Source organism: Scomber scombrus, chromosome 22 (assembly GCF_963691925.1).
Source record: "Scomber scombrus chromosome 22, fScoSco1.1, whole genome shotgun sequence".
In the NCBI taxonomy this organism is placed as follows: domain Eukaryota; kingdom Metazoa; phylum Chordata; class Actinopteri; order Scombriformes; family Scombridae; genus Scomber; species Scomber scombrus.
The window spans coordinates 21,084,994-21,187,736 of NC_084991.1; the positions used below are offsets into that span (position 1 = coordinate 21,084,994).

General features: G+C 38.0%; 3 protein-coding genes across 3 annotated transcripts in view; 1 reads left to right on the forward strand and 2 right to left on the reverse strand.

Annotated features, from left to right (window-relative positions):
• Positions 1–7,902, forward strand: part of LOC134004738 (SLIT-ROBO Rho GTPase-activating protein 1-like) — a 115,462-nt gene extending 107,560 nt beyond the window's left edge. The window contains exons 20-24 of the mRNA XM_062444114.1: positions 1,703–1,782; positions 2,093–2,273; positions 4,148–4,288; positions 6,152–6,494; positions 7,287–7,902. Of these exons, the coding sequence (XP_062300098.1) occupies positions 1,703–1,782; positions 2,093–2,273; positions 4,148–4,288; positions 6,152–6,494; positions 7,287–7,730 (1,189 nt within the window). The 3' untranslated portion in view covers positions 7,731–7,902. The remainder of the gene's footprint in view (positions 1–1,702; positions 1,783–2,092; positions 2,274–4,147; positions 4,289–6,151; positions 6,495–7,286) is intronic.
• A 2,285-nt stretch (positions 7,903–10,187) lies between these two features.
• kics2 (KICSTOR subunit 2) lies at positions 10,188–16,620 on the reverse strand. The gene is made up of 3 exons (XM_062444125.1): positions 16,063–16,620; positions 13,239–13,527; positions 10,188–12,233 (listed from the first exon to the last, which is right to left on the reverse strand). The coding sequence occupies exons 1-3, from the start codon at positions 16,292–16,294 to the stop codon at positions 11,417–11,419; spliced, it is 1,338 nt and encodes a 445-aa protein (XP_062300109.1). The 5' UTR covers positions 16,295–16,620; the 3' UTR covers positions 10,188–11,416.
• A 2,892-nt stretch (positions 16,621–19,512) lies between these two features.
• On the reverse strand, positions 19,513–98,626 carry LOC134004336 (NACHT, LRR and PYD domains-containing protein 12-like; the record flags this gene model as incomplete). Its single annotated transcript, XM_062443567.1, is given in 17 exon segments — positions 19,513–19,554; positions 19,556–19,739; positions 20,682–20,855; positions 21,921–22,094; positions 23,083–23,253; positions 39,917–40,093; positions 49,890–50,060; positions 57,138–57,308; positions 71,855–72,028; positions 74,168–74,338; positions 81,909–82,076; positions 83,442–83,615; positions 85,320–85,493; positions 87,879–88,052; positions 88,814–88,984; positions 90,136–90,306; positions 96,873–98,626. Coding segments are annotated over 17 exon segments (4,395 nt in total), but the record flags the coding sequence as incomplete, so codon positions are not given.
• Positions 98,627–102,743: the final 4,117 nt, after the last annotated feature.

Sequence of the window (102,743 nt, forward strand, 5' to 3'; positions counted from 1 at the left end):
GGGTGAAAAATGACCCACATAACTTTACGTGCTTCGGACTGGATTAAAATCACTGATGCAGGTAATGTTAAAATCACCGCACACCTCAGTCTTAATGGGGCTGCTATAGTAACAAGTTGCTCAATCGTGGGTGTTTTTTTTGGTTCAAGAGGTTAATGGGTTGATAAGCTGCTTTTTTGCAAGAGTCAAGACACCTTTTAACCCTCCTGTTGTCCTCGAGTCAAGGAAGGAAGGGAGGAAGAAGGAAGGAAGGAGGGAGGAAGAAGGAAGGGAAGGAGGGAGGGAAGGAAAGGAGGGAGGGAGGAAGGAAGGAAGGAAAGGGGGGAGGAAAGGATAGAGGAAGGAAGGAAAGGAGGGAGGAAGGAAGAAAGAAAGAAGGAAAGGAAAGAAGGAAAGGAGGGAGGAAGGAAGGGAGGAAGGAAGGAAGGAAGAAGGAATGAAAGGAGGGAGGAACGGAGGAAGGAAGGAATGAAAGGAGGGAGGATGGAAAGAAGGAAGGAGGAAAGAAAGAAGGGATGAAAGAAAGAGAGAAGGAAGGAAGGAGGGAGGATGGAAAGAAGGACAGAGGAAAGAAGGAAGGAAGGAGGAAGGGAGGAAAGAAGGAACAGTCTAAACAGACAGGGTCAGTTTGACCCGGGAGGACGACATGAAGGTTAAGTGTATTATTAACGCTGCTATACTAAAGGAAAGGATCTGCATCATGCATCTGTTGTCTATTTAATCCATGTTGAGGCTTCTGTCAGTTCTCTGCTATCACAGTGTTGGTGGTGCATCAGTGTTGTTGCTATGGTGACCTGCAGTAACCTTGGGCAGTGGTTTAGCGGTTAAACCAGGACTGTGTTTGACGTGAAGAAATAATGTGTTAGTTAGTAGAAACCTGCCAGCCAATCAGAGATGAGTATTAAGGAGGGTTTTTTCCTCATTTTTTAATATTTAACATGTTACTGAATACATATATTGATTTTTTTAATCATTTGAAATCAATATATTTTTTTAATATTTAGTAAATAAATCATGATGTGGGCTTATTTGGAGCACATATGAGGCTTAAATGGAGTCACAGTACCAATTAAACCCACTTTATTCATCAAATATCTTTATTTTATATTCCAAAATCTACATGAACTAATGAATACATTTTCAAATGAGAGATAAATGTTGCTTTATAAGAAATGATCTCCCTTATAAATCATGTCAGTATCCATGAAAAACAGCTGGACTTAGATTTTGTTGCTTAATGGGAACATTTACCCTAACAGCTGATCTTAGATCTTAGGAAGGAAGGAAGGAAGGAAGGAAGGAAGGAAGGAAGGAAGGAAGGAAGGAAGGACAGAAGGAGGGAACATTTACACCAACAGCTGAAAAAATTGGTTAGAAAATTATAAAAGTCATCAAATGTAATAAGTTACATTACTTTGATGAAGTCATTGAAATAGTTACATTACTTATTACATTTTAAATAGAGTAACTAGTAATCTGTAACCTATTACATTCCCACAGTAACCTTCCCAACACTGATTAAAACTAAACTCTTGGCTCTTGGTATCTCTGCAGAAACGCTCCTCAGATTCTTGTCTCCATCTGTGCGTCTTCCTCCCTTTTGTTCCCATATTGAATGGACCAGTGTGTCTTATCTTGCCTCTGTGCCTGAGCCTCTCCTCTCCTCTCTCCTCTCTTCTCTCCTCTCTCCTCCCTCCTGCAGCGAGAGTCCGTTCAGCGAGCCGGGAGCGTTGGAGGAGGCCGAGCCCGACGCCGGCACCGAGACCCAGACCAGCGACGAGGGTAAGCGTGACCCCTGACCCCTTCACACAATCGGCCCAGCGGGTCTCCTCACCGCTTCACACACTCCCATCCGCTCCGTCTCCTTGGTGGAGAGAGGTTGCCACGGCAACCGCAGCCATGGAGACACCACCCTCCACACCCCCCCACCCTTTCTTCTCTCTCTCTCTCTCTTTCTGATTTAATAGAAAAACGCCGGATGTGTTTTTTAACCCTCTGAGACATTTGATTGACAAGTTCAGATTCACCTCTATTTTCACTCTTATCTTCATCTCCCCCTTCCCCCTCTACACTACATTTTATTTTCTGGCAGAGGGCGAGGCTGTGGAGGCGGTGGCGAGGTTCGATTACGTGGGCCGGTCGGGCCGAGAGCTCTCCTTCAAGAAGGGAGCGTCCCTGCAGCTCTTCCAGCGTGCGTCACATGACTGGTGGGAGGGGCGCCACAACGGAAACCGCGGCCTGGTGCCTCATCAGTACATCATGGTGAAGGACAGGCGAGTGCACAACAGGATTTACACACACACAGATCATTTATTTGATAGCTTTTACACTGATATACGGTAGATTTATAAAGCACTTTGCACAATTTATTGCTTTGTAGATTTCATTTTAAATGGATAAAACTGCTATTTTAAATCATCAATCTACACTAAATAACCCCTAATGACAAAAGGAAAACATGTTATTAGAAATTAATTATATTCAGATACACATCAGATCAGATTCTTCATATCTATCATATACTTGCTGTCATGCTGTTTGATTTATTTCTTTAATTTTGCCTTTTTTTCTTTCTGTTCTGCCCACAAAACATTATTACTTGTTACACTTCCTGATGTGCCTCATTAAATGTTTTTTTAAAATAATTATTAAGAGTTTAAGGATAGAAGATGTATTGTTGCACAGATTGTAAAGCTCCCTGAGGCCAAATTGTGATATTAGGCTATACAAATTTAAAAAATGACATGATATATAAATATAATAAAGAGTAGAAAAAGACTCTGAATACTTAATTCATTGTAGTTGTTTTTGTTTTTTTATGAATTGCCCAAAATCACAACTCATACATTTGCTTTAAAGGACCGTGCAGCATCCTAAGAGCCAAGAATGGTGTTTTACATAAATGTTATATACAAAAACAAGCAGAATCACACATTGTAGAGGACTGTGTGCTGATTTTAGTGTCATTTGGACTTGATTTAATGAAGGTAAACACAGTGGACGGCCGTGTGTAATGTCTGAGGCTGCAGATGCATTAATATATCAGTCGGTGCTGCCTTCAGGTGCTGCAGGAATTCAGTGTAGTAGTAGTAACCTTTATTTAACCTTATTAGATCTGTAACGGTTTACAATGACATTGAGACAGAGAAAGAAGACGATAGCAAAAACAAATAAAAAGATAATAAATAAATAATATAAAATACAATTATACAAAACAATTACAAGTAAATGAGCTTCTTATACAGTACGAGTCCGAGATACTGTAAGAATAATGTGTTAATTTACAGATCACAGTTCAGACTACAGTATTTAATCTAAATGCAGCTATAAGGTAGAAATGTGTTTAAATTTGAATTATTTGCTGCAAGTATTTACTTTTTTCTTGTGGATAAAATTGACAAAATTAACAGACGAATCTGAGAAATGTATTCTTTCCACAAAAATACTAACAAATCCAATAAACAGGAAACACCCCCCTTCTGCAAAAAAATGAGTTTTGTTCATTTACATTTTTGATTTGACTTTATTTCAATTTTCAACACATTTTTTTTATCATTCTTATTTTCTCTTGCGTGCATCGGTCTCCATATTTTTACCTTTTTTTTGCAATTTGATCTTTATTTTTGTTCCCTCATCGTTCTTTATTCCTTTTCTTTATATTGTCACTTGTTCTGAGTTATTATCTGCTTGTCAATCAACTGTGAAACACTTTAAACCACATTAACCTTTATAAAAATACAGTTTGATTGATTGATTGATCGATTGATTTACAGGTCTGGTCACAATTATCAATCAGAAATAAGCTATTACCACTTTATGGGTAACCAAAAATTATGTTTCAGTAATCTTCTGTCTTATTTTTGTCTTTCTTTGAATGATATAATATATAATTATAGTGGAAACATTATAAAGCATTAATTCCAGAAAGAGAACAGCCTGTTAAACATAAGTGGGCCATTTAATTCATTGACAGGCTGCAGTGATGGGTGGATTTGTCGCTCACTGGATTGCACACCTTGTTGATTAACCGACTTATTGGACTGAGGGAGTCACTAACCGCTATTGATCAGTTAATTGATGATTGGCGTGTTCTGCTCGTCAAGCTCTCCTGTTTCCAGAGTGATTGAGAGTCTGTGTGTCTGTTCAGGGCTGACGTCATGTCCGATACGGTCAGTCAGAAAGCCGACAGCGACGGAGGAAGCAGCAGCACCGAGGACAAGAGGTCCAGGAGCGAACTGAGCTCTCCCACTGACATCAGGCCACCAGAGACCTATAACAGGTCTGTCATGTAAGACAGCGTCCGTTTATCGTGAGAGGAAGAAGATTTGTTGTTTCTTTCCAGCTTGTTCTCTCACCTCTAAAAATACCAGCGAGTTTCATCATGCTGTTATCGCAGCCGTCTCTCATGTGACTCCTTTCTGCCTCTGCAAGCACCAGACACCTTTCACTTTATTACAGTCTCTCCTAGCTTTATATGTATATGGTGAATATGTTTGTGTATATATTTTAACTTTATGAGGATTTGTGAGACATTAAAGAGGTACTGCACGATAAAATGTTGTTTTTTTAGCTGTAAATTAAATGATATTCAATTCAATTCAATTCAAAACACTTTATTTGTCCCAGAGGGGCAATTTAAACGGTGCTGTAATGAAACACATCAACTCTGGTGTTAATATTGACACCAAATTTATAAAAAATCAGCATTTTATTGGGTTGAAAATGGCTCAACTTGTTATCTGCTGTTAAAACTCAGCTTTGAAAAGGCAGATCTGATGTAGAGTAGACTATTCGGGGCTTCTCTGTGTCATGAAATTTATATAAATGATAAAATGATAACGCTTGCCTCTCCCAGCCCCTGCGCTCATTTCCAAATACATCCTCATTGAGAGAGAGACAGTTTTAGCTTCAGGTAGCTAAACAGTGGTGTTGAATCCTCCTCACATCTCTCCCTGCAGCTGTTTAACTCTCCAACTCTCCGGCTGTCTGTTCCTGCAGTCATCAGCTGGTCAAATCTTGATTTTAAAAAACGCTAAGTCAGCCGGAGCTATGTTGAAACTGTCTCGTCAGCTGAGGTTCTGCTGTGGAGCTACTCTGCCGAAACTAAACGACAAAAAATGATGTTTAGATTCAGCTATTGGGTCGGCTGCTGCTCGGAAGCTGCGGTCAGACGTGCTCAGTAATGGCTCCAGTTACACCACCATTGCAAGTGTTAAAAAAAAGATGCAGGAACAGACAGCTGGAGAGATAAAGAGCTGCAGGACGAAATGCGAAATGACTTCTGGGCTGTTCAAATGTCGATGCACCGACTGTTTTCCTTTTGATTATTATTATATGTCGCTGCTGAGCAACTTCTGTCCTCCTGCCTCCCCTCCATCCCTCATCTCAGAGTTAGGCTCAGACCTGGGAGGGTGCAGCTACACTTTATATATTAAAAAAAATCATACTTTTAAAGACCTCAGCGTGCTTCAAACACAGTGCTTTGCTGAATCTCCTGACAGCATCTGAATTCAACACAGCAGAGCTCCTTTAAAGCATCCTGAGGCCTTAACAGTTACAAGGTCTTTTAAAATAAAAAGGGGGAATAAAACTTCAAACATAATCTTGTAGTGAAAACAGTTTTTTGCATTAGTTAACTAGCACAAACTCACCAATTAACCAGCTGAAACCACGATCCTTGCTCACACTTTGTAGAATATGTACAGTTTCAGAGTCCCTGCACGCTGATGCTAAACCTCACTGACCTAACTGACCACAGCTTCTTTTTATGTATCATTACATAACACAGTACATAATACAGTACATAGCGAAGAAATGTGTATTAAAGACTCTTAATTTTCCTCATGATAAAATCCAACTACATTCATATAAAACAAATAATTAATTAATTATGTTTAACTGCTGAACCTATTGTTCTGTGACATGACGACACATCAGCCCAAATAATAAAACTCTTTTCAAATTAGACCCATTAAAACATTTAAAAACATATGTCAGATGTGCAAAAGAAATCATCTAATTTCTCTTGTTGCTACATGTTAAAACAAAGTATGTCCGATCATTCACATTGGCAACAATCGTCCTTCAACTCTGAGTCATTTATGTGGTTGTTTTAATATTATTGCTAAATCGAGCTAATGTTTGTCGACAGCCACCGGAGGAAGAGAACCGACGGTTTATTCCGCCGCCCCCTCGGCCGCTCTAATGACAGCCACTGCCACGGGAACGGGGGCGTGATGGAGCGAAGTTCGCCACCGGTGACGGGTCACTTCAGTCCCAGGGAGCTGCTGCTGGGACGAGGTCAGGGCTTGACCCCGCCGCTCGACAGCCCGGAGCGCCGCCGCCGCTCTGCCGCCGCGGTGACCATGACTGTGAGCCGCCATGATTCGCTGCGGAGGCCAGAGGACACGCCCATCCGACGCTCAAGCAGCGGGCAGCATGGATTCAGTGACTCCCATCGATCCAGAGCGTTGGACCCCGACACGCTGGCACAGGTACACCAACACACACACACACTGATACAGTTAGGACTCAATTTAAGCTGCATTAATAAATTGTAATGTAGTAATACTGAATTATGTGAAATTGCTTGTAGTAACAAACTTAATGACCGACCAACAGCGCAAACTAGAAATATTCAACTTACATGATGAGGAGTAAATCTTAACATTTGAGAAGCTGCAACTAGCAGATATGTGGCATCTTCCCTTCATAAATAACTTAATGTATTAATCAACAAATTCATTAATCAAATAATCATTTCAGCATTACATAGTTATAAACACTTTAAATTAATTATAATGTTGCATTATGTGTGGCTCCAATGCATGTCTGCTCACTGCGTACGCTGATGATACAGTTATATATCTGTGAGTGTGTTTGGATTCTTCGCTGCCCTCTAGTGGACAGAAATATATTATTACTGCTGATTACTTGGTTTTAATTTGTAGGTTTTTCTCTTTGATGTTAAATGTTAATGACTAAATAAGCAACAACAATTAAATGCAGGTTGGAACTGGACTTTTCTAATCCTTCACCGTAGCTCAGCAAGAAAAAAGTAACTTAATACTAAAAAGACTAAAGAGTCACTTTGATGTCCTCAGACACAAACAGTCTGAAAAAAGCATCAGAGCAGTTGAAGCCCTGAGTTTTGACCTGCAGGGAGCATTTTTACATACAGTCAGTTCACCTCAAGTTTTGGATCTTTGACCATGTTTAACACATGTGTAACAGTATATAAAAATAACGTGATTCGACCCTTTTAATCCTTGTCTTTCCGCCTGCAGGACATCGAGGAAACGGTGACGGTGGCTTTGGGCGAGTTCAGGCAGCTCGAGCGGCAGGGCTGTCGGCCGGCTCCCGACGTGGTTCTGGACACTCTGGACCAGGTGAAGAACGGCCCAATCACCACCTGCTCCTCCGAGTCTCCCAGCCCCCACAGCACCCCCAGCACCCCGGGAACACCAGGAACCCCCGGCACCCCTGGGACCCCCGGCACCCCGAGCCCCCTCAGTCCTTTGAGCCCCATGAGCCCGCTCCCCGGACCTCCGCCAGGACCTCCCAGACCGGCCAACCCCTCCCCAGACACCCTGGGCTCCTTCAAGCCGGTGGCAGCCGCCCGTATTGGGGCTCCGCTGCGGCCCCCTGCCCTTAGGCCCAAACCTATTGTTCCACCCAAGAGCAGCACCCCGCCTCTGCCCCCGCCGCTAGACAAATCCTGCACCATGTGAGCCAAACCAGGCCAATAAAGGGCCGAATCAGGCCTACCCGGGCCAAAAATGGGCCAGAAGAGGAGATCAGGGTACTGCTTAATGTTTATAATCAACATGAGGGTAGACATGGTAGGAAAGACAAAAAGGGTTTTAATGTAGTAATAAAATATAATATATGACATGACCTATGATATGATATGCCATGATATTTATGTGTTGTCAGGTTGGTGTGTACTCTCTTGGTGTGTAGGAGTTTAATTTCTCCATGTATTGAAGCATTTATCAAAGGTTAGCTTAAAGAACTGCTGATAGAGATGCAGGAGCGAGCGGAGGCAGAGCGTCCTGTGCTGTATATGAGATAATAGTCAGAGAGACATGGGGAGTGTAGTTCAGCTCCAGTAAAATGTAGTTGCAGTGACGTGAATGTTGGCTGTACTGTCATGACGATAGGCCTGCGTTAGCTTAAGAGCCTGTCACGCAAAAGGCTGCTGTTTTCTTGGAAGAAAAAAAAAGAAGAAAAAAAAGACTATCTCGATTGGCTGCTGTATCTGTGACAAGTGAAGGAAGTGAAGGACGAGGACACGGCAGAGTGACGCCAACGATGGTTCAAACAACGAACGTCTGCGTGACTTGATTTATTTTTTTAATTTTTCACTCGGTTCAGCTGCTACGCTCACTTACACCTCAAACCCCACGAAACGCCTCTTGAGGTCGTCAGTGACACAAAACTCACGTTATTTAACCAATGTCCAGCTATTTAATGAATGTTTCCAGTATATAACGACTGTTCAGCCATCTATTGAATGTTCAGCGAGCTGCTGAGGCGGCTCGCTAAACTTTTTAACAGCCTTCTTGTGTTTTTATCGAAGGGAAACCCCCCCCACGCCCAGACCGGAGCTTCAAACAGGGTGAGATGGTTGAGAGGTGGAGGGAGTTAAGAGCTTGGACAGAACTTTTTCTGGGATGGGGTGGGTGTATGATTTCTTTCTCGTTTGTGTGCAAGAAATATGTGTGTGTGTGTGTGTGTGTGTGTGTGTCCTGCTTGCCTGCCCTTGTTCTGCTCCCTTGTAAAGTGCAGAAGCACTAGAATAGTGATAGATGATAGATAATTCATGCCTGCCTTGAGTGCCAGAACACGCAAGAGCAAGTTGGGGAAAATGGTGCAGCGAGTGCAAAAAGCATGCCACTTTTCTGTATGTATGTATGTGTGTGTGTGTGTTTGTATGTGTGTGTCTGTGTCAAAATAATGGTTTACCTGCTTGTTACACTGAAGTCACTAGTTAACCTTAAATTCACAGGAAGCTAACAGGGTGGGGCTCTGTGTGTAAATGCCCAAAAAAAACAAAAAGAAAACACTTGAACAGCACACTGAATGTGGCCTCCAACCAGGCTGGTAACTGATGTGGTGAGTGTGGTGATTTAACATGAGATATGAAGTGTTGAGATGGGTTATGGATGTGTGTGTGTGGTTGTGTGTGTGTGTGTAAATGTGAAAGTGCCTTTTTTTTTAATCCTTGTCTTTTTTGGGGAGAAAGTTGTGAATCCACTCACGCATGTCCTGAACGAAGAGCAGCAGCACTCCGAATGAAATAATCATAAAGTGTTTAGTAGATTATTATGAATTATGAATTCTAGCATTAACCCATTGTGACATTGCACTTTGATGTATAGGACTGTGTACTTGGCATGTAGCATCATAACATGTTGGTGCATTTTAACTCAAAAAGGGAGGTTTCTTTGAATGTGTTTGATAAATAAAGGAAAATGGTTTTTGTCCGTTAAGTGTTGCTGTATTTGAAAAACTGAGCTTCCTCAAGATGAGCTCATATAGCCAAATGGATTGTATCAATGTGTTGTATTTATATTATAAATAAACCTGAATAAATTAGCATTCAAGCCAATAACTGATCGAGCCATTCTTTAAAATCAAATGCTGCTGTTTTCCAACTTTTTTTCTGTCTGTAAATACTGATGTTAAAATCTCTGATGTCACTGCTTCTAAACGACGTCAAACATACCTTTAATCTCTTGTTAACCCTTCCATACTGTTTATATTCTACACCCTCACAGTCCTGGTATAAGAATCTCCTCATATAAAGTGTCTCTACCAAATGTTGAACCACAGATGTGTTTAAAAGCATCAATAGTCGATCTGACTGATCAATAAATGTGATTAAACCTTGATTCGTGTGTCAGAGAGCAGAGAGAGTGTATTTTTTAGCTTTTACACCACTAAACATCTCCTATCACACAATATCATGTCCTATTTTACCTCAGACATGAAAATATAACATAGCAATAATGATGGAAATGTCTCTTTTTGGTAGTTTTGAGTCTCTTTATTCATTCCATCTCATAGTTACTATGGCAACTAGTTGTTTTTAGTCATTGTTTTATCTCTTTTTGGTAGCAATTAGGTTTCTTTAGTCAATTGAAGTCTCTTTTTAGCCATTTGTATGTCTCTTTTTTGTATGTTTTAGGTTTCTTTAGTCAATTTATGTCTCTTTTAGTCATTTTTGCATCTTTTTTTGGTGGTTAAATGTCATTTTATTGAAAGTGTATTTTGTATTTTTGGAGAAAAACAGTTACTATCAAACAATATCATGTCCTATTTTACCTAAGACATGAAAATATAACATAGAAATAATGATTGAAAGAAATCCTCATAACTACTATCTTATTAAAAACTATTAACTATTCATTTCACTAAAACACATGTTAATAGATACGGAGATAATTTGACCCAGAACAGCCTCAGTGGACAAACATTTGTAGCACCAATCAAAAATATAACATTTTGTGCATTTTGAGCCACTTTAGGAAAAGTCATCAAAATTAAGAGTAAAAGACATTTGGTGTGTTTTTACAAGCTGTCAAATGTCAAAACAGAACAAATTTGACCAGACCAGTATTTAAGGGTTAATGATTGGCAACAAAAAAAACACTGATAACACTGGACTATAAACAACAGAGAAAATAAATCGGGTTAGTGCAAATATTTTAAGAAAAGATAGATTTGAAATTCTCTGATTCAAGCTTCTCAAATCTGAATATATGTTGGTTTCTTTACTCCTCTGTGAGAATTTAATATTGTTTTGCTTGTAGAATGTGAGCTGGGAAAAAACAAGACATTTCATATTGCATCTTGGGCATTTTCACCATTTTCTGACATTTTAAATACCAAATTAATTGACTACTCCATAATGAAAATAATCATTAGTTGCAGCTCTACATGTCAGGACATTTATATTTTGAGGAACTGAAACCATGTGTGCAATCATCTCAAACCTTTATTTAAAGAGTATCAAACACAGGCATTAAAAATAAAAAGTAAACATGTTAAAACATTAATTGATGCAACATAATTAAAATCCTTTATATAAATGAAACAAAGGCAGCGCATCTATTCCTCACAGGGTGGAGGAGTGTGTTATACTATCGTTGGCTAAGAATCAACAAATAAAATAAATTCACAGTCATTTGTTTCGAGGGTGTGCGTGTCTTTGGTCTGGAACATTTTTTTTTTTTTTTGGATAAATTAGATTCAAAGCAACATAAAGGTCTGCTGAATCAACCAGAAGTTGGACCACAGAAGAAAACATATTTCACAGTAAAGATGTTAAGATTTAAACATCTTCCTGTCAGAAATGATCTGAGCAAAGAGGTTTCGTATTAGTCGAGTTTCCTCAGTATTTGTTTGCAGTTCAGCCTTTTGATCCAGGTTTGAGGGTGCTGAAGGGTTTGGAGTTTCTCAGCGAGCCCGAGATCTCCTGCAGGAAGGCGGCGATGTGCAAATCCTTCTCCGACTTCCTGCCGTCAAATATGACCACCAGGGTGAAGTGTGGCTCGGGGCGCGTCAGGTAGTAGGTGCTCTGGACTTTATCGTCGTAGAAGTGCACCACCTTGTCCAGAGTGTTGAGCTCGGCGGCGCGGTCTCCCATCATCATGATGACATTGGGCCAGTGCGTGAGCGGCCGCTCCCCTGACGGCAGCGACACCACGGCGGGGAACTGCTCCACGCCCTTCGGTGCTTCTCTGTAGGAGTGCGGGTGGTGGTATCCGTGGCCCTGGAAGCTTTCCGAGCCACGGTTATCAAACACCAGAGACACGTTGCTGGCGTCGTGTTTGCGGATGAAGGAGCAGATCTTGCCGTGGTAGTCCGGCGCGGTGCGGGCGGTCAGCGCTCTCATGTCGGCCGGGGCGGTCTGGCGGCTCAGGGCTTCGTGGAAGTAGAAGCTGAACTTGGCCAGCAGCACCGCCTGGAAGCGCTGCAGCCACAGGTACAGGTGAGGAGGCTGCACGGCCTTCTGGGACTGACCGAACAGATTCTTGCGGGTCTCTTTCTGCCGCTGGAACAGCTGACCCCAGGCGGTGAGCTTGGAGTTGGCACCGTGCAGGCTGAGCAGAGCTGGCAGGAAATGCCACTCGGACACCTGAGCCTGGCAGCGCAGTAACTGGGTCACCACATCCACCTCGGTCTGGAAGCTCTCCTCCACGCGGCCCAGGATGGGGTGGTGGAATCTGAAAGGAGGGAGGAGGAGGACGTTAGTAAATAAACACAAGCAAGCACATTAAAATACAGAGGCTGACCTAATTTGTAGTGACCTAAAAGAAGCTGAGAGTGTATTTGCATCTAAAAGCATCAGGCTGCAACACACTCTGTATTTCAGGGTCTGCTGCAGAGGGCATCACCTTCACCCTTCAGTGCACGGTCAAACTAGTGATGTGTGGCTTGTCAGACCGCAACCTGCTGCAGTTCAGTCAACAGTTCAGCCGTGCAGTCTGTGTTCCCGCTACAGTACGCAGGACACGAATTTGCTGACATGTCTCCGGGGAAAAAGGTGGAATTCTGCGTTTGCTTGGATTAAGCAGAAAGTTTTCCTCCAACCAACCCCAATATGTCATTCTCTCCTTTACAATCTTTTTTTTTTTTATCCCACTAATACCTTTGTGCTTATTATAATTCAGGCCAAACCAGGTATCAGTGGTGCAAGAAGCATGCAGACATCATATTTAAGACAAAGGAGCGACACTAAATTGTAAAAGTCTATGATCTCCCTTATAAATCATGTCAGTATCCATGAAAATAGTTGAACTTAGATTTTGGTGCTTAATGGGAACACTTACCCTAACAGCTGATCTTAGATCTTAGGAAGGAAGGAAGGAAGGTAGGAAGGAAAGAAGGAAGGAAGGAAGGAAGGAAGGACAGATGGAGGGAACATTTACCCTAACAGCTGAATACATTGGTTAGAAAATTAGAAAAGTCATCAAATGTAATAAGTTACATTACTTTGATGAAGTCATTGAAATAGTTACATTACTTATTACATTTTAAACAGAGTAACTAGTAATCTGTAAGGATTATATTTCCAAAGTAACCTTCCTAACCTTGCTCATTAAGGGGTAAAATTAAGTTAAAAAGTACAATATTTCCCTCTGAAACAGAAAATGACATACAGAGTACCTAAACACATAATTACAGTACTTGAGTAAATGTATGTTGTCACTCTTTAAACAGATACACACTTGGAGCTGTATTTGTGCAGGACGGCCTCCAGCGTTGTCACCAGTTCGTCTGAGTTGATGCTCTTCTGGCTTCCCAGCGAGTGCATCTTCTCGTACAGGTCGGCCATCTCCATGCGGGCCTGCGTGAAGTGGCAGAGCTGCTCTGACAGGTGCGACAGCAGGTCCTCCAGGTAGGAGGCGGAGCCCGGCTGGCTGTGGCGCCCCATCGTCACCACTTTCCTCAGCTCGTTGTACAGGGAGGTGTAGATGGTTCGGATGGAGTCCTTCCGGCTGAAGAAAGACTGACCGCCTGCAGAGAGAGAGAGAGAGAGAGAGAGAGAGAGAGAGAGAGAGAGAGAGAGAGAGAGAGAGAGAGAGAGAGAAAGAAGAGAGAAAGAGAGAGAGAGAGAGAGAGAGAGAGAGAGAGAGAGAGAGAGAGAGAGAGAGAGAGAGAGAAAGGTCCACAGATGCTTAAATATGAATCATTCAGTCACACTCCAATGGATAGAAAAGGTTGGATGTGCAACAGCGCCATCTGGTGATGGAAATATGTAGAACCTCACACATGATCAAACTAAGGTGATAAGACTATTAGGGCCTGATTTACTAAGATCCCAAATAAAGGTACTAAATAGCGTGCACAGTGCAATAGATTGTGCATTTTGCAGGTGATCTACTGAGAATATCTGCTTAATGAAAACAGGTGCGACAGGTGCAGACAGCAGTATTTAAATGAGGTTTTGTGTCTTAATGGAGAGTTTGGACGAGCAGAAAGCTGCAAGAACAAAATGAAATGTGATCAGGTTCTAGTGGAAGAGGTTAACTAATATATTGAGTTATAACAAAAAACTAATATTATCAGACAAACCCACATATGGGAGAGTATTAGTGACAAAGTCAATGCTGTTAGTAAAACCACAAATATTCCACTTAAAAATATTAACACAGGTGGAAAAAATCCGTCCTATGTGTATTCTGTCATTGTGCCTCCGTCTCCTCGTCTCCATAGTAACAGCAGGTTAATACCTGTCCTTCAAAGGTATTATTTATAGACGCAGTTACCGTCAGAAATAATACCTTCAGGTTTGGTAAATCACAATGCGTGTGCTAAATAACATATTCGCATTTTCTCCTCCCTGTATTTTGCACACTGGGGTTGAAACGTCTCATATTACATTCATTACGGTAAACTACTAATATTACATATTCATTATTAACGTACTAAATGGACAGCGTGTATTATCTTGCACATTTGAAAGATGCAAACCTCAGTGCGCTGCGTTAGTAAATCAGCTTGCATATTTTTTGCAGGTGATGTCAAGTTTGCTCACGTTTTTACACACGCAGACCTTTAATAAATCAGGCCCTTAATGTTTAAATTTGCCTGTTATTTCCACATTAATGTAACTATTGTCACAAAATAACAATATCATGTGATGGACTGTAAGACAATGTTTTAGAGATATTTTAGGGGATAAAAAATTGTATTAATCTTTGTGCTTTTGGCCCTCATTGACCGTTTAAAGGACCCTTTAAAAGGGGAATAATGTCTAATTTCAGTCATTTCAGATGAGTGTAGTATTCCCACGTCTTAAAGCTCCGTTAAAGGACGGATTCACAATTTTTCAAGTCTGTCTTAAAACTTTTATATTCTTATATGATCTAATATTAATGAAGACCTGAGGGCCGCAGAGAGTGTTGATATTCTTAAAAGCTAACTTGATACCTACCTTTTTAATCTGGCTTTAAATTCAACTTTAATTTAATTTATTCAGCTGTCATTTTATGTTTAAACCTGTTTTACTACTTGGACTATCCTTTATATTCTATTTCCTGATTGTTTTCCATCTTTTATGTCTGGTTTTTACTTCATCACATTTCCTCTTCAGTTGTTTTATTATTTTATTTTCTTCTTATCTTTGTTTTCCTTTTAAAAACCTGCCTCACATTTCTAGTTTCACCCAATTTATTTTTATTATTTTTTTATTTTGTTTCTTTAATCTCATGAGTTATGACAGCGTTTCAACCCTTGTTTATAGTTATTGATAATTATTAAATTCTAAGTGAAGTTTACTGTTTCTGTGTTTCCTGATGTCACTTAATACGTACAATAAGGTTTATTCTTAAACTGTAAAATAAGTCTTCATTAGATATATTTGTCACAAGTGATAACCACATTCGATGGATCATTGTAAAAATAAAAATAAAAAGTGTATTCATGTTTATATTCTCTAAGTATATATCGGCTGCTATATATCGATATCAGAGTTGTTTTACTCCATTATATATAATATCGTCATCGGCCCAAAAAATCCAGCATTGGTCGGCTCTAATATCTTTATACAGTACGGTGCAAAAGTCTTAGGCCACCACCACCATCATACAAACAGAAAATACAGGATATATGTACACAAAATGTAACATTAATTACTAAATAATATTATTAATTAAGGCCCCATTCCATTTAGGTTTAAGAGAACAAGGCTCCTGCTATTGTTCAAGTGTAAAATGAGGGCTAATTACCCATCTTCTGTCTTTAATGTTAATGGTTATAATCTGGATGAATTACCCATCTTCTGTCTTTAATGTTAATAGTTATAATCTGGACCAATTACCCATCTTCTGTCTTTAATGTTAAAGGTTATAATCTGGATGAATTACCCATCTTCTATTTTTAATGTTAATAGTTATAATCTGGACTAATTACCCATCTTCTGTCTTTAATGTTAATAGTTATAATCTGGACCAATTACCCATTTTCTGTCTTTAATGTTAATGGTTATAATATGGACCAATTAACCATCTTCTGTCTTTAATTTTAATGGTTATAATCTGGATGAATTACCCATCTTCTGTCCCAGGAAGGTCATGTTATGGTAGGCTTTCTCTGCTGCAGCCAGGTGAGCCAGTGCAGCCAGCAGTGCAGCCCAGATGGCTCCTGCACTCCGGCTGTTGTCCTTCTCCTTCTCCACATAGTCCTTGGCCCGGTCGAAAGAAAACATGCCGAGCTGCGTGAAGAAGCTCTCCAGGATGGCTCTCTCCCTGGGAACCGGCCGCAGCTCCTCCACCTCCGTCATGGCTCTCTCAGCAGCTGGACATCATTTCGAAATGTATCTCTAAATAAGTGTGTGTGTGCAAATGTGTTAAAATGATGTGCTTAAAAAGTGCATGTATCCTGCTGTCTAGCCGCCTGATGCCATATTGGCTCTACTGGATGTAAACAGTATGGAAAGCCAAGAGGGCCAAAATTCATTCAACAATCGACTATTACGTAGTCAATAGTTAACAAAAACCTCCAGGAAGACTACCGGGCCGTGTGCCTGTCTCTACCCGGCTCTCGGGGCTCCAAACCCGGCCTCTGCAGTATGAAATCCTTGGTGCGGTCCTGGAGGATTTTTATTCACTCGGCTCTCTCTTTGTGGATAAAAATTGTGCTGTGTTCTTCCTGTTTCCTCTGTGTTCAACACCGATTTAAGTGTGTGTTGGAGGCAACAGCGACTGCTAGTGGACTGGAAGACGGATTATTTATTACAGACAAACCTTAAAGCAGGGGGGGTCAAACATGCATTATGCACTTTATTCAGCTGCTGCTGCTGCTGCTGCTGCTGCTTTCCCTCAGCATGTGCCTTAGTACTGTTTTTCTATGTTCTATTTATTTTACTCTTACTTGGATTTTATTTATCTTATTTATGCACTTGTTTTTATCCTCATTTGAAAATGTATTCATAAATTCACAGTCAGACTCTGACATCTAGTGGACGGTCAGCTGTACTGCAGCCAGAGACAGAAAGTACTATGGGGCTTCTTGGCAACACTGTATTCACTGATGGTGAAATCTAACATCCACAGAAATCCAAAACTAACAACACATATTCAATCAAATATGGCTCATTTATACACAAACAAAGAAAATAACAAATGTAAAAATTGATGTTATAAATGAATCTGAATCTCGACACAGGATTAAAACACTGCAAGTTCATTTATTTCCACAGATGTTTCTGCTGTTAAAATGTTGTCTTTTTTAAACCAAGAACAAAGAAGAGAAATGTATAAAACTTCTTAAAACCATTGTTACAGAGATAAAAAAAAAAGTATAACGACGAAGAAAATAAACCATATGACATAAAACCAACAAAAATACAAAACATACATTTTAATAAAACTGATGCTGCTTTTAAGAAAGTTTTTTAAAGATATTTTTGAATTGCTCATCTTGCCAACCCTTATTTGTCTCTGACCCTCATGTCATGGACTTTTGTTTCACTGAAGGTAAATGTGGTGCCCTATACAGTCAATATGAAGTGATTTGGGACATTTTGGACTCACCACCAGCACAGCCAGAAAAATAGACATAAGACTAACATACAAAATTTCTTAAAACCAATGTTACAGAGATAATAAAATAAAGAATAATAAAGAAAAAAAATAAACCAATGACATAAAACCAACAAAAATACAAAATGTACATTTTAACAAACTTGATGTTTTTAAAGATATTTTTGAATTGCTCATCTTGCCAACCCTTATTTGTCTCTGACCCTCATGTCATGGACTTTTGTTTCACTGAGGGTAAATGTGGTGCACTATACAGTCAATATGAAGTGATTTGGGACATTTTGAACTCACCGCCAGCACAGCCAGAAAAATAGACATAAGATTCAAATTTATGATGTACAGCATGTCAAACTAAAATAATTAGTGGATCAGTGAATATAAAAGTTAGTTTAAAAAAGTGATTTAGTTTGATTTCAGTTTGTAAATATCATCTTATATTGAATTTTAGCATCATAGTTTCATTACTTAACCTTGGTAAGTTACCTGCTTATAAACATAATGGATACACACATAATATACCAAATTAAAACTGTTTAATATTTCCAGCTGAGACTGTGAGAAAACTACAACATGTCTTCATTATTTCTACTTTGCTGCTCTGACTGTGGTAAAACAGCGACGTCTCACTCTCTCCTAGCAGTAATCCTTCTCCTGCTGAAAGTCACAGTCAGTTCTCTTCTGCTTCATTCATTAGTTTTAGTCCTCGTTAACTCTGAGTGTGATTCTGAGACGCTTGATGAATATGAGCCCAGGCTCAGAGTCTGACTTATAACACATGTTTGTTTTTTTATTTTTTCTGCATCAAACAGCTCATGTATAACACATCTGTAAAATGCGGACTTCAGCTAAATCCAGAGATAACTGTTCAGTTTGTAGTCAGTTAAGAGACTTAAGTGAAGACGACAAAAAGCCAGATCCAGACTCCAGATGGATCATCAGGATCCAGCTCATCCTCTCTCAACACTCCTGGATGTTCACTCACACTCTGACGGAGATCAATGCCAATCCTCCCATCTGATGAAAGAAGAAGAAAACAACAGAGGTGATAAATGAGTGTTTAGTGAGACTCACTTTATCAGCTGTCAGTCAGTGATGCAGCACATCCAGTATAAAGAGCAGCAGGGACTTCAGTCCTGTTCAGACCAGAAGTGGAACAGCTGTGCAGCGTAGCTTGCTTCCTTTCAGCTCTCATGTTAACGTGTTGGAGTGAACACACTGAGCTCCAAGCTCACACACCTGCACACACTTTTACTATTAAGTCTGTTTCCTCTGCAGATTTCACTGAAGTACACAGAGGAAATAAAGTGCTGAGAGTCATCAACACATCATTACTGCAGAAACAGAGACATTCACTCATCAGTTTACTGATGGATTTACTGCTGATACATGTCAACTCTTATCAAAATTTAAAGCTAAAGGGTTTGAAGATCATCACATGACAATCAGTCACAGCCCTCAGATAAACAGCTGCTGTGAATCCTAGACTTCAGCAGAGGTTCTGGTCTGTATAAAGACCACATGGTTACTAAACGTAATGATGCTTCTGTGAAATCAGAGCCAGTGATTTGCAGGCTGCAGTCAGACTGATATTAGAGCTCTGACAAAGATGAACTGATCGTTCTTTAGTGTTGACACTTTGAGATCAGATTTGATGGTGTGACAGTTTGATGATGGGGACCACTGTCTCTATACATCTTGTAAGGCTGTCAGCTGTAATCCAGCTTTATTTCCTGCAGACATCAACACAACAACAACAGTCGTCTTCACATCAACTCAAACACATGATCACATGCTTCTGGCTAATCTGATTGGCTGACTGTTCTCTCTCTCTCTGTCTTTCTGTCCAATCCTGAAGCCTGTCACCATTCTCCTCTCACAGCTTCACTGAGGAAAGCAGCACTGAGAAGGTTGGAGGTTCACCAGGAAATACTGGATCTTTGCTTTGATACTGACTGTGTTTAATATAAAACTGCTGAAACCAGCACAGACTGACTTCATCTCTCTACTGACCTCAGAGTCTCCAGTCTACAGTCTGGACTTTCCTTTAATTCACACAGAAGTTTCACGTCTGAATCCTTCGGGTTGTTCCATCTCAGATCCAGCTCTGTCAGATGGGAGGGGTTGGACTTAAGAGCTGAGACCAGAGAAGCACAGCTGATCTCTGACAAACTACAGTCATCCAATCTGAATAAAGAATACATTATGTAGATTAAAATCCATTTATAATCCAATCAAATGTGTTCAGGTTTTAAATGTGTAGTCCAACATTACTATGTCCTCATCAATGAGCTTTGTCATTTTGTGTGTGTGTGTGTGTGTGTGTAACTCAAGTTTGTTGTTGTTGTTTCCTTCCTGTCCGGTTAATGTGATACACACTATGCACACTAGTCCGCAATATTATTTTTCCTGAAGTGTGTCCATGAAAGACAAGTTATATTAAATGATGATTGTTGATTACTGAATGTTTGTCATCACAACCAATTTATTTACCATTGAGTGTATTTATTATGCCAGCACATTATCCCACATCAGCGCTATGAATAGCAACATACTTATTGCTGCTTCAACCAGTGTTAATTATAAAGCGTAGAGCAGCTGCTACAGTGTGTGTGTGTGTGTGTGTGTGTGTGTGTGTGTGTGTGTGTGTGTGTGTGTGTGTGTGTGTGTGTGTGTGTGTGTGTGTGTGTGTGTGTGTGTGTGTAATCAGCAAGTAAAAAGAAACAAAAGGGCAGGAATGGAGGGCGTTTGCATTCAGATAGGAACCAGGGCCATTTTAGTAAAGGGGGAAGGAGGTTCTCAGACAGTCAGATGTCAATGTTAACTTAAAACAGGAGGAGGTACTGTAGCAAACGGTAAAATCATCAGGGGCAAGACTGTATTTCTTCTTCACTCTTTACCAAAAATTATAAAAATTAATTGACCTTAACAACTAACAGTGGACATTTTCTACAGTTTCTTTAAGAATCAGCCATCTTTTATAACTACAGACTAGACTTTGTACAGTAAAACATTAAACATGGTAAAAAGAAAATGAAGTTCATGGATGTAAGTTATGTATGTACATAAATTAAGTTCAGTTGTTAAACATTAAGATCAACAATAGTAACAGACAGTCAGTGAACTTACCTCAGAGTCTTCAGTCTGCAGTCTGGACTCTTCAGAAAATCACACACCAGCTTCAGTCCTGAGTCCAGAAGGTTGTTGTGACTTAGATCCAGCTCTGTCAGATGGGAGGGTTTGGACTTCAGAGCTGAGACCAGAGAAGCACAGCTGATCTTTGACAAACTGCAAGACCTCAATCTGAATAAAGAATAAATGATGTAGATTAAAACCCATTTATAATCCAATCAGATGTTACCCTAAAACAAACATTGTAAGCAGACTACTTTATTACCATAGACCAATTATTCAAACAGCATACATTTTGTAGAGGAATGATTCTGTCTCAAACTTTCTGATCCATATAAGCACTTGATCACTGTATCTTGGAATAAAAAATAACTTCAAAACAACATTGGCACACTGTTATTTCTTCAGTTATAAATGCTAAGTTTTTCACTAAAAGGGATCACTCCAAAAATCATGAAAAGTGACCAGGAATAAAATGGGGATTTACTGAAAGAGATTTTTCAGTAAAGGTCCCTCACAGTTCTTCCATCTCATGTTTCTGAACATGGACGTGACAAAATTGAATTGAGCGTGACACTTGAACCGTCTTTTGGGAGTCTGTTTCCGTCTGTCAGATATTCTTTGACACATACTGTAGCTACATGAAGCTTGACAGTTAACCTGCCACAGAGCAGGTTAGTCCTGAGGTATGAGTTGCCATGGTTACTGAGCAGGGAGTCCTATAAGCCACAGTAATGCAACAAAACTCTCACTTAAATCAACAAGCTTGTCAAAATAAAGCCAGCTTTTCCTTTATCCAGCTTGATTTGATCCCCTTTTGGTAACTGTAAATCCTTGTGTATGTAGCAGGTCAATAATCAGATTTCTCCACTAAACCTGACCTTACACTAGAAGTATTGCTCACTGATTTGAACTGTATGAGTGAGAGAAGACGCTGGTTTCTGACTTGTTGTTTTGTGTTGTTGGTGTGAATGTTTGTGTCGGAACAGACTGACAGCACAGTAAGAGGACAGAAAGAGCAACATATTAAACTTTAACAAAATATTTCAATGTTCAGTGATGGTTTCTTTAAGAATCAGTCATCTTTTATAACTACAGACTAAACTTTGTACAGTAAAAAGTTAAATATGGATAAAAGAAAATGACGTTCATGGATGTAAGTTATGTATCTACATTAATTAGGTTTAGTTGTTAAACATTAAGTCAACAATAGTAACAGACAGTCAGTGAACTGACCTCAGAGTCTTCAGTCTACAGTCTGGACTCTTCAAAAGATCACACAGCTGCTTCAGTCCTGAGTCCTGAAGGTCATTTCTACTCAGATGCAGCTCTGTCAGATGGGAGGGGTTGGACTTCAGAGCTGAGACCAGAGAAGCACAGCTGATCTCTGACAACCTGCAGAGCTCCAGTCTGAATAAAGAATAAATGTTAAATCCATTTATAATCCAATCAGGTTTTAAATGTGTAGTTCAACATTACTATGTCCTCATCAATGAGCTTTTCTCTAAAATGAGCAGAGTGACTTTGTCATTGTATTTGTAGATCATCATAATGTCAGTTTTCTGCAGACATCATCCAAATGACACCACAACATTCAGACACATCTTCATGTCAGCACTGAGTCAGCCTTTACAGAGAGATTTCAGCTCTGTGATGCAGCGCAGTCCGCTAGCAGGAGGCTAATGGATAACAGCACCGACACGGTGAGAGCCTCATACCGCATCTCTAGTTTGGTGGTGAAATCTACAGCTTCCTGTTAGGAAGCTCTCCTGCTGCACATCATGTTAATCTGACAGCTTGTCACTACTTTTTAACACCTGTTCTTGTTTATTTATGGAGTTGTTTGTGTTCTAATGTAATTTTACGTGAGTCTTTCCGTGGTACATGTTTTTATGTTGTTTGTGAGCCCCTATCCTAAGACACATTTTGGTCATTATGTGATAGACAATAATGTTTATTCAATCTTGAGCACTGTTCAGTAACTTGTAAAAAATAAATGTGTTAAGATCATGGATCGTGATCCTGTTGTGTGGAAGTCTGTGTATCTGTGTGTGTGTGTGTGTGTGTGTGTGTGTGTGTGTGTGTGTGTGTGTGTGTGTGTGTGTGTGTGTGTGTGCGTGCGTGCGTGCGTGCGTGATGATTTTGCTGATGTGAAAAATATTTTGTCATCAAATTCAAAGACATCGACCACACTGCTGCTGAACTCAGTCAAGTCTGTAATTAAAGGATTACACAGAACAAGACTGTGGATTTTAAATTCTTGAAAATATTTAAATTCTACAGATTTGTGCTCAGATAAATCCTGAAAATGTATGAAACAAAAATGTTATACACTGGTGAAGGATTTTGAATTGAATATATAGAAAAAAACTACCAAAGCTACAGTCAGTGAACTGACCTCAGAGTCTTCAGTCTACAGTTTGGACTCTCCAGTCCAGCAGACAGATGCTTCACTGCTGAATCAGACAGCTCGTTGTCGCTCAGGTCCAGATCTGTCAGATGAGGGTTGGACTTCAGAGCTGAAGCCACAACTTCACAGTGAGTCTCTGAGAGATAACAGCCAGTAAGTCTGTAATGACACATATATTACAAAATATGTTATCATGAAAGAGGACACTTTATATTTACTTCATGCATTTGGTGAAAAAACAGTTTGACATTCATTATTTTGATTAACATTTGCTCTTCACATCAGTGGTTCTATTAATCTCCTTAAAACGTTTTTAATTATTTTTGCAACATTTTGTAGTGAATGTGTTCAGTTCAGTTCAGTTCCATGTGAGCACGTACAGTGCCCATAAAAAGTATTCACCCCCTTGAATGTATTCCTCTTTTATTGCTTGTATAAATTGAATCATGCATACAACAACTGTTGCTTTATGGGAGAGTGGCATAGAGAAAGCCACTGTTGAAGAAAACTCAGATTAAATCTCAACTACAGTTCACCCAAAGGCACGTGGGAGACTCCAAGGTCAACTGGAAAAAAGGTTATTTGGTCTGATACGACCAAAATTAAGCTTTTTGGCCATCAGACTAGACGCTATGTTTGGCGGACACCAAACACTGCACATCACCACAAACACACCCTCCCCACCGTGAAGCACAGTGGTGGCAGCATCATGCTGTGGGGATGCTTCACAGCCACAGGCCCCTGGAAGGCTTGTAAAGGTAGAGGGTAAAATTAATACGGCAAAATATAGGGAAATCCTGGAGAACAATCTGATTCAGTCTACAATGCCTACTACAATGCTGCAGCTGACAGAGGTAGGAGCTTTTATTCTGACAACAGACAAGACAGTGACATCTGCTGGTGCTGTTTTAAGTGGGTCAATGGGCTGAAGATTGTACTGCCACAATGCCAGAGGAATGGGATGAAGAATGAAGAACATCCTGCCTATCACCTGGCAATGTTAATGGAGAGCCAGGAATTGACTGTGATAAAGGTTGTGTATATTTATGTAAGCTTCAAATCTTGCTAGTTTTTGTCAGGAGAAGAGGGAACAACTTAAGTTACTTTGAGAATGGTTATAGAGGAAACCTGACCCTGTTGACTGACCTTTGACTGTTGGTATGTCCCTTCCCAAATGCTCCCAGTAAGTTCTGGTAACCTCTCCATGGTGGTGATCTTCTACTGTGCCCAAAGCACATAGGTGGAAGATTCTGCGATTGTGATTAAACTCTAGACTGAGGTTCTTCAAAACTGTGACAATGCCCGAGTGTTTTTATTTTGATTATGCATTGGAATGTTTTTATTTTGTTACATTTTAAGTTTAACCAACAAATTCAGCCCATGGGGAATCATGGTCAGTCATATATGTATCCCTGTTCTGATTGTGCCTGAAATTTCTTTATGTTTTTGTACATGTGCTCTAATCTGTATGCGAGCCTTTCTGCACAAATGGTTGGGCATAGTAGTTGGAGGGGAAACAAAAGAATTATGCCTTAAAATACCAGTTGAGCCATCCAGTGACAATAATCCACAATCATATTCCATGTCAGAATGGGCTCCAGGAAACCCATTCAACGTGAATGATTTAGATGGCTACATATCAGTGGCGGAGTGAGGCCTTGAAATCCACAGGGGATTTTTTGTCCCCACTGGTTTCCAATCTAACTGGTTTCCTTACCGAACAGCTCCAGCTGTGTTGCGCTTCCGTCAGCAGATTCGTCACAAATTCAGAAATATACAGCCAGCATATTACTGGAGATTTTTAAGTCATAGTGCTCACTTCCAGAAAAATATTCGCTGCAGTAGATGTGAACTGCGACTGGAAAATCACCAGAAATATATTGTCTACTTTTGTGAATTGGATTTGACCCGATTTTGCAAACTATTCATTCATTGGATGAGCCCTTTTCTCCCTTTCCCAGCAGGCCGTGCTCCATTCCATATTTTAAGAACAAACAAAGATAATAATATATTGCAGTTATAATTTTTAAATATACAACCATGGTAGTTGTAGAATACTAAAATAGGAGTGGATTTAAGTTGTAAAATTGGAAGTGATAAGAAAAACTGGACCACAAGAGTAACCATGACTGAGAAATGCACAGCAAGAAAGCAGTATAAATACATCATGGATTACAATTGCTTGATATGTAAAGTGTGTGGTTTTCTCAGTAGCTCACACGTATAGTGCCTTTTCGCCGGTTCATAACAGTGATGGCCGGTTTGCGGAGTATTCATGGCATAATCGGTCGGCCAATCGGAAATTGTCCCACCTCTTCCCATGGCCACCCCGCCTATGCTACATGTATGATGAGTTTGTTAATTAATAGAGATAAGATGTTGTCTTTCCATAGAAATGTATGTTTCCTTTATTTGTATTTCAATTTTACAATTTTCCCCTTTTACATTGTAATGTCATTTGTGATATTGTGTAAATATTTGGTTGAAACTTTGTGTCAAAAGGGGGGAATGTGAGGGATTTTTTGTGTGTGCCTTAACTTCGGTGAACGCCTAAGGGATTTTTGTTCATTCAGAAAAGACACCCGGTAGTAGATTTGTCTGTCTTATTTATTCAGAGGTCAGCAAGGGTTTAGCAGTGTTCATTGGTTGGGTTATGTACTTTATGACTTGTTACTTTATTACCCTCTCTTCTTCAAATTTCCACTACAGTAGGAGTTACAGTTTAAAAGCTGAAACTGTTTGTTCTTCGTGAGAACAACTGTGTGAGAAAGATTCATCACTCCATGTCTGTGATTCTTCAAAGAAACATCAACTCTTACAAATCTAGTAAGAATTTCGTCTACACACAATATAAAAAATGACGGATATCTAAGCCGATTATCGGTCTGGTCGACCCCTACTCTACACCAACAAGAGAGAAAACAGCTGAGTTTCTTTCTGTGACCAACAGAATATCAGAAAGACTTAAAAACAAGATGATGTAACACGACTTCCCTCTTTAAAATAAAAGGTTGAATTCATGAGAAATAAAAGGCAGCATTGCTCAGTTCTGTTTGTCTCATATGACCAGTAGTTTACGGAGGCTAATGTTGTTTAATGTTAGAAAACTTATAGATATTATTGTATAACTGACATTACTGAATCAGTGTGCTGATTGGCTGATCCTCCGTCCTCACTATGAAATGTCTAAGAAACCTTTAAGAAAAAAAATTATGATGAAAGTAATTTTCTCTGACTAGAGAACTCTTCTTTGGAAAATGACATGATCTTTTTTTAAACTCTTAATCATAGTGTTAAAAACAGTTTGTCTAATTTATGAGCTGCAGAACCTGCTCATGTGTTAATAACTTAACTGCATTCACTGATAACTGTAAATACTGATATAAGTTGTGATAAAATGCTGCTGTAATAAAACCTCAACCACAACTTCTAAAGTCCTTCATTTGTTTCACTGGGTTTGAATGATGCCTCGATCACCCAAAGGAAGATAAATAGAAGAAAAAAATTATACAATCAAATAATTATCTAAAATAATTAGAATATCCGTGTTCATTAATTTAACAGCTATAAACACAACTAACTGAAAAATCTACATTATTTATACTAAACATTTGAAACAGCTCAAGAACACCTGTGAATAATTTGCATATTATTTCAGCTATAAACAAGAAGAGCACTATTTTAACAATAATACAAATCTTATATTATTTATATTTGAAGAGCTAAACTACTAAGCTACACTGATTTATAATGCTAATCACATCTGGACTCACCGAGCCTTTCTGCAGTTCCTCACAGCTGGGATAAGTCTCTGTCGTCCCTCAAATGATGTTTTGTACTTCTCCAGGTCCAACTCATCCAGAACCTCCTCTGACATCTGCAGCATGTAGGCCAGAGCTGAGCACTGGATCTCAGAGAGTTTCTTCTCTGATCTCTTCTCTGACTTCAGGAACTCTTGGATCTCCTGATGTACTGAGCGGTCGTTCATCTCCATCAGACAATGGAAGATGTTGATGCTTCTGTCAGGAGAGATATCCTCACTGTTCATCTTCTTCAGGTTTTTGATGACTCTCTGGATGGTTGATGAGGCCGGCTGATGGTGTGTCCACCCCAGCAGGCCTCCTAAGAGACTCTGGTTGGACTCCAGAGAGAGGCCATGAAGGAAGCGAACAAACAGGTCCAGGTGACCATTTTTACATCTGAGAGATTTCTCCATGGCTCTCTTCAGGAAGTCATCCAGAGTTGGGTTACTGTAGTCTTCTCCCAGGAAGTCCTCCAGTACCTCTGTCTTCCTGTTGGTGTAACAGTGGTACATGTAGACTGCAGCCAGAAACTCCTGAACACTCAGATGAACAAAGCTGTAGACTTTTTCCTCAAATATCACGCCCTCTGCTTTGAAGATCTCTGTAAGAAATCCTGACGACACCGAGGCCTCTGTGACATCAAGACCACACTGCTCCAGGTCTTCTTGGTAGAACAGGATGTTTCCTTTCTCCAGATGTTCAAACGCCAGCCTCCCCAGCTTCAGAAGAAATTCACTGTCAGCCTCCGTCAGCTTCTGTGTTTTGGGCTCAAGTCCCTCATCAAATTTGTTCTTCTTCCTCTTTGTCTGAACCAGCAGGAAGTGTGAGTACATGTCAGTCAGGGTCTCAGGCAGCTCTCCTCTCTGCTCTGTAGTCAACATGCGCTTAACAACTCTAGCAATGATCCAGCAGAAGACTGGGAGGGTACACATGGTGCAGAGGCTCCTGGATGTCTTGATGTGTGAGATGATTTTGCTGGACTGCTCTTCATCACTGAATCTCTTCTTGAAGTACTCCTCCTTCTGGGCATCAGTGAAGCCTCGTACTTCTGTTATCCTGTCAAAACATTTCTGGTCCAGGATCTGATTGGTTGCTGCAGGTCTGGAAGTGATCCAGATGAGAGCCATGGGAAGCAGATTCCCCTTGATGAGGTTTGTCAGCAGCACACTGACTGATGACTTCTGTGTGACATCAGACACGACCTCACTGTTCTTGAAATCCAGTGACAGTCTGCTTTCATCCAGGCCGTCAAAGATGAACAAAACTTTAAAGTCTTCAGAATCGAGCATCTCTGCTGTGACGTTCTCTAATGTTGGATAGAAACGACGGATCAGTGTGAGCAGACTGTGCGGCTCATTTTTGACCACGTTCAGTTCCCTGAATGAAAGTGGAATCAGCAGACTGATATCTTGGTTTTTGGAGCCCTCTAACCAGTCCAGAATGAACTTCTGCACTGAGAAGGTTTTTCCAACGCCAGCGACGCCGCTCATCAGAACAACTTTGATGATGTGTTCCTCTTGGCAGGGTAAGACTTTAAAGATGTTGTGACACTTGATTGGAGTGTCATGGAGGGTGTTTGTCTTGAAAACTGTTTCAAGCTGCTTCTCTTCGTGTTGGATATTATCCTCTCTACTCTTTCCCTCTGTGATGTAGACCTCAGTGTAAATCTTTTTGAGGAGGGTTTCACTTCCTGCTTCATCAGTTCCATCTGTGGTTTTTTGAAATTTCCTCGTCAGAATGAAATCATATCTACCTAAAACCTTCTGCCGTCCACTACCTGCTGAAAGAGGAGAAAAATATAGATTTTAACAACTACATATGTTCATTGGAGTGTCACTTATGCCCTTATATTAGTTATATTCAAGAATAAAGCTAGTAATTCATGTTTATTGCGATTCATATGTATTGTATTTCAATATAAAATATTGGTGTTATACTGTATGACAATATTTCATTACACTGAATGATACATATCAAGAAGGCCCAAAATATTGACTAAATGTGATTCCTTTAGCAACAACAATAATGATCCTATGAGAAATTATCAGCAGCGGCACCAGTATATATTTTTTTTAAATTTTAAGTTAAAACCTGTATACTTCATTATCATCAGTGTTGCACGCATCGAGTCACTGTTTACTAATAAAATAGATTTAAAGGGGCTTCAGTATGTCTCTCCTGACAGCTAACCTAATGTCACTTCAATATCGTCTGCCATTACAACCACCTCCAGCAACCCCAGAAGCTAGCCCTAGCAGGGAAACCTGGTACGGGGATGCCAGTTATTTGCTTCTTCTCTAAACTCCTAACCGACAGTCGAGCTTCGTATCCATCCATTCTCTATTAAATTCACTGCTCAGAGAAAGCACAAATCCTCACCGGCTTCCTCTTAATGCCGACACATCATCAGTCCACACAATCAGCTATAGATTAAGCATTCATCATGCCATTTGAAATTTAAAGTCACGTTCTCACTTGCAGCTTTCACTTTTCTTATTCCCAAATTTACAGTCGCAACTTTTCAATCTGACACATGCAACCATTCCGGCTTTCAGATTTATCTTATTTCTCAGATGACTCCGTCTCTCTTTTAACCCAATCCGTCAAGGCAGATGGCCGTCCCCCAGAGCCAGGTTCTGCTTAAGGTTTCTTCCTGTTAAAGTAGAGTTTTTCCTTGCTGCCATCACCAAGTGCAAATGGGGGGGAACGCGGGGTCTTCGTAAATTAAAAATATTGTCTTGACCTGCTCTGTATGAAAGTGTAACAAGATAACTTTAGATGCAATTTAGCAATTGCAATTCCAGAAATCTCAGACTTTATCATCGTCAGAGCATCTCTTCATCTCTCAATCTAGACAAACACTAAATGATTCCTGGCTCTACCAGCACTTTAGCCACGTATCATCGTAGAACCATTCTTAAGAACCGCTCATTCTACGCTGTATTTTCTTTGATTTTTGTGCTTCTATTGTGGGTCAGTAGGCTACGTTGCTAGATGGTGTCTTTATCTGTCTGTTTAATTTGTTTGTGTTTGTTGCTGAAATATGATTGGGAGTCTGCATAGGTTTTTTTTGGCAGTTGACTGGAAGTTTTATGCTGATTCTGTGTCCTACTTCCTATCTTGTGCGATCTGCTCTGTTGAGCTTGATGCATCTTTGAAACAGTACGCCCTGCGCGGGGCAAAGGGGCTGCCAGCAGCGTATGCACGAGCATCATTGACACTTCTCAGACATTCCTCCTTGCTCTGATTGGTTGTTCTGATCCAGGAGTGATGGATTCTTGCAAATGGCATTACGACCACTGGATGGACCCAGAGACACAGGATTTTGTCACAGTTGATGTTTATCTTAGTCTACTGTCACAAGATAATGACAATTTTAGCAAATTGAACAAAAAAATAGTTACATACTGCAGCTTTAATAAACAGTTTAAGCACAGTATGTTGTTGGTGTGGTCATTGCACAACCAATTTTAGTAATTAAAAGTATTTAATAATTTCTCTTTTTTCATAATAACAATGAAAATAAATTCCCACAGACCTCACTCAGTTAATTAAAATGTTATTCAACATATGCTGCTCACCTCCTTCCTCAGTTGGCAGTGGGGTTGGTTCATTATCATGGGGAGATAGGACTGCTGAGCCTGGTGATGCATCTGTTGGTCCTGGCAGCAAGAGCAAGAACAACTCAGTTAATATGAATAGTTTGATAAACGTTTTCCTGCATTGATTAAATGTCAGATAAAAGAGGAGTGAAATTAAACACCCTGATTTGTTTTTTATAATATTAGGTGTTTTTATAATATAGATTTATTTATAATATTAGCAGTAACAAACTAACAGCTAATATGGCTAACAAGTGTCAAGCCTGGTTTGGAGAAAAAAAGCTGGTTTGGAGACAGGGCTGAACCATTTCAAGTAAATAAAAGGGGGTGTTTGGGCTATACAGAGGCTTCTGGGTCTGAGGTTTCCTCACTGACTTCAAGTATCTTGTGGTCTTACTTAACAGTTAGTGTAAAATAGAGAGAGAGACTAACAGATGACTGGTTGCAGTGAGAAACAAGGATGTGAAAAAAAAAGTTTAGAAAAAAGGGGGGGTTGCTGTCTTTTCATGGTGTGAGCCAGTTAACTTAAATTATTTTATCTTTGAATCATTAAAGAAATATATATATATATATATATATATATATAGATAATATAAAATATTATTTATCCTGCAACTTCTTCTTCTGATGAAGCTGGTGTACCATAAAAAAGACAAATCAGTTCCTAAGATTATTTTTGTTAACACATTATTATTAATAGAATACTGTAACTCATAATTTATGTAATAATTTATAGACTTCATGTGTTACTGCTTTCCTCTAATTTACCTTTTGGTTCTGGTTGGAAGTTTTGTAAACGTTGCACCAGATCATTCTTGCCGATCTTTTGTAAAACCTTCTTGGTTAGCTGCAGAGCTCCATGATCCTGATGTTTCTGTACCATCAGATCCACTGTGTCCTGCCTTGCTGCTTTCTCCAGCTGAGCCACTGGGATGCCTTTAAAGCCCTCCAAGACGTCATCCAGCTCCAGGAACCATTTGAACTTCTTGAAGTCATCTTCTTTTAAGTTTTCAAGAATGTTCAAGAGCTCCTCTTTATGTTTCGACATTTTGCCCCCTGCTGAAAATAATATGCATTTTAAATAAGAGGACGTGTTCAGTTCTCATCTCATGTCACTTTACCAGTATGACTTTTGTACATGTTCATCTTACATATTAATCATCTAATGCTTGAAACAACTTTTATTATTTTCATACTTTCAGTCTTTCACTACTGCAAAACTCTATTAGTAGGCAAACAACAAACTTTTGCAGCCATGTTCCAGGTGTGAGGGTTTGGTGTCTGTATTTCATATCAAATGAGAATATTTCATTCTTATTGTTGTACTTTTGACGGGCAGTATCATGTCTTTATGAAGTGCTCTGCTGGTATTACAACAAACTTTTATATTTTTACGTCACATACCTTTACAGGAGTTCATGAATGATCAGCTGGTAACGTTGGACACTGAGGGAAGCTTTTTGGTCTCTGAAAACCTGAAAGGAAAATAATAATGATGAGATACTAAACTTCACCACTGACTTTCCTGGTGCTTAAACTGGGAGGTCAGAGGTCATCTGCTGATCATGAGCCAAAAGGCATACAGTGTCTTTCTCAAGGACAACTCAAAAGGAAAGATGCTTGTTAATGTAATGGTTTGAGGAACAGCTGAACCTCCTTTCACACCTACGATGAGGCAGAGGTGAGATTCATTAAGCGCAATAAGTGTTAGTTTCACAATAACGGCTCTAAAATTGTCTCTTTTTTTGCCTATTATTTTCTGCTGGTCTGCGTCCATGTCATTTTACTGTGAAGTTTATGTCTGCCAAAAAATATGCCATTTCCTTTATTCTCACTGGAAAATATTATTTAACATAGTTTCAACATTAAAATGTGTTCTGACAACATTTCTAGTGAGAAATGTGCATTTTATTTTCATAATATTTGTTGAGTGAATGTGTATGTTAATTATTATGATGGTTGTTTCAGGTCATGTTTATCTAGAGCGCAGCAGTGTGTCATGTTACATCTGGGAGGACGCAGAAACCAGGAAAAGGAACAAGGAAACGTTTGAAGACGTCAACATTATGATTTTATAACCATGTTTTAGTGCGTGACACACAGATACATAAACCTCCCTCTATCAGTGGATTCATAGGCCACACACAGGCAGAGATAACATAATGGTTGATCAACGTCATTGTCAGTATTATTTGTAAGACCATAAAAAAACATAACAAAACTACAAACAGCTTGGAAAATGAGTATACTGACTATATATAGATTAGACTATAGATTGAATTCTCAGCAGATACTTAAAGTGTGATTTTATTCTAACATTACATTTATAACTCTCAGAGAATCACATCTGGACTTTGACTGTAGTTTAAAACCAACAAACAGACTTCACACTGTGACTTCTCTATTTTAATGATCCTGTGTGTCACGTTACATCTTTAACACGAATATCTGTACTTTCTACTCCTTATATTGTCAAAACAGTAACTCGTTATGTTACTGTCAACCTCGGTGACATTATAAAGAAGTCAATTATAACAGCAGTCTGTGACAGTGAGTTTGTCAGCGAGGAGAAATTACAGTCTCCGCAAATTTCTACAATCTCCAGGAATCTAGAGCGCGCGCTAGAGAGTGACGGTGTGTGTGTGTGTGTTATCGATCATGCAGTTCGAGCACTAGAGAGAGAGTATGTGTTTGTGACTATCAATTATCAATGCAACGCGTGTGAGCAAACGTCCTGACTGCTGTGATTGCACCCCCCTCTCGGCATCTCGTGTGCCGAGAACTGTTTTCTTTATTAAAAGATTAACAGTAGCCTATTGTGTATTATTGACGGTAAAATTAAATTTTTACTTTTGTACATAAATACATTTCAGAGCCTGAAGTAAAGGAGTTGAATCAGTACTGAATCAGTTGAATCACATCAGCCACCTCTGATTTTCTGACAGTTTAATCAACTAAACAAAACAATTAATCTGAAAAATAATTAGATTGATGGATAATGTTAGTAATCATTATTTTCAGCACTCACCTGTCTCAGACTTGCTGCTTTCCTCCTTCTGCCCTGTCTGCTTTAAAATGAAGTGAAGACAGGACAGAAGACTTTATAATGTATCCCTACCTGTTTACTCCTCCCTCCTTCTTTACTGGAAATCACCTGTGTGTGTGAGTGTGTGTGTGTATGTGTGTGTGTTAAATCATTTAGCAGTGACTGTACAGTTTATTTCTGTCCTCATTTATCATCATAGTCCTCAGGTATCGTATGGTTAATCAGGGTCAATGACTCAATGATGATCCTAAAAAATATCACACTTGTTGGTTACGTGATGTCTCCAAATATGTTGTAAAGTGCTGCAGATAAGAACTGCTATGTTCAACCTACTTAGGTTGATGAATTCAAAGGTTCAGTGTCTTTATTTTCCCCCTACCAGCTCTCTCTCCCCTCAACCCCAACCGGTCCAGGAGCCTGGTTCTGTCTGAGGTTTCTTCTCGTAAAAGGGGAGTTTTTCCTTGCCACTGTCGCCAGGAGCTCTTTAAATTAAATTAAATTAAATTAAGAGTACAGTCTTGTGTAAAGTGCCTTGAGATGACTTGTATTGTGATTTGGCGCTATATAAATAAAGATTGATTGAAATTGAGACTCAGGACCTGGTTTTATTGAGCATCTCAAATAAAGTAAGAAAAATCTAAAGGCGACATTTACACTTTCAATATCAGGTTTAGGGGCAATTCCAGTAGAAATTTTGTGTGCTCATTATTATCAGTTTCCACGATATACTAACAGTTTATCAAAAATGACACTTTGATAATCTTATGACTTGAAAATAAACTAATCTTGTTCAGATAGTCTGGAAAGGATCCAAAAGCTGAATCACACATTCCTTCACGAGCACAGTTCTGTCAAAATCATCTGTGTTAAAAATGACAACTACAGAGAACTGTAGTATCATTCAGCTCACAATCCTTACATCTGACAGCTGTGGTCCAAGCTTTCCTTAGTCCAGGATCTTTGGGGAACATTTAACATAAACAAGACCATCTTAAAATGACTTCTGGCATGTAGCTGAATAGTTTTACTTCTAGTCACGTAGTGCTTGATCAATTATTCAGTACAGTCATGTTATCGTTAGGTTGCCCTCATCACGATGATGTCAGGTCATTTACTCATATAACAGTAAAATACAATAAAAATGTCACTTCCTTGTGTAAAGTTAGCCAGTGATGTCTGTCATGTATGTTTCTTCTGTTTGTAGTGAAATGCGACACGTCTGCGCCATTTTTCCTGCTCTGTGTGACTCTTGACTGTTGACTGCCCCAATTTCTACTTAAAAATGAAGAAAACGATTGTTTGGTTGTTGCTAATTTTCATTACAGCTCTAATCCTCATTTTGGGCTCTGAGAAACTGTGATTTGAAAAAGAAAAATGAATTTACAAATTAATTGGGAATATGATGATAGTAATCAATAGAGCGGAAATGATAATTCGAGAAGATTAGTTGATTGACAGAAAATAAATCGCCAACAATTTTAGTCATTTTTAAAGGGGAAAAATGATAAAATTCTCTGATTCCAGCTTCTCAAATGTGAATATGTTCTGGTGTCTTTTGTCCTCTATGACAGTAAACTGAATCTTTGTGTTATTTTGGACTGAATGAGACATTTGAGGACGTCAACTTGGACTTGGGGAAACAATGACTGTCAGCCTAATCGACTAATGAATCCAGAAAGTGATCAACAGATTAATGGATGATGAAAATAGTCGTCAGTCGCAGTCAATTTACAGCCTGATCATCGTGTCTCTTCTTCCTCACAAAGAAGCTCAACATCACAGGGAAAACAGTGAACCTGGACATTTGGGTAATATCATTCTGTTAGACATCTGCTTTACTGTATTGGCATTCATTATCTGTTCATATGACTGCAAACACTTGTATAAATACAATACAATTTGGCCCTGATATATCACCTCTATGATACTTGAAAAAAAATGAGATCATAGAAGAAAATTCATCCTGAAATCATATTTTGTGCCAAAGACAACATTTTGACCAAAAACAAAACAAATTTAGATTTTAGAAAACAAATTAACAAGATATGAAACACTTTTAGGAGCACTGAGACAAATTTACAAGTGGTGAAATATTTTTACAAAAGACACAATCTACATAGAAAGAGAATGTACCAAATACTGGGAGTGATTGATGCTGTGAGCGGCCAATTCGTGTTGTTGTCTGTGAATTTTTTCGTGATGTTTTGTCCATTTTGTGTGGCTCATATGACTCATAATCTCACCAGAGCAAACGACAACATGAACAGGAAGCTCCCTGTTGACAGATAAAAGCATGGTTGACACATTTATGAACTGGCTCATAAAACTGAAAAATATTTTACTGTTTTGAGGATCAATCTTTGACCTGCTGCTGAGGACTTTGGGTAAATTTCCAGTTTCACAGACTGGTACTTTACAGTCAGTATAATTTGTTCTGATTATAAACATGAAAGAATAAATACTGCTCACTAAATAATTATCACTCCACCACCTCCCGTGACATCTAGGTGTATGAGAGTGAGTCAGAGGCAGGTGCAGGACGCAGGGATGTAGGTCAATGGGAATATTAAATGGGCAAAATTTCAGTCAAGGTGCCCTGTATGACCCATAAAGTCAGGAGGGCGTCATTTATTTGAATCATCTTATTCTATGCTCACTTTCAAACTCTCCAACAACGGACCCTCAAATTCATTCAGTCATTTAAATTGTGAAGGCATACAAAATTTAATTTCCTAATGACTGTCTTACCTGTATATTACTCCAATGATTAAATTAATCATTATTATTATGATTGATGATGATGAGATGTTAAGATCTGTTTAATTACTCATGTTGTATTATAGGACACATCATCAGTTGTGGGCCTCAGGGTCATCTGACGAAGGCCCTGTTGAATTTGATCCAGCCTCACAGTGTGTCCTGTCTGGGGCCGATAATAATGTGTGTCAGCCTGTGTATTGTCTTTGACTCCCTAGTTCAATCTGACCAATACTTACCGTGATGACCTGAATACTTTAATTTACTTTTACATCCACCCTAATATTTACCTCAGAATAGATACTAATACAACAACAACAACAACAACAACAACACAAAAAAAAACAACAATGTGCATTTCTGGGCTCTGGTCCAAACAATTTTCTCCACTTTTACTGTATTCTGTTCAGTTTGACTTCTTCAGATAACGGGCTAGTACAAACACCTATACCTCAGTGTCAGCATTATTTCATCTTTTACAACTTCTACTAATCAAGGCTTTCCTCCTAATACCTGAACAACTAAAACTGAGACTTAAACTAAATTAAAACTAAACTAAAACTACTTAATCACTTGCTAAACTAACTAAAACGGAACTAAAATAAAAAAGCAACTGTAAATGACTCTGAAAATGATCTGTTGATGGTAATTTCATGTGTGGCTTATTTTTCTTTTAGTTCCCCTATCCACTTCCTGTGCACGTTTGTGTTTTGGATCTTTTATTTTGAAGGCTTTTTGAGCAAAACAGGAAGTGGGTGCAACGGTTGTCTTGGAGACGAGTGCCTTGACAACGCAAAGGTTCCTGGTGTTAATGAAAGGTTATCAAGTTATTATTTATGATAAATGAGTGTTACATCTGTGATCAAGCGACCTAGCCGGAAAGGGAACAAGGTATTATTATTATATTATTATTTATTAGACTCATTTGTAAGTTGAGCTATCAGGAAATAAAACGTCCCTAAAAAGAGTTTATGTACGTCAAGTTCAAGGATGTTTTCTATCGATTTTTTTTTTTACCTCTGAAAGGAAAAAGATAAAGTCTAAAGTCACAAATCAGCTCCTGTTAGAGCTGCACAGAAATCAAACTGGTTGTAGTCCTGATAAAACGATCTGGTTGTTAAAGCAAAATGACAAAGGAAATAATTAAATTAAGCAACAACTAGAAGAAAAAACAAGATATAAAAAGAAAAATCACAACAGCCGCCTAATTTCTGCTCTACAAATTAAAGTTACAAACAAAGAAAAACTGGTTAAAATAATCTTTCTGCAGCACATGACGTCGTATTGAGTTTTGTATTTTCACTTCCAGTCAGACTCTGACATCTAGTGGACGGTCAGCTGTACTGCAGCCAGAGACAGAAAGCACTATGGGGCTTCTTGGCAACACTGTATTCACTGATGGTGAAATCTAACAGATCCACAGAAATCCAAAACTAACAACACAGATTCAATCAGATATGGCTCATTTATACACAAACAGGGAAAATAACTAAAGTAAAAATAGATGTTATAAATGAAGCTGAAGCTCGACACAGGATTAAATCACTGCAAGTTCATTTATTTCCACAGATGTGTCTGCTGTTAAAATGTCTTTTTTTTTAACCAAGAACAAAGAAAATGAGTGTATAACGCTTCTTAAAACCAATGTTACAGAAATAAGAAAATAAAGTATAGTGATGAAAAAAATAATCCAATGATATAAAACCAACAATGATACAAAATGTACATTTTAACAAACCTGATGCTGCTTTTAAGACAGTTTTTTTTAGATATTTTTGAATTGCTCATTTTGCCTACCCTTATTTGTCACTGACTCTCATGTCATGGTCTTTTGTTTCACTGAGGGTACAATGTCCCAAATCACTTCATGTAGTGATTTGGGACATTTTGGACTCACCGCCAGCACAGCCAGAAAAATAGACATAAGATTCAAATTTAAGATGTAAAGCATCTAAAACAAAATTAATTAGTGGATCCGTGAATATAAAATGAGTTTTAAAAATTGATTTAGTTTGATTTCAGTTTGTAAATATCATCTTATAATGAATTTTAGTATCATAGTTTCATTACATAACCTTGGTAAGTTACCTGCTCATAAACATAATGAATACACACATAATATACTAAATTAAAACTGTTTAATATTTCCAGCTGAGACTGTGAGAAAAGTACAACAAGTCATCATTATTTCTACTTTGCTGCTCTGACTGTGGTAAAACAGCGATGTCTCACTCTCTCCCAGCAGTAATCCTTCTCCTGCTGAAAGTCACAGTGAATTCTCTTCTGCTTCATTCATTAGTTTTAGTCCTCGTTAACTCTCAGTGTGATTCTGAGACGTTTGATAAATATGAGCCCAGGCTCAGAGTCTGACTTATAACACTGGTTTCTATCTTTTCTGCATCAAACAGTTCATAACAAATCTGTAAATTGCTGACTTCAACAAAATCCAGAGATAACTGTTCAGTTTGTAGTCAGTTAAGAGACTTAAGTGAAGACGACAAAATCCAGACCCAGACTCCAGTCCAGATGGATCATCAGGATACAGCTGATCCTCTCTCAACACTCTTGGATGTTCACTGACACTCTGACCGAGATCAATGATTATACTTCCATCTGATGAGATAAGAAGAAACAACAGAGGTGATAAATTAGTCTTTAGAGAGACTCATTTCATCAGCTGTCAGTCAGTGATGCAGCACATCCAGTATAAAGAGCAACAAGGACTTCAGTCCTGTTCAGACCAGAAGTGGAACAGCTGTGCAGCGTAGCTTGCCTCCTTTCAGCTCTCATATTAACGTGTTGGAGTGAACACACTGAGCTCCAAGCTTACACACCTGCACACACTTTTACTATCAAGTGTGTTTCCTCTGCAGATTTCACTCAAGTACACAGAGGAAATAATGTGCTGAGAGTCATGGACACATCATTACTGCAGAAACAGAGACATTCACTCATCAGTTTACTGATGGATTTACTGCTGATACATGTCAACTCGTATCAAAGTTTAAAGCTACAGAGTCTCTGTGGGATTTGAAGATAGTTCCTGCTGTTAAATCATCACATGACAATCAGTCAGAGCTCTCAGATAACAGCTACTGTGATTCCTTCCGCACAGGTTCTAGTCTGTGTAAAGACCACATGGTTACTAAACGTAATGATGCTTGTGTGAAATCAGAGCCAGTGATTTGCAGGCTGCAGTCAGACTGATCTTAGAGCTCTGACAAAGACGAACTGATCAATTGTTTAGTGTTGAAATGAGAGAACAAACACTTTGAGATCAGATTTGATGGACTGACAATTTGATGATGAGGACCACTGTCTCTATACGTCTTGTAAGGCTGTCAGCTGTAATCCTTTATTTCCTACAGACATCAACACAACAACAACAGCCATCTTCACATCAACTCAAACACATAATCACAACAAGCTTCTGGCTCATCTGATTGGCTGACTGTTCTCTCTCTCTCTCTGTCTTTCTGTCCAATCCTGAAGCCTGTCACCATTCTCCTCTCACAGCTTCACTGAGAAAAGCAGCACTGAGAAGGTTGGATGTTCACCAGGAAATACTGGATCTTTGCTTTGATACTGACTGTGTTAAATATAAAACTGCTGACCTCAGAGTCTCCAGTCTGTAGTCTGGACTCTCCTTAAGATCACACAGCAGCTTCACGTCTGAATCCTTCAGGTTGCTGTATCTCAGATCCAGCTCTGTCAGATGGGAGGAGGGGTTGGACTTCAGAGCTGAGGCCAGAGAAGCACAGCTGATCTCTGACAAACTGCACCGCTCCAAACTGAATAAAGAATAAATGATGTAGATTAAAATCCATTTGTAATCCAATCAAACATGTTCAACTGTGTGTGTGTGTGTGTGTGTGTGTGTGTGTGTGTGTGTGTGTGTGTGTGTGTGTGTGTGTGTGTGTGTGTGTGTGTCTGTGTTACTGAAGGCAGAACTGAAGTGTTGTTGTTTTTCCTTCCTGTCCGGTTAATGTGTTACACACTAGGAAGTCAATGTGTATCCATGAAAGATAATTAAGTTATATTAAGTGATAGTAGTATGATTAGTGATGAGTAGTATGAGTATGATTTACTGATTGTATGTTTCATTATATCCCGTTTAATGATTGATGTAACATTGCGTGTATTTCAGGAAGTTATACAGGAGTGATGTCACTCATTAGCATTATGATAGCTCACTTTCCCAGTGTAGCGGACCCCAGCCAGACAGTGGTTAAGCCTACTGATGCTTAAAGCTTTTCATTATTTATGTTCAGCTGTTAATTGACAGGCGACTTCTGTTGTCAAGGCAACGTCTCTAAGATGACAGGGCGTCCACTTCCTTTTTCGCTAAAACAGCCTGCAAACTAAAAGATCCACAACAAAAAAGTGAAATACAGTGTCAAAATAAAAGCTTAGAGGAAGTGGATGAAGGAACTAAGGGAAAAAATAAGGTTTTTAAATTATTATTAACAGACCATTATAAGTCATTTACACCCATATCAGTGCTAGAAATAACATACCTCTTCTATTATTAGCAAAACACAATTTTATCGCTATGAAAGACACTGTGATGTTCATTGACATCAGTTTTTATGTTTATTGAATGTTTAAAGCTTACAAGATAGCCTGCAGTTAAATTGTTTGCCATCTATGGTGAATTTAATGTAGGCTGTTTGTTATATTATTTACAGACCACGTCCACTCATCTATGATGTTAACTGTAACATCTACTGATGAAGAAATGTTATTAAATGTTCACTAAAAAGAAGACCTCCAGTCTTTGTCCATATTGCTGCTTCAGCCAGTGTTAATTATAAAGTGTAGAGCAGTTGCTACAGTGTGTGTGTGTGTGTGTGTGTGTGTGTGTGTGTGTGTGTGTGTGTGTGTGTGTGTGTGTGTGTGTGTGTGTGTGTGTGTGTGTGTGTTCTAAAGGATAAATATCACTGATCATACATTATTCATTAAAACACATTAAAGAATATAATAAAGAAATATTTCTCCTTCATCAAGTAAACTGGATCAGTTTCAAACACATATTAGTTGAGAGGATCTTCTGTATACAGATGTGACTCTTGTTACAGAAAATCACTCAAGTCCTTTTCCAGTGTTTGCTGTGATGGTGGTGTTTATTGATCTCCCAGGATATCGGTGAGTGGACTGACACAGAGCGGGTCTGTGACAGTAGACTGACCCAGAGCAAATGAAATGGAAGCTTTTTATACAGTAAGGTTAACATGGAGGGATTTTGCATTCAGATAGGAACCAGGGCCATTTTAGTAAAGGGGGAAGGAGGTTCTCAGACAGTCAGATGTCAATGTAAACTGATAAGGGCCAAAACAGGAGGAGGTACTGTAGCAAACGGTAAAATCATCAGGAGCAAGACTGACCAAGGCTCTGTTCCCAGACGTCACTTGATTATCACGTCTCTGCTCAAATGTGTATTTTTTCTTCAATCTTTACCAAAAATTATAAACATTAATTGACTTTAACAACTAACAGTGGACATTTTCTACAGTTTCTTTAAGAATCATCTTTAAACTACACACTAAACTTTGTACAGTAAAAAATTAAATATCGAAAAAATATGAGGCTTTGACAGTCTGGTAGACTCACACTTGATTTGTCTGACTCAAAGTTTCAGAATATTTAGTACAATATTCCCTCTTTGAGTTTTGATCCCTCCACTGCAGCTCAGCCAGGAAACACTGAAGAAACTGATACTTACTAGATATGTGTAACTCAGACTGCTGAAGCCTCATATTAGTTTAAACTCTGAAAGTCATTTTTACACAAAACAAGACTGTGGATTTTAAATTCCTGAAAATATTTAAATTCTACAGATTTGTGCTCAGATAAATCCTGAAAATGTATGAACCAAACATTTTAAACATTGGTGAAGGATTTGAATTGAATATATAGGAAAAAAAACTACCAAAGCTACAGTCAGTGAACTGACCTCAGAGTCTTCAGTCTACAGTTTGGACTCTCCAGTCCAGCAGACAGACGCTTCACTGATGAATCAGACAGGATGTTTCCACTCAGGTCCAGATCTGTCAGATGAGGGTCGGACTTCAGAGCTGAGGCCAAAACTTCACAGTGAGTCTCTGAGAGCCAACAGTAAGAAAGTCTGTAATGACACATATATTACAACATATGTTATCATGAAAGAGGACACTTTATATTTACTTCATGTATTTGATGATAAAACAGTTTAACATTCATTATTTTGATCAACATTTAATCTTCACATCAGTGGTTCTACTAATGTTTTTAAAGAGTTTTAATCATTTTTGGCACATTTTATTCCTTTAATGTAAAACAACAGTTGACACACAAACAGGAAAACAGGAGAGAGATCAGTGGACGCTGCAGTTATACTGGATGCATCTGAACCAGTAAGCTACCAGAACACTCCGAGTTCAGCTGATGGTCTCACTGTGCTTGAATGAAACAATAATTCTCATCACTCTCTCTCATACCTGCAGACTGTAATCTTTGTTTTCTTTTAATCTTGCAGATGAAGGAGAGAAAATGGAGTTACTTAATCTGTCTGTGTGATCTGATCTCATGTCTGTCTCCACAAAGTTAACATGAGGACATCTTGATTAGAAAACCAGTTTTACTGTCCACTATTTTTAATGTGACTGCAGGATATTTTGACTCAGTTCAACTCAGTGAACAGTTACAGTTGAGAAAGATCATCTCTCTTTGCTACCTGCTGCTGTCAGCTTCACATCCATAAGCAGCTACATTTACTGACTGCTGACAAACACTAATTAATCTAATGACCTGACAATATTAGACCTGTACATAATTAAATATGAATGTAATTAAATATTTAGATGTGTATGACAGATGACTGCATGATGTTTAGTTGTTGACTTTCTTTTCTGAGAATCTGAAAAACTGATTCAGCACAAATACAATTAACAAACCAATAAGGTTGAATTATTTTCAACATGATGTCATCAGAAAGATGTTATCAGAGTATAATCATTAAAAATATAACATTGAACTTTAATGTGTATAAGATCTCTTTAAACAGGCTGAATTGTGTCATTCTGCTCTCATATAATGATCAGACCTCTGTGCATTTCCTGCTACTACTCTTCTCTACACTGGGGATCAACTGATATATTTTTTTTAGAGCCGATTCAAATACAGATTATTAATAAATCAAAGAGGCTGATAAACGATACTTGCAGCCGATATTCAGTTGCTGTAAATGTTAAAATGTGCCAAAATGTACAGCAACACAAACCCCAACACAAAGCTGCCTTTAAATGAACATATATTTAATGAATATTTCTTTATAACATGAAATATCTGAACAATATATTTACAAAAAGTGCACAATATAATTATCTTCCAAAACAAAAAATGTGATGATGTGTTACAAACTGAACGGACAGCAGGCAGTAAACTTTGAAGATAGCACTGAACACTGATAGCTGTAGCCTACTAATTATTAATTGGATTGTTAAAGAGCAAATGCATCATAGTACAGGTAAGTGTGTTTATCTGTGTGTGTGTGTGTGTGTGTGTGTGTGTGTGTGTGTCTGTGAGTGTGTGTGTGTGTGTGTGTGTGTGTGTGTGTGTGTGTGTGTGTGTGTGTGTGTTCTAAAGGATAAATATCACTGATCAGACATTATTCATTAAAACACATTAAAGAATATAATAAAGAAATATTTCTCCTTCATCAAGTAAACTGGATCAGTTTCAAACAGATATTAGTTGAGAGGATCTTCTGTATACAGATGTGACTCTTGTTACAGAAAATCACTCAAGTCCTTTTCCAGTGTTTGCTGTGATGGTGGTGTTTATTGATATCTCAGGATATCAGTGAGTGGACTGACACAGAGCGGGTCTGTGACAGTAGATTGACCCAGAGCAAATGAAATGGAAGCATTTTATACAGTAAGGTTAACACAGTAATCAGCTAGTGAAAAGAAACAAAAGGGCACGAATGGAGGGATTTTGCATTCAGATAGGAACCAGGGCCATTTTAGTAAAGAGGGAAGGAGGTTCTCAGACAGTCAGATGTCAATGTTAACTGACAAGGGCCAAAACAGGAGGAGGTACTGTAGCAAACGGTAAAATCATCAGGAGCAAGACTGACCAAGGCTCTGTTCCCAGACGTCACTTGATTATCACGTCTCTGCTCAAATGTGTATTTTTTCTTCACTCTTTACCAAAAATTATAAACATTAATTGACTTTAACAACTAACAGTGGACATTTTCTACAGTTTCTTTAAGAATCATCTTTAAACTACACACTAAACTTTGTACAGTAAAAAATTAAATATCGAAAAAATATGAGGCTTTGACAGTCTGGTAGACTCACACTTGATTTGTCTGACTCAAAGTTTCAGAATATTTAGTACAATATTCCCTCTTTGAGTTTTGATCCCTCCACTGCAGCTCAGCCAGGAAACACTGAAGAAACTGATACTTACTAGATATGTGTAACTCAGACTGCTGAAGCCTCATATTAGTTTAAATTCTGGAAGTCATTTTTACACAAAACAAGACTGTGGATTTTAAATTCCTGAAAATATTTAAATTCTACAGATTTGTGCTCAGATAAATCCTGAAAATGTATGAACCAAACATTTTAAACATTGGTGAAGGATTTGAATTGAATATATAGGAAAAAAAACTACCAAAGCTACAGTCAGTGAACTGACCTCAGAGTCTTCAGTCTACAGTTTGGACTCTCCAGTCCAGCAGACAGACGCTTCACTGATGAATCAGACAGTTTGTTTCTACTCAGGTCCAGATCTGTCAGATGAGGGTTGGACTTCAGAGCTGAGGCCAAAACTTCACAGTGAGTCTCTGAGAGTCTACAGTAAGAAAGTCTGTAATGACACATATATTACAACATATGTTATCATGAAAGAGGACACTTTATATTTACTTCATGTATTTGATGATAAAACAGTTTAACATTCATTATTTTGATCAACATTTAATCTTCACATCAGTGGTTCTACTAATGTATTTAAAGAGTTTTAATCATTTTTGGCACATTTTATTCCTTTAATGTAAAACAACAGTTGACACACAAACAGGCAAACAGGAGAGAGATCAGTGGACGCTGCAGTTATACTGGATGCATCTGAACCAGTAAGCTACCAGAACACTCCCAGTTCAGCTGATGGTCTCACTGTGCTTGAATGAAACAATAATTCTCATCACTCTCTCTCATACCTGCAGACTGTAATCTTTGTTTTCTTTTAATCTTGCAGATGAAGGAGAGAAAATGGAGTTACTTAATCTGTCTGTGTGATCTGATCTCATGTCTGTCTCCACAAAGTTAACATGAGGACATCTTGATTAGAAAACCAGTTTTACTGTCCACTATTTTTAATGTGACTGCAGGATATTTTGACTCAGTTCAACTCAGTGAACAGTTACAGTTGAGAAAGATCATCTCTCTTTGCTACCTGCTGCTGTCAGCTTCACATCCATAAGCAGCTACATTTACTGACTGCTGACAAACACTAATTAATCTAATGACCTGACAATATTAGACCTGTACATAATTAAATATGAATGTAATTAAATATTTAGATGTGTATGACAGATGACTGCATGATGTTTAGTTGTTGACTTTATTTTCTGAGAATCTGAAAAACTGATTCAGCACAAAAACAATTAACAAACCAATAAGGTTGAATTATTTTCAACATGATGTCATCAGAAAGATGTTATCAGGGTATCAGCATTAAAAATATAACATTGAACTTTAATGTGTATAAGATCTCTTTAAACAGGCTGAATTGTGTCATTCTGCTCTCATATAATGATCAGACCTCTGTGCATTTCCTGCTACTACTCTTCTCTACACTGGGGATCAACTGACATCGTTTTTTCAGGGCCGATTCAAATACAGATTATTAATAAGTCAAAGAGGCTGATAACCGATACTTGCAGCTGATATTCAGTTGCTGTAAATGTTAAAATGTGCCAAAATGTACAGCAACACAAACCCCAACACAAAGCTGCCTTTAAATGAACATACGTTTAATGAATATTTCTTAATAACATGAAATATCTGATCAATACATTTACAAAAAGTGCACAATATAATTATCTTCCTAAACAAAAAAATGTGATGATGTGTTACAAACTGAACGGACAGCAGGCAGTAAACTTTGAAGATAGCACTGAACACTGATAGCTGTAGCCTACTAATTATTAATTGGATTGTTAAAGAGCAAATGCATCATAGTACAGGTAAGTGTGTTTATCTGTGTGTGTGTGTGTGTGTGTGTGTGTATCTTTGTATGTGTGTATCCATGTGTGTCTTTTTGTGTGTGTGTGTGTTTGTGTGTGTGTGTGTGTGTGTGTGTGTGTGTGTGTGTGTGCGTGCGTGTTTGTGTTTGTGTGTGTGTGTGTGTGTGTTTGTGTGTGTGTGTGTGTGTGTGTGTGTCTTTGTATTTGTGTGTGTTTGTGTGTGTGTGTGTGTGTGTGTTTGTGCGTGTGTGTGTGTGTGTGTGTGTCATGATTTTGCTGAAGTGAAAAATATTCTGTCATCAAATGAACAGAAATCGATCACACTGCTGCTGAACTCAGTCAAGTCTGTAATTAGAGGATCAATATGAAATCAGACCTGTTCATTATTTATTACATGAGCTCTTCTTCCTGTATTTGGTAGTTTAGTAGGTGTGTGTAATTAAAACATGTTATTGGTGGCAGTAATCATTCCTCCTGCCCATACTGACTGTGAAGTGGTCTCTTCCTAACACAGCTACACTGTAGGAAATGACTTCAGAAGTTCAGATGAAGCTAATATGAGGCTTTGACAGTCTGGTAGACTCACACTTGATTTGTCTGACTCAAAGTTTCAGAATATTTAGTACAATATTCCCTCTTTGAGTTTTGATCCCTCCACTGCAGCTCAGCCAGGAAACACTGAAGAAACTCAAAGATACTTACTAGATATGTGTAACTCAGACTGTTGAAGCCTCATATTAGTTTAAACTCTGAAAGTCATTTTAACACAAAACAAGACTGTGGATTTTAAATTCCTGAAAATATTTAAATTCTACAGATTTGTGCTCAAATAAATCCTGAAAATGTATGAACCAAACATTTTAAACATTGATGAAGGATTTGAATTTAATACATAGAAAAAAACTAGCTAAGCTACATTCAGTGAACTGACCTCAGAGTCTTCAGTCTACAGTTTGGACTCTCCAGTCCAGCAGACAGACGCTTCACTGATGAATCAGACAGTCTGTTGTCACTCAGGTCCAGATCTGTCAGATGAGGGTTGGACTTCAGAGCTGAGGCCAAAACTTCACAGTGAGTCTCTGAGAGTCCACAGTTATAAAGTCTGTAATGACACATATATTACAACATATGTTATCATGAAAGAGGACACTTTATATTTACTTCATGTATTTGATGATAAAACAGTTTAACATTCATTATTTTGATTAACATTTAATCTTCACATCAGTGGTTCTACTAATGTTTTTAAAGAGTTTTAATCATTTTTGGCACATTTTATTCCTTTAATGTAAAACAACAGTTGACACACAAACAGGAAAACAGGAGAGAGATCAGTGGACGCTGCAGTTATACTGGATGCATCTGAACCAGTAAGCTACCAGAACACTCCCAGTTCAGCTGATGGTCTCACTGTGCTTGAATGAAACAATAATTCTCATCACTCTCTCTCATAGCTGCAGACTGTAATCTTTGTTTTCTTTTAATCTTGCAGATGAAGGAGAGAAAATGGAGTTACTTAGTCTGTCTGTGGGATCTGATCTCATGTCTGTCTCCACAAAGTTAACATGAGGACATCTTGATTAGAAAACCAGTTTTACTGTCCACTATTTTTAATGTGACTGCAGGATATTTTGACTCAGTTCAACTCAGTGAACAGTTACAGTTGAGAAAGATCATCTCTCTTTGCTACCTGCTGCTGTCAGCTTCACATCCATAAGCAGCTACATTTACTGACTGCTGACAAACACTAATTAATCTAATGACCTGACAATATTAGACCTGTACATAATTAAATATGAATGTAATTAAATAATTAGATGTGTATGACAGATGACTGCATGATGTTTAGTTGTTGACTTTCTTTTCTGAGAATCTGAAAAACGGATTCAGCATAAATACAATTAACAAACCAATAAGGTTGAATTATTTTCAACATGATGTCATCAGAAAGATGTTATCAGGGTATCAGCATTAAAAATATAACATTGAACTTTAATGTGTATAATATCTCTTTAAACAGGCTGAATTGTGTCATTCTGCTCTCATATAATGATCAGACCTCTGTGCATTTCCTGCTACTACTCTTCTCTACACTGGGGATCAACTGATATCGGTTTTTCAGAGCCGATTCAAATACAGATTATTAATAAATCAAAGAGGCTGATAACCGATACTTGCAGCCGATATTCAGTTGCTGTAAATGTTAAAATGTGCCAAAATGTACAGCAACACAAACCCAACACAAAGCTGCCTTTAAATGAACATATATTTAATGAATGTTTCTTTATAACATGAAATATCTGAACAATATATTTACAAAAAGTGCACAATATAATTATCTTCCTAAACAAAAAAATGTGATGATGTGTTACAACCTGAACGGACAGCAGGCAGTAAACTTTGAAGATAGCACTGAACACTGATAGCTGTAGCCTACTAATTATTAATTGGATTGTTAAAGAGAAAATGCATCCTAGTACAGGTAAGTGTGTTATCTGTGTGTGTGTGTGTGTGTGTGTGTGTGTGTGTGTGTGTTTGTGTGTGTGTGTGTGTGTGTGTGTGTGTGTGTGTTTGTCTTTGTATTTGTGTGTGTGTGTGTGTGTGTGTGTGTGTGTGTGTGTGTGTGTGTGTGTGTTTGTGTGTGTGTGTGTGTGTGTGTGTCTGTGTGTCTGTGTGTGTGTGTGTCATGATTTTGCTGAAGTGAAAAATATTCTGTCATCAAATGAACAGAAATCGATCACACTGCTGCTCAACTCAGTCAAGTCTGTAATTAGAGGATCAATATGAAATCAGACCTGTTCATTATTTATTACATGAGCTCTTCTTCCTGTATTTGGTAGTTTAGTAGGTGTGTGTAATTAAAACATGTTATTGGTGGCAGTAATCATTCCTCCTGTCCATACTGACAGTGAAGTGGTCTCTTCCTAACACAGCTACACTGTAGGAAATGACTTCAGAAGTTCAGATGAAGCTAATATGAGGCTTTGACAGTCTGGTAGACTCACACTTGATTTGTCTGACTCAAAGTTTCAGAATATTTAGTACAATATTCCCTCTTTGAGTTTTGATCCCTCCACTGCAGCTCAGCCAGGAAACACTGAAGAAACTCAAAGATACTTACTAGATATGTGTAACTCAGACTGTTGAAGCCTCATATTAGTTTAAACTCTGAAAGTCATTTTTACACAGAACAAGACTGTGGATTTTAAATTCCTGAAAATATTTAAATTCTACAGATTTGTGCTCAGATGAATCCTGAAAATGTATGAACCAAACATGTTAAACATTGGTGAAGGATTTGAATTTAATACATAGAAAAAAACTAGCTAAGCTACAGTCAGTGAACTGACCTCAGAGTCTTCAGTCTACAGTTTGGACTCTCCAGTCCAGCAGACAGACGCTTCAATTCTGAATCATACAGGATGTTTCTACTCAGGTCCAGATGTGTCAGATGAGGGTTGGACTTCAGAGCTGAGGCCAAAGCTTCACAGTGAGTGTCTGAGAGATAACAGCCAGTAAGTCTGTAATGACACATATATTACAACATATGTTATCATGAAAGAGGACACTTTATATTTACTTCATGTATTTGATGATAAAACAGTTTAACATTCATTATTTTGATCAACATTTAATCTTCACATCAGTGGTTCTACTAATGTTTTTAAAGAGTTTTAATCATTTTTGGCACATTTTATTCCTTTAATGTAAAACAACAGTTGACACACAAACAGGAAAACAGGAGAGAGATCAGTGGACGCTGCAGTTATACTGGATGCATCTGAACCAGTAAGCTACCAGAACACTCCCAGTTCAGCTGATGGTCTCACTGTGCTTGAATGAAACAATAATTCTCATCACTCTCTCTCATACCTGCAGACTGTAATCTTTGTTTTCTTTTAATCTTGCAGATGAAGGAGATAAAATGGAGTTACTTAGTCTGTCTGTGTGATCTGATCTCATGTCTGTCTCCACAAAGTTAACATGACGACATCTTGATTAGAAAACCAGTTTTACTGTCCACTATTTTTAATGTGACTGCAGGATATTTAGACTCAGTTCAACTCAGTGAACAGTTACAGTTGAGAAAGATCATCTCTCTTTGCTACCTGCTGCTGTCAGCTTCACATCCATAAGCAGCTACATTTACTGACTGCTGACAAACACTAATTAATCTAATGACCTGACAATATTAGACCTGTACATAATTAAATATGAATGTAATTAAATATTTAGATGTGTATGACAGATGACTGCATGATGTTTAGTTGTTGACTTTCTTTTCTGAGAATCTGAAAAACTGATTCAGCATAAATACAATTAACAAACCAATAAGGTTGAATTATTTTCAACATGATGTCATCAGAAAGATGTTATCAGGGTATCAGCATTAAAAATATAACATTGAACTTTAATGTGTATAAGATCTCTTTAAACAGGCTGAATTGTGTCATTCTGCTCTCATATAATGATCAGACCTCTGTGCATTTCCTGCTACTACTCTTCTCTACACTGGGGATCAACTGATATCGTTTTTTCAGGGCTGATTCAAATACAGATTATTAATAAATCAAAGAGGCTGATAACCGATACTTGCAGCCGATATTCAGTTGCTGTAAATGTTAAAATGTGCCAAAATGTACAGCAACACAAACCCAACACAAAGCTGCCTTTAAATGAACATTTATTTAATGAATATTTCTTTATAACATGAAATATCTGAACAATACATTTACAAAAAGTGCACAATATAATTATCTTCCTAAACAAAAAAATGTGATGATGTGTTACAAACTGAACGGACAGCAGGCAGTAAACTTTGAAGATAGCACTGAACACTGATAGCTGTAGCCTACTAATTATTAATTGGATTGTTAAAGAGCAAATGCATCATAGTACAGGTAAGTGTGTTTATCTGTGTGTGTGTGTGAGTGTGTGTGTGTGTGTGTGTGTGTGTGTGTGTGTGTGTGTGTGTGTGAGTGTGTGTGTGTGTGTGTGTGTGTGTGTATGTGTGTGTGTGTGTGTGTTTGTGTATGTGTGTGTGTGTGTATGTCTGTGTGTGTGTGTGTGTGTGTGTGTGTGTGTGTGTGTGTGTGTGTGTGTGTGTGTGTGTGTGTGTGTGTGTGTGTGTGTGTGTGTGTGTGTCATGATTTTGCTGATATGAAAAATATTCTGTCATCAAATGAACAGAAATCGATCACACTGCTGCTGAACTCAGTCAAGTCTGTAATTAGAGGATCAATATGAAATCAGACCTGTTCATTATTTATTACATGAGCTCTTCTTCCTGTATTTGGTAGTTTAGTAGGTGTGTGTAATTAAAACATGTTATTGGTGGCAGTAATCATTCCTCCTGTCCATACTGACTGTGAAGTGGTCTCTTCCTAACACAGCTACACTGTAGGAAATGACTTCAGAAGTTCAGATGAAGCTAATATGAGGCTTTGACAGTCTGGTAGACTCACACTTGATTTGTCTGACTCAAAGTTTCAGAATATTTAGTACAATATTCCCTCTTTGAGTTTTGATCCCTCCACTGCAGCTCAGCCAGGAAACACTGAAGAAACTCAAAGATACTTACTAGATATGTGTAACTCAGACTGTTGAAGCCTCATATTAGTTTAAACTCTGAAAGTCATTTTTACACAGAACAAGACTGTGGATTTTAAATTCCTGAAAATATTTAAATTCTACAGATTTGTGCTCAGATAAATCCTGAAAATGTATGAACCAAACATTTTAAACATTGGTGAAGTATTTGAATTTAATACATAGAACACAAAACTACCAAAGCTACAGTCAGTGAACTGACCTCAGAGTCTTCAGTCTACAGTTTGGACTCTCCAGTCCAGCAGACAGACGCTTCACTGATGAATCAGACAGGTTGTTTCCACTCAGGTCCAGTTCTATCAGATGAGGGTTGGACTTCAGAGCTGAGGCCAAAACTTCACAGTGAGTCTCTGAGAGCCAACAGGTAGAAAGTCTGTAATGACACATATATTACAACATATGTTATCATGAAAGAGGACACTTTATATTTACTTCATGTATTTGATGATAAAACAGTTTGACATTCATTATTTTGATCAACATTTAATCTTCACATCAGTGGTTCTACTAATGTCTTTAAAGAGTTTTAATCATTTTTGGCACATTTTATTCCTTTAATGTAAAACAACAGTTGACACACAAACAGGAAAACAGGAGAGAGATCAGTGGACGCTGCAGTTATACTGGATGCATCTGAACCAGTAAGCTACCAGAACACTCCCAGTTCAGCTGATGGTCTCACTGTGCTTGAATGAAACAATAATTCTCATCACTCTCTCTCATACCTGCAGACTGTAATCTTTGTTTTCTTTTAATCTTGCAGATGAAGGAGAGAAAATGGAGTTACTTAGTCTGTCTGTGTGATCTGATCTCATGTCTGTCTCCACAAAGTTAACATGAGGACATCTTGATTAGAAAACCAGTTTTACTGTCCACTATTTTTAATGTGACTGCAGGATATTTTGACTCAGTTCAACTCAGTGAACAGTTACAGTTGAGAAAGATCATCTCTCTTTGCTACCTGCTGCTGTCAGCTTCACATCCATAAGCAGCTACATTTACTGACTGCTGACAAACACTAATTAATCTAATGACCTGACAATATTAGACCTGTACATAATTAAATATGAATGTAATTAAATATTTAGATGTGTATGACAGATGACTGCATGATGTTTAGCTGTTGACTTTCTTTTCTGAGAATCTGAAAAACTGATTCAGCACAAATACAATTAACAAACCAATAAGGTTGAATTATTTTCAACATGATGTCATCAGAAAGATGTTATCAGGGTATAATCATTAAAAATATAACATTGAACTTTAATGTGTGTAAGATCTCTTTAAACAGGCTGAATTGTGTCATTCTGCTCTCATATAATGATCAGACCTCTGTGCATTTCCTGCTACTACTCTTCTCTACACTGGGGATCAACTGACATCGTTTTTTCAGAGCCGATTCAAATACAGATTATTAATAAATCAAAGAGGCTGATAACGATACTTGCAGCTGATATTCAGTTGCTGTAAATGTTAAAATGTGCCAAAATGTACAGCAACACAAACCCAACACAAAGCTGCCTTTAAATTAACATTTATTTAATGAATATTTCTTAATAACATGAAATATCTGATCAATACATTTACAAAAAGTGCACAATATAATTATCTTCCAAAACATAAAAATGTGATGATGTGTTACAAACTGAACGGACAGCAGGCAGTAAACTTTGAAGATAGCACTGAACACTGATAACTGTAGCCTACTAATTATTAATTGGATTGTTAAAGAGAAAATGCATCATAGTACAGGTAAGTGTGTTTATCTGTGTGTGTGTGTGTGTGTGTGTGTGTGTGTGTGTGTGTGTGTGTGTGTGTGTGTGTGTGTGTGTGTGTGTGTGTGTGTGTGTGTGTGTGTGTGTGTGTGTGTGTGTGTGTGTGTGTCATGATTTTGCTGAAGTGAAAAATATTCAGTCATCAAATGAACAGAAATCGATCACACTGCTGCTGAACTCAGTCAAGTCTGTAATTAGAGGATCAATATGAAATCAGACCTGTTCATTATTTATTACATGAGCTCTTCTTCCTGTATTTGGTAGTTTAGTAGGTGTGTGTATTTAAAACATGTTATTGGTGGCAGTAATCATTCCTCCTGTTCATACTGACTGTGAAGTGGTCTCTTCCTAACACAGCTACACTGTAGGAAATGACTTCAGAAGTTCAGATGAAGCTAATATGAGGCTTTGACAGTCTGGTAGACTCACACTTGATTTGTCTGACTCAAAGTTTCAGAATATTTAGTACAATATTCCCTCTTTGAGTTTTGATCCCTCCACTGCAGCTCAGCAAGGAAACACTGAAGAAACTCAAAGATACTTACTAGATATGTGTAACTCAGACTGTTGAAGTCTCATATTAGTTTAAACTCTGGAAGTCATTTTTACACAGAACAAGACTGTGGATTTTAAATTCCTGGAAATATTTAAATTGTACAGATTTGTGCTCAGATAAATCCTGAAAATATATGAACCAAACATTTTAAACATTGGTGAAGGAATTGAATTGAATACATACAAAAAACTACCAAAGCTACAGTCAGTGAACTGACCTCAGAGTCTTCAGTCTACAGTTTGGACTCTCCAGTCCAGCAGACAGACGCTTCACTGATGAATCAGACAGTCTGTTGTTACTCAGGTCCAGATCTGTCAGATGAGGGTTGGACTTCAGAGCTGAGGCCAAAACTTCACAGTGAGTCTCTGAGAGTTCACAGGAAGAAAGTCTGTAATGACACATATATTACAACATATGTTATCATGAAAGAGGACACTTTATATTTACTTCATGTATTTGATGATAAAACAGTTTGACATTCATTATTTTGATCAACATTTAATCTTCACATCAGTGGTTCTACTAATGTTTTTAAAGAGTTTTAATCATTTTTGGCACATTTTATTCCTTTAATGTAAAACAACAGTTGACACACAAACAGGAAAACAGGAGAGAGATCAGTGGACGCTGCAGTTATACTGGATGCATCTGAACCAGTAAGCTACCAGAACACTCCCAGTTCAGCTGATGGTCTCACTGTGCTTGAATGAAACAATAATTCTCATCACTCTCTCTCATACCTGCAGACTGTAATCTTTGTTTTCTTTTAATCTTGCAGATGAAGGAGAGAAAATGGAGTTACTTAGTCTGTCTGTGTGATCTGATCTCATGTCTGTCTCCACAAAGTTAACATGAGGACATCTTGATTAGAAAACCAGTTTTACTGTCCACTATTTTTAATGTGACTGCAGGATATTTTGACTCAGTTCAACTCAGTGAACAGTTACAGTTGAGAAAGATCATCTCTCTTTGCTACCTGCTGCTGTCAGCTTCACATCCATAAGCAGCTACATTTACTGACTGCTGACAAACACTAATTAATCTAATGACCTGACAATATTAGACCTGTACATAATTAAATATGAATGTAATTAAATATTTAGATGTGTATGACAGATGACTGCATGATGTTTAGTTGTTGACTTTCTTTTCTGAGAATCTGAAAAACGGATTCAGCACAAATACAATTAACAAACCAATAAGGTTGAATTATTTTCAACATGATGTCATCAGAAAGATGTTATCAGGGTATCAGCATTAAAAATATAACATTGAACTTTAATGTGTATAAGATCTCTTTAAACAGGCTGAATTGTGTCATTCTGCTCTCATATAATGATCAGACCTCTGTGCATTTCCTGCTACTACTCTTCTCTACACTGGGGATCAACTGATATCGTTTTTTCAGAGCTGATTCAAATACAGATTATTAATAAATCAAAGAGGCTGATAACGAAACTTGCAGCCGATATTCAGTTGCTGTAAATGTTAAAATGTGCCAAAATGTACAGCAACACAAACCCAACACAAAGCTGCCTTTAAATGAACATTTGTTTAATGAATGTTTCTTTATAACATGAAATATCTGAACAATACATTTACAAAAAGTGCACAATATAATTATCTTCCAAAACAAAAAAATGTGATGATGTGTTACAAACTGAACGGACAGCAGGCAGTAAACTTTGAAGATAGCACTGAACACTGATAGCTGTAGCCTACTAATTATTAATTGGATTGTTAAAGAGCAAATGCATCATAGTACAGGTAAGTGTGTTTATCTGTGTGTGTGTGTGTATCCGTGTGTGTCTTTTTGTGTGTTTTGTGCGTATATCTGTCTTTGTCTGCATGTGTGTCTTTATGTGTGTGTGTGTGTGTGTGTGTGTGTGTGTGTGTTTGTGTGTGTTGTTGTGTGTGTGTGTGTGTGTGTGTGCGTGTGTGTGTGTGTGTGTGTGTGTGTGTGTGTGTGTGTGTGTGTGTGTGTGTGTGTGTCATGATTTTGCTGAAGTGAAAAATATTCTGTCATCAAATGAACAGAAATCGATCACACTGCTGCTGAACTCAGTCAAGTCTGTAATTAGAGGATCAATATGAAATCAGACCTGTTCATTATTTATTACATGAGCTCTTCTTCCTGTATTTAGTAGTTTAGTAGGTGTGTGTAATTAAAACATGTTATTGGTGGCAGTAATCATTCCTCCTGTCCATACTGACAGTGAAGTGGTCTCTTCCTAACACAGCTACACTGTAGGAAATGACTTCAGAAGTTCAGATGAAGCTAATATGAGGCTTTGACAGTCTGGTAGACTCACACTTGATTTGTCTGACTCAAAGTTTCAGAATATTTAGTACAATATTCCCTCTTTGAGTTTTGATCCCTCCACTGCAGCTCAGCCAGGAAACACTGAAGAAACTCAAAGATACTTACTAGATATGTGTAACTCAGACTGTTGAAGCCTCATATTAGTTTAAACTCTGGAAGTCATTTTTACACAGAACAAGACTGTGGATTTTAAATTCCTGAAAATATTTAAATTCTACAGATTTGTGCTCAGATAAATCCTGAAAATGTATGAACCAAATATTTTAAACTTTGGTGAAGGATTTGAATTGAATACATACAAAAAAACTACCAAAGCTACAGTCAGTGAACTGACCTCAGAGTCTTCAGTCTACAGTTTGGACTCTCCAGTCCAGCAGACAGACGCTTCACTGATGAATCAGACAGGTAGTTGAGACTCAGGTCCAGTTCTGTCAGATGAGGGTTGGACTTCAGAGCTGAGGCCAAAACTTCACAGTGAGTCTCTGAGAGCCAACAGGTAGAAAGTCTGTAATGACACATATATTACAACATATGTTATCATGAAAGAGGACACTTTATATTTACTTCATGTATTTGATGATAAAACAGTTTGACATTCATTATTTTGATCAACATTTAATCTTCACATCAGTGGTTCTACTAATGTCTTTAAAGAGTTTTAATCATTTTTGGCACATTTTATTCCTTTAATGTAAAACAACAGTTGACACACAAACAGGAAAACAGGAGAGAGATCAGTGGATGCTGCAGTTATACTGGATGCATCTGAACCAGTAAGCTACCAGAACACTCCCAGTTCAGCTGATGGTCTCACTGTGCTTGAATGAAACAATAATTCTCATCACTCTCTCTTATACCTGCAGACTGTAATCTTTGTTTTCTTTTAATCTTGCAGATGAAGGAGAGAAAATCTTAATCTGTCTGTGTGATCTGATCTCATGTCTGTCTCCACAAAGTTAACATGACGACATCTTGATTAGAAAACCAGTTTTACTGTCCACTATTTTTAATGTGACTGCAGGATATTTTGACTCAGTTCAACTCAGTGAACAGTTCCAGTTGAGAAAGATCATCTCTCTTTGCTACCTGCTGCTGTCAGCTTCACATCCATAAGCAGCTACATTTACTGACTGCTGACAAACACTAATTAATCTAATGACCTGACAATATTAGACCTGTACATAATTAAATATGAATGTAATTAAATATTTAGATGTGTAGGACAGATGACTGCATGATGTTTAGTTGTTGACTTTCTTTTCTGAGAATCTGAAAAACTGATTCAGCATAAATACAATTAACAAACCAATAAGGTTGAATTATTTTCAACATGATGTCATCAGAAAGATGTTATCAGGGTATCAGCATTAAAAATATAACATTGAACTTTAATGTGTATAAGATCTCTTTAAACAGGCTGAATTGTGTCATTCTGCTCTCATATAATGATCAGACCTCTGTGCATTTCCTGCTACTACTCTTCTCTACACTGGGGATCAACTGACATCGTTTTTTCAGGGCTGATTCAAATACAGATTATTAATAAATCAAAGAGGCTGATAACCGATACTTGCAGCCGATATTCAGTTGCTGTAAATGTTAAAATGTGCCAAAATGTACAGCAACACAAACCCCAACACAAAGCTGCCTTTAAATGAACATATATTTAATGAATGTTTCTTAATAACATGAAATATCTGATCAATACATTTACAAAAAGTGCACAATATAATTATCTTCCAAAACAAAAAAATGTGATGATGTGTTACAAACTGAACGGACAGCAGGCAGTAAACTTTGAAGATAGCACTGAACACTGATAGCTGTAGCCTACTAATTATTAATTGGATTGTTAAAGAGCAAATGCATCATAGTACAGGTAAGTGTGTGTGTGTGTGTGTATGTGTGTGTGTGTGTGTGTGTGTGTGTGTGTGTGTGTGTGTGTGTGTGTTACTAAAATCTTGCGTTACAGCATTGAGTTGAGTTGAGTGTAACTATGACAGGCTCTTCTTACCAACTAATGTTAAAGAGTGAGTTTTAACTTCTTAAGTTGGAAAATTACTCCATGAAAAGTTTTGTATCTGCTGCTGTGCACACGCTCACTCCAAGAGTACAGAGCAGCTGCTGGCGTGAGTCGGACTGAGTCAGAGAGAGTAGAGGCTGCATCAGAGAAGCACATGTATCTCAAAAGGGGACTGTTTTAAAAAATGATTCGCTGATTGAATCATCATACAGTCAGTCACACACCAATCACAGCCATTCTCACCACAAGGCGGTCCCTTTAAATATGACTCCCCTTCAACTCCAAGTAAAACTGTATTACCATTTGTTGCAATAAATGGTTTGATCTATGACGAGAGTGGTCCTGACTGAACTGACATTACTGAATACGTTTTCTGATTCGCTGATCCTCCGTGCTCACTATGAAATGTCTCAGAAAACCATTAAGAAAAAAAATATGATGAAAGCAACTCTGTATGACTTCAGAGTTTTTTTTGGAAAAAGATATAGATCTTATTTTAAACTTTTGATTATAGTGTTAAAACAGTGTTTGATTAAATGTGATTTGCAGAACCTGCTCCTATAATAATAATAACTTTACTGCATTTACTGATGACTGTAAAATACTGATTTATGTTGTGATAAAATGCTGCTGTAATAAAACCTCAACCACAGCCTCTAAAGTCCTTAATTTGTTTCATCAGGTTTGAATGATGCTTCCATCACCCAAAGGAAGATAAATAGAAGAAAAACCTATAAATTAGAAGTAAAAAGAATAACTGTGTTCATTAATTTAACAGCTATAAACACAACCAACTGAACAATCAACATTATTACACATCAGTGACTAAATATAACTGACATGATTTTTTCATATATAAACAGTAGAGTACTATTTTAACGTGGCGTACAGTATGTATTTGGATACATTTTAAATAATTTCTCCACTCCCCTAAACTCTTTCCGTCGGGGTTTACTTACGGGCCAGATGTAGGCTATGAATCTGAATTAATTTAGGTATTGCCCATCTCCAAAAGGCCACCTCAAAATCCACCAGAATGCAGGAAGTCATATCTAACTAAACCAACATTTTCCGGGGGCAGAACCCTCAGACCGGCCACCAGTGTTTTTGTTTACCACATACTGGGGTGGATGGAGGGTCGGGGGTCCGCACCTTGAAAGAAATCTTAGACGAAACACTGTTTAATAATAATAATAATAATTTTAATCTATTTATATTTGAAGAACTAAACTACACTGATTTATAATGTTAATCACATCTGAAATCTAGAAATAAATAGAATAACTGTTCATTAACTTAAGAGCAATAAACAACCAACTGAAAAAAAATATTTACACTCAAAACAGAACACTATTTTAACATAAATAATAATTATTTTATATTATTTATATTTGAAGAACTAAACTACTAATCTACACTGATTTATTATGTTAATCACATCTGGACTTACTGAGCCTTTCTGCAGTTCCTCACAGCTGGGATCAGTCTCAGTCGTCCCTCCTCTGATGTGTTGTAATTCTTCAGGTCCAACTCATCCAGAACCTCCTCTGACATCTGCAGCATGTAGGCCAGAGCTGAGCACTGGATCTCAGAGAGTCTCTTCTCTGATCTCTTCTCTGACTTCAGGAACTCTTGGATCTCCTGATGTACTGAGCGGTCGTTCATCTCCATCAGACAGTGGAAGATGTTGATGCTTCTGTCAGGAGAGATATTACCACTGTTCATCTTCTTCAGGTTGTTGATGACTCTCTGGATGGTTTCTGGACTGTTCTCTGTCCACCCCAACAGGCCTCCTAAGAGACTCTGGTTGGACTCCAGAGAGAGGCCATGAAGGAAGCGGACAAACAGCTCCAGGTGGCCATTTTTATTTTTGAGAGATTTCTCCATGGCTCTCTTCAGGAAGTCATCTAGAGAAAAGTTACTGTAGTATTTTCCCAGGAAGTCCTTCAGTACCTTTGTGTTCCTGTTGGTGCAACAGTGGTAGATGTAGACTGCAGCCAGAAACTCCTGAACACTCAGATGAACAAAGCTGTAGACTTTTTTCTTGAAGATCAAACTCTCTGTTTTGAGGATCTCTGTAAAAAATCCTGACAACACCGTGGCCTCTGTGACATCAAGACCACACTGTTCCAGGTCTTCGTGGTAGAACATGATGTTTCCTTTCTCCAGATGTTCAAACGCCAGCCTCCCCAGCTTCAGAAGAAATTCACTGTCAGCCTCTTTCAGCTCCTGTGGACTTGTCTCAGGTCCCTCATCAAATTTGTTCTTCTTCCTCTTTGTCTGAACCACAAGGAAGTGTGAGTACAGGTCAGTCAGGGTCTCAGGCAGCTCTCCTCTCTGGTCCTTAGTCAACATTAGCTTCACAACTCTAGCAATGATCCAGCAGAAGACTGGGAGGGTACACATGGTGTGGAGGCTCCTGGATGTCTTGATGTGTGAGATGATTTTGCTGGACTGCTCATCACTGAATCTCTTCCTGAAGTACTCCTCCTTCTGGGCGTCAGTGAAGCCATGTACTTCTGTTATCCTGTCAAAACATTTACGAGGGATCTGATTGGCTGCTGCAGGTCTGGAAGTTATCCAGACGAGAGCACGTGGAAGCAGTTTCCCCTCGATGAGGTTTCTCAACAGCACGCTGACTGATGACTCCTTTGTGACATCAGACGTGACCTCCTTCATGTTTTTGAAATCCAGTGAAAGTCTGCTTTCATCCAGGCCGTCAAAGATGAACACAACTTTAAAGTCTTTAGATTTGAGCTTCTCTGCTGTGATGTTCTCTAATGTTGGATAGAAAGCACGGATCAGTGTGAGCAGACTGTGCGGCTCATCTTTGACCAAGTTCAGCTCTCTGAATGGAAGTGGAATCAGCAGACTGATATCTTGGTTTTTGGAGCCGTGTGCCCAGTCCAGAGTGAACTTCTGCACTGAGAAGGATTTTCCAACACCAGCGACGCCGCTCGTCAGAACAGTTCTGATGCGTTTCTTTTGGTTGGGTAAGGGTTTAAAGATGTCGTAACACTTGATTGGAGTCTTTGTCTTGGAAGCTATCTCAAGCTGCCTCACTTCATTTTGAGCATTTTCCTCTTCACTCTTTCCCTCTGTGATGTGGACCTCAGTGTAGTTATCGTTGAGTTCAGTCTCACTCCCTGATTCTTCAGGTCCTTCATTCACTTGCTGAGATTTACTTATCAGAATTTCCTTATGTGTATCTAAATCCTCCTGCTGACGACTATCTGCTGAAAGAGAAGAAAATATAGATTTGATCAACTATCAGTGTGTTTAGATGTATTTCTGTAACAAGGTCACTCAGAGAAACCAGGTTAGACGTGTAATCGAGGAACATGTTAACATGCACAGTACTTTAAAACATGCCTTTCTTATTTTATCTTTATTAATGACAGAAGATATTTATTAGTCCTGAGTATTTAACAGGTTTTCTTCTGTGTGTCTGAGTCAGAACTTTTCCTCACAGTCTGAATGTGAATTCAACCGAGAGTAAAATGTTAAGTGTTGGAAACCAACTTATTTGGACTTCTAGAGGATAATTTGTATTAGTTGTACTTTAAATATAATGACAAATCACTCTGTGCTGTGATCTCCTCCTTCATGCAGCTGCTCCACTTTTTCTATCTACAGTCTTTTGTTGAGTACATGTTACGTGTTTACATGGCAGAGAAACTGTCGGCCTCCAGGAGAAATCTACCTGGGGAAATGATATTCATTCAATAACAGTTACTGTGGTGATCACCTGTCAGAATTACATCACTGCCCTGACAAAAGTTGACTCATGTTTTCCACAGTTGTGTCCACAATCAACAATAATCCTATGACAACCCTCCCTAAAATACCCCCAAGGTGTGAGACCAGCCTCCAGGAAGTCATGCATGTGTCAGAGTCTCCAGTGTCTGTTGGTTAGTGGAGGAGGTATCACCAGGTTTAACATATGAATCACTTTGTGTAATTTTCACTGCGTTGTTATATGTTGGCGTTCTTTTTATTAATAGAATACTGTAACTCATAACTCATGTAATAATTTATGAACTTCATGCATCACTGCTTACTGTCTAACTTACCTTTTGGTCCTGGTTGGAAGTTTTGTAAACGCTGCACCAGATCATTCTTGCTGATCTTTTCTAAAAGCTTCTTGGTTAGCTGCAGAGCTCCATGATCCTGATGTTTCTGTACCATCAGATCCACTGTCTGTGTCCTTGCTGCATTCTCCAGCTGAGCCACTGGGATGCCTTTAAAGCCCTCCAAGATGTCATCCAGCTCCAGGAACCATTTGAACTTCTTGAAGTCATCTTCTTTTAACTTTTCAAGAATGTTCAAGAGCTCCTCTTTATGTTTCGACATTTTGCCCCCTGCTGAAAATAATATGCATTTTAAATAAGAGGACATGTGTTCAGTTCTCATCTCATGTCACTTTACCAGTATGACTTTTGTACATGTTCATCTTACATATTAATCATCTAATGCTTGAAACAACTTTTATTATTTTCATACTTTCAGTCTTTCACTACTGAAAAACTCTATCAGTAAGCAAACAACAAACTTTTGCAGCCATGTTTCAGGTGTGAGGCTTTTGGTGTCTGTATTTCATATCAAATGAGAATATTTCATTTTTATTGTTGTACTTTTGGTGGGCAGTATCATGTCTTTATGAAATGCTCTGCTGGTATTACAACCAACTTTGTTATTTTTACCTCACATACCTTTACAGGAGTTCATGAGTGATCAGCTGATAACGTTGTACAATGAGAAATGCTGTTTGATCTGTGAAAACCTGAAAGGACGATAATAATGATGAGATCCTACACTTCACTACTGTCATTCCTGGTGCTTAACTAGGGAGGTCAGAGGTCATCTGTTGATCATGAAGCAAAAGGCGTACAGTGTCTTTCTTGGGGACAACTAAATGTTACGATTTGAGGAACCAGTGAATTGGCTCGAGCAGCCATGGCAACCAATTACCCCTTTCACACCAAAGCAGTTCCAGTGCTGGTGCTGGGCTGTCATGTTCTCATTTCTTTATACTAATAATTTAAAAATAGTAATAACTGTGCAATATTGATATAATATACATAGTTATTTCACTTTAATCTGCAATAAAAAATATTTGGTTTATTACCACTCAATGCCAATATTACTCTTGTAAATGTCATGATTATGTTTACTTCATATTTTTTGCTGTACGTAAACTTTTGTATTTTTGTACTTATATATTTCATTATACTGTCCACTTGCTGTGAAAATGCAAATTTCCACATTGTGGGACTTAAAGGAATATCTTATAATCAATACAGCATCTTTAAGTGTTTTAATCTGTTCTTTCATGATTTGTTTTTACTTGCTCTAATTAGCTTTACTTGTACTTATTACACACTTAAAGCAAAATGGTGCTTCAGTCTTGTTTGCTGTGGTTGTGCACAATAGCTCCGCCCCCCGCCCCTTAATGTAACCGGTTCCTATTCTTCTAGTCCAGCAAAGAACAGGCGCCACTCTGGAACCTGTTTTTCTGGCCCGGAGCCAGTTCTTTGCCTGTGTGCAAAGGAAAACCGGTTCCAAATTAAGCACTGTCACCGAACCAGCACTGGAACTGCTTTGGTGTGAAAGGGTTAAATGAGGAGAAAAAGAGGCAGAGGTGACATTCATTAAGCGCAATAAGTGTTAGTTTCACAATAACGGCTCTAAAATTGTGAGATGCTGGCCTGCGTCCATGTCATGTTACTTTCAAGTTTATATCTTACAAAAAACAAGATGGCTTCCTTTCCTTTTATTCTCACTGGAAAATATATTTTAAGATAGTTTCAACATTAAAATGTGTTTAGATAACATTTCTAGTAGGAAATGTTCGTAATATTTGTTGAGTGAATGTGTATGTTAGTTATTATGATGGTTGTTTCAGGTCATGATTATTTACAGCGCAGCAGTGTGTCACGTTACATCTGTGAGGACGCAGAAACCAGGAAAAGTAACAAGGAAGAAGTCAACGCTGTGATTTTATAACTATGATTTAGTGCGTGACAGAGTACACACTGATACATTAACCTCCCTCTATCAGTGGGTTCATAGGCCACACACAGGGACAGATAACATAATGGTTGATAAAGGTCATTACAACAGGTATAAAGTCACTGTCAGTATTAATTGTAACACCATGACAAAATGACAAAACTACAAACAGCTTGGACTTTTGGTAATGGAGGCAATGGTTCGTTTTTATTTGTTTTTTAGAGATTGAATTCTCAGCAGATACTTAAAGTTAGTGTTTTTTTTATTATTACATATTGAACATGTGCCAAACAGCCAAAATAAACAAAATTAAAAATACAAGATCAGAAGTAAGTCCTGGTGTTTTATGAAATTAATGTCAAAGATGGAAGAAAACAAAAAACAGCTCAGACAAACACATTCATGTACAATAGTGTAAGATTTCTCATACATTCAAGTCAAATCAATTTTATTTATGCAATGCCAAATCACAACTGAAGTTGAATTTTCTAACATTACATCTTTAAATTTCAGAGAATCACATCTTGACTTGACTGTGATTCTAGTTTAAAACCAACAGATTTCAATTAAACATCTGAGTCGTTCTTAACTGTGACTTCTCTCTATTTCAATGAACCAGTGAGTCATGTTACATCTGTGAGGACGCAGAAAAAATGAAATGTTTGAAGACGTCAACGCTGTGATTTTATAATGTTCTGATAGTTTAATCAACCAAACAATTAATCTGAAAAATAATCATTAGATTGATCAATAATTACAGTTTTCATCATTTTCAGCACTAATATTAACACTCACCTGCCTCAGACGTGCTGCTTTCCTCCTTCTGCTCTGTCTGCTTTAAAATGAAGTCAAGATAAGACTGAAGACTTTACTCCCTACCTGTTTACTCCTCCCTCCTTCTTTACTGGAAATCACCTGTGTGTGTGTGTGTGTGTGTGTGTGTGTGTGTGTGTGTGTGTGTGTGTGTGTGTGTGTGTGTGTGTGTGTGTGTGTGTGTGTGTGTGTGTGTGTGTGTGTGTGTGTGTGTGTGCGTGTGTGCCCACCGACTGTATATTCTTTTATAAACGAAGAAAACTACCAGGATAGTTGTCAAGTTTTAGCTGTAGTTCCTCTGAAATCATATTTTTCTCTTTTTATCTAGCAGTGACTTTACAGTTTACCTCTGTCCTCTTTTATAATCATATTCCTCAGCTATCTTATATGAGATCAGGGTCAATGACTCAATGATGTACCTATAAAATATCACACTTGTTGGGTACGTGATATACAACATGTCTCCAAGTATGTTGTAAAGTATAGCAGATAAGAACTGCTTCATTCCGCTTATCGAAGTTGATGAGTTCAAAGGTTCAGCAACAAGATCTTCACTTACCTCAGGAGCTTGTGTTATCCTAAGTTGACCTGGTTTCATTGAGCATCTCAAATAAAGTAAGAAATCAAAATGAGACAAATCTAAAAGTGACATTTACACTTTCAATTACAGGTTTAGGGGTAATTCCAGTAGATATTTTGTGTGCACATTATTATCAGTTTCCACTATATACTAACAGTTTGTCCAAAAGGACACTATGATAATCTTATGACTTGAAAATAAACTAATCTTGTTCAGATAGTCTGGAAAGGATCCAAAAGCTGAATCACACATTCCTTCACGAGCACAGTTCTGTCAAAATCATCTGTGTTAAAAATGACAACTACAGAGAACTGTAGTATCATTCAGCTCACAATCCTTACATCTGACAGCTGTGGTCCAAGCTTTCCTTAGTCCAGGATCTTTGGGGAACATTTGACAAAAACAAGACCATCTTAAAATGACTTCTGGCATGTAGCTGAATAGTTTTACTTCTAGTCACGTAGTGCTTGATCAATTATTCAGTACAGTCGTGTTATCGTTAGGTTGCCCTCATCACGATGATGTCAGGTCATTTACTCATATAACAGTAAAATACAATAAAAATGTCACTTCCTTGTGTAAAGTTAGCCAGTGATGTTTGTCATGTATGTTTCCTCTGTTTGTAGTGAAATGCGACACGTCTACGGCATTTTTCCTGATCTCTGTGACTCTTGACTGTTGACTGACCCAATATGCAATTTTTACTTAAAAATGAAGAAAACGATTGTTTGGTTGTTGCTAATTTTCATTACAGCTCTAATCCTCATTTTGGGCTCTGAGAAACTGTGATTTGAAAAAGAAAAATGAATTTACAAATTAATTGGGAATATGATGATAGTAATCAATAGAGCGGAAATGATAATTCGAGAAGATTAGTTGATTGACAGAAAATAAATCGCCAACAATTTTAGTCATTTTTAAAGGGGAAAAATGATAAAATTCTCTGATTCCAGCTTCTCAAATGTGAATATGTTCTGGTGTCTTTTGTCCTCTATGACAGTAAACTGAATCTTTGTGTTATTTTGGACTGAATGAGACATTTGAGGACGTCAACTTGGACTTGGGGAAACAATGACTGTCAGCCTAATCGACTAATGAATCCAGAAAGTGATCAACAGATTAATGGATGATGAAAATAGTCGTCAGTCGCAGTCAATTTACAGCCTGATCATCGTGTCTCTTCTTCCTCACAAAGAAGCTCAACATCACAGGGAAAACAGTGAACCTGGACATTTGGGTAATATCATTCTGTTAGACATCTGCTTTACTGTATTGGCATTCATTATCTGTTCATATGACTGCAAACACTTGTATAAATACAATACAATTTGGCCCTGATATATCACCTCTATGATACTTGAAAAAAAATGAGATCATAGAAGAAAATTCATCCTGAAATCATATTTTGTGCCAAAGACAACATTTTGACCAAAAACAAAACAAATTTAGATTTTAGAAAACAAATTAACAAGATATGAAACACTTTTAGGAGCACTGAGACAAATTTACAAGTGGTGAAATATTTCTACAAATGACACAATCTTCATAGAAAGAGAATGTACCAAATACTGGGAGTGATTGATACTGTGAGCGGCCAATTCGTGTTGTTGTCTGTGAAGTTTATCGTGATGTTTTGTCCATTTTGTGCGGCTCATATGACTCATAATATCACCAGAGCAAACGACAACATGAACAGGAAGCTCCCTGTTGACAGATAAAAGCATGGTTGACACATTTATGAATTGGCTCATAAAACTGAAAAATATTTTACTGTTTTGAGGATCAATCTTTGACCTGCTGCTGAGGACTTTGGGTAAATTTCCAGTTTCACAGACTGGTACTTTACAGTCAGTATAATTTGTTGAGATGAGATGTTAAGATCTATTCAATTACTCATCATCAGTCGTGGGCCTCAGAGTCATCTGACGAAAGCCCTGTTGAATTTGATCCAGCCTCACAGTGTGTCCTGTCTGGGGCCGATAATAATGTGTGTCAGCCTGTGTATTGTCTTAGCCTGTTCCATCTGACCATCCAATCTGAAATCTCTACTTTTAAATTTAAATGTAATTATCTTGTTTCTCATCTTAATACCTACCCAATACTTTAATATTTATAACAAATCCTTCATACTTACTTTTTTTTACTTTACTTGCCTTCTACACTTATCATTTGCAATTTCAGCTAATACTTACCGTGATGACCTGAATACTTTAATGTACTTTTACATCCACCCTAATATTTACTTCAGAAAAGATCCTAATACAACAACAACAACAACAACAACAACAACAACAACAACAACAATGTGCATTTCTGGGCTCTGGTCCAAACAATTTTCTCCACTTTTACTGTATTCTGTTCAGTTTGACTTCTTCAGATAACGGGCTAGTACAAACACCTATACCTCAGTGTCAGCATTATTTCATCTTTTACAACTTCTACTAATCAAGGCTTTCCTCCTAATACCTGAACAACTAAAACTGAGACTTAAACTAAATTAAAACTAAACTAAAACTAGTCAATTCCTCAAAATAAAAACTAAACTAAAACTACTTAATCACTTGCTAAACTAACTAAAACGGAACTAAAATAAAAAAGCAACTGTAAATGACTCTGAAAATGATCTGTTGATGGTAATTTCATGTGTGGCTTATTTTTCTTTTAGTTCCCCTATCCACTTCCTGTGCACGTTTGTGTTTTGGATCTTTTATTTTGAAGGCTTTTTGAGCAAAACAGGAAGTGGGTGCAACGGTTGTCTTGGAGACGAGTGCCTTGACAACGCAAAGGTTCCTGGTGTTAATGAAAGGTTATCAAGTTATTATTTATGATAAATGAGTGTTACATCTGTGATCAAGCGACCTAGCCGGAAAGGGAACAAGGTATTATTATTATATTATTATTTATTAGACTAATTTGTAACTGATTTCGATCTGCAGTTGATTGAGTCTCTGAGTTGAGCTATCGGGAAAGAAAACGTCCCTAAAATGAGTTTATGTACGTCAAGTTCAAGGATGTTTCCTATCGATTTTTTTTTTTTACCTCTGAAAGAAAAAAGATAAAGTCTAAAGTCACAAATCAGCTCCTGTTAGAGCTGCACAGAAATCAAACTGGTTGTAGTCCTGATAAAACTATCTGGTTGTTAAAGCAAAATGACGAAGGAAATAATTAAATTAAGCAACAGGTAGAAGAAAAAACAAGAAATAAAAAGAAAAATCACAACAGCCGCCTAATTTCTGCTCTACAAATTAAAGTTACAAACAAAGAAAAACTGGTTAAAATAATCTTTCTGCAGCACATGACGTCGTATTGAGTTTTGTATTTTCACTTCCAGTCAGACTCTGACATCTAGTGGACGGTCAGCTGTACTGCAGCCAGAGACAGAAAGCACTATTGGGCTTCTTGGCAACACTGTATTCACTGATGGTGAAATCTAACAGATCCACAGAAATCCTAAACTAACAACACAGACTCAATCAAATATGGCTCATTTATACACAAACAGAGAAAATAAATAATGTAAAAATAGATATTATAAATGAAGCTGAAGCTCGACACAGGATTAAAACACTGCAAATTCATTTATTTCCACAGATGTTTCTGCTGTTAAAATTTTTCCTTTTTTTTTAAGCAAGAACAAAGAAAAGAAGTATATAAAACATCTTAAAACTAATGTTACAGAGATAAGAAAATAAAGTATAACGATGATAAAATAAACAAATGACATAAAACCAACAAAAATACAAAATATACATTTTAATAAATCTGATGCTGCTTTTAAGAACGTTTTTTTAAAGATATTTTTGAATTGCTCATCTTGCCAACCCTTATTTGTCACTGACCCTCATGTCATTGACTCTTGGACATTTTGGACCCACCGCCAGCACAGTCAGAAAAAATAGACATAAGATTCAAATTTAAGATGTACAGCATGTAAAACTAAAATAATTAGTGGATCAGTGAATATAAAATGAGTTTAAAAAAGTGATTAAGTTTGATTTCAGTTTGTAAATATCATCTTATAATGAATTTTAGCATCATAGTTTCATTACATAACCTTGGTAAGTTACCTGCTTATAAACATAATGGATACACACATAATATACCAAATTAAAACTGTTGTATATTTCCAGCTGAGACTGTGAGAAAACTACAACACGTCATCATTATTTCTAATTTGCTGCTCTGACTGTGGTAAAACAGCGACGTCTCAATCTCTCCCAGCAGTAATCCTTCTCCTGCTGAAAGTCACAGTCAATTCTCTTCTGCTTCATTCATTAGTTTTTGTCCTCGTTAACTCTCAGTGTGATTCTGAGACGCTTGATAAATATGAGCCAAGGCTCAGAGTCTGACTTATAACACATGTTTGTTTTTTTATGTTTTCTGCATCAAACAGCTCATGTATAACACATCTGTAAAATGCGGACTTCAGCTAAATCCAGAGATAGCTGTTCAGTTTGTAGTCAGTTCAGAGACTTAAGTGAAGATGACAAAATCCAGATCCAGACTCCGGTTCAGATAGATCATCAGGATCCAGCTGATCCTCTCTCAACACTCCTGGATGTTCATTCACTCTGACAGAGATCATCACCAGCTGATGAGAGAAGAAGAAACAAATCATAAATTAGTGTTCAGTGAGACTCACTTCATCAGCTGTCAGTCAGTGATGCAGCACATCCAGTATAAAGGGCAGCAGGGACTTCAGTCCTGTTCAGACCAGAAGTGGAACAGCTGTGCAGCGTAGCTTGCTTCCTTTCAGCTCTCATGTTAACGTGTTGGAGTGAACACACTGAGCTCCAAGCTCACACACCTGCACACACTTTTACTATCAAGTCTGTTTCCTCTGCAGATTTCACTGAAGTACACAGAGGAAATAAAGTGCTGAGAGTCATGAACACATCATTACTGCAGAAACAGAGACATTCACTCATCAGTATACTGATGGATTTACTGCTGATACATGTCAACTCTTATCAATGTTTTAAGCTACAGAGTCTCTGTGGGATTTGAAGATGTTTCCTGCTGTTAAATCATCACATGACAGTCAGTCAGAGCTCTCAGGTAAACAGCTGCTGTGATTCCTGGACTTCAGCAGAGATTCTGGTCTGTATAAAGACCACATGGTTTCTAAACGTAATGATGCTTGTGTGATATCAGAGCCAGTGATTTGCAGGCTGCAGTCAGACTGATCTTAGAGCTCTGTCAAAGACGAACTGATCAATTGCTTAGTGTTGAAATGAGAGAACAAACACTTTGAGATCAGATTTGATGGACTGACAGTTTGATGATGAGGACCACTGTCTCTATATATCTTGTAAGGCTGTCAGCTGTAATCCAGCTTTATTTCCTGCAGACATCAACACAACAACAACAGTCATCTTCACATCAACTCAAACACATGATCACAACAAGCTTCTGATTGATCTGATTGGCTGATTGTTCTCTCTCTCTCTGTCTTTCTGTCCAATCCTGAAGCCTGTCACCATTCTCCTCTCACAGCTTCACTGAGGAAAGCAGCACTGAGAAGGTTGGATGTTCACCAGGAAATATTGGATCTTTGCTTTGATACTAAGTTAAATATAAAACTGCTGAAACCAGCACAGACTGACTCCAACTCTCTACTGACCTCAGAGTCTCCAGTCTGTAGTGTGGACTCTGCTTAAGATCACACAGCAGCTTCACGTCTGAATCCTTCAGGTTGTTCAATCTCAGATCCAGCTCTGTCAGATGGGAGGGGTTGGACTTCAGAGCTGAGACCAGAGAAGCACAGCTGATCTCTGACAACCTGCAGTTCCTCAATCTGAATAAAGAATACATGATGGACATTAAAATCCATTTGTAATCCAATCAGATGTGTTCAGCTGTGTGTGTGTGTGTGTGTGTGTGTGTGTCAGATGTGTTCAGGTGTATGTGTGTGTGTGTGTGTGTGTGTGTGTGTGTGTGTGTGTGTGTGTGTGTGTGTGTGTGTGTGTGTGTGTGTGTGTGTGTGTGTGTGTAAATACTGAAGGCAGAACTGAAGTGTTGTTGTTTTTCCTTCCTGTCCGGTTAATGTGTTACACACTATGAAGTCGATGTGTATCCATGACAGATAATTAAGTTATATTAAGTGATGATTTACTGATTGTATGTTTCATTATATCCCGTTTATTGATTGATGTAACATTGAGTGTATTTCAGGAAGTTATACAGGAGTGATGTCACTCATTAGCATTATGATAGCTCACTTTCCCAGTGTAGCGGACCCCAGCCAGACAGTGGTTAAGCCTACTGATGCTTAAAGCTTTTCATTATTTATGTTCAGCTGTTAATTGACAGGCGACTTCTGTTGTCAAGGCAACGTCTCTAAGATGACAGTGCGTCCACTTCCTTTTTCGCTAAAACAGCCTGCAAACTAAAAGATCCACAACAAAAAAAGTGAAATACAGTGTCAAAATAAAAGCTTAGAGGAAGTGGATGAGGGAACTAAGGGAAAAAATAAGGTTTTTAAATTATTATTAACAGACCATTATAAGTCATTTACACCCACATCAGTGCTAGAAATAACATACCTCCTCTATTATTAGCAAAACACAATTTTATCGCTATGAAAGACACTGTGATGTTCATTGACATCAGTTTTTATGTTTATTGAATGTTTAAAGCTTACAAGATAGCCTGCAGTTAAATTGTTTGCCATCTATGGCGAATTTAATGTAGGCTGTTTGTTATATTATTTACAGACCACGTCCACTCATCTATGATGTTAACTGTAACATCTGCTGATGAAGAAATGTTATTAAATGTTCACTAAAATGAAGACCTCCAGTCTTTGTCCATATTGCTGCTTCAGCCAGTGTTAATTATAAAGTGTAGAGCAGTTGCTACAGTGTGTGTGTGTGTGTGTGTGTGTGTGTGTGTGTGTGTTTGTGTGTGTGTGTGTGTGTGTGTGTGGGTGGGTGTGTGTGTGTGTGTGTGTGTGTGTGTGTGTGTGTGTGTGGGTGGGTGTGTGTGTGTGTGTGTGTGTGTGTGTGTGTGTGTGTGTGTGTGTGTTCTGAAGAATCAATATCACTGATCAGACATTATTCATTAAAACACATTAAAGAATATAATAAAGAAATATTTCTCATTCATCAAGTAAACTGTATCAGTTTCAAACAGATATTAGTTGAGAGGATCTTCTGTGTACAGATGTGACTCTTGTTACAGAAAATCACTCAAGTCCTTTTCCAGTGTTTGCTGTGATGGTGGTGTTTATTGATCTCCCAGGATATCAGTGAGTGGACTGACACAGAGCGGGTCTGTGACAGTAGACTGACCCAGAGCAAATGAAATGGAAGCTTTTTATACAGTAAGGTTAACATGGAGGGATTTTGCATTCAGATAGGAACCAGGGCCATTTTAGAAAAGGGGGAAGGAGGTTCTCAGACAGTCAGATGTCAATGTTAACTGATAAGGGCCAAAACAGGAGGAGGTACTGTAGCAAACGGTAAAATCATCAGGAGCAAGACTGACCAAGGCTCTGTTCCCAGACGTCACTTGATTATCACGTCTCTGCTCAAATGTGTATTTTTTCTTCAATCTTTACCAAAAATTATAAACATTAATTGACTTTAACAACTAACAGTGGACATTTTCTACAGTTTCTTTAAGAACTATTATTCCCTCTTTGAGTTTTGATCCCTCCACTGCAGCTCAGCCAGGAAACAATGAAGAAACTCAAAGATACTTACTAGATATGTGTAACTCAGACTGATGAAGTCTCATATTAGTTTAAACTCTGAAAGTCATTTTAACACAGAACAAGACTGTGGATTTTAAATTCCTGAAAATATTTAAATTCTACAGATTTGTGCTCAGATAAATCCTGAAAATGTATGAACCAAACATTTTAAACATTGGTGAAGGATTTGAATTGAATAAAAAGAAAAAAAACTACTAAAGCTACAGTCAGTGAACTGACCTCAGAGTCTTCAGTCTACAGTTTGGACTCTCCAGTCCAGCAGACAGACGCTTCACTGATGAATCAGACAGGTTGCTGTTACTCAGGTCCAGATCTGTCAGATGAGGGTTGGACTTCAGAGCTGAGGCCAAAACTTCACAGTGAGTCTCTGAGAGATAACAGTCAGAAAGTCTGTAATGACACATATATTACAACATATGTTATCATGAAAGAGGACACTTTATATTTACTTCATGTATTTGATGATAAAGCAGTTTATGGAGTTACTTAGTCTGTCTGTGATCTGATCTCATGTCTGTCTCCACAAAGTTAACATGAGGACATCTTGATTAGAAAACCAGTTTTACTGTCCACTATTTTTAATGTGACTGCAGGATATTTTGACTCAGTTCAACTCAGTGAACAGTTACAGTTGAGAAAGATCATCTCTCTTTGCTACCTGCTGCTGTCAGCTTCACATCCATAAGCAGCTACATTTACTGACTGCTGACAAACACTAATTAATCTAATGACCTGACAATATTAGACCTGTACATAATTAAATATGAATGTAATTAAATATTTAGATGTGTATGACAGATGACTGCATGATGTTTAGTTGTTGACTTTCTTTTCTGAGAATCTGAAAAACTGATTCAGCACAAATACAATTAACAAACCAATAAGGTTGAATTATTTTCAACATGATGTCATCAGAAAGATGTTATCAGGGTATAATCATTAAAAATATAACATTGAACTTTAATGTGTATAAGATCTCTTTAAACAAGCTGAATTGTGTCATTCTGCTCTCATATAATGATCAGACCTCTGTGCATTTCCTGCTACTACTCTTCTCTACACTGGGGATCAACTGATATCGTTTTTTAGGGCCGATTCAAATACAGATTATTAATAAATCAAAGAGGCTGATAACCGATACTTGCAGCCGATATTCAGTTGCTGTAAATGTTAAAATGTGCCAAAATTTACAGCAACACAAACCCAACACAAAGCTGCCTTTAAATGAACATATGTTTAATGAATATTTCTTTATAACATGAAATATCTGAACAATACATTTACAAAAAGTGCACAATATAATTATCTTCCAAAACAAAAAAATGTGATGATGTGTTACAAACTGAACGGACAGCAGGCAGTAAACTTTGAAGATAGCACTGAACACTGATAGCTGTAGCCTACTAATTATTAAAATGACATGGGATTGTCAAAGAACAAATGCATCCTAGTGTGTGTTTGTGTGTGTTTATCTTTGTGTGTCTACGTATGTGTGCATTTCTCTGTGTGTGTGTGTGTTACTAAAATCTTGCGTTACAGCATTGAGTTGAGTTGAGTTTAACTATGACAGGCTTTTCTTACCAACTAACGTTACAGAGTGAATTTTAACTTATTAATTTGGAAAAATACTCCATAATATGAAAAATTAAAAATATCTAAGTCAATTATTGGTTTAATCGACCCCTATTTTACATCAACAACAGAGAAAACAGCTGAGAGTTTCTTTCTGTGACCAACAGAATATCAGACAGACTTAAAAACAAGACGATGTAACACAACTTTCCTCTTTAAAATAAAAAGATGGATCCATGAGAAATAAAAGGCATCATTGCTCAGTTCAACACACTCAGGGGTTTTGTCTTGTATGACCAGTAGTTTACGGAGGCTAATGTTAGAAAACGTTAGATATTGTTGTATAAATGAAGCAACGCGTTAGTTCATGCAGGACATGGAAGTCATAAGCCCCAGCTGTAATCAGCTGACAGCCACTGATTGAATCATCATGCCTTATCAGTCACACACCAATCACAGCCATTCTCACCACAAGGGGGTCCCTTTAAATATGACTCCCCTTCAACGCCAAGTAAAACTGTATTACCATTTGTTGCAATAAATGGTTTGATCTATGACGAGAGTGGTCCCGACTGAACTGACATTACTGAATACGTTTTCTGATTCGCTGATCCTCCGTGCTCACTATGAAATGTCTCAGAAACCATTAAGAAAAAAAATATGATGAAAGCAATTCTGTCTGACTTCAGAGTTTTTCTTTGGAAAAAGATACAGATCTTATTTTAAACTTTTGATTATAGTGTTAAAACAGTGTTTGATTAAATGTGATTTGCAGAACCTGCTCCTATAAAAATAACTTTACTGCATTTACTGATGACTGTAAAATACTGATTTATGTTGTGATAAAATGCTGCTGTAATAAAACCTCAACCACAGCCTCTAAAGTCCTTAATTTGTTTCATCAGGTTTGAATGATGCTTCCATCCGTCCTATGTGTATTCTGTCATTGTGTCTCCGTCTCCTCGTCTCCATAGTAACAGCCGGTTAATACCTGTCCTTCAAAGGTATTATTTATAGACGCAGTTAGCATCAGAAATAATACCTTCAGGTTTGGTAAATCAGTTAAAACGAGTTAAAACGCCTCATATTACATTCATTATGGTAAACTACTAAATGGACAGCGTGTATTATCTTGCACATTTGAAAGATGCAAACCTCAGTGCGCTGCGTTAGTAGATCAGCTTGCATATTTTTTGCAGGTGATGTCAAGTTTGCACGTTTTTACACACGCAGACCTTTAATAAATCAGGCCCTTTGTGTTTAAATTTGCCTGTTATTTCCACATTAATGTAACTATTGTCACAAAATAACAATATCATGTGATGGACTGTAAGACAATGTTTTAGAAATATTTTAGGGGATAAAAAATAGTATTAATCTTTGTGCTTTTGGCCCTCATTGACCGTTTAAAGGACCCTTTAAAAGGGGAATAATGTCTAATTTCAGTCATTTCAGATGAGTGTCGTATTCCCACGTCTTAAAGCTCCGTTAAAGGACGGATTCACAATTTTTCAAGTCTGTCTTAAAACTATTATATTCTTACATGATCTAATATTAATGAAGACCTGAGGGCCGCAGAGAGTGTTGATATTCTTAAAAGCTAACTTGATACCTACCTTTTTAATCTGGCTTTAAATTCAACTTTAATTTAATTTATTCAGCTGTCATTTTATGTTTAAACCTGTTTTACTACTTGGACTATCCTTTATATTCTATTTCCTGATTGTTTTCCATCTTTTATGTCTGGTTTTTACTTCATCACATTTCCTCTTCAGTTGTTTTATTATTTTATTTTCTTCTTATCTTTGTTTTCCTTTTAAAAACCTGCCTCACATTTCTAGTTTCACCCAATTTATTTTTATTATTTTGTTTCTTTAATCTCATGAGTTATGACAGCGTTTCAACCCTTGTTTATAGTTATTGATAATTATTAAATTCTAAGTGAAGTTTACTGTTTCTGTGTTTCCTGATGTCACTTAATACATACAATAAGGTTATTCTTAAACTGTAAAATAAGTCTTCATTAGATATATTTGTCACAAGTGATAACCACATTCAATGGATCATTGTAAAAATAAAAATAAAAAGTGTATTCATGTTTATATTCTATAAGTATATATCAGCTGCTATATATCGATATCAGAGTTGTTTTACTCCATTATATATAATATCGTCATCGGCCCAAAAAATCCAGCATTGGTCGGCTCTAATATCTTTATCTATCTATATCTTTATACAGCACGGTGCAAAAGTCTTAGGCCACCACCACCATCATACAAACAGAAAATACAGGATATATGTACACAAAATGTAACATTAATTACTAAATAATATTATTAATTAGGTTTAAGAGAACAAGGCTTCTGCTATTGTTCAAGTGTAAAATGAGGGCTAATTACCCATCTTCTGTCTTTAATTTGAATGGTTATGATCCGGATTTTTTTTCATGTTAATGGTTATAATCTGGACTAATTACCCATCTTCTGTCTTTAATGTTAATGGTTATAATCTGGATTTGTCTTCGTGTTAATGGTTATAATCTGGACCAATTAACCATTTTATGTCTTTAATGTTAATGGTTATAATCTGGATGAATTAACCATCTTCTATCTTTAATGTTAATAGTTATAATCTGGACCAATTACCCATCTTCTGTCTTTAATATTAATGGTTATAATCTGGATTTGTCTTCATGTTAATAGTTATAATCTGGACCAATTAACCATTTTCTATCTTTAATGTTAATGGTTATAATCTGGACCAATTACCCATCTTCTATCTTTAATTTTAATGGTTATAATCTGGATTTGTTTTCATGTTAATGGTTATAACCTGGACTAATTACCCATCTTCTACCTTTAATGTTAATAGTTATAATCTGGACCAATTACCCATCTTCTGTCTTTAATATTAATGGTTATAATCTGGATTTGTCTTCATGTTAATAGTTATAATCTGGACCAATTACCCATCTTCTTTCCTTAATGTTAATGGTTATAATCTGGATTTGTCTTCATGTTAATGGTTATAATCTGGATCAATTACCCATCTTCTATCTTTAATGTTAATAGTTATAATCTGGACTAATCATCCATCTTCTATCTTTAATGTTAATGGTTATAATCTGGATGAATTACCCATCTTCTGTCTTTAATGTTAATGGTTATAATCTGGATGAATTACCCATCTTCTGTCCCAGGAAGGTCATGTTATGGTAGGCTTTCTCTGCTGCAGCCAGGTGAGCCAGTGCAGCCAGCAGTGCAGCCCAGATGGCTCCTGCACTCCGGCTGTTGTCCTTCTCCTTCTCCACATAGTCCTTGGCCCGGTCGAAAGAAAACATGCCGAGCTGCGTGAAGAAGCTCTCCAGGATGGCTCTCTCCCTGGGAACCGGCCGCAGCTCCTCCACCTCCGTCATGGCTCTCTCAGCAGCTGGACATCATTTCGAAATGTATCTCTAAATAAGTGTGTGTGTGCAAATCTGTTAAAATTATGTGCTTAAAAAGTGCATGTACCCTGCTGTCTAGTCGCCTGATGCCATATTGGCTCTACTGGATGTAAACAGTATGGAAAGCCAAGAGGGCCAACATTCATTCAACAATCGACTATTACGTAGTCGATAGTCAATAGTTAATAAAAACCTCCAGGAAGACTACCGGGCCGTGTGCCTGTCTCTACCCGGCTCTCGGAGCTCCAAACCCGGCCTCTGCAGTATGAAATCCTTGGTGCGGTCCTGGAGGATTTTTATTCACTCGGCTCTCTCTTTGTGGATAAAAATTGTGCTGTGTTCTTCCTGTTTCCTCTGTGTTCAACACCGATTTAAGTGTGTGTTGGAGGCAACAGCGACTGCTAGTGGACTGGAAGACGGATTATTTATTACAGACAAACCTTAAAGCAGGGGGGGGTCAAACATGCATTAAGCACTTTATTCAGCTGCTGCTGCTGCTGCTGCTGCTGCTGCTGCTGCTGCTGCTGCTGCTTTCCCTCAGCATGTGCCTTAGTACTGTTTTTCTATGTTCTATTTATTTTACTCTTACTTGGATTTTATTTATCTTATTTATGCACTTGTTTTTATCCTCATTTGAAAATGTATTCATAAATTCACAGTCAGACTCTGACATCTAGTGGACGGTCAGCTGTACTGCAGCCAGAGACAGAAAGCACTATGGGGCTTCTTGGCAACACTGTATTCACTGATGGTGAAATCTAACATCCACAGAAATCCAAAACTAACAACACAGATTCAATCAAATATGGCTAATTTATACACAAACAGAGAAAATAAATAAAGTAAAAATAGATATTATAAATGAAGCTGAAGCAAATTGAAGTTAATTTATTTCCACAGATGTTTCTGCTGTTAAAATGTTGTCTTTTTTTATACCAAGAACAAAGAAGAGAAGTATATAAAACTCTTTAAAACCAACGTTACAGAAATAATGAAGAAAATAATCCAATGAAATAAAACCAACAAAAATACCAAATGTACATTTTAACAAACCTGATGCTGCTTTTAAGAAAGTTTTTTAAAGATATTTTTGAATTGCTCATCTTGCCAACCCTTATTTGTCTCTGACCCTCATGTCATGGACTTTTGTTTCACTGAGGGTAAATGTGGTGCACTATACAGTCAATATGAAGTGATTTGGGACATTTTGAACTCACCGCCAGCCCAGTCAGAAAAATAGACATAAGATTCAAATTTAAGATGTACAGCATGTAAAACTAAAATGATTAGTGGATCAGTGAATATAAAATGAGTTTAAAAAAGTGATTTAGTTTGATTTCAGTTTGTAAATATCATCTTATAATGAATTTTAGCATCATAGTTTCATTACATAACCTTGGTAAGTTACCTGCTTATAAACATAATTAATACACACATAATATATCAAATTAAAACTGTTTAATATTTCCAGCTGAGTCTGTGAGAAAACTACAACACGTCATCATTATTTCTACTTTGCTGCTCTGACTGTGGTAAAACAGCGACGTCTCACTCTCTCCCAGTCATCCTTCTCCTGTTGAAAGTCACAGTCAATTCTCTTCTGCTTCATTCATTAGTTTTAGTCCTCGTTAACTCTCAGTGTGATTCTGAGACGCTTGATAAATATGAGCCCAGGATCAGAGTCTGACTTATAACACCTGTACTTATCTTTATCTACATCAGACAGTTCATATATAACAAATCTGTAAAGTGCTGACTTCAACAAAATCCAGAGATAACTGTTCAGTTCGTAGTCAGTTACGAGACTTAAGTGAAGATGATGAAATCCAGATCCAGACTCCGATCCAGATGGATCATCAGGATCCAGCGGATCCTCTCTCAACACTCCTGGGTGTTCACTCACACTCTGACAGAGATCATGACCAACATCTGATGAGAGAAGAAGAAACAACAGAGGTGATTAATCAGTGTTCAGTGAGACTCACCTCATCAGCTGTCAGTCAGTGATGCAACACATCCAGTATAAAGAGCAGCAGGGACTTCAGTCCTGTTCAGACCAGAAGTGGAACAGCTGTGCAGCGTAGCCTGCTTCCTTTCAGCTCTCATATTAACATGTTGGAGCGAACACACTGATCTCCAAGCTCACACACCTGCACACACCTTTACAATCAAGTTTGTTTCCTCTTCAGTTTTCACTGAAGTACACAGAGGAAATAATGTGCTGAGAGTCATGAACACATCATTACTGCAGAAACAGAAACATTCACTCATCAGTTTACTGATGGATTAACTGCTGATACATGTCAACTCTTATCAGTGTTTTAAGCTACAGAGTCTCTGTGGGATTTGAAGATGTTTACTGCTGTTAAATCATCACATGACAGTCAGTCAGAGCTCTCAGGTAAACAGCTGCTGTGATTCCTGGACTTCAGTAGAGGTTCTGGTCTGTGTAAAGACCACATGGTTACTAAACGTAATGATGCTTGTGTGAAATCAGAGCCAGTGATTTGCAGGCTGCAGTCAGACTGATCTTAGAGCTCTGACAAAGATGAAGTGATCAATTGTTTAGTGTTGAAATGAGAGAACAAACACTTTGAGATCAGATTTGATGGTGTGACAGTTTGATGATGAGGACCACTGTCTCTATACATCTTGTAAGGCTGCCAGCTGTAATCCAGCTTTATTTCCTGCAGACATCAACACAACAACAGTCGTCTTCACATCAACTCAAACACAAGATCACAACAAGCTTCTGGCTGATCTGATTGGCTGACTGTTCTCTCTCTCTCTCTGTCTTTCTGTCCAATCCTGAAGCCTCTCACCATTCTCTTCTCACAGCTTCACTGAGGAAAGCAGGAGATACTGGATCTTTGCTTTGATACTGACTGTGTTAAATATAAAACTGCTGAAACCAGCACAGACTGACTCCAACTCTCTACTGACCTCAGAGTCTCCAGTCTGCAGTCTGGACTCTCCTTTAGTTCACACAGCAGCTTCACGTCATTCAGGTTGTTCCATCTCAGATTCAGCTCTGTCAGATGGGAGGGGTTGGACTTCAGAGCTGAGACCAGAGAAGCACAGCTGATCTCTGACAAACTGCAGTGCTCCAATCTGAATAAAGAATAAATGATGGAGATTAAAATCCATTTATAATCCAATCAGATGTGTGTGTGTGTGTGTGTGTGTGTGTGTTTGTGTGTGTGTGTTAATTGACAGGTGACTTCTGTTGTCAAGGCAACGTCTCTAAGACGACAGTTGCGTCCACTTCCTGTTTTGTTAAGACAACCTTCAAAATAAAAGATCCACAACAACAAAAAAGAAATCGTGTCAAAATAAAAGCTTAGAGGAAGTGGATGAGGGAACTAAAGGAAAAAATAAGGTTTTTAAATTATTATTAACAGACCATTATAAGTCATGTACACCCATATCAGTGCTAGAAATAACATATCTCTTCTATTATTAGTAAAACACAATTTTATCGCTATGAAAGACACTGTGATGTTCATTGACGTCAGTTTTTGTGTTTATTGAATGTTTAAAGCTTACAAGATAGCCTGCAGTTAAATTGTTTGCCGTATATGATGCTACAGTGTGTGTGTGTGTGTGTGTGTGTGTGTGTGTGTGTGTGTGTGTGTTTGTGTGTGTCTGTGTGGGTGTGGGTGTGGGTGTGGGTGTTCTGAAAGATAAATATCACTGACCAAACATTATTCATTAAAACAAATTAAAGAATATAATAAAGAAATATTTCTCCTTCATCAAGTAAACTGGATCAGTTTCAAACAGATATTAGTTGAGATGATCTTCTGTATACAGATGTGACTCTTTTTGAAGAAAATCACTCAAGTCCTTTTCCAGTGTTTGCTGTAATGGTGGTGTTTATTTATCTCCCAGGATATCGGTGAGTAGACTGACACAGAGCGGGTCTGTGACAGTAGACTGACCCAGAGCAAATGAAATGGAAGCATTTTATACAGTAAGGTTAGCACAGTAATCAGCTAGTGGAAAGAAACAAAAGGGCAGGAATGGAGGGAGTTTGCATTCAGATAGGAACCAGGGCCATTTCAGTAAAGGGGGAAGGAGGTTCTCAGACAGTCAGATGTCAATGTTAACTGACAACGGCCAAAACAGGAGGAGGTACTGTAGCAAACGGTAAAATCATTAGAGGCAAGACTGACCAAGGCTCTGTTCCCAGACGTCACTTGCTTATCACATCTCTGCTGAAATGTGTATTTCTTCTTCACTCTACCAAAACATTATAAACATTAATTGATTTTAACAACTAACAATGGACATTTTTTACAGTTTCTTTAAGAATCAGTCATCTTTTATAACTACAGACTTAACTTTGTATAGTAAAAAGTTAAATATGGAAATAAGAAAATGAAGTTCATGGATATAAGTTATGTATGTACATAAATTAGGTTCAGTTGTTAAACATTAAGATCAACAATAGTAACAGACAGTCAGTGAACTGACCTCAAAGTCTCCAGTCTACAGTCTGGACTCTTCAGAAAATCACACAGCAGCTTCAGTCCTGAGTCCTGGAGCTCGTTAAAGCCAAGATCCAGCTCTGTCAGATGGGAGGAGTTGGACTTCAGAGCTAAGACCAGAGAAGCACAGCTGATCTCTGACAACCTGCAGCCGTACAACCTGAATAAAGAATAAATGATGGAGAATAAAATCACTACTGGTTTCCAGAATCCACAATTTATGCCACCTTCAATTCAATGGTTGTGTTGTTTGAAAATGTTTTATGGGATGGTCTGAACCAAAATAACACATTATATCATCATAAATGTTTTAAATGTCTTGTGTCCACATACTCCATTTTGTCATTGAAGTTGAATTTGTAAATTTATACCTTTACCTTTAATTAAAACAACTAGTTACAGATTTATGGGCCATCAATTTGTCCTTTTTGAACTACAGCCCCCCCCGGTAAAAAAATAACTAAGTAACTTTTTTTAACAAGATCATTTTTACTTTTACTTGAGTATATTTTTAGACCAGTACTTTTACTTGTACTCAAGTCAAATTTCATAAAAGTAGTGGTACTTTTACTTGAGCAGAATATTTCAGTACTCTTTCCGCCTCTGAATAGTATATAGTAATAAAACGAGTCTCTACCAAATTTCTGCAAAACAAACCATTCATGAATACCTCATTATCAGATAGACAGCAAGATTAATCCTTAACGAGGCTTTCAGAAAGCAGAGAGAGTTTATTCCTCAGTTTTAACCTTTTGTATTTATGGAGAAAAAACATGAATTGTATTAAATGTGAAAAATGTAAGATTATTTTTTACATTTTTGAATAAATATGGGTCAAACATGTATCAGCTGCACACAAATGTTTTTACAAAGTACAAAGTAAAAAGTATTTAGGGTGGGTTTTTTTAACGCTGTCAAATGTAAAAATGGGTCAGATTTGATGCTGAAAAGAATGTGAGGGTTAAACAGCAGTGCTCAACGTGTGTGTGTGTGTGTGTGTGTGTGTGTGTGTGTGTGTGTGTGTGTGTGTGTGTGTGTGTGCTTGTGTGTGTATGTGTGGGTGTGTGTGTGTGTTCTGGAGGATCAATATTAATGATCAAACATTATTCATTAAAACACATTAAAGAATAAAGAAATATTTCTCCTTCATCAAGTAAACTGGATCAGTTTCAAACAGATATCAGTTGAAAGGATCTTCTGTATACAGATGTGACTCTTGTTACAGGAAATCATTCAAGTCCTTTTCCAGTGTTTGCTGTAATGGTGGTGTTTATTGATCTCTCAGTATATCAGTGAGTGGACTGACACAGAGGGGTCTGTGACAGTAGACTGACCCAGAGCAAATGAAATGGAAGCATTTTATACAGTAAGGTTAACACAGTAATCAGCTAGTGAAAAGAAACAAAAGGGTAGGAATGGAGGGAGTTTGCATTCAGATAGGAACCAGGGCCATTTTAGTAAAGGGGGAAGGATATTCTCAGACAGTCAGATGTCAATGTTAACTGACAAGGGCCAAAACAGGAGGAGGTACTGTAGAAAACGGTAAAATCATCAGGAGCAAGACTGACCAAGGCTCTGTTCCCAGACATCACTTGATTATCACGTCTCTGCTCAAATGTGTATTTCTTCTTCACTCTTCACTAAAAATTATAAACATTCATTGACTAACAACTAACAGTGGACATTTTCTACAGTTTCTCTAAGAATCATCTTTTATAACTACACACTAAACTTTGTACAGTAAAAAATTGAATATGGAAAAAAGAAAATGAAGTTCATGGACGTAAGTTATGTATGTACATAAATAAGGTTCAGTTCTTAAACATTAAGATCAACAATAGTAACAGACAGTCAGTGAACTGACCTCAGAGTCTTCAGTCTGCAGTCTGGACTCTTCAGAAAATCACACAGCAGCTTCAGTCCTGAGTCCAGAAGGTCGTTTCCACTCAGATCCAGCTCTGTCAGATGGGAGGAGTTGGACTTCAGAGCTGATACCAGATAAGCACAGCTGATCTCTGCCATACCGCAGCTCCTCAATCTGAATAAAGAATAATGGATGCAGATTAAAATCCATTTATAATCCAATCAAACATGTTCAGCTGTGTGTGTGTGTGTTTGTGTGTTTGTGTGTGTGTGTGTGTGTGTGTGTGTGTGTGTGTGTGTGTGTGTGTGTGTGTGTGTGTGTGTGTGTGTGAGAAACACAGAGTGCAGAACTCAAGTTTGTTGTTGTTTCCTTCCTGTCCGGTTAATGTGTTACACAATATGAAGTCGATGTGTGTCCATGAAAGATAAGTAAGTTATATTAAGTGATGATTTACTGATTGTTTGTTTCATTACGACCCGTTTATTGATTGATGTAACATTGAGTGTATTTCAGGAAGTTATACAGGAGTGATGTCACTCATTAGCATTATGATAGCTCACTTTCCCACAGTAGCGGACCCCAGCCAGACAGTGGTTAAGCCTACTGATGCCTAAAGAAGCTTTTTATTATTTATGTTCAGCCGTTATCCTTTGATTATGAACACAAATACTCTCCCTTCCGTTCTTCCAAAACACCATTAAAGCCACAAAATAAATAAACAAATAAATTAGCATATATAACAAAAATCAAAAACACAAACGTCAATCAAACTGCATTAAAATGTACAGATGGGGATCAATAAAAACATTCACTGACATATTTATAATAAAAATCACAAGAAACATTACAAATCTAACCATCCAGCATACATTTATCCGTTGCCTTCAACCGTTACCTTTACCATTACAGATTAGTCTAAGAACAAATATTATTAAGAAGGATCTCAAGTTTCATATAAAGTTTGGAATGAGATTACATCTGTTTGGCCGGGAGTGACTCAAGATTCTGTTCATTTTGTCTGCAGCTGCCTTTCGGCCCCATCCAGTTTTTTCCAATTACTTTTTGCTACTTTAAAACCAGTTCAATTTTACATACTGTTTATAATTGACCAGCACAAATAGAAATTAAAATAATGGGTTAATCCAATAAAAGACTAATTCAGCTAAATAAAATAAATTGTTTTATTTATATATTTAAAAAACCCTGAAAAGATCATAAGAAAAAGACATTTGGCCCCAAATGAGCCCCTTAACCCTCACACACTTTATATTCAGACCATTCACAGTATCATATATGCTAGTATCATTTATAGTATATAGTAATATAAATAGTCTCTACCAAATTTCTGCACAACAAACCATTCATGAATACCTCATTATCAGATAAACAGCAAGATTAATCCTTAATGAGGCTTTCAGAGAGCAGAGAGAGTTTATTGTTCAGTTTTAACACTTTTTATTTATGAAGAAAATACATGAATTGTATTAAATGTGAAAAATGTGATATTATGTTTTACATTTTTGAATAAATATGGGTCAAACGTGTATCAGATGCACACAAATGTTTTTACAAAGTGCAAAGTAAAAAGTATTTAGGGTGTTTTTACTGCTCTCAAATTTAAAAATGGGTCAAATTTGAAACTGAAAAGAATGTGAGGGTTAAACAGCAGTACTCAATATGTGTGTGTGTGTGTGTGTGTGTGTGTGTGTGTGTGTGTGTGTGTGTGTGTGTGTGTGTGTGTCTGTCTGTGTGTGTGTGTGTGTGTGTTCTGAAAGATCAATATCACTGATCAAACATTATTCATTAAAACACATCAAAGAATAAAGAAATATTTCTCCTTCATCAAGTAAACTGGATCAGTTTCAAACAGATATTAGTTGAGAGGATCTTCTGTATACAGATGTGACTCTTGTTACAGAAAATCACTCAAGTCCTTTTCCAGCGTTTGCTGTGATGGTGGTGTTTATTGATCTCCCAGGATATCAGTGAGTGGACTGACACAGAGCGGGTCTGTGACAGTAGACTGACCCAGAGCAAATGAAATGGAAGCATTTCATACAGTAAGGTTAACACAGTAATCAGCTAGTGAAAAGAAACAAAAGGGCAGGAATGGAGGGAGTTTGCATTCAGATAGGAACCAGGGCCATTTCAGTAAAGGGGGAAGGAGGTTCTCAGACAGTCAGATGTCAATGTTAACTGACAAGGGCCAAAACAGGAGGAGGCACTGTAGCAAACGGTAAAATCATCAGGAGCAAGACTGACCAAGGCTCTGTTCCCAGACGTCACTTGATTATCACGTCTCTGCTCAAATGTGTATTTCTTCTTCACTCTTCAGTAAAAATTATAAACATTCATTGACTTTAACAACAGTGGACATTTTCTACAGTTCCTTTAAGAATCAGTCATCTTTTATAACTACACACTAAACTTTGTACAATAAAAAGTTAAATATGGAAAAAGAAAATGAAGTTCATGGATTTAAGTTATGTATGTAGATACATTGGGTTCAGTTCTTAAACATTAAGATCAACAATAGTAACAGACAGTCAGTGAACTGACCTCAGAATCTTCAGTCTACAGTCTGGACTTTTCAAAAAATCACACAGCAGCTTCAGTCCTAAGTCCAGAAGCTCGTTGTTACCCAGATCCAGCTCTGTCAGATGGGAGGGGTTGGACTTCAGAGCTGAGACCAGAGAAGCACAGCTGATCTCTGAAAAACTGCAGTCCCACAATCTTAATAAAGAATAAATGATGTAGATTAAGATCCAGTCAGATATGTTCAGCTGTGTGTGTGTGTGTGTGTGTGTGTGTGTGTGTGTGTGTGTGTGTGTGTGTGTGTGTGTGTATTTGTGTGTGTCATGATTTTGCTGAAAATATTGTCATCAAATGAACAGAAATCGATCACATTGCTGCTGAACTCAGTCAAGTCTGTAATTAGAGGATCAATATGACATCAGACCTGTTCATTATTTATTACATGAGTTCTTCTTCCTGTATTTGGTAGTTTAGTAGGTGTGTGTAATTAAAACATGTTATTGATGGCAGTAATCATTCCTCCTGTCCATACTGACAGTGAAGTGGTCTCTTCCTAACACAGCTACACTGTAGGAAATGACTTCAGAAGTTCAGATGAAGCTAATATGATACTTTGACAGTCTGGTAGTCTCACACTTGATTTGTCTGACTCAAAGTTTCAGAATATTTAGTACAATATTCCCTCTTTGAGTTTTGATCCCTCCACTGCAGCTCAGCAAGGAAACACTGAAGAAACTCAAAGATATTTGTGTAACTCAGACTGCTGAGGCCTCATACTGGAAGTCATTTTTACACAGAACAAGACTGTGGATTTTTAATTCCTGAAAATATTTTAATTCACCAGATTTGTGCTCAAACAAATCCAGAAAATGTATAAACCAAACATGTTAAACAATGGTGAAGGATTTGAACTGAATACATAGGGGAAAAAATACCAAAGCTACAGTCAGTGAACTGACCTCAGAGTCTTAAGTCTACAGTTTGGACTCTCCAGTCCAGCAGACAGACGCTTCACTGCTGAATCAGACAGCTCGTTGTCACTCAGGTCCAGATCTGTCAGATGAGGGTTGGACTTCAGAGCTGAGGCCACAACTTCACAGTGAGTCTCTGAGAGTCTACAGTCAGAAAGTCTGTAATGACACATATATTACAACATATGTTATCATGAAAGAGGACACTTTATATTTACTTCATGTATTTGATGTTAAAACAGTTTAACATTCATTATCAGTGGTTCTACTAATGTCTTTAAAACGTTTTAATCATTTTTGGCACATTTTATTCCTTTAATGTAACAGAACAGTTGACACACAAACAGGAAACAAGAAAACAGGAGAGAGACCAGTGAATACTGCAGTTATATTGGATGCATCTGAACCAGTAAGCTACCAGAACACTCCCAGTTCACTTGATGGTCTCACTGTGCTTGAATGAAACAATAATTCTCATCACTCTCTCTCATACCTGCAGACTTGAATCTTTGTTTTCTTTTAATCTTGCAGATGAAGGAGAGAAAATGGAGTTACTTAGTCTGTCTGTGTGATCTGATCCCATGTCTGCCTCCACAAAGTTAACATGAGGACATCTTGATTAGAAAACCAGTTTTACTGTCCACCAGTTTTAATGTGACTGCAGGATATTTTGACTCAGTTCAACTCAGTGAACAGTTATAGTTGAGAAAGATCATCTCTCTTCGCTACCTGCTGCTGTTAGCTTCACATCCATAAGCAGCTACATTTACTGACTGCTGACAAACACAAATTAATCTAATGACCTGACAATATTAGACCTGTACATAATTAAATATGAATGTAATTAAATATTTAGATGTGTATGACAGATGACTGCATGATGTTTAGCTGTTGACTTTATTTTCTGAGAATCTGAAAAACTGATTCAGCACAAATACAATTAACAAACCAATAAGGTTGAATAGATTTGTCTGACTCAAAGTTTCAGAGTATTTCGTACAAAATTCCCTCTTTGAGTTTTGATCCCTACACTGCAGCTCAGCAAGGAAACACTGAAGAAACACAAAGATACTTACTTGATGTGGATGTGTAACTCAGACTGCTGAAGCCTCATATTAGTTTAAACTCTGAAAGTCATTTTTACACAGAACAAGACTGTGGATTTTTAATTCCTGAAAATATTTAAATTCGCCAGATTTGTGCTCAAATAAATCCAGAAAATGTATAAACCAAACATGTTAAACAATGGTGAAGGATTTGAATTGAATACATAGGGAAAAAAATACCAAAGCTACAGTCAGTGAACTGACCTCAGAGTCTTCAGTCTACAGTTTGGACTCTCCAGTCCAGCAGACAGACGCTTCACTGCTGAATCAGACAGGATGTTGTTACTCAGGTCCAGATGTGTCAGATGAGGGTTGGACTTCAGAGCTGAGGCCAAAACTTCACAGTGAGTCTCTGAGAGCCAACAGTTAGAAAGTCTGTAATGACACATATATTACAACATATGTTATCATGAAAGAGGACACTTTATATATACTTCATACCCAGTTATTGCACGAGAGAGGTTGAACTGTTTATGCTGTATGAGATATTTGATGTATTCAGTAGAAATATCATTTTATAACTCTATTTTACAACCCTACTCTTTATTATTATTATGAAAATAGTACATTCCCAACATCCCAGCATATCAAATGACATATCAATGGAAAGCCCACAATCTCTTCTTTACAGGACATCAGAGTTTGTACAACATACAACATATACAACAATGTGTATCTCATTTGGTAATTGTCTGTGAAAGGCTCTGGATCATATCTCTGAAACAAATGCTTGCTTTGTGAATGATGAGCAAAAACGATAAACACATTTTTTTGATTAATTATGCATTTTTTTGTGTTACAATAAGAGCAGAGCAGATGGTCAAATTTGACTGAATTTTTAACAGAGATGTCATTTCCTGTGTTCGGTTCCTTTTAACAGCTGTTTTGACACTTTGATCTGACTAAATGATGGGTACATTTTTTAATTACATCCAGAGGAAGTGTTTGGTTTAGATGACACATGAGAAGTTATTGAAAAAGCTAAAAGTATAGAAATTGACTATAAGCATATTCATATTAAATGAATCTACTGATTTTTGTGTATTTAATACACATTTTTGCTAACATTCATTATTATTAAAACAAAAGACAACAGAACAGGTGCAGAAAACAATAGACAACAGAACAGGTGTGTAAAATAACTGTTCTACTGTTGATAAACTACTCCACTGACAACAATTTAACGGTCCCTTAACCTCCTCTCTCTCACACGTTCAATCTCTCGCGCACACTTTCAACTTCTCTCGCGCATTCTCAACCTCTCTTGCGAATACATTAATTTACTCTCGAATTGTCCAAATCGATAAAAACATGACAAACATAATATGAAAAATGAAAAATATCTATGCCAATTATTGGTTTAATCGACCCCTATTCTACACCAACAAGAGAGAAAACAGCTGAGAGTTTCTTTCTGTGACCAACAGAATATCAGAAAGACTTAAAAACAAGACCATGTAACAAAACTTTTCTCTTTAAAATAATTAAAATAATCCATGAGAAATAAAAGGCATCATTGCTCAGTTCAACACACTCGGTTTTGTCTCGTATGACCAGTAGTTTACGGAGGCTAATGTTGGTTAATGTTAGAAAACTTTTGATATTGTTGTATAAATGAAGCAACGCATTAGTTCATGCAGGACCAGGCGGGGAGTTAGGGTCCTCTGAAATGATGCCAGAAGTAACTTAGAATTGCATTCTATCAAAAGGCCACCAGGGGGCGACCATTTTGTGTTCAAAACATAGACTGTATATAAAATGGACGTAACATCCGTGACGTCACCCATTGGTTTGTGGACTGCTGCTTGGAAGCGAATAGTTTCAGATCTGGGCAGCGCCATCTTGAAAATTTCCGGTGCATGCCGGGTAAAAAAACCCCACAGATTCTACTTATATGGGCATCAGGAGGAGCAAGAGGCGCCCTCCTGAACCTGTGAGCCAATCAACCTGTTAATCACGACGTAGCCACGCCCTAATGCATACCCTTCTTTATCGTCAAATATAAAATCAGGGAGGCCAAAATTTAACATATGAACATCATACTGCATTGAAGAAGGCTTTAAACTAGCAATTGAGACCATAAACACATTTTGAAAACGTTTACTGAGGTGTTAAATCAAGTGAGAAGTTGGTAAATTCTCCATTGACTTGTATAGACAGAAGTCCTTTTGACACCAAAACGGTCGCCCCCTGGTGGCCTTTTGATAGAATGCAGTTTTAAGTTACTTCCGTGTTAGCATCATTTCAGAGGACCGGAACTCCCCGCCTGGTTCAAAAGGACTTCCGTATGAAGTCAACAACAAGAAACAACTGGTTACTTTCCTTCTCGGACGTGAAAGAACTGTTCATCTTGACACCTGGGGCCACCGGTTATGACGTAATGTGGATGTGAGGTTGTGATTTGCGCATTGTGTTTTATTTTGAAAGTGGACGGAAGTTTTATTATGACGATTCTGTGTCTGACTTCCTGTCTGATGCAATGTGCTCTGTTGAGCTTGTCGTGAGTTAAGCACAATTTCCACTGGGTCCGTCAGCGGCACGTTACAGCTGCGCCGCGGTCACCAGAGCTGATAGGTACCACTATAATCAATGAGAGTATTTACACAGGGAGCATGTCAGCAACGTCCCAGCAGCGGCTCTCCGCGCCGCAGCGCTATCAATCCGCAGCATTTCTATTTTTCACAGACACGTTTCTAACTCGCGACAAGCTCAAGAGAGCAGATTGCACCAGACAGGAAGTCAGACACAGAATCGGCATAATAAAACTTCCGTCACAATGTGCAGATCACAACCTCACATCCACATTACGTCATAACCGGTGGCCCCAGGTCAGCAGTCAATCGATCAAATGGTCTCGGAGAATTAGTCCGAGAAGCAAAGTAACCTGTTGTTTTTTGTTGTTGACTTTATACACCCAGTTCGTGGGATCTCGCGGTCTCGTGTTTATCGCGTGATCTCGCGCGAATACTGCTGGCTTGCAAGGCACCACTCCGCTGCTGTAACGCTCCCGGTGTGAGTTGACGCTGGGCAGAGGACGTAGCTAAACTGTGGCGCAGCTGTAACATGCCGCTGACGGACCTGGTGGAAACCCGGCTTTAGAAACAGCTCCGTCAAAAATAGAAATGCTGCGGATTGATAGCGCTGCGGCACGGAGAGCCGCTGCTGGGACGTTGCTGACACGCTCCTGGTGGAAATAATCTCATTGATTATAGTTGTACCTATCAGCTCCGGTGACCGCGGCGCAGCCGTAACGTGCCACTAACGGACCCGGTGGAAATCGGGCTTTAAGCAACACACGCCTGCCGCCTTAACTAACGTCTTCAAAAAATGTACAACGATGTATATTAATGTTCAACCAACTTCTGCAGCGGTGCTTACTGCAGGACAACAGGTCGAAACCACTGTGTCTGACTGTCAAACGTCAACCCTGAAACCACCTGTAGCTCTCCCTACACCTCCCGCTAGCATAACACAGACACGCAAACAGTGATATTAAGTTTAAGGAAACAAACACAGACCGCTGGCTAAAACATAAATCTACATCATCTGAGACAGAACCTGCTCAGAAAAAAACAGCGGAGCCCTAAACACTAATGCAAACAGCGCCATGTGATGTCAACATTAACAACGTTAATCCTCTGACAGGTAACTGACGTTACTATAGTAACAAGTTTCAGGCTAACCGGCTCAGAGTATATAAACGGGTCCAACTAAACAGGTGATATTAGTGGCGCAATGTGTAAAATGCTGCAGTGCTGCGCGTTTTATCAGCTGATGTTACAAAACGCCAATATTAAGTCACTCAGATGTTTCTCATTCATCAGTCCTGAAGAGAGAGAGTGAAGCATTCAACAAAAACGTGATGCTAATGCCAGAGCTGGGGACTCGGACTCGCGACTCGGACTCGAGTTGCACTTAAGTCTCACTAAACTGTGACTTCAGACTCGACTTGGACTCGACCTCAAAAGACTTCAGACTTGACTTCGACTCGAGGCTCGAGACTCGCGAACAACCTTTATTTCATGTTATTATTATTATTCTCATTATTTATCTGTCATTCATCTTTTTGTATGATCTCTGGCTCTGAGCTAGATGAAAACACCAACGTCATGCCACACGCATGCGCCATGTGTGAAGCGCGCATCTTCAGTATCAGACATTGACAATGGCGAGTGCGATAAGTTCAGCAGGAGTGCCTCAGATCATAACGTTTGGATACAATGCCTTCACACTCCCGTTTTCCCCTGGTTCTCCCATATTTCGAAACCATCTCCCGCCGCCCTCCTGTCATTTCTCCCGTAATTGACAAGCCCCAAATTTGTTTGTTAATAATAATAAGAAGCGCACAATAGCAAAGGTTTTATTTTGAAAGCTCAGACAGGAAACCACCGCAACTCTTATTATGCTTAGTGCCACTAACTTAGTGGCTCCGCTACTAATTATTAAAAAACACAACGTTGCGTTAACTATGGTCATTTTTTATATATATATATATATATTTTATAATATCCCCACACATTCCCTGCTGTGTGTTGTGTTAAGCAGCAGATAAAAGGCAGCTTGGAGAAAAAAATAATGAACATGTGTTTGTACCGCAGTGTTAAACTGCAGTGCAGTGTTTCTGTGATGTTCATGTTTTGTTCATTTTGTTATATTTTACAACATTGTTAAAATAATTATTTTTTTGTTGAAGAAAATACAGTTATGGAATTGAAATAATTCTTAGTGTATGTTTCTTCACATCACATTGCAGTAGATTCTCTATAGTGAACCTACAATTGATACATTTTCATACTGTCCTATATCAAGGTCTAGGTCAAGGTAATAGCCGAAGGTAGATTTGGTAACAGTTTCAGGAGAGGACATCTCAACATACAAACAGATACTTACATACAAACTTCAGTGACAGCACACCACAAAAACAGACATGGGCAGGTGCTCGCAAGGCTAACTGATCAGGATGAAAGATTGTACAGCTCTAAGGTCAGAATTTGAATTTGAATTAGTGTTGGCGAGAGACTTGAGACTTGACTCGAACTCTTGACCAGAGACTTGAGACTTGACTTGGACTTGACCCTCAAAGACTTGAGACTTGACTTGGACTCTAGCTCAAAGACTTGAGTCTTGACTTGGACTTGTAAAAAATGACTTGTGAACAGCTCTGGCTAATGCTACTGAAACTGAATATAACTACTTAACTGTATAATACTATATAACTTGTAATTACTATAAAATATAGTTCAGAGAATAACTTAACTACAGAAGATACTCACTGGCCTAACCTGTGCAATCTAATTCAATCCAATGAAACAGCTCTAAATCTACATTTATAAAGCTTATACTACATTTTTTGACAAGAAGGTGAAAATTCTGCTTTATGTGTATTATTTAGTGATCATGGTGTATTAGGGTGCAATGTAATGCACCCAAGTACACCACCACCACTTAGTATGACCTCAGTAATAAACAAAGTAGAATTATCACTTTTTATTGGCAATGTCAACAAAAGCTGAAAATGTATAAACTTCTAAAAAAAAAAGGGGAGAATTTATAGCAGAGCTGTTGTATTGGATTGAATTATATTGCACAGGTGTTCCTAATGAAGTTGCAGATGACTGTAGTTCAGAGAATAAAACTACTAATTACCATATAATATAGTTCAGAGAATACCTTAAATTGAAGGAAAGTGACTGAATGCAAGACGTGGGGACCGATGAGCTTTTTGCCTCCGTTCACAAAATGCTAAAAGACATATCTTAGAGAACATATCTCTCTCTAGCAATTAATGTTGATACATATCATTGCGGAAGTAAATTCGGGACCTTTTCTAGTGGGTAGTAATACCTATGTATACTACACTACTGATGTGTGTTCGTCAAATTTCACTATGCCATCTCTTAGCACCTGGTTCTGTTATACTGTGAGTGTGACACATCGCTCATAGAGCTCTGTATATCTCAAATATTTTATTTTTGTATAAGAAAACAATTTGCATTACTTTGGGACTGAGCCCCCCTAAACATAAAATCCTAGTGACGTCCCTGGTTTCCGCTATGTACATTTTGTCGGGAAGGGCAGCCACGCCTCCAGAATTGCGGCAGAATTGCACAGTATGTATTTGGATACATTGTAAATCATTTCTCCACTCACCTAAACTCTTTCCGTCGGGGAAGTGCGCTCTTCGACTGGCGTTTTCACTGCTGTGCTGACAGCCCAGTAGGCTGTGGGCTCTGATTGGCTACCTAACCTGCGTGTGTTGTGTGTTTCATCAGCTGATGAGCGTCAACAACACCACTGAGGTAAATGCTAAAGTTCCAGTTGACTCTGCTACTCTGCTATTAAGTTTCATTCACTTTTAGAGTAGGATAATAATCAAATATTTGCACCCATGAACTTCATTTTAAATCCAAAAATATGGCTTACAGGAAACATGTCTTATAGGCACATAGACAGTTATTATGTACGCCCTACTTTAGCTTAGTTTGTGGTTAGGGGGACCTTAAAACTGAAACTTGAATGATGATTGGTCACTTGGCCAAGGTTTACTTGTGAAGGCAAATGCCAGATGTAGGCTATGAATCTGAATTAATTTAGGTATTGCCCATCTCGAAAAGGCCACCTCAAAATCCACCAGAATGCAGGAAATCATATCTAACTAAACCAACATTTTAATAATAATAATTTTATACTATTTATGTTTGAAGAACTAAACTACTAAACTACACTGATTTATAATGTTAATCACATCTGAAATCTAGAAATAAATAGAATAACTGTTTTCATTAAGTTAACAGCAATAAACAACCAACTGAAAAAAAATATTTACACTCAAAACAGAACACTATTTTAACAATAATAAGAATTATTTTATATTATTTATATTTGAAGAGCTAAACTACTAATCTACACTGATTTATAATGTTAATCACATCTGGACTTACCGAGCCTTTCTGCAGTTCCTCACAGCTGGGATCAGTCTCTGTTGTCCCTCCATTGATGTGTTGTAGTTCTTCAGGTCCAACTTATCCAGAACCTTCTCTGACATCTGCAGCATGTAGGCCAGAGCTGAGCAGTGGATCTCAGAGAGTCTCTTCTCTGATCTGTTCTCTGACTTCAGGAACGCTTGGATCTCCTGATGTACTGAGCCGTCCTTCATCTCCATCAGACAGTGGAAGATGTTGATGCTTCTATCAGGAGAGATATCCTCACTGTTCATCTCCTTCAGGTTGTTGATGACTCTCTGGATGGTTTCTGGACTGTTTTCTGTCCACCCCAACAGGCCTCCTAAGAGACTCTGGTTGGACTCCAGAGAGAGGCCATGAAGGAAGCGAACAAACAGGTCCAGGTGGCCATTTTTACTTTGGAGAGATTTCTCCATGGCTCTCTTCAGGAAGTCATCTAGATATGAGAAACTGTAGTCTTCTCCCAAGAAGTTTTTCAGTACCTCTGTCTTCCTGTTGGTGCAACAGTGGTAGATGTAGACTGCAGCCAGAAACTCCTGAACACTCAGATGAACAAAGCTGTAAACTTTTTTCTTGAAGATCACACTCTCTGCTTTGAAGATCTCTGTAAGAAGTCCTGACAACACTGAGGCCTCTTTGACATCAAGGCCACACTGCTCCAGGTCTTTTTGGTAGAACGTGATGTTTCCTTTCTCCAGATGTTCAAACGCCAGTCTCCCCAGCTTCAGAAGAAATTCACTGTCAGCCTCTGTCAGTTCATGTGGACTCGTCTCAGTTCCCTCATCAAATTTGTTCTTCTTCCTCTTTGTCTGAACCACCAGGAAGTGTGAGTACAGGTCAGTCAGGGTCTTGGGCAGCTCTCCTCTCTGGTCTGGAGTCAACATTAGCTTCACAACTCTAGCAATGATCCAGCAGAAGACTGGGATGGTACACATAGTGTGGAGGCTCCTGGATGTCTTGATGTGTGAGATGATTTTGCTGGACAGCTCTTCACTGAATCTCTTCTTGAAGTACTCCTCCTTCTGGGCGTCAGTGAAGCCTTGTACTTCTGTTATCCTGTCAAAACATTTACGAGGGATCTGATTGGTTGCTGCAGGTCTGGAAGTGATCCAGACAAGAGCACGTGGAAGCATATTCCCCTCGATGAGATTTCTCAACAGCACGCTGACTGATGACTCCTTTGTGACATCAGACATGACCTCCTTCCTGTTTTTGAAATCCAGTGACAGTCTGCTTTCATCCAGGCCGTCAAAGATGAACACAACTTTAAAGTCTTTAGATTTAAGCATCTCTGCTGTGATGTTCTCTAATGTTGGATAGAAAGCACGGATCAGCGTGAGCAGACTGTGCGGCTCATCTTTGACCAAGTTCAGCTCTCTGAATGGAAGTGGAATCAGCAGACTGATATCTTGGTTTTTGGAGCCGTGTGCCCAGTCCAGAGTGAACTTCTGCACTGAGAAGGATTTTCCAACACCAGCGACGCCGCTTGTCAGAACAGTTCTGATGCGTTTCTGTTGGTTGGGTAAGGCTTTAAAGATGTCGTAGCACTTGATTGGAGTGTCATGGAGGACCTTTGTCTTGGAAGCTATGTCAAGCTGCCTCACTTCATGTTGAGCATTATCCTCTTCAATCTTTCCCTCTGTGATGTGGACCTCAGTGTAGCTATCATTGAGTTCAGTCTCACTCCCTGATTCTTCAGGTCCTTCATTCACTTGCTGAGATTTACTTATCATAGTGTCCTTATGTGTATGTAAATCCTCCTGCTGACGACTATCTACTGAAAGAGAAGAAAAATATAGATTTGATCAACTGTCAGTGTGTTTAGATGTATTTCTGTAACAAGGTCACTCAGAGAAACCAGGTTAGACGTGTAATCGAGGAACATGTTAACATGCACAGTACTTTAAAACATGCCTTTCTTATTTTATCTGTATTAATGACAGAAGGTATTTATTAGTCCTGAGTATTTAACAGTTTTGCGCTGTGTATCTGAGTCAGAACTTTTCCTCACAGTCTGAATGTGTCTGAATTCAACCAAGAGTAAAATGTTAAATGGTGGAAACCAACATATTTGGACTTATAGAGGAAAGTTTATATTAGTTGTACTTTAAATACAATGAAAAATCACTCTGTGCTGTGATCTCCTCTTTCATACAGCTGCCTCCACTTTCTCTATCTACAGTCATTTGTTGAGTACATGTTACGTGTTTACATGGCAGAGAAACTGTCGGGCTCCAGGAGAAAGCTACCTCATTCATTGTGAAAGTCAAAGTCTCTCTGATCAACAACCCTGATTACAGTAACCAATAACAGTTACTGTGGTGACCACCTGTCAGAAGTACATCATTGCCCATTGTTGTGTCCACAATCAACAATAATCGTATGACCCCCCCCCCACCCCAAAAGAAAAAAAAAAGCCTGCCTCCAGGAAGTCCTGTATGTGTCAGAGCCTCCAGTGTCTGTTGGTTAGTGGAGGAGATACCACCACAATTAACATAGGCATCAGTTTGTGTAATTTTGTCTGCGTTGTTATATGTTGGCGTTCTTTATATTAACACATTAATATTAATAAAATACTGTAACTCATAACTCATGTAATTATTTATGAACTTCATGTGTCACTGCTTTTCTGATTTCTTCCTCTAATTTACCTTTTGGTCTTGGTTGGAAGTTTTGTAAACGCTGCACCAGATCATTCCTTCTGATCCTTTCTAAAACCTTCTTGGTTAGCTGCAGAGCTCCATGATCCTGATGTTTCTGTACCATCAGATCCACTGTGTCCTGCCTTGCTGCTTTCTCCAGCTGAGCCACTGGGATGCCTTTAAAGCCCTCCAAGACGTCATCCAGCTCCAGGAACCATTTGAACTTCTTGAAGTCATCTTCTTTTAAGTTTTCAAGAATGTTCAAGAGCTCCTCTTTATGTTTCGACATTTTGCCCCCTGCTGAAAATAAGATGCATTTTAAATCAGAGGACATGTGTTCAGTTCTCATCTCATGTCACTTTACCAGTATGACTTTTGTACATGTTCATCTTACATATTAATCATCTAATGCTTGAAACAACTTTTATTATTTTCATACTTTCAGTCTTTCACTACTGCAAAACTCTATTAGTAGGCAAACAACAAACTTTTGCAGCCATGTTCCAGGTGTGAGGGTTTGGTGTCTGTATTTCATATCAAATGAGAATATTTCATTCTTATTGTTGTACTTTTGGTGGGCAGTATCATGTCTTTATGAAGTGCTCCCTGCTGGTATTACAACAAACTTTTATATTTTTACGTCACATACCTTTACAGGAGTTCATGAATGATCAGCTGGTAACGTTGGACACTGAGGGAAGCTTTTTGGTCTGTGAAAACCTGAAAGGAAAATAATAATGATGAGATACTAAACGTCACCACTGACTTTCCTGGTGCTTAAACTGGGAGGTCAGAGGTCATCTGCTGATCATGAGCCAAAAGGCATACAGTGTCTTTCTCAAGGACAACTCAAAAGGAAAGATGCTTGTTAATGTAATGGTTTGAGGAACAGCTGAACCTCCTTTCACACCTACGATGAGGCAGAGGTGAGATTCATTAAGCGCAATAAGTGTTAGTTTCACAATAACGGCTCTAAAATTGTCTCTTTTTTTGCCTATTATTTTCTGCTGGTCTGCGTCCATGTCATTTACTGTGAAGTTTCTGTCTGCCAAAAAAGATGCCATTGCCTTTATTCTCACTGGAAAATATAATTTAACATAGTTTCAACATTAAAATGTGTTCTGACAACATTTCTAGTGAGAAATGTGCATTTTATTTTCATAATATTTGTTGAGTGAATGTGTATGTTAATTATTATGATGGTTGTTTCAGGTCATGTTTATCTAGAGCGCAGCAGTCTGTCATGTTACATCTGGGAGGACGCAGAAACCAGGAAAAGGAACAAGGAAACGTTTGACGATGTCAACATTATGATTTTATAACCATGTTTTAGTGCGTGACACACAGATACATAAACCTCCCTCTATCAGTGGATTCATAGGCCACACACAGGCAGAGATAACATAATGGTTGATCAACGTCATTGTCAGTATTATTTGTAAGACCATAAAAAAACATAACAAAACTACAAACAGCTTGGAAAATGAGTATACTGACTATATATAGAGTAGACTATAGATTGAATTCTCAGCAGATACTTAAAGTGTGATTTTATTCTAACATTACATTTATAACTCTCAGAGAATCACATCTGGACTTTGACTGTAGTTTAAAACCAACAAACAGACTTCACACTGTGACTTCTCTATTTTAATGATCCTGTGTGTCACGTTACATCTTTAACACAAATATCTGTACTTTCTACTCCTTATATTGTCAAAACAGTAACTCGTTATGTTACTGTCAACCTCGGTGACATTATAAAGAAGTAAATTATAACAGCAGTCTGTGACATTGAGTTTGTCAGCGAGGAGAAATTACAGTCTCCGCAAATTTCTACAATCTCCAGGAATCTAGAGCGCGCGCTAGAGAGTGACGGCGTGTGTGTGTGTGTTATCGATCATGCAGTTCGAGCACTAGAGAGAGAGTATGTGTTTGTGACTATCAATTATCAATGCAACACGTGTGAGCAAACGTCCTGACTGCTGTGATTGCACCCCCCTCTCGGCATCTCGTGTGCCGAGAACTGTTTTCTTTATTAAAAGATTAACAGTAGCCTATTGTGTATTATTGACGGTAAAATTAAATTTTTACTTTTGTACATAAATACATTTCAGAGCCTGAAGTAAAGGAGTTGAATCAGTACTGAATCAGTTGAATCACATCAGCCACCTCTGATTTTCTGACAGTTTAATCAACTAAACAAAACAATTAATCTGAAAAATAATTAGATTGATGGATAATGTTAGTAATCATTATTTTCAGCACTCACCTGTCTCAGATTTGCTGCTTTCCTCCTTCTGCTCTGTCTGCTTTAAAATGAAGTGAAGACAGGACAGAAGACTTTATAATGTATCCCTACCTGTTTACTCCTCCCTCCTTCTTTACTGGAAATCACCTGTGTGTGTGAGTGTGTGTGTGTATGTGTGTGTGTTAAATCATTTAGCAGTGACTGTACAGTTTATTTCTGTCCTCATTTATCATCATAGTCCTCAGGTATCGTATGGTTAATCAGGGTCAATGACTCAATGATGATCCTAAAAAATATCACACTTGTTGGTTACGTGATGTCTCCAAATATGTTGTAAAGTGCTGCAGATAAGAACTGCTATGTTCAACCTACTTAGGTTGATGAATTCAAAGGTTCAGTGTCTTTATTTCCCCCCTACCAGCTCTCTCTCCCCTCAACCCCAACCGGTCCAGGAGCCTGGTTCTGTCTGAGGTTTCTTCTCGTAAAAGGGGAGTTTTTCCTTGCCACTGTCGCCAGGAGCTGCTCATGGGGGAATGTAGGGTCTCTTTAAATGAAATGAAATTAAGAGTACAGTCTAGACCTGCTCTATGTGTAAAGTGCCTTGAGATGACTTGTATTGTGATTTGGCGCTATATAAATAAAGATTGATTGAGATTGAGACTCAGGACCTGGTTTTATTGAGCATCTCAAATAAAGTAAGAAAAATCTAAAAGCAACATTTACACTTTCAATGTCAGGTTTAGGGGCAATTCCAGTAGATATTTTGTGTGCTCATTATTATCAGTTTCGACTATATATACTAACAGTTTATCAAAAAGGACACTTTGATAACCTAATGACTTGAAAATAAACTAATCTTGTTCAGATAGTCTGGAAAGGATCCAAAAGCTGAATCACACATTCCTTCACGAGCACAGTTCTGTCAAAATCCTCTGTGTTAAAAATGACAACTACAGA

Excerpts from the sequence above, each read along its gene's own strand:
- kics2 (XM_062444125.1), bottom strand. The coding sequence starts at position 16,294 with ATGACGGAGGTGGAGGAGCTGCGGCCGGTTCCCAGGGAGAGAGCCATC. Across the intron at positions 13,528-16,062 it reads CTTCCTGGGACAGAAGATGG|GCGGTCAGTCTTTCTTCAGC; the intron begins GTAATTCATCCA and ends CTCTCTCTGCAG. Across the intron at positions 12,234-13,238 it reads CTGCACAAATACAGCTCCAA|ATTCCACCACCCCATCCTGG; the intron begins GTGTGTATCTGT and ends CCCTCCTTTCAG.